The 144,179-nt window shown below is 39.0% G+C and overlaps 1 non-coding gene and 3 pseudogenes across 2 annotated transcripts; 1 reads left to right on the top strand and 3 right to left on the bottom strand.

The window, feature by feature from the left end:
• Window positions 1-35,395: 35,395 nt before the first annotated feature.
• Window positions 35,396-93,661, bottom strand: LOC148195850 (uncharacterized; annotated as a pseudogene).
• Window positions 93,662-93,775: 114 nt separating this feature from the next.
• LOC148195849 (uncharacterized) lies at window positions 93,776-94,750 on the bottom strand (annotated as a pseudogene).
• LOC124834761 (small nucleolar RNA R71) lies at window positions 94,596-94,703 on the top strand. The gene has a single exon (XR_007028517.1). It is a non-coding gene; the product is annotated as a small nucleolar RNA R71 (small nucleolar RNA).
• A 40,385-nt stretch (window positions 94,751-135,135) lies between the features above and the next one.
• LOC124835794 (protein LIGHT-DEPENDENT SHORT HYPOCOTYLS 10 pseudogene) lies at window positions 135,136-137,436 on the bottom strand (annotated as a pseudogene). Its single transcript, XR_015780908.1, has 2 exons — window positions 136,582-137,436; window positions 135,136-135,390 (listed from the first exon to the last, which is right to left on the bottom strand). The product of XR_015780908.1 is annotated as a protein LIGHT-DEPENDENT SHORT HYPOCOTYLS 10 pseudogene (transcript).
• Window positions 137,437-144,179: the final 6,743 nt, after the last annotated feature.

Below are 144,179 nucleotides of genomic sequence, written 5' to 3'. Positions count from 1 at the left end.
TCTAGACGAGAGTAGACGGAGGAGAAGAATCCGAACATCTAGAGAACTTTTCCCTTCTCCAGAAACTCTCTTACAATCATCACCACAAGGTTCTGTTCATAGCACAGAAAATATGGAGAACAACAATGTTAGAAGAACTCTTGCTGACTACACCAATATAGCTGGACCTCAGCACTTTAACAGTATAGCTAGACCTAGAGTCAATGGAGCTAATATGGAGGTCAAACCAGCACTAATTCAACTGGTGAAAAGCAACCAATTTAAAGGGTTATCTCATGAAAGCCCATTTGAGCACCTCACTACCTTCAATGACATTTGCAACACAGTCAAAATTAATGGGGTGCCAGACGAAGCTATCAAACTTAGCTTGTTTCCTTTCTCATTGGGAGGCAATGCTAAGCTTTGGTTGAATTCTTTCCCAGAAGAAAGTTTCACAGAGTGGGAAGCAGTGGTCACAAAATTTTTAAACAAGTACTTCCCACAATCTAAGGTGACAAAAGGCAAGCAAGAGATTTCTTCATTTAAGCAGGGTATGGAAGAATCACTGGGGCATGCATGGGACAGATACAAAAGCTTGCTAAGAAAAACACCAACGCATGGCTTTGAAGATCAGGAAGTAGTCTTAACTTTCCTTGGAGGGCTTGGTTCACAAACCAAGATGATGCTGGACGCCTCAGCAGGAGGCAATATTAAATGGAAAACTCTAGAGGAAGCAACAGAAATTATTGAAAATATGGCTACTAGTGATAACGAACTCCATAGTGAAAGAGGAGCTCCTACGCAACAGAAAGGAGTTCTACAATTACAGGCGCATGATGCCTTGCTAGCACAAAGTAAAATTCTAACTCAACAGCTGGAAACTCTTACTAAAACACTTGCACAATTGCCTAAAGAGTTGAAAACTGCTGCACAGGTACAATCTCAGTTGTGTGAATTGTGTGGAGGCGACCATATAAATGGTCAATGCGCCTTTCCAGTGGAAGCTTTAGAGGATGTTAATTTCATGGCCAATCAATTTCCATACCGTCAAGGGAACTACAATCAAGGGTGGAAACCACACCCAAGCATTGGTCAAGGACAAACTGGGCAAGCTAGTCAGTATAATAAGCAGCAGCAACAACCCACCTTTTGGCAACAGTTATCTATGCTTAATGAAAGATCAACAAGGTTGGAAGAAACTCTTCAGCAATTCATACAAAAAACTGAATCTTCTCAAAAGAGCACTGAAGCTGCTATAAAGAACTTGGAGATTCAAATGGGTCAGATTACCAAGCAATTGGAAGAAAGGCCAAATAGAAATTTTGGGGCTAATACTGAGATTAACCCCAGAGAAGAGTGCAAGGTGGTAAAGAGTGTTGATGATGAAAAAGTTGAGTTAGAAACAAAAGAGATAAGAGACATAGAGAGCAAAAGTACTTTTCCTTTTCCAATCCATCAAGGGAAACAACTGGACTTCACAGAATTATTCAGAATGGTGGATAATGAAGCACCTTGGGAACAGATTCTACAGCAAATCATAGTTTACATAAAATCTGATGAAGAAATCTCTACAAAGAAGAGACGTAGAGATGATGAGGCAAAAGAGTGTATAACTATTAAAAAAGAGTCATTCCCTCCTAAAGCAACAGATCCAGGAAGTTTTTTTATCCCTTGTACCATAGGGAAGAAAAAGGTGAAGAAAGCTCTCCTTGATTTAGGTTCAAGTGTTAACTTGATACCTTATTCTTTACTGGAGCAAATCGGCAATGTTAAAGTGAAACCTGTAAAGGTTAAAATAGGAATGGCCGATGGATCTTCAAAGGAGCCATGTGGGATTATAGAGGACATTATAGTTTGTGTTGGCAAACTTCAGTTCTTGGCAGACTTTGTGGTGATGAAGATGGAGACAGAGAAGATACCTATCATACTTGGAAGACCGTTTATGAAAACGGCCAAAGCTATCATTGATGTAAATGAAGGTATAGTAGTGCTCTAGGACAGAGAGGAGAGAGTGGTGGTAGACGTCTTCAAAGATGAGACGCAAGCAAGGGAGGAAGAAGCTAGTTATAAAGCTGCATTTCAAGATGCACCCATGACTAGCCGTAAAGATGAAAATCTCAAGGTTGCAGGTAACCATTGTTTGTTGTTTCAGGTACCCAAGGAAGAAAATATTGGAAGACGAGGATTAATTCCTAGTGACTGGGAGAAAAGAAGACTCCAACTTGGCTCACCTGTAAGAATCAAGAACAAGTTGTGGGTTGTGAAGGGCTTTAAAGAGAAGGAGATGATAGAGATAGAGTGTCCATATTCTAGAAGGACCAAGACAGTTCACAGGAAACAGCTGAGGAGTTGGTGGAATGACAACATCAACTATATAGAAGATGGAACTTGAACTTTATTGGGTCAAGCTAATGACGTTAAAAGAGCGCTTGCTGGGAGGCAACCTAGTGGATTTAAAGACTTTTGATTTGGTTTTGTAATTTTTAATTTGTGAACATTATTTTTGTAATTATTTTGTTGGAGATAGCATCTACTGAAGGATGCTAGGTGGTTAAGTATCTACTGAAGGATACTATGTTTGTAACACCTACTGATGGGTGTTGGTAAGAAAATTTTGCACCTACTGATGGGTGTTGGTGGATTTTGGGTCAGGCTCGTGACGTTAAACAAGCGCTACCTGGGAGGCAACCCAGTTGATTGAATATTTCTGTTTGTTTATTTTAGTTAGGGTTTGCATAAGCATTTTAAACATTGAATTGCAGGGAACCAGTGAGGGGCATGTATGGGAGGCACGTAGGTTAAGAAAAGAAGGAGAAGGGCACATCACGAAAGTGCCGCTGAGCGGTAATTTACCGCTGAGTGGTACTCTCGCAGATGGGCTTTAGTTCCCCTTAGCGGGACCCGAGCCCATTAGGGTATTTTTAAACCCTAAGCTGCACAAGTTCTCATACTTTCAGGTTTTTCTCTGCACAAACACTCAACATACCTTATCCAAGGTTTTCCACATCTTTTCACTCTTCCCTCTTAAGAAAATTTCTCTTCCACTCACTTTTTCACTAGTGTGCCATCAAAGTTTGGGGTTGGAAGAGAGTATTCTAGCTTGGAAGCATTCTCATTGCATCTAGTATCTCCACCCAAGTAAGTAAAAAGCATTTTGTTCATTCTAGGGTTTTTGAATTTGAATGTGATTGTCAAAGCATGAATATTTAGGGGTTTTGATTTCTATGCATGATTTGATGATATATTTGATGTTTGAACCGATTAAACTGCATGATTATGAACTGAAAAACTGAAAATTGCATTTGGGTGGAGTTAGGACAGCTTCAAAACAAGATTTTCAAAAATCTGCAGAGTTACCGCTGAGGGGTAAACTGCTGCTGAGCGACACTCCGCTAGATTTGGTTTTTCTGAATTTTTGCTTGTTGGAATGTGGCACTGGTGGCGCTGATGGGAAATTCTGGCCCTCAGCGGTGGTTTAGCTTCGAAAGGAGTTGTGTTATGTGTTTTACTAATGATTAACATCATGTTTTGTGGTTTTGTATTTGTGTTTGAATGTAGGAATGGCATCCTCTTCAGGAAAAAGATTGAAAACCATGGCAACCAAGAGAAAGGAAAAGGAACCAGAGCAACCCCACTCTAGCAGGTTCCTCTCTAGGAAACATGAGAAGCACTTTAGGGTGGTTCAGGACAGGAGACTTCTGATGGAGAGAAAGGTTGGAATGATACCTAACTTTGCTCCTCAATTTGGAGAACAAGTGTTAGGGAATGAATGGGGAAAGCTAGCCACCTATCCTGCACCTGCCAACATAGCTGTGGTAAAGGAATTTTACACCAATGCAAAGAAGATTGCTGATTATCCAGCTGAGAATTATTTGGGCTATGTCAGAGGCCATGCTATCAGGTATGATCCTGATTCTATCAATAACTTCTTGGACACTGTGTGGGCTGGTGAGCAATGCCAGTTTGCTCTTTGCATGGAGGAAGGTGCTGATTATGAGGATGTGGAGAAAGTACTATGCATACCTGGAGGACACTTCCAAAGGAATAGATCTGGCTCAGTGGTTAACATTAGGAGGACGGATTTGACTCCTCTTGCAAAATATTGGATGGCATTTTCTCATGCCAACATTCAGCCATGTTCACATGTGTCAGATATTACTCTCAGCAGGGCACTATTCATCTACTGTGCTATCAGAAACTTGAATGTTAATATTGGGCAGGTGATAGCTGATGAGATTAGTGTGTGCGCCAATACCTCAAACAACAAAGCACCACTAGGACATCCCTCCTTGACTACTCACCTTTGCAAGATAGCTGGGGTGGACACTTCTGCTCTACCATTTGAGAGGCCAAGAAAAGCTATTGATGAGGCTTATTATAGACAGTACTGTGGAGGTGAGGAAGCAGCTCAGCCAATTCCACCACGCCGTGCTCGTAGAGAGAGAGGGCCAGCACAGAGCCAGACATCTGCTGAGACACATGAAGCAGAAGCATTCCAGATGAGGGACATGTATATGTCTCTTATAGGTGCTCAGCTGCAGTCCATTAACAGAGGGCAGGTGGCCACTGCTGAGATGATTGTGGGGATGTATGATACACCTCCAGCCCACAGGTGGACTATGGATGAATTCCATAATGTGGTAGCTTGGCCAGAGGAACCAGTGCATGGAGGAGGAGTTGGAGCAGCTGAAGCTTCAGCTAGAGAGATGGAAGAAGATGAAGCTAATGATGATGATGCATTTGAAGATGATGAAGATGAGGAGGAAGAGGAAGATACAGAGGACAGCTCAGACTGATGAGGAGCTGAGATAGCATTTACTGATAAATGCTATCATATGATTATGCTTTTGTGGTTTAAGTTTTCTGAACTTATTTGTTTTTGTTTTTAGATTAGGGTTTGATGTACTCTATTGAACACCTGGTTTGTTATGATGGTTTGCTATTAACTGTGATTGTGTGATAAGTAATGCTGAATGATGCTTATTGATTGATTGATGTTGAGATGATGTGCACATTAAAATGCTTATACAGGTAATTCACAAGCTTTGTGAACAAATGCAGGATATTATGATTGTGATTGTGAAATTAAGCAGGATGTGTATGTCAAATGTGAATGAGCTTATATGTGAGGTTTTGAGCTCTAGAGTTATGTTTGAATGCTATTACTTTGAAAGCATGAATGACTTTGCCCAGGTTTTCTATGATTGAATCAATTGCTTGTTTTGCATCATATGATCAAGGCCGTTTGTTGGAACCTTTTTATTGGCCAAATTCATAAAGTTAGCCCACTAAAAGAGAACACTTTGTGTTCTATCCTTTGAACCCTTAGCCTTGAACATACACTGAAACCCTTGATTGAAAATCTTTACCTTGAGTTAAGTAGAAAATATTTTGTGGTATTGATAAATGTTCAAGTTTGGGGTTGTTAGGAAAACATGAAAAAGGAAAAGCATTGAGCTAAGAGTAAAATGTAAGAATATGCAAAGAAAAGAAAAGAAAAAGCAAAGCTCAATGCAAATGCAAAGGCAAGTTGGAATGAATAGGAATAATTGTGTTGTTATGATTTTCTTAACTCAAGGATTTTGTGATCCAGAAAAACCAATTTTCTTGTTAGCCCAGCCACATTATAAGCCATTGAAAAGTCCTTATGATGATGCATGCTTGTGAATGTTTTTTATTGTGGTAAAATGAAAGGCAAAGTTGATTCATGTGACATTGTGATAGTAGAGTGAATGAGTGATTACCTCTTATACACTTGTGTGTTGAGTGAGACACTTTACCTAGTGAGGAAATATTCCATTAGCACATGAACATCCATGCTTAATTGATTGGTCATTCATGAAAAAGAGCATTTGTTGGGTATTAATTGACTTTGTGAAACACTAAAGCATGTGCACATCTTGATTGAACTCTTGGTCATAAGTTTGATTGAAGTTTTTACTTATCTAAAAAGAGGATTTTTGAATGACTAAACCATCATATGAATTGGTTGAAGATTGAGTTATATCTCGTTTGCTTGAGGACAAGCAAAGTTCTAAGTTTGGGGTTGTGATAACAGTTGAAAAACTGTTATTTTCATGCTTAAAATTGATACTAAAAGCAACCTTTATACTCAGAAACTAGCTTGAAATCATGCTTTTCTTCAAATTTTCAGAAATAAGAGAGCTGGACAGGTTTATGCTTGATTTCAGTGTTTTTGTGCAGGTTTTAAGGTGAATTTAGTGAAAGAAGTGAAGAAGGAGAGAGATGGAATCAGAAAAGACATCAAAAAGTGCAAAAGGAGAAGCCGAAGTCACCGCTCAGCGGCAGTTTACCGCTGAGCGGCACTCAGGAAGTCACGGGAGGTCCGCTGAGGGGCAAAATGGCCGCTGAGGGGAAGAAACGTCTCACGCACTTACCGCTGAGCGGTACTTTACCGCTGAGCGGCACTTTTATGGGCTTGGACCTAATTTTCTGTAATTTACGAATAATATATAAGCTTTAGGGTTTCCTAGGGTGAGGTATCTTTGGCTGGAACGAAGCAAACACTCTCTCTTCCACCCCTTTGAAGGAGGATCTTGGATGCTCAGGCTTCCTCTTCACCTTTCTAGGGTTTTATCTTTCATTCTTTCATTGTTATTCATCTAGGTTCACCATGAATATGGTGAACTAAACTCCGTATGTTTGTTGGGGAATCAATGTAATCTTTTGAAGCTCTCATATATGGAATTTTTTTTTACATCTTTTAATTAAGACCTATGCTTTCTTTCATCATTAGTTAGGGTTTTTCCTCTTTGCTTAATGCTTGTGTTGTTTAACTCATTCGATGCATGATTATTGGTTTTGTCGATACGGGCACGTACGGGGAAGTCTAGATCCGGAGAATTTCTCCCAATATTATATTGGTTGTCGTTAAGCTCCTGCACTTATGAACTAATTATTAGGAATGCTAGGAATTGTATGAACTCGTAATTAGGGAGAAGCCTTCTTGAAAGGTAATTTAGAGAGTGGCATTAACAATAATGATTTGAATGTTGAATTCCTAAAATATATGAGAGTGGATAAGATGAAATTGACCCCCAACAACATATTCATACATATATTTCATTGAAAGTGTTTATCTTTTGCTTTTGCCATTGATCAAAACTTCATGCATACATATTTAATTTTCGTCTTTTGCATATAAAAATCCAAATATTTCGTCTTTAAGTCTTAGCTAATCAATAAACCACACAACTAAACTAGGCCATGAGTCCTTTGGGAAGAACGATACTTGGTCTTACCAAGTTTATTACTTGAACGATTCAGTCATACTTGCCGATTGAAAAACAAGTTTGTGACATCATATTTTGGTGTTCATAAATTTGTCCATCACATAGCAGTGATGAAAGAGTTCTACACCAATGCAAGGCGGTTGGGTGATTATCCCACTGAGGAATATACGAGCTATGTTAGAGGACACACCATTCGGTATGACCTTGATTTCATTAACAGGTTTTTAAATACAGAATGGGCTGGTGAGCAGTGTCAGTTTGCTTTGAGTATGGAAGAAGGAGCAGACTTTGCTGATGTGGAGAGCGTGCTTTGCGTGCCTAGAGGGCACTTTTAGAGAAATAGGAATGGTGTTGTTGTGAATATCAAGAGAGCTAACCTAACTCCTTTAGCAAAGTATTGGATGTCATTCTCTTATGCCAACATCCAGCCTTGTTCACATGTCTTTGCTATTACTCTCAACAGGGCTCTTCTTCTGTACTGTGTGCTGAGAGGGATGAGCATTAACATTGGCTAGATCATAGCCAATGAGATACAGGTGTGTGCAAATACTATGATCAACAAGGCACCTTTTGGGCATCCTTCTCTGATAACACACCTCTGTGAGCTAGCTTGAGTGAATATTTCTACACCGTCGTTTGAGAGTCTTAGGAAGGCGATTGATGAGGCCTACTATAGGCAGTATTATGGCGGAGATGAGGCAGCTCAGCCAGTACCACCATGTCATCATCGTAGAGGAAGAGGACCACCACAAGCACATGCACAACCTCATGATGTAGAGTCGTTTCAGATGAGAGATATGTATGTCTTTTATAGATGGTAGGATGCAGTCTATCCACAGAGGCCAGGTGACCACAGTAGAGATGATCATTGGGATGTATGATACATGATGAACAAATCTTCAATCCCCAAAAACGGAGTCAAAAACTTGTTAACCCTCGGCAAGTGTAAGCGAATCGTATCAAGTAATAAACCTGGTAAGACCAAGTATCATTCTTCCAAAGGACTCACGGCCTAGACATTTATGTGATTTATTGATTAATTAAGACTTGTGAACAAATTGTTGTAAGTTTCAAATGCAAAAGACTGAAAAGTAAATATGTACGCATGTGACGATCAATGGCAAGAAGAAATAAAACACGTGAATTGAAATATATGGACGAATATGTTGTTGAGGTTTGTCAATTTCATCCTATCCACTCTCTTGTATTTAGGAATTCATCATTCTTTTCATTAATTTTAATGCCACTTTCTAAATTACTTTAAACCCGATGTCTCGGCAAAGAAAGCCTAATCATAATCACTAGTTTACAATGTCTTGTCTCCCTAGCAATTAATCATGCATTATAGAGAAGAGAAGGTTAAAGGCAACCAACTATCCTACTCCTATGTCTAGGTTTGTAATATATTGTTGGAGGAATTCCCCAGATCGTTCTTTGTAAGATATCTCTCAATAACAATCCTAGGGAGAGAAGAGGAGAGCTGTCTGATGGACAAATTTATGATCACCAAAATATGATGTCACAAACTTGTTGAACAATCGGCAAGTATGACCGAATCGTTTCAAGTAATAAACTCGGTAAGACCAAGTATCGTTCTCCCAAAGGACTCACGGCCTAGTTTAGTTGTGTGGTTCGTTGATTGGCTAAGACTTAAGAATGAAATATTTGAAGTTTAATATGCAAAACAGAAAATAAACATGTATGCATGAGGTTTTGATCAATGGCAAAAGCAAAAGACAAGCACTTTCAATGAAATATATATATATATGGATATGTTGTTGGGGGTCAATTTCATCTTATCCACTCTCATATATTTTAGGAATTCAACATTCAAATCATCATTGTTAATGTCACTCTCTAAATTACCTTGCCAAGAAGGCGTATCCCTAATTACGAGTTCATACGATTGCTAGCATTCCAAATAATTAGTTCTCTTAGCACAGGAGCTTAACGACAACCAATATAATATTGGGAGTAATTCCCCGGATCTAGACTTCCCCGTACGTTCCCGTATCGACAAAATTAATAATCATGCATTGAATGAGTTAAACAAAGCTAGCATTAGGCAAAGAGGAAAAACCCTAACTAATGATGAAGGAAAGCATAAATCTTAGATTAAGATGCAAGCACAAATTCCATATATGAGAGCTTCAAAAGATTACATTGATTCCCCAACAAACATACAAGGTTTAGTTCACCATATTCATGGTGAACCTAGATGAACAATAATGAAAGAATGAAAGATAAAACCCTAGAAAGGTGAAGAGGTAGCCTGAGCATCCAAGATCCTCCTTCAAAGGGGTGGAAGAGAGAGTGATTACTTTTTTTCTGCCAAAGATACCAACCCTAAGACATCTAGTTCTTTAAATAGGACATAAAAATAATAGAAAACGGGTCCAGGCCCAAACAGATCATAAAATCGCATAAAACTGGCCCAAAAATCGTCTGGTTGACTTTTTTCGTATTCTGGTTGACTGGTTGACTTTTTGGTTGACTGGTTGACTTTTCTGGTTGACTGGTTGACTTTTCTGGTTTCTGGTTGACTTTTCTGATTCCATCTCTCTCCTTCTTCACTTCTTTCACTAAATTCACCTTAAAACCTGCACAAAAACACTGAAATCAAGCATAAACCTGTCCAGCTCTCTTATTTATGAAAATATGGATAAAAGCATGATTTCAAGCTAGTTTCTAAGTGTAAAGGTTGCTTTTTGTGTCAATTTTAAGCATGAAAATAACAGTTTTTCAACTGTTATCACAACCCCAAACTTAGAACTTTGCTTGTCCTCAAGCAAACAAAATGTAACTCAATCTTCAACCAATTCATATGATGGTTCACTCATTCAAAAATCCTCTTTTTCAAGATAAGTAACAACTTCACTCAAACTTATGACCAAGAGTTCAATCAAGATGTGCACATGCTTTAGTGTTCACAAAGTCATTTAAATTCCAACAAATGCTATTTTTCATGAATGATCAATCAATTAAGCATGGATGTTCATGTTCTTATGGAATATTTCCTCACTAGGTAAAGTGTTTCACTCAACACACAAGTGTATAAGAGGTAAAGTGTTTCACTCATTCACTCCACTATCACAATGTTACATGAATCAACTTTGCCTTTCATTTTACCACAATCAAAAACATTCACAAGCATGCATCATCACAAGGACTTTTCAATGGCTTATAATGTGGCTGGGCTAACAAGAAAATTGGTTTTTCTGGATCACAAAATCCTTGAGTTAAGAGAATCATAACAACACAATTTTTCTTATTCTTCCCAACTTGCCTTTGCATTTGCATTGAGCTTTGCTTCTTTTTCTTTTCTTTTCTTTTTCTTTTTTTTCTTTGCATATTCTTACTTTTCAGCCCTTAGCTCAATGCTTTTCCTTTTTCATGTTTTCCCAACAACCCCAAACTTGAACATTTAACAATACCACACAAGATCTTCTACTTAACTCAAGGTAAAGATTTTCAATCAAGGGTTTCAGTGTATGTTCAAGGCTAAGGGTTCAAAGGATAGAACACAAAGTGTTCTCTTTTAGTGGGCTAACTTTATGAATTTGGCCAATAAAAAGGGTTCCAACAAACGACCTTGATCACATGATGCAAAACAAGCAATTGATTCAAACATAGAAAACCTGGGCAAAGTCATTCATGCTTTCAAAGTAATAGCATTCAATCATACCAAAAACTCTAGAGCTCAAAACCTCACATATAAGCTCATTCACATTTGACATACACATCCTGCTTAATTTCACAATCACAATCATGATATCCTGCATTTGTTCACAAAGCTTGTGAATCACCTGTATAAGCATTTTATGTGCACATCTATCTCAACATCAATGAATCACTAATCATCATCAAGCATTACTTATCACACAATCACAATTAATAGCAAACCATCATAACAAACCATGTTTCCAATAGAGTACATCAAACCCTAATCTAAAACAAAAAAAAAAAAGTTTAGAAAACTTAAACCAACAAAAACATAAGCATGTGATAGCATTCATCCGTAAATGCTATCTCAGCTCCTCATCAGTCTTAGTTGTCCTCTGTATCTTCCTCTTCTTGGATCTTCTAGTCTTGATTCTTTTTGCCCGATGAGGAGGCCATCCCTGCATCAAAAATAATTCACAAAACCAAAAGATACATTGTTAAGCATTAGTAAACCACAATAAATAAATCAGCCCCTTCAATGATGCTTTCTCCCAACCCCAAACTTAGATGGAAAACTAGTGAGCAAGTGAGTGGAAGGAAGATTTTCTAAAAAGGGATGAGGGAAAAGTCGTAGAGAACCATTGAAAAGGTATGTAGGAGTGTGTGTGCAGAGAAGAGTCTGAAAAGAGAAACCAAAACGCAGCTTTGGGTATAAAAATACCCTAATGGGCTCGGGTCCCGCTAAGGGGCAACCAAAGCCAATCTGCGATAGTACCGCTCAGCGGCATGATAACAGTTGAAAAACTGTTATTTTCATGCTTAAAAGTGATACTAAAAGCAACCTTTAGACTTAGAAACTAGCTTGAAATCATGCATTTTGTTTATATTTTCAGAAATAAGAGAGCTGGACAGGTTTATGCTTGATTTGAGTGTTTTTGTGCAGGTTTTGAGGTGAATTTGGTGAAAGAAGTGAAGAATGAGAGAGAGGACATTAGAAAAGACAAGAAAGAGTGCAAAAAGAGAAGTCGAAGGCACCGCTCAGCGGCAAACTACCGCTGAGCGGCACTCAAGAGGTGGCGTTGGAACCGCTGAGGGGCAAATGGCCGCTGAGGGGAAGAAAGAAGACGCGTAACCACCGCTGAGCGATAAATGGCGCTGAGCGGCACTTTTTGGGCTTGGGCTTTTGTAATCTTTTGTAACTCTAGATTAGTATATAAGGGCTTGCACGTCCTTTAGTTAGGGATCTTTGGCAGAAACGAGGCAAACACTCTCTCTTTCACCCCTTTGAAGGAGGATCTTGGATGCTCAGGCTACCTCTTCCACTTTATTGGGTTTATTCTTTCATACTTTCATTGTTATTCATCTAGGTTCACCATGAATATGGTGAACTAAACCTTGTATGTTTGTTGGGGAATCAATGTAATCTCTTGAAGCTCTCATATATGGATTTGTTGAGTACATCTTTGAATTAAGACATATGCTTTCTTTCATCATTAGTTAGGGTTTTTCCTCTTTGCTCAATGCTTGCATTGTTTAACTCATTCTAATGCATGATTATTGGTTTTGTCGATACGGACACGTACGGGGAAGTCTAGATCCGGGGAATTTCTCCCAATATTATACTGACAATATTCTATTGGTTGCCTTTAAGCTCCTGCACTCATGAACTAATCATTAGGAATGCTAGGAATTGTATGAACTATTTGATTAGGGAGAAGCCATCTAGAATGGTACATTAGAGAGTGGCATTAACAATGATGATTTGAATGTTGAATTCCTAAAATATATGAGAGTGGATGAGATGAAATTGACCCCCAACAACATATTCATTCATATATTCCATTGAAAGTGTTTATCTTTTGTCTTTGCCATTGATCAAAATTCATGCATACATGTTTATTTTCTGTCTTGCATTTTAAACTCAAATATTTCGTTTGTAAGTCTTAGTTAATCAAGAAACCACATAACTAAACTAGGCCGTGAGTCCTTTGGGAAGAACGATACTTGGTCTTACCAAGTTTTATTACTTGAACGATTCGGTCATACTTGCCGATTGTGAAACAAGTTTGTGACATCATATTTTGGTGCTTACAAATTTGTCCATCAAGTTTTTGGCGCCGTTGCCGGGGACTCGTGGTTTAACTGGTTAATTTGTGTGATTATTGATTATCTTTGACTTATTTTTTTTATTTTATTTTAAATTTCGAATTTTTATTTTATTTTATTTTATTTTTCTGTTTATATTTTTCAGTTTGTATTTTATTTGATTTTATTTTATTTTTCTGTTTTCTGTTTTTCTGTTTTCTATTTTTATTTTCTGTTTTTTTATTTTTCGGTTTTTATTTGATTTGATTTTATTTTAGGTTAGATTAGATTAGATTTTTTTTTTAGGTTAGATTTTATTTTTATTTTTTTTAGATTAGATTTTATTTTATTTTATTAGATTTTATCTTTTTATCTTTTTAGGTTAGATTTTATTTTATTCTTATTCTATCTTTTAGGTTAGGTTAGATTTTTATTTTATTTTATCTTTTAGATTAGATTTTATTTTTTAGATTAGGTTTTATTTTATTTTATTTGATTCTATCTTCTAAATCTCTTATCTTCTTATATCTTTTCAATCTTTATTTTCTTTTCTCTATCTTTTTGTGCTAACAATTGTTTTTAGGGTTTTGTGCCTAATGTCTGCAGAATGCAATTTGGTCAAGAGTTTAATTATAGGGGCACTCAATTCTACCAAAGTAATCTCAACCAATGGTGGGAACCTCACTCAAGCATGGATCAAAGCCAATTTTGGCAAGCTGCTGGACAATTTGAGAACCAACCACAACAACAATGGCAGCAACAACCCTTTCTATCAGGAAGTTTGGATAGGTTGGAGGACACCCTTCAACGATTTTTGAAAAATTCCGACTCTACTCAGAAAAGCATTGAAGAATCATGTAAAAGAATGGAGATGCAACTTCGTCACATTAGTCAGATATTAAATGATGATGTTAATACTGATGTTAACCTTAAGGAGGAAGGGCAAGTCATTATCACTGAAAGTGACAAGATTCTTGATGAGGAAAAATTAGAGGGAGATGAGGAAAGGGTAGAGAGAAAAGAGAAAGAAGAGTTGAGTGAGAAAGATAAAGATGAAGAAAAAGAAAAAGAATTGGTTGAGAGAGAAGAGAGAAAGAAAATTTGTGTGAAGATAAAGAAGTTGAGGAGAAAAAGAGAAAGGAAGAAAAAAATAAAAGAAGAGAAAAAGAGAAAATTTAGGGAGAGAAAAAGGAAGAAAAAGAAGATGAGAGGAAAGAAGAAGAAATCACATGAAAAATCACATCCTCATCTAAAGAAGAATCATAGGAAGGAAAAGAAATTTAAGTGCTTCATGGAAATCTTCAAGAAATTGGAGATTAAAGTTCCTATGATTGAGACACTGCAACAGGTTCCTGGTTTGATCAAATTTCTGAAGAAGTTCAGTAGAAAGAAGAAAAAGAAGAAGGAACATGAGCTTTACTGGGTCAAGCTAATGACGTTAAAAGAGCGCTTGCTGGGAGGCAACCCAGTGGATTTAAAAACTTTTGATTTGGTTTTGTAACTTTTAAATTGTGGACATTATTCTGTAAATATTTTTGTTGGATCCAGCATCTACTGAAGGATGCTAGGTGGTTAAGCATCTACTGAAGGATGCTAGGTTTGTAACACCTACTGATAGGTGTTGGTGAGAAAATTTTGCACCTACTGATGGGTGCTGGTAAGTTGGAAACACCTACTGATGGGTGCTGGTGGAATTTGGGTCAGGCTCGTGACGTTAAACAAGCGCTACCTGGGAGGCAACCCAGTTGATTGATTGTTTTCTGTTTGTCTATTTTAGTTAGGGTTTGCATAAGCATTTTTAACATTGAATTGCAGGGAACCTATGAGGGGTATGCTAGGAAGGCACGTAGGTCAAGAAAAGAAGGAGAAGGGCACATCACGAAAGTGCCGCTGAGCGGCATTTACCGTTGAGCGGTACTAACGCAGATGGGCTTAAGTTCCCCTTAGCGGAACCCGAGCCCATTGGGGTATTTTTAAACCCTAAGCTGCGCGTTTTTACACTCTTTCAAGTTCTTCTCTGCATAAACACTTCCACACCTCTTCTCCTAGGTTTTCCACATCTTTTTACTCTTCCCTCTTTAGAAAATTTCTCTTCCACTCACTTTTACACTAGTGTGCTATCAAAGTTTGGGGTTGGAAGAGAGCATTCTAGTTTGGAAGCATTCTCATATCATCTAGCATCTCCACCCAAGTAAGTAAAATGCATTTTGTTCATTCTAGGGTTCTTGAAATTGACTGTGATTGTCAAAGCATGAATACTTAGGGGTTTTAGTTTCTATGCATGATTTGATGATATATTTGATGTTTGAACCGATTAAACTGCTTGATTATGAACTGGAAAACTGAAAATTTCATTTGGGTGGAGTTAGGACAGTTTTAAAAAGAGATTTGCAAAAATCTGCAGATCACCGCTGAGCGGCATTTACCGCTGAGCGGCACTCTGCCAGATTGGTTTTTTCTGGTTTGTTGCGTGTTTGGATGTGGCACTGGTGGCGCTGAGGGGAAATTCTGGCCCTCAGCGGTGGTTTAGCTTCGAAAGGAGTTGTGTTCTGAGTTTACTAATGATGAACATCATGTTCTGTGGTTTTGGATTTATGTTTGAATGCAGGAATGGCATCCTCTTCAGGAAAGAGATTGAAAACCATGGCAACCAAGAGAAAGGAAAAGGAACCAGAGCAGCCCCATAATGGCAGGTTCCTCTCTAGGAAACATGAGAAGCACTTTAGGGTGGTTCAGGACAGGAGACTTCTAATGGAGAGAAAGGTTGGAATGATACCTAACTTTGCTCCTCAATTTGGAGAGCAAGTGTTAGGGAATGATTGGGGGAAGCTAGCCACTTATCCATCACCTGCCAACATAGCTGTGGTGAAAGAATTTTACACCAATGCAAAGAAGATTGGTGATTATCCAGCTGAGAATTATTTGGGCTATGTTAGAGGCCATGGTATCAGGTATGATCCTGACTCCATCAATAACTTTCTGGATACTGTGTGAGCTGGTGAGCAATGCCAGTTTGCTCTTAGCATGGAGGAAGGTGCTGACTTTGAGGATGTTGAGAGAGTATTGTGCATACCTGGAGGACACTTCCAAAGGAATAGATCTGGCTCAGTGGTTAATATTAGGAGGACAGATTTGACTCCTCTTGCAAAGTATTGGATGGCATTTTCTCATGCCAACATTCAGCCATGTTCACATGTGTCAGATATTACTCTCAGCAGGGCACTCTTCATCTACTGTGCTATCAGAAACTTGAATGTTAATATTGGGCAGGTGATAGCTGATGAGATTAGTGTGTGTGCTAACACCTCAAACAACAAAGCACCACTGGGACATCCTTCTTTGATCACTCACGTTTGCAAGCTAGCTGGGGTGGATACTTCTGTTCCACCATTTGAGAGGCCAAGAAAAGCTATAGATGAGGCCTATTACAGACAGTACTGTGGAGGTGAGGAGGCAGCCCAGCCAGTTCCACCACGCCAGGCTCGTAGAGAGAGAAGGCCAGCACAGGGCAGGACTTCTGCTGATACTCATGAGGCAGAACCATTCCAGATGAGGGACATGTATATGTCTCTTATAGGTGCTCAGTTGCAGTCCATCCACAGAGGGCAGGTGGCCATGGCTGAGATGATAGTGGGGATGTATGATACCCCTCCAGCACACAGGTGGACTATGGATGAATTCCATAATGTGGTAGCTTGGCCAGAAGAACCAGTATATGGAGGAGCTGGAGCAGCTGAAGCTTCAGCCAGAGATATGGAGGAAGATGAAGCAGAGGAGGAGGATGCATTTGATGAAGATGATGATGAAGAGGAAGAGGAAGATACAGAGAGCTCGGACTGATGAGGAGCTGAGATAGCATTTACTGATGAATGCTATCATATGATTATGCTTTTATGGTTTAAGTTTTCTGAACTTATTTGTTTTTGTTTTTAGATTAGGGTTTGATGTACTCTATTGAACACCTGGTTTGTTATGATGGTTTGCTATTAACTGTGATTGTGTGATAAGTAATGCTTGATGATGCTTATTGATTGATTGATGTTGAGATGATGTGCACATTAAAATGCTTATACAGGTGATTCACAAGCTTTGTGAACAAATGCATAATATCATGATTGTGATTGTGAAATTAAGCAGGATGTGCATGTCAAATGTGAATGAGCTTATATGTGAGGTTTTGAGCTCCAGAGTTATTATTGTTGAATGCTATTACTTTGAAAGCATGAATGATTTTGCCCAGGTTTTCTATGATTGAATCAATTGCTTGTTTTGCATCATATGATCAAGGCCGTGTTGTTGAAACCCATTTTATTGGCCAAATTCATAAAGTTAGCCTACTAAAAGAGAACACGTTGTGTTCTATCCTTTGAACCCTTAGCCTTAAACATACACTGAACATCCTTGATTGAAAATCTTTACCTTGAGTTAAGTAGAAGATCTTGTGTGGTATTGTTAAATGTTCAAGTTTGGGGTTATTGGGGAAACATGAAAAAGGAAAAGCATTGAGCTAAGAGCTAAAAGTAAAAATATGCAAAGAAAAAGCAAAGAAAAGAAAAAGAAGCAAAGCTCAATGCAAATGCAAAAAAAAAAAAAAGAGGCAAAAGAAAGTTGGGAATGAATAAGAATAATTGTGTTGTTATGATTCTCTTAACTCAAGGATTTTGTGATCCAGAAAAACCAATTTTCTTGTTAGCCCAGCCACATTATAAGCCATTGAAAAGTCCTTGTGATGATGCATGCTTGTGAATGTTTTTGATTGTGGTAAAATGAAAGGCAAAGTTGATTCATGTGACATTGTGATAGTGGAGTGAATGAGTGAAACACTTTACCTCTTATACACTTGTGTGTTGAGTGAAACACTTTACCTAGTGAGGAAAGATTCCATAAGCACATGAACATCCATGCTTAATTGATTGATCATTCATGAAAAATAGCATTTGTTGGAACTTAAATGACTTTGTGAACACTAAAGCATGTGCACATCTTGAATTAACTCTTGGTCATAAGTTTGAGTGAAGTTATTACTTATCTTGAAAAGAGGATTTTGAATGAGTGAACCATCATATGAATTGGTTGGAGATGGAGTTACATTTTGTTTGCTTGAGGACAAGCAAAGTTCTAAGTTTGGGGTTGTGATAACAGTTGAAAAACTGTTATTTTCATGCTTAAAAGTGATACTAAAAGCAACCTTTAGACTTAGAAACTAGCTTGAAATCATGCATTTTGTTTATATTTTCAGAAATAAGAGAGCTGGACAGGTTTATGCTTGATTTGAGTGTTTTTGTGCAGGTTTTGAGGTGAATTTGGTGAAAGAAGTGAAGAATGAGAGAGAGGACATTAGAAAAGACAAGAAAGAGTGCAAAAAGAGAAGTCGAAGGCACCGCTCAACGGCAAACTACCGCTGAGCGGCACTCAAGAGGTGGCGTTGGAACCGCTGAGGGGCAAATGGCCGCTGAGGGGAAGAAAGAAGACGCGTAACCACCGCTGAGCGGTAAATGGCGCTGAGCGGCACTTTTTGGGCTTGGGCTTTTGTAATCTTTTGTAACTCTAGATTAGTATATAAGGGCTTGCACGTCCTTTAGTTAGGGATCTTTGGCAGAAACGAGGCAAACACTCTCTCTTTCACCCCTTTGAAGGAGGATCTTGGATGCTCAGGCTACCTCTTCCACTTTATTGGGTTTATTCTTTCATACTTTCATTGTTATTCATCTAGGTTCACCATGAATATGGTGAACTAAACCTTGTATGTTTGTTGGGGAATCAATGTAATCTCTTGAAGCTCTCATATATGGATTTGTTGAGTACATCTTTGAATTAAGACATATGCTTTCTTTCATCATTAGTTAGGGTTTTTCCTCTTTGCTCAATGCTTGCATTGTTTAACTCATTCTAATGCATGATTATTGGTTTTGTCGATACGGACACGTACGGGGAAGTCTAGATCCGGGGAATTTCTCCCAATATTATACTGACAATATTCTATTGGTTGCCTTTAAGCTCCTGCACTCATGAACTAATCATTAGGAATGCTAGGAATTGTATGAACTATTTGATTAGGGAGAAGCCATCTAGAATGGTACATTAGAGAGTGGCATTAACAATGATGATTTGAATGTTGAATTCCTAAAATATATGAGAGTGGATGAGATGAAATTGACCCCCAACAACATATTCATTCATATATTCCATTGAAAGTGTTTATCTTTTGTCTTTGCCATTGATCAAAATTCATGCATACATGTTTATTTTCTGTCTTGCATTTTAAACTCAAATATTTCGTTTGTAAGTCTTAGTTAATCAAGAAACCACTTAACTAAACTAGGCCGTGAGTCCTTTGGGAAGAACGATACTTGGTCTTACCAAGTTTTATTACTTGAACGATTCGGTCATACTTGCCGATTGTGAAACAAGTTTGTGACATCATATTTTGGTGCTTACAAATTTGTCCATCACGGCACTTTCGTGAAATGCTCTTCTCCTTCTTTTCTTAACCTAAGTGCCTCCTAAACATGCCCCTCACTGGTTCCCTGCAATTCAATGTTTAGAATACTTATGCAAACCCTATTATGCAACTAAAATGAAACAAACAAAAACAATCAATCAAATGGGTTGCCTCCCAGGTAGCGCTTGTTTAACGTCACGAGCTTGACCCAAAGTCCACCAACACCCATCAGTAGGTGTTTAAAACTTACCAACAACCATCAGTAGGTGCAAAATTTTCTCATCAACACCCATCAGTAGGTGTTACACACTTAGTATCCTTCAGTAGATACTTAACCACCTAGCATCCATCAATAGATGCTATGTTCAGCAAAATACTCACAAAATCATGTTCAATAGATTAAAAATTACAAACCAAAATAAAATTAAAAGTTTTTTAAATCACTGGGTTGCCTCCCAGCAAGCGCTCTTTTAACGTCATTAGCTTGACCCAGTAAAGCTCAAGTTCCTTCTTTATAGTTGATGTTGTCATTCCACCAACTCCTCAGCTGTTTCCTGTGAACTGTTTTGGTCCTTCTAGAATGTGGAGACTCTATCTCTATCATCTCCTTCTCTTTAAATCCCTTCAATACCCACAACTTGTTCTTGATTCTTACAGGTGTGCCAAGTTGTAGTCTTCTTTTCTCCCAGTCACCAGGAATTTCTCCTCCTCTTCCAATCTTTTCTTCCTTGTGTACCTGAAACAACAAACAATGGTTACCTGCAACCTTGAGATTTTCATCTTTACGACTAGTCATGGGTGCATCTTGAAATGCAGCTTTATAACTAGCTTCTTCCTCCTGTGTTTGCGTCTCATCTTTAAAGACGTCTATAACCACTCTCTCCTCCCTGTCCTAGAGCACCACTATACCTTCATTTACATCAATGATAGCTCTGGCCGTTTTCATAAACGGTCTTCCAAGTATGATAGGTATCTTCTCTGTCTCCATCTTCATCACCACAAAGTCTGCCAAGAACTGAAGTTTGCCAACACAAACTATAATGTCCTCTACAATCCCACATGGCTCCTTTGAAGATCCATCGGCCATTACTAGATTAACCTTTACAGGTTTCACTTTAACATTGCCGATTTGCTCCAGTAAAGAATAAGGTATCAAGTTAACACTTGAGCCTAAATCAAGGAGAGCTTTCTTCACCTTTTTCTTCCCTATGGTACAAGGGATAGAAAAACTGCCTGAATCTGTTGCTTTAGGAGGGAATGACTCTTTTTTAACAGTTATACACTCCTTTGCCTCATCATCTCTACGTCTTTTCTTTGTAGAGATTTCTTCATTAGATTTAGTGTAAACCGTAATCTGTTGTAGAATCTGTTCCCAAGGTGCATCATTATCCACCATTTTGAATAATTCTGTGAAGTCTAGTTGTTTCCCTTGATGGATTGGAAAAGGAAAAGTGCTTTTGCTCTCTATTTCTCTTCTCTCTTTTGTATCTAACTCAACTTTCTCATCATCAACACTCTCTACCACCTTGCACTCTTCTCTGGGGTTAACCTCAGTATTAGCCCCAAAATTTCTAGACGAGAGTAGACGGAGGAGAAGAATCCGAACATCTAGAGAACTTTTCCCTTCTCCAGAAACTCTCTTACAATCATCACCACAAGGTTCTGTTCATAGCACAGAAAATATGGAGAACAACAATGTTAGAAGAACTCTTGCTGACTACACCAATATAGCTGGACCTCAGCACTTTAACAGTATAGCTAGACCTAGAGTCAATGCAGCTAATATGGAGGTCAAACCAGCACTGATTCAACTAGTGAAAAGCAACCAATTTAATGGGTTATCTCATGAAAGCCCATATGAGCACCTCACTACGTTCAATGAGATTTGCAACACAGTCAAAATTAATGGGGTGCCAGACGAAGCTATCAAACTTAGCTTGTTTCCTTTCTCATTGGGAGGCAATGCTAAGCTTTGGTTGAATTCTTTCCCAGAAGAAAGTTTCACAGAGTGGGAAGCAGTGGTCACAAAATTTTTAAACAAGTACTTCCCACAATCTAAGGTGACAAAAGGCAAGCAAGAGATTTCTTCATTTAAGCAGGGTATGGAAGAATCACTGGGCATGCATGGGACAGATACAAAAGCTTGCTAAGAAAAACACCCACGCATGGCTTTGAAGATCAGGAAGTAGTCTTAACTTTCCTTGGAGGGCTTGGTTCACAAACCAAGATGATGCTGGACGCCTCAGCAGGAGGCAATATTAAATGGAAAACTCCAGAGGAAGCAACAGAGATTATAGAAAACATGGCTACTAGTGATAATGAGCTGCACAATGAGAGAGGAGCTCCTATGCAACAAAAAGGAGTTCTCCAATTACAGACACATGATGCCCTGCTAGCTAAAAACAAAATTCTAACTCAACAGCTGGAGACTCTGACCAAAACTCTTGCACAATTACCCAAAGAGTTGAAAACTGCTGCACAGGTACAAACCCAGTTGTGCGAATTGTGTGGAGGCGACCATATCAATGGTCAATGTGCCTTTCCAGTTGAAGCTGTAGAGGATGTAAACTACATGACCAATCAGTATCGTCAAGGGAGCTACAATCAGGGGTGGAAACCACACCCAAGTATTGGTCAAGGGCAAACTGGGCAAGCTGGTCAATATAATAAGCAGCAGCAGCAACCCACCTTATGGCAACAATTATCTATGCTTAATGAAAGCTCCATGAGGATGGAGGAAACTCTCAACAATTTCATACAGAAAACTGAGTCTACCCAAAAGAGCACTGAAGCTGCTATAAAAAATTTGGAGATTCAGATGGGGCAGATCACCAAACAGGTGGAAGAAAGGCCAAATAGAAATTTTGGGGCTAATACTGAGGTTAACCCCAGAGAAGAGTGCAAGGTGGTAGAGAGTGTTGATGATGAGAAAGTTGAGTTAGATACAGAAGAGAGAAGAGAAATAGAGAGCAAAAGCACTTTTCCTTTTCCAATCCATCAAGGGAAACAACTAGACTTCACAGAATTATTCAAAATGATGGATAATGATGCACCTTGGGAACATATTCTACAACAGATTACGGTTTACACTAAATCTAATGAAGAAATCTCTACAAAGAAAAGACGTAGAGATGATGAGGCAAAGGAGTGTATAACTGTTAAAAAAGAGTCATTCCCTCCTAAAGCAACAGATCCAGGCAGTTTTTCTATCCCTTGTACCATAGGGAAGAAAAAGGTGAAGAAAGCTCTCCTTGATTTAGGTTCAAGTGTTAACTTGATACCTTATTCTTTACTGGAGCAAATCGGCAATGTTAAAGTGAAACCTGTAAAGGTTAATCTAGTAATGGCCGATGGATCTTCAAAGGAGCCATGTGGGATTGTAGAGGACATTATAGTTTGTGTTGGCAAACTTCAGTTCTTGGCAGACTTTGTGGTGATGAAGATGGAGACAGAGAAGATACCTATCATACTTGGAAGACCGTTTATGAAAACGGCCAGAGCTATCATTGATGTAAATGAAGGTATAGTGGTGCTCCAGGACAGGGAGGAGAGAGTGGTTATAGACGTCTTTAAAGATGAGACGCAAACACAGGAGGAAGAAGCTAGTTATAAAGCTGCGTTTCAAGATGCACCCATGACTAGCCGTAAAGATGAAAATCTCAAGGTTGCAGGTAACCATTGTTTGTTATTTCAGGTACACAAGGAAGAAAAGATTGGAAGAGGAGGAGAAATTCCTGGTGACTGGGAGAAAAGAAGACTCCAACTTGGCACACCTGTAAGAATCAAGAACAAGTTGTGGGTTGTGAAGGGCTTTAAAGAGAAGGAGATGATAGAGATAGAGTCTCCACATTCTAGAAGGACCAAAATAGTTAACAGGAAACAGCTGAGGAGTTGGTGGAATGACAACATCAACTATAAAGAAGGAACTTGACCTTTACTGGGTCAAGCTAATGACGTTAAAAGAGAGCTTGCTGGGAGGCAACCCAATGATTTAAAAAACTTTTAATTTTATTTTGGTTTGTAATTTTTAATCTGTTGAACATGATTTTGTGAATATTTTGCTGAACATAGCATCTACTGATGGATGCTAGGTGGTTAAGTATCTACTGAAGGATACTAAGTGTGTAACACCTACTGATGGGTGTTGATGAGAAAATTTTGTACCTACTGATGGGTGTTGGTAAGTTTTAAACACCTATTGATGGGTGTTGGTGGACTTTGGGTCAGGCTCGCGACGTTAAACAAGCGCAACCTGGGAGGCAACCCAGTTGATTGATTGTTTTTGTTTGTTTCATTTTAGTTGCATAATAGGGTTTGCATAAGTATTCTAAATATTGAATTGCAGGGAACCAGTGAGGGGCATGTTTAGGAGGCACATAGGTTAAGAAAAGAAGGAGAAGAGCACTTCACGAAAGTGTCGCTGAGCGGTAAAACAACCGCTGAGCGGTACTATCGCAGATTGGCTTTGGTTGCCCCTTAGCAGGACCCGAGCCCATTAGGGTATTTTATACCCAAAGCTGCGCGGTTCCTCATACTTTTAGACTCTTCTCTGCACACACTCCTACATACCTTTTCAAAGGTTCTCTACAACTTTTCCCTCATCCCTCTTTAGAAAATGTCCCTTCCACTCACTTGCTCACTAGTTTTCCATCTAAGTTTGGGGTTGGGAGAGAGCATCATTGAAGGGGCTGATTTCTTCATTGTGGTTTACTAATACTTAACAATGTATCTTTTGGTTTTGTGAATTATGTTTGATCCAGGGATGGCCTCCTCATCGGGCAAAATGAATCAAGACTATAAGATCCAAGAAGAGGAAGATACAGAGGACAGCTCAGATTGATGAGGAGCTGAGATAGCATTTACAGATGAATGCTATCATATGCTTATGCTTTTGGGGTTTAAGTTTTCTAAACTTATTTATTTTATGTTTTAGATTAGGGTTTGATGTACTTTATTTGAAACCTGGTTTGTTATGATGGTTTGCTATTAACTGTGATTGTGTGATAAGTAATGCTTGATGATGATTAGTGATTGATTGATGTTGAGATAGATGTGCACATTAAAATGCTTATACAGGTGATTCACAAGCTTTGTGAACAAATGCAGGATATTATGATTGTGATTGTGAAATTAAGCAGGATGTGTATGTCAAATGTGAATGAGCTTATATGTGAGGTTTTGAGCTCCAGAGTTTTTATTGATTGAATGCTATTACTTTGGAAACATGAATGATTTTGCCCAGGTTTTCTATGATTGAATCAATTGCTTGTTTTGCATCATGTGATCAAGGTCGTTTGTTGGAACCCTTTTTATTGGCCAAATTCATAAAGTTAGCCCACTAAAAGAGAACACTTTGTGTTCTATCCTTTGAACCCTTAGCCTTAAACATACACTGAAACCCTTGATTGAAAATCTTTACCTTGAGTTAAGTAGAAGATCTTGTGTGGTATTGTTAAATGTTCAAGTTTGGGGTTGTTAGGAAAGCATGAAAGAGGAAAAGCATTGAGCTAAGAGCTAAAAAGTAAGAATATGCAAAGAAAAAAAAAAGAACAAGAAAAGAAAAGAAAAAGAAGCAAATCTCAATGCAAATGCAAATGCAAGTTGGGAAGAATAAGAAAAATTGTGTTGTTATGATTCTCTTAACTCAAGGATTTTGTGATCCAGAAAAACCAATTTTCTTGTTAGCCAAGCCACATTATAAGCCATTGAAAAGTCCTTGTGATGATGCATGCTTGTGAATGTTTTTGATTGTGGTAAAATGAAAGGCAAAGTTGATTCATGTAACATTGTGATAGTGGAGTGAATGAGTGAAACACTTTACCTCTTATACACTTGTGTGTTGAGTGAAACACTTTACCTAGTGAGGAAATATTCCATGAGCACATGAACATCCATGCTTAATTGATTGATCATTCATGAAATATAGCATTTGTTGGAATTTAAATGACTTTGTGAACACTAAAGCATGTGCACATCTTGATTGAACTCTTGGTCATAAGTTTGAGTGAAGTTGTTGCTTATCTTGAAAAAGAGGATTTTTGAATGAGTGAACCATCATATGAATTGGTTGAAGATTGAGTTACATCTTGTTTGCTTGAGGACAAGCACAGTTCTAAGTTTGGGGTTGTGATAACAGTTGAAAAATTGTTATTTTCATGCTTAAAATTGACACAAAAAGCAACCTTTACACTTAGAAACTAGCTTGAAATCATGCTTTTATCCATATTTTCAAAAATAAGAGAGCTGGACAGGTTTATGCTTGATTTCAATGTTTTTGTGCAGGTTTTAAGGTGTATTTAGTGAAAGAAGTGAAGAAGGAGAGAGATGGAATCAGAAAAGTCAACCAGTCAACCAAAAAGTCAACCAATCAACCAGAAAAGTCAACCAGTCAACAAAAAAGTCAACAGTCAACCAGAATACGAAAAAAGTCAACCAGACGAGTTTTGGGCCAGTTTTATGCGATTTTATGATCTGTTTGGGCCTGGACCCGTTTTCTATTATTTTTATGTCCTATTTAAAGACCTAGATGTCTTAGGGTTGGTATCTTTGGCAGAAACAAAGCAAACACTCTCTCTTCCACCCCTTTGAAGGAGGATCTTGGATGCTCAGGCTATCTCTTCACCTTTCTAGGGTTTTATCTTTCATTCTTTCATTATTGTTCATCTAGGTTCACCATGAATATGGTGAACTAAACCTTGTATGTTTGTTGGGGAATCAATGTAATCTTCTGAAGCTCTCATACACGGAATTTGTGCTTGCATCCTAATCTAAGATTTATGCTTTCCTTCATCATTAGTTAGGGTTTTTCCTCTTTGCCTAATGCTTGCTTTGTTTAACGTCACGAGCCTGACCCAAAATCCACCAACACCCATCAGTAGGTGCAAAATTTTCTTACCAACACCCATCAGTAGGTGTTACAAACATAGTATCCTTCAGTAGATACTTAACCACCTAGCATCCTTGAGTAGATGCTATCTCCAACAAAATAATTACAAAAATAATGTTCACAAATTAAAAATTACAAAACCAAATCAAAAGTCTTTAAATCCACTGGGTTGCCTCCCAGCAAGCGCTCTTTTAACGTCATTAGCTTGACCCAATAAAGTTCAAGTTCCATCTTCTTTATAGTTGATGTTGTCATTCCACCAACTCCTCAGCTGTTTCCTCTGAACTGTCTTGGTCTTTCTAGAATATGGAGACTCTATCTCTATCATCTCCTTCTCTTTAAAGCCCTTCACAACCCACAACTTGTTCTTGATTATTACAGGTGAGCCAAGTTGGAGTTTTTTTTTCTCCCAGTCACTAGGAATTTCTCCTCCTCTTCCAATATTTTCTTCCTTGGGTACCTGAAACAACAAACAATGGTTACCTGAAACCTTGAGATTTTCATCTTTACGGCTAGTCATGGGTGCATCTTGAAATGCAGCTTTATAACTAGCTTCTTCCTCCCTTGCTTGCGTCTCATCTTTGAAGACGTCTACCACCACTCTCTCCTCTCTGTCCTGGAGCACCACTATACCTTCATTTACATCAATAATAGCTCTGGCCGTTTTCATAAACGGTCTTCCAAGTATGATAGGTATCTTCTCTGTCTCCATCTTCATCACCACAAAGTCTGCCAAGAACTGAAGTTTGCCAACACAAACTATAATGTCCTCTACAATCCCACATGGCTCCTTTGAAGATCCATCAGCGACTACTATTTTAACCTTTGCAGGTTTCACTTTAACATTGCCGATTTGCTCCAGTAAAGAATAAGGTATCAAGTTAACACTTGAACCTAAATCAAGGAGAGCTTTCTTTACCTTTTTCTTCCCTATGGTACAAGGGATAGAAAAACTGCCTGGATCTGATGCTTTAGGAGGGAATGACTCTTTTTTAACAGTTATACACTCTTTTGCCTCATCATCTCTACGTCTCTTCTTTGTAGAGATTTCTTCATCAGATTTTGTGTAAACTGCGATTTGCTGTAGAATTTGTTCCCAAGGTGCTTCATTATCCACCATTCTGAATAATTCTGTGAAGTCCATTTGTTTCCCTTGATGGATTGGAAAAGGAAAAGTACTTTTGCTTTCTATGTCTCTTCTCTCTTCTGTATCTAACTCAACTTTATCATCATCAACACTCTTTACCACCTTGCACTCTTCTCTGGGGTTAACCTCAGTATTAGCCCCAAAATTTCTATTTGGTCTTTCTTCCAATTGCTTGGTAATCTGACCCATTTGAATCTCCAAGTTCTTTATAGCAGCTTCAGTGCTCTTTTGAGAAGGTTCAGTTTTCTGTATGAATTGCTGAAGAGTTTCTTCCAACCTTGTTGATCTTTCATTAAGCATAGATAACTGTTGCCAAAAGGTTGGTTGTTGCTGCTGCTTATTATATTGACTAGCTTGCCCAGTTTGTCCTTGACCAATGCTTGGGTGTGGTTTCCACCCTTGATTGTAGTTCCCTTGACGGTATGGAAATTGATTGGCCATGAAATTAACGTCCTCTACAGCTTCAACTGGAAAGGCACATTGACCATTGATATGGTCACCTCCACATAATTCGCACAACTGGTTTGTACCTATGCAGCAGTTTTCAACTCTTTAGGCAATTGTGCAAGAGTTTTAGTCAGAGTCTCCAGCTGTTGAGTTAGAATTTTATTTTGAGCTAGCAAGGCATCATGTGTCTGTAATTTGAGAACCCCTTTTTGTTGCATAGGAGCTCATGTCTCACTGTGTAGCTCATTATCACTAGTAGCCATGTTTTCCATAATTTCTGTGGCTTCCTCTAGAGTTTTCCATTTAATATTGCCTCCTGTTGAGGCGTCCAGCATCATCTTGGTTTGTGAACCAAGCCCTCCAAGGAAAGTTAAGACTACTTCCTGTTCTTCAAAGCCATGCGTGGGTGTTTTTCTTAGCAGACTTTTGTATCTATCCCATGCATGCCCTAGTGATTCTTCCATGCCCTGCTTAAATGAAGATATCTCTTGCTTGCCTTTTGTCACCTTTGATTGTGGAAAGTACTTGTTTAAAAACTTTGTCACCACTGCTTCCCAATCTGTGAAACTTCCTTCTGGGAAAGAATTCAACCAAAGTTTAGCATTGCCTCCCAATGAGAAAGGAAACAAACTAAGTTTGATCGCTTCATCTGGCACCCCATTAATTTTAACTGTGTTGCAAATCTCATTGAAGGTTGTGAGGTGCTCATATGGGCTTTCATGAGATAACCCATTGAATTGATTGCTTTTTACCAGTTGGATCAGTGCTGGTTTGACCTCCATGTTAGCTGCATTGACTCTAGGTCTAGCTATACTGTTAAAGTGCTGAGGTCCAGCTATATTGGTGTAATCAGCAAGAGTTCTTCTGATATTATTGTTCTCCATATTTTCTATGCTATGAACAGAACCTTGTGGTGATGGTTGTAATAGAGTTTCCGGAGGAGGGAAAAGTTCTCTAGATGTTCGGATTCTTCTCCTCCGTCTACTCTCGTCTAGAACTTCAAGAACAGGTTCTGTTGTTTTCTTGCTCCTAGTTCGAATTGCCTCCTGCATACACAAGAACACAAAACCCTAGAATATTTGGTTAGCACAAAAAGATATAGGAGAAGATAAAAACAGAAAACAGAAAATAAAATAAAATAAAATAAAATAAAAACCGAAAAAATAAAAACAAAAAATAAAAACAGAAGTTCAAAATTAAAGTCAAAGATAATCAATAATCACACAAATTAACCAGTTAAACCACGAGTCCCCGGCAACGGCGCCAAAAAACTTGATGGACAAATTTATGAACACCAAAATATGATGTCACAAACTTGTTTTTCAATCGGCAAGTATGACCGAATCGTTCAAGTAATAAACTTGGTAAGACCAAGTATCATTCTTCCCAAAGGACTCACGGCCTAGTTTAGTTGTGTGGTTTATTGATTAGCTAAGACTTAAAGACGAAGTATTTGGATTTTATATGCAGAAGACGAAAATTAAATATGTATGCATGAAGTTTTGATCAATGGCAAAAAGCAAAAGATAAACACATTCAATGAAATATATGTATGAATATGTTGTGGGGGTTCAATTTCATCTTTTCCACTCTCATATATTTTAGGAATTCAACATTCAAATCATCATTGTTAATGCCACTCTCTAAAGTACCTTTCAAGAAGGCTTCTCACTAATCACGAGTTCATACAATTCCTAGCATTCCTAATGATTAGTTCATAAGTGCAGGAGCTTAACGACAACCAATGTGATATTGGGAGAAATTCCCCGGATCTAGACTTCCCCGTACGCGCCCGTATCGACAAAACCAATAATCATGCATCAAATGAGTTAAACAAGGCAAGCATTACGCAAAGAGGAAAAACCCTAACTAATGATGAAAGAAAGCATAGATCTTAAATAAAAGATGTAAAAACAAATTCCATATATGAGAGCTTCAAAAGATTACATTGATTCCCCAACAAACATACAGAGTTTAGTTCACCATATTCATGGTGAACCTAGATGAATAACAATGAAAGAATGAAAGATAAAACCCTAAAAAGGTGAAGAGGAAGCCTCAGCATCCAAGATCCTCCTTCAAAGGGGTGGAAGAGAGAGTGTTTGCTTCGTTCCAGCCAGAGATACCTAACCCTAGGAAACCCTAAAGCTTATATATTATTCGTAAATTACAGAAAATTAGGTTCAAACCCATAAAAGTGCCGCTCAGCGGTAAGTGCGTGAGACGTTTCTTCCCCTCAGCGGCCATTTTGCCCCTCAACGGACCTCCCGGAAGCTCCTGAGTGCCGCTCAGCGGTAAACTGCCGCTGAGCGGTGACTTCGACTTCTCCTTTTGCACTTTTTGATGTCTTTTCTGATTTCATCTCTCTCCTTCTTCACTTCTTTCACAAAATTCACCTTAAAACCTGCACAAAAACACTAAAATCAAGCATAAACCTGTCCAGCTCTCTTATTTCTGAAAATATGAAGAAAAGCATGATTTCAAGCTAGTTTCTAAGTGTAAAGGTTGCTTTTAGTGTCAATTTTAATCATGAAAATAACAGTTTTTCAACTGTTATCACTCCTTATGGAGAGAAAGGTTGGAATGATACCTAACTTTGCTCCTTAATTTGGAGAGCAGTTGTTAGGGAATGATTGGGGGAAGCTAGCCACATACCCTACACCTGCCAATATAGCTGTGGTGAAAGAATTCTACACTAGTACAAGAAAGATTGATGATTATCCAGCTGAGAATTACCTAGGCTATGTCAGAGGCCATGCTATTAGGTATGATCCTGATTCCATCAACAACTTCTTGGATACTGTGTGGGCTGGTGAGCAGTGCCAGTTTGCTCTCTGTATGGAAGAAGGCGCTGATTTTGATGATGTGGAGAGAGTTTTATGTGTACCTGGAGGACATTTTCAGAGGAATAGAACTGGCGCTGTGGTGAACATTAGGAGAATTGACTTGACTCCTCTTCCAAAGTATTGGATGGCATTTTCTCATGCCAACATTCAGCCATGTTCTCATGTGTCAGACATTACTCTTAGCAGGGCACTCTGATGGACAAATTTGTAAGCACCAAAATATGATGTCACAAACTTGTTTCACAATCGGCAAGTATGACCGAATCGTTTCAAGTAATAAACTTGGTAAGACCAAGTATCGTTCTCCCAAAGGACTCACGGCCTAGTTTAGTTATGTGATTTGTTGATTAGCTAAAACTTAAGAACACAATAATTGAAGTTTAATATGCAAAGACGAAAATTAAATATGTATGCATGAATTGATCAATGACAAAGACAAAAGATAAACACTTTCAAGGAAATATATGAATGAATATGTTGTTGGGGGTCAATTTCATCTCATCCACTCTCATATATTTTAGGAATTCAACATTCAAATCATCATTGTTAATGCCACTCTCTAATGTACCATTCTAGATGGCTTCTCCCTAATCAAATAGTTCATACAATTCCTAGCATTCCTAATGATTAGTTCATGAGTGCAGGAGCTTAAAGGCAACCAATATAATATTGTCAGTATAATATTGGGAGAAATTCCCCGGATCTAGATTTCCCCGTACGTGTCCGTATCAACAAAACCAATAATCATGCATTAGAATGAGTTAAACAATGCAAGCATTGAGCAAAGAGGAAAAACCCTAACTAATGATGAAAGAAAGCATATGTCTTAATTCAAAGATGTACTCAACAAATCCATATATGAGAGCTTCAAGAGATTACTTTGATTCCCCAACAAACATACAAGGTTTAGTTCACCATATTCATGGTGAACCTAGATGAATTACAATGAAAGTATGAAAGAATAAACCCAATAAAGGTGAAGAGGTAGCCTGAGCATCCAAGATCCTCCTTCAAAGGGGTGAAAGAGAGAGTGTTTGCCTCGTTTCTGCCAAAGATGCCTAACTATAGGACGTGCAAGCCCTTATATACTAATCTAGAGTTACAAAAGATTACAAAAGTCCAAGCCCAAAAAGTGCCGCTCAGCGGTATTTACCGCTCAGCGGTGATTGCGCGTCTTCTTTCTTCCCCTCAGCGGCCATTTTGCCCCTCAGCGGTTCCAACGTCACCTCTTGAGTGCCGCTCAGCGGTAGTTTGCCGCTGAGCGGTGCCTTCGACTTCTCCTTTTTGCACTCTTTCTTGTCTTTTCTAATGTCCTCTCTCTTATTCTTCACTTCTTTCACCAAATTCACCTCAAAACCTGCACAAAAACACTTAAATCAAGCATAAACCTGTCCAGCTCTCTTATTTCTGAAAATATAAACAAAAGGCATGATTTCAAGCTAGTTTCTAAGTCTAAAGGTTGCTTTTAGTATCAACTTTAAGCATGAAAATAACAGTTTTTCAACTGTTATCACACTCCTCCTTTACTGTGCAATCAGGAACTTGAATGTTAATATTGGACAGGTAATAGCTGATGAGATAAGGGTGTGTGCTAACACAGAAATAGCAAAGCACCCTTAGGACATCCTTCTTTAATCACACACCTCTGCAAGATAGTTGGGGTGGATACTTCTGCTCCACCATTTGAAAGGCCAAGGAAAGCAATTGATGAGGCTTATTATAGACAATACTGTGGAGGTGAGGAAGCAGCTCAGCCAGTTCCACCACGCCATACTCGCAGAGAAAGAGGGCAAGCACAAGTCAGGCATCTACTGAGACACATGAAGCAGAACCTTTCCAAATGAGGGACATGTACATGTCTCTTATAGGTGCACAGTTACAGTCTATCCACAGAGGGCAGGTGGCCACTACTGAGATGATTGTTGGAATGTATGATACACCTCCAGCACACAGGTGGACTATGGAGGAGTTTCATAATGTGGTAGCTTGGCCAGAAGAGCTGGTACAAGGCAACAGAGCTGGAGCAGCTGAAGCTTCAGCTATGGAGATGGATGAAGATGATGCTGATGATGATAATGCATTTGAGGATGTTGAAGATGAGGAAGAAGAGGAGGATACAGATGACAGCTCAAATTGATGAGGAGCTGAGATAGCATTTACTGATGAATGCTATCATAACTAAAGCAGGACTTATGCTTTTGTTTGGTTTTGTGTTCTGAACTTACTTATGTTTTTAGAATAGGGTTTCATGTACTCAATTGAAAACTTTGTCTGTTATGATGGTTTGCTTGTGATTGTGATTGTTTGATAAAGTAATGCTTGATGATGCTTTGATATAGATTGATGTTGAGATGTGCACATTACATGCTTATACAGGTGGTTCACAAGCTTTGTGAACAAATGCATGATGTTATGATTGTGATTATGATATTAAGCAGGATGTGTATGTCAAATGTGAATGAGCTGATATGTGAGGTTTTGAGCTCCAGAGTTTGTGTGATTGAATGCTATTCCTTTGGAAGCATGAATGACTTTGCCCAGGTTTTCTATGATTGAAGTACTTGCTTGTTTGCATCATATGATCAAGGCCATTTGTTGATAACCCTTTTATTAGCCAAATTCATAAATTTAGCCCACTAAAAGAGAACACTAGGTGTTCTATCATTTGAACCCTTAGCCTTGAACATGATTTGAAAACCCTTGTTGAAAAGCTTTACCTTGAGTTAAGTAGAAAATATTTTGTGGTATTGACAAATGTTCAAGTTTGGGGTTGTTGGAAAATAGAGAGGGAAATTGAAAGCATTGAGCTAAGAGCTAAGAAGTAAGTATGTGAAAAGAAAAAGAAAAAGAGAAAGAAAAGAAAAGAAAAAAAAGCAAAGCTCAATGCAAAAGAAAGTTGGGAAAAGTAAGAATGATTGTGTTTATATGATTCTCTTAACTCAAGGGTTTTGTGATCTAGAAAAACTAATTTTCTTGTTAGCCCAGCCATATTATAAGCCGTTGAAAAGTCCTTGTGATGATGCATGCTTGTGAATTTATTTGATTGTGGTTAAATGAAAGGCAAAGTCAATTCATGTCACATTGTGATAGTAAAGTGATTGAGTGATTACCTCCTATACACTTGTGTTTGAGTGAAACACTTTACCTAGTGAGGAAATATTCCAAGAGCAAATGAACATCCATGTTTAGTTGATTGATCATTCATGAAAAATAGCATTTGTTGGATATTAAGTGACTTTGTGAACACCAAAGCATGTGCACGTCTTGATTGAAATCTTTGTCATGAGTTTGATTGAAGTTTTTACTTATCTTGAAAAGAGGATTTTTGAATGAGTGAACCATTATACGGATTAGTAGAAGATTGAGTTACATCTTGTTTGCTTGAGGACAAGCAAAGTTCTAAGTTTGGGGTTGTAATAACAATTGAAAAACTGTTATTTTCATGCTTAAAATTGATACTAAAAGCAACCTTTAACACTTAGAAACTAGCTTGAAATCATGCTTTTGGTCATATTTTTAGAAATAAGAGAGCTGGACAGGTTTATGCTTGATTTCAATGTTTTATGCAGGGTTTTAAGGTGAATTTGGTGAAAGAAGTGAAGAAGGATAGAGATGGAATCAGAAATCAGGCAATCACGGTGGATCCGCTGAGGGGTGAAAAGGCCGTTGAGGGGAGGAAAACAACTCACGCACTTACCGCTGAGCGGTAGTTTACCGCTGAGCGGCACTATTTTGGGCTTGGGCCTAATTTTCTGTATATTTTAGAATAATATATAAGCTTTAGGACGTCCTAGGGTTTGTATCTTTGGTTGAGACGAAGCAACCACTCTCTTTTCCACCCCTTGAAGGAAGATCTTGGATGCTCAGGCTACCTCCTCCTCTTTCTAGGGTTCTATCTTTCATTCTTTCATTATTGTTCATCTAGTTTCACCATGAATATGGTGAACTAAACCTTGTATTGTTGTTGGGGAATCAATGTAGTCTTGTGAAACTCTCATATATGGAATTTGTTTTAACATCTTATATTAAGATACATGCTTTCTTTCATCTTTAGTTAGGGATTTTCCTCTTTGCTTAATGCTTGCTTTGTTTAACTCATTCATTGCCATGATTATTGATTTTGTCGATATGGGAACGTACGGGGAAATCTAGATCCGGGGAATTTCTCCCAATAGCATATTGGTTGCCTTTAAGCTCCTGCACTTTAGAACTAATTACTAGGAATGCTAGGAATTTTATGAACTCGTAATTAAGGATAGGCCTTCTTGCAAGGTGATTTAGAGAGTGGCATTAGCAATTGATGAAAAGAATGATGAATTCCTAAAGTATATGAGAGTGGATAAGATGAAATTGATAACCCCAACAACATACTCATCCATCTAATTCATTGAAGTGTTTGTATTCTATTCTTTTCCATTGATCAAATTCATGCATACATGTTTAATTACTGTCTTTTGCATTTAAAACCTACAATCAATTGTTCACAAGTCTTAAATAATCAACAAATCATATAACTAACTAGGCCGTGAGTCCTTTGGGAGAACGATACTTGGTCTTACCGAGTTTATTACTTGATACGATTCGATCACACTTGCCGAGGGTTAAACAAGTTTTTGGCGCCGTTTTTCGGTGTTCATAAATATGTCATCAGAAGGGCTTCAGTCTATGCCCATTAACCTTGAAGCTTTTAGCTGCGGATGGACCTTGGATCTCTACTGCACCATAAGGATAAACATTAGTCACAACAAAAGGTCCAATCCACTTTGATCTCAACTTACCACCCATGAGTCCGAACCTAAAGTTATACAATAAAACTTGTTGGCCAACCTCAAAGTCCTTTCTAACAATAGAATTGTCATGGAACTTCTTTGTCCTTTCCTTGTAGAACTTCGTGTTCTCATAGGCCTTCAATCGGATCTCATCCAGTTCATTCAATTGCAACTTTCTTTCCTCTCCAGCTTGGTCCATGGAGAAGTTGCAAGTCTTCACAGCCTAGTATGCCCGATGCTCAATCTCAACCGGTAGGTGACATGCCTTTCCAAAGACAACCCGATAGGGAGACATCCCTATCGGTGCTTTGTAGGCAGTCCTGTGGGCCCAAAGAGCATCATCCAACCTATTGCTCCAATCTTTCCTATTGGGCAGGACAATCTTCTCCAAAATTCTCTTAATTTCCCTGTTTGAGATCTCTGCTTGCCCATTTGTTTGGGGGTTGTAAGATGTAGAGACTCTGTGTACCACCCCATACTTCTTTAGCAAGGCTTGCATTGATCTGTTGCAAAAATGAGTTCCTTGATCACTAACAATTGCTCAGGGTACTCCACCCCTGCAAAAGAGGTGAGATCTAACAAAATCTACAACAACCCGAGCATCGTTAGTTCTGGTGGCTCTAGCTTCCACCCATTTTGAAACATAATCCACAGCCAGGAGAATATAAGAGAAACCAAACGAAACAGGAAAGGGACCCATGAAATCTATACCCCAAACATCAAATACCTCACAGAACAGCGTGGGCTGTTGAGGCATCTATTGTTTCCATGAAAGTGATCCTCCTGCTCTCTAACATGGCTCGCAGGTGCTGCAAATCCTCTCAGCATCTTTAAAGATGGAGGGCCAATAGAAACCACAATCTAACACCATGCGAGTCGTTCTTTGAATTCCCAAATGACCACCAGGTGAGGAAACGTGACAAAACTGTAGGACCGAGTCAATCTCATGGTCTGGAATGCATCTTCTTGTAACCTGATCACTGCACAACTTCCACAGATATGGGTCATCCCAAATGTAATACTTAGCATCGCTCTTAATTTTAGAAATTTGAGCACGCGATGCTAAGGGAGGAAAAACAGAAGCAACTAAATAATTGACAATATTTGCAAACCAAGGGGTAGGGTAAGAAAGTGATACCGTCCATAAGCTTTCATCAGGAAAGTTATCCTGGATAGGCAAAACATTGGTTTCATCCTCAGCTCTCTCAATTCTGCTGAGGTGGTCAGCAACCAGATTTTGTGCTCCACTCCTGTCTTGGATTTGCAGATCAAACTCTTGGAGTAAGAGCATCCACCTAATCAATCTAGGCTTCGACTCAGCCTTCTTCAATAGAAACTTAAGAGCTGCATGGTCAGTGAAAACAGTGAGAGGAGAACCAAGCAAATAAGATCTCAATTTGTCAAGAGCAAACACAATGGCTAAGAGCTCTTTCTCAATGGTGGTGTAGTTTGCTTGGGCAGCATTCGAAGTCCTGGAAGCGTAGTAAATCACTCGAGGCAACTTATCAATCTTTTGTGTCAAGACAACCCCCAATGCATAATTGGATGCATCACACATAAGCTTAAAAGGGGTTGTCCAATCTGGTGCCTGGATGATCGGAGTGGTGGTCAAAGCTTCCGTCAGGCGGTCAAAAGCCTGTTTGCATCTGTCATCAAAGTCAAACTCAATGTCTTTCTGCAACAGTTTGGACAAGGGAAGCGCTTTCTTGCTGAAGTCCTTGATGAAGTGCCTATAGAACCCTGCTGATGACAAATTTATGAACACCGAAAAACGACGCCACAAACTTGTTGAACAATCGGCAAGTGTGACCGAATCGTTTCAAGTAATAAACTCGGTAAGACCAAGTATCGTTCTCCCAAAGGACTCACGGCCTAGTTTAGTTATGTGATTCGTTGATTATTTAAGACTTAAGAACGAAATAAGTGGAGTTTAATATGCAAAACAGAAAATAAACATGTATGCATGAATTTGATCAATGGCTAAAACAAAATACAAACACTTCAATGGAATGAGTTAAACAAAATCAATAATCATGCATTGAATGAGTTAAACAAAGCAAGCATTGAGCAAAGAGGAAAAACCCTAACTAATGATAAAAGAAAGCATGTATCTCAAATAAGATGTTTAAACACAAATTCCATATATGAGAGTTTCACAAGATTACATTGATTCCCCAACAACAATACAAGGTTTAGTTTACCATATTCATGGTGAAACTAGATGAATAATAATGAAAGAATGAAAGATAAAACCCTAGAAAGGTGAAGAGGTAGCCTGAGCATCCAAGATCCTCCTTCAAAGGGGTGGAAGGGAGAGTGTTTGCTTCGTTTCTGCCAAAGATACAAACCCTAGGACGTCCTAAAGCTTATATACTATTCTAAAATTACAGAAAATTTAGGCCCAAGCCCATAAGTGTGCCGCTCAGTGGTAATGTACCGCTCAACGGTAAGTGCGTGAGTTGATTTCTTCCCCTCAGCGGCCATTTTGCCCCTCAGCGGATCCCCCGTGAGCTTCTGAGTGCCGCTCAGCGGTAAACTGCCGCTGAGCGGCAGTTGCGACTTCTCCTTTTGCACTTTTTGATGTCTTTTCTGATTTCATCTCTCTCCTTCTTGATAACAGTTGAAAAACTGTTATTTTCATGCTTAAAAGTGATACTAAAAGCAACCTTTAGACTTAGAAACTAGCTTGAAATCATGCATTTTGTTTATATTTTCAGAAATAAGAGAGCTGGACAGGTTTATGCTTGATTTAAGTGTTTTTGTGCAGGTTTTGAGGTGAATTTGGTGAAAGAAGTGAAGAATAAGAGAGAGGACATTAGAAAAGACAAGAAAGAGTGCAAAAAGGAGAAGTCGAAGGCACCGCTCAGCGGCAAACTACCGCTGAGCGGCACTCAAGAGGTGGCGTTGGAACCGCTGAGGGGCAAATGGCCGCTGAGGGGAAGAAAGAAGACGCGTAACCACCGCTGAGCGGTAAATGGCGCTGAGCGGCACTTTTTGGGCTTGGGCTTTTGTAATCTTTTGTAACTCTAGATTAGTATATAAGGGCTTGCACGTCCTTTAGTTAGAGATCTTTGGCAGAAACGAAGCAAACACTCTCTCTTCCACCCCTTGGGGTAGATTGGGAGATGGTGACAGCTCTCCTCTTCTCTTTCACAGGTTTTTCTATCTCCTTCATACTTTCATTGTTATTCATCTAGGTTCACCATGAATATGGTGAACTAAACCTTGTATGTTCGTTGGGGAATCAAAGTAATCTCTTGAAGCTCTCATATATGGATTTGTTGAGTACATCTTTGAATTAAGACATATGCTTTCTTTCATCATTAGTTAGGGTTTTTCCTCTTTGCTCAATGCTTGCATTGTTTAACTCATTCTAATGCATGATTATTGGTTTTGTTGATACGGACACGTACGGGGAAATCTAGATCTGGGGAATTTCTCCCAATATTATACTGACAATATTATATTGGTTGCCTTTAAGCTCCTGCACTCATGAACTAATCATTAGGAATGCTAGGAATTGTATGAACTATTTGATTAGGGAGAAGCCATCTAGAATGGTACATTAGAGAGTGGCATTAACAATGATGATTTGAATGTTGAATTCCTAAAATATATGAGAGTGGATGAGATGAAATTGACCCCCAACAACATATTCATTCATATATTTCCTTGAAAGTGTTTATCTTTTGTCTTTGTCATTGATCAATTCATGCATACATATTTAATTTTCGTCTTTGCATATTAAACTTCAATTATTGTGTTCTTAAGTCTTAGCTAATCAACAAATCACATAACTAAACTAGGCCGTGAGTCCTTTGGGAGAACGATACTTGGTCTTACCAAGTTTATTACTTGAAACGATTCGGTCATACTTGCCGATTGTGAAACAAGTTTGTGACATCATATTTTGGTGCTTACAAATTTGTCCATCAAGTTTTTGGCGCCGTTGCCGGGGATTCATGGTTTAACTGGTTAATTTGTGTGATTATTGATTATCTTTGACTTTAATTTTGAATTTCTGTTTTTATTTTTTCTGTTTTTATTATTTTATCTATTTAGATTTTATTTTTATCCTTTAGGTTAGATTTTATTTTTATCTTTTTAGATTAGATTTTATTTTAATTTCGAATTTTTATTTTATTTTTCTGTTTTCTGTTTTTCTGTTTTCTGTTTTTTATTTTTCGGTTTTTATTTGATTTTATTTTATCTTTCTAGATTAGATTTTATTTTATTTTATTAGATTTTATTTTTTTATCTTTTTAGGTTAGATTTTATTTTATTTTATTAGATTTTATTTTTTTTTATCTTTTTAGGTTAGATTTTATTTTATTCTTATTCTATCTTTTAGGTTAGGTTAGATTTTATTTTATTTTATCTTTTAGATTAGATTTTATTTTTTAGATTAGGTTTTATATTATTTTATTTGATTCTATCTTCTAAATATTTTATCTTCTTATATCTTTTCAATCTTTATTTTCTTCTATATCTTTTTGTGCTAACAAATCTGTTCTAGGGTTTTGTTTTCTTGTGCATGCAGAAGGCAATTCGAACTAGAAGTAAGAAAACAACAGAACCACTACTTGAAGGGCTAGACGAGAGTAGAAGGAGGAGAAGAATCAGAACGTCCAGAGAACTTTTCCCTTCTCCTGAAACTCTCCTACAATCATCACCACAAGGTTCTGTTCATAGCACAGGGAGTATGGAGAACAATAATAATGCTAGAAGAACTCTTGCAGATTACACTAATCTTGCTGGACCTCAGCACTTCAATAGCATAGCTCGGGCTAGAGTCAATGCAGCCAACATGGAGGTCAAACCAGCATTAATTCAACTGGTAAAGAGTAATCAATTTAATGGGTTATCACATGAAAGCCCATATGAGCACCTTACAACATTTAATGAGATCTGTAACACGGTCAAGATTAATGGGGTGCCAGACGAAGCTATCAAACTTAGCTTGTTTCCTTTCTCATTGGGAGGCAATGCTAAGCTTTGGTTGAACTCTTTTCCAGAAGAAAGTTTCACGGAATGGGAAGCAGTGGTTGCAAAGTTTTTGAATAAATACTTCCCACAATCTAAAGTGACTAAGGGAAAGCAAGAGATATCTTCATTCAAGCAGGGCATGGAAGAATCACTTGGACATGCATGGGATAGGTATAAAAGCTTGTTACGTAAAACTCCCACGCATGGCTTTGAAGATCAAGAAGTAGTCCTAACTTTCCTTGGAGGGCTTGGTTCACAAACCAAGATGATGCTAGATGCCTCAGCTGGAGGCAATATCAAATGGAAGACTCCAGAGGAAGCAACTGAAATCATTGAAAATATGGCTACAAGTGATAATGAGCTGCACAATGAAAGAGGAGCTCCTATGCCACAGAAAGGGGTTCTACAATTACAAACGCATGCTCTGCTAGCACAGAATAAAATTCTAACTCAACAGCTAGAGACTCTGACAAAAACTTTGGCTCAATTACCTAAAGAGTTGAAGTCTGCTGCCCAGATACAAACCCAGTTGTGCGAACTATGTGGAGGTGATCACATAAATGGCCAGTGTGCTTTTCCAGTGGAAGCCTTGGAGGATGTTAACTTCATGGCTAATCAGTTTCCATACCGTCAAGGGAATTATAATCAGGGTTGGAAACCACATCCAAGCATTGGCCAAGGACAAACTGGGCAGGCTAATCAGTATAATAAGCAGCAGCAGCAACCAACCTTGTGGCAACAATTATCTATGCTTAATGACAGATCAACAAAGTTGGAAGAAACTCTTCAGCAATTCATCCAGAAAACTGAATCTTCTCAAAAGAGCACTGAAGCTGCTATAAAGAATCTGGAGATTCAGATGGGTCAGATCACCAAGCAATTGGAAGAAAGACCCAACAGAAACTTTGGGGCTAATACTGAGGTTAACCCCAGAGAAGAGTGCAAAGTGGTCAAGAGTGTAAATGAAGAGATCATTGAGTTGGAAGAAGATGAAACAGAAGAGAGAAGAGAAGAAGAAAGAAAGGACACTTTTCCTTTTCTAACAAATCAGGAGAAACCAATGGATTTCACAGATTTATTCAAAATGGTTGATAATGAAGCTCCTTGGGAACAAATTCTACAGAAAATAGCAGTTTACACCAAATCAGATGAAGGAACCTCTACAAAAAGAAGACGTAGAGAGGATGAGGAAGAAAAGTGTATAACTGTTAAGAAAGAATCATTCCCACCAAAAGCAGCAGATCCAGGCAGTTTTTCTATCCCTTGCATTATAGGGAAGAAAAAGGTAAAGAAAGCTCTCCTTGATTTAGGCTCAAGTGTTAACTTGATGCCTTATTCTCTATTGGAGCAAATTGGCCATGTTGAAATAAAACCTGTAAAGGTTAATCTTGTAATGGCTGATGGATCTTCAAAGGAGCCATGTGGGATTGCAGAAGACATTGTAGTTTGTGTTGGCAAACTTCAGTTCTTGGCAGACTTTGTGGTGATGAAGATGGAAACTGAGAAAATACCTTTCATACTTGGAAGGCCGTTTATGAAAACGGCTAGGGCTATCATTGATGTGAATGAAGGTATAGTGGTTCTCCAAGACAGAGAGGAGAGAGTGGTGGTGGATGTGTTCAAAGATGAGATACAAGCAAAGGAGGAAGAAGCCAGTTATAAAGCTGCATTTCGAGATGCACCCATAACTAGAGGTAAAAATAAAAATCTTAAGGTTTCTGATAACCATTGTTTGTATTTTCAGGCACCCAAGGTAGAAGAGATTGGAAAAGGAGAAGAAGTTCCTAGAGACTGGAAAAAATTAAGACTCCAACTTGGCACACCTGTAAGACTCAAGAACAAGTTGTGGGTTATTAAAGGCTTTAAAGAGAAGGAGATGATAGAGATAGAGTCTCCATATTCTAGAGAATCTAAGACAGTCCAAAGGAAGCAGTTGAAAGGTTGGTGGAAGGACTACGTCAACTATAAAGAAGATGGAACGTGAGCTTTAACAGGGTCAAGCTAGTGACGTTAAAGAAGCGCTTGCTGGGAGGCAACCCAGTGGATTTACAAACTTTTGATTTGGTTTTGTAATTTATAATTTGTGAACATTATTCTGGACATTATTTTGTTGGATCTAGCATCTACTGAAGGATGCTAGGTGATTAAGTATCTACTGAAGGATACTAAGTTTGTAACACCTACTGATGGGTGTTGGTGAGAAGATTTTGCACCTACTGATGGGTGCTGGTAAGTTTGAAACACCTACTAATGGGTGTTGGTGGATTTTGGGTCAGGCTCGTGACGTTAAACAAGCGCTACCTGGGAGGCAACCCAGTTGATTGATTGTTTTCTGTTTGTCTATTTTAGTTAGGGTTTGCATAAGCATTTTTAACATTGAATTGCAGGGAACCTATGAGGGGTATGCTAGGAAGGCACGTAGGTCAAGAAAAGAAGGAGAAGGGCACATCACGAAAGTGCCGCTGAGCGGCATTTACCGCTGAGCGGTACTAACGCAGATGGGCTTAAGTTCCCCTTAGCGGAACCCGAGCCCATTGGGGTATTTTTAAACCCTAAGCTGCACGTTTTTACACTCTTTCAAGTTCTTCTCTGCATAAACACTTCCACACCTCTTCTCCTAGGTTTTCCACATCTTTCTACTCTTCCCTCTTTAGAAGATTTCTCTTCCACTCACTTTTATACTAGTGTGCCATCAAAGTTTGGGGTTGGAAGAGAGCATTCTAGTTTGGAAGCATTCTCATATCATCTAGCATCTCCACCCAAGTAAGTAAAATGCATTTTGTTCATTCTAGGGTTCTTGAATTTGAATGTGATTGTCAAAGCATGAATACTTAGGGGTTTTAGTTTCTATGCATGATTTGATGATATATTTGATGTTTGAACTGATTAAACTGCTTGATTATGAACTGGAAAACTGAAAATTGCATTTGGGTGGAGTTAGGACTGTTTTAAAAAGAGATTTGCAAAAATCTGCAGATCACCGCTGAGCGGCATTTACCGCTGAGCGGCACTCTGCCAGATTTGTTTTTTCTGGTTTATTACGTGTTTGAATGTGGCACTGGTGGCGCTGAGGGGAAATTCTGGCCCTCAGCGGTGGTTTAGCTTCGAAAGGAGTTGTGTTCTGAGTTTACTAATGATTAACATCATGTTCTGTGGTTTTGGATTTGTGTTTGAATGCAGGAATGGCATCCTCTTCAGGAAAGAGATTGAAAACCATGGCAACCAAGAGGAAGGAAAAGGAACCAGAGCAGCCCCATAATGGCAGGTTCCTCTCTAGGAAACATGAGAAGCACTTTAGGGTGGTTCAGGACAGGAGACTTCTAATGGAGAGAAAGGTTGGAATGATACCTAACTTTGCTCCTCAATTTGGAGAGCAAGTGTTAGGGAATGATTGGGGAAAACTAGCCACCTATCCAGCACCTGCCAACATAGCTGTGGTCAAGGAATTCTACACCAATGCAAAGAAGATTGGTGATCATCCAGCTGAGAATTATTTGGGCTATGTTAGAGGCCATGCTATCAGGTATGATCCTGACTCCATCAATAACTTCCTGGATACTGTGTGGGCTGGTGAGCAATGCCAGTTTGCTCTTAGCATGGAGGAAGGTGCTGACTTTGAGGATGTTGAGAGAGTATTGTGCATACCTGGAGGACACTTTCAAAGGAATAGATCTGGAGCAGTGGTTAACATTAGGAGGACAGACTTGACTCCTCTTGCAAAGTATTGGATGGCATTTTCTCATGCCAACATTCAGCCATGCTCACATGTGTCAGATATCACTCTCAGCAGGGCACTATTCATCTATTGTGCTATCAGAAACTTGAATGTTAATATTGGGCAGGTGATAGCTGATGAGATTAGTGTGTGTGCTAACACCTCAAACAACAAAGCACCACTAGGACATCCTTCTTTGATCACTCACCTTTGCAAGCTAGCTGGGGTGGATACTTCTGTTCCACCATTTGAGAGGCCAAGAAAAGCTATAGATGAGGCCTATTATAGACAGTACTGTGGAGGTGAGGAGGCAGCCCAGCCAGTTCCACCACGCCAGGCTCGTAGAGAGAGAAGGCCAGCACAGGGCAGGACTTCTGTTGATACTCATGAGGCAGAACCATTCCAGATGAGGGACATGTATATGTCTCTTATAGGTGCTCAGTTGCAGTCCATCCACAGAGGGCAGGTGGCCACGGCTGAGATGATAGTGGGGATGTATGATACCCCTCCAGCACACAGGTGGACTATGGATGAATTCCATAATGTGGTAGCTTGGCCAGAAGAACCATGGCATGGAGGAGCTGAAGCAGCTGAAGCTTCAGCCCGAGACATGGATGAAGATGAAGCTGAGGAGGAGGATGCGTTTGATGATGATGATGATGAGGAAGAAGAGGAAGATACAGAGGACAGCTCAGACTGATGAGGAGCTGAGATAGCATTTACTGATGAATGCTATCATATGATTATGCTTTTGTGGTTTAAGTTTTCTGAACTTATTTGTTTTTGTTTTTAGATTAGGGTTTGATGTACTCTATTTGAAACCTGGTTTCTTGTGATGGTCTGCTATTAACTGTGATTGTGTGATAAGTAATGCTTGATGATGCTTATTGATTGATTGATGTTGAGATGATGTGCACATTAAAATGCTTATACAGGTGATTCACAAGCTTTGTGAACAAATGCATAATATCATGATTGTGATTGTGAAATTAAGCAGGATGTGCATGTCAAATGTGAATGAGCTTATATGTGAGGTTTTGAGCTCCAGAGTTGTTATTGTTGAATGCTGTTACTTTGAAAGCATGAATGACTTTGCCCAGGTTTTCTATGATTGAATCAATTGCTTGTTTTGCATCATATGATCAAAGGCCGTGTTTTTGAAACCCTTTTTATTGGCCAAATTCATAAAGTTAGCCTTCTAAAAGAGAACACGTTGTGTTCTATCCTTTGAACCCTTAGCCTTAAATATACACTGAACACCCTTGATTGAAAATCTTTACCTTGAGTTAAGTAGAAGATCTTGTGTGGTATTGTTAAATGTTCAAGTTTGGGGTTATTGGGGAAACATGAAAAAGGAAAAAGCATTGAGCTAACAGCTAAAAAATAAGAATATGCAAAGAAAAGAAAAGAAAAAGAAGCAAAGCTCAATGCAAATGCAAAAGCAAAGGCAAAAGAAAGTTGGGAATGAATAAGAAGATTGTGTTGTTATGATTCTCTTAACTCAAGGATTTTGTGATCCAGAAAAACCAATTTTCTTGTTAGCCCAACCACATTATAAGCCATTGAAAAGTCCTTGTGATGATGCATGCTTGTGAATGTATTTGATTGTGGTTAAATGAAAGGCAAAGTTGATTCATGTGTGTCGCAACCGGAATCGCGACGGGACGACGATCCAAAAAAGAAATCGGTTTTGAAAAGAAATTTGGAGTCGCCACCATAGTTTATTATGGGAAACTACGGGAAAACCATAAAACGATAAAGCACAGCCCGCGAAAACCAGATTTTGGGTTCGGGAGTCGGTTACGCGTGGGGAAGGTGTTAGCACCCCACAACGCCTGCCCTAAGGCAGTACCTTTAACTAAATGCACGAATATGATGTGGTTTTCAAAATGTTTAACTATCCCCTAAAATAGAATTCTAAATAAACAAAACATATTTTTTTATTTTTCTGGGCCCGACAAGGATTGACCTTGCTCCTACGTATTCTCATTCAAAATGAGAAATCAGGGTTACGTAGTTCTTTTAGAAAACTGCTTGAAAATTTGTTTGAAAATTGTTTAGAAAATTTTGTTTGGAAAATGATTATGGATAAATTTGGATTTTTGGGAAAGTGAACCTGACAAGGGCTAACCTTGCTCCTACGTATCTCCACTTTTGATGGAGAATCAAGGATCACGTAGTTCTGGGTAGCAAGACTACTTGTTGTTTAAAATTGTTGATGTTTTCGGGTTTTTTTGAAGATTTTATACCTTTTTTTGTATTTTGTTTAAGAAAGAGAAAAGGTTGTTAGCACAAGGACGATGCGTGCGATCACACATGTGCATAAACCTTTAAAACATACTTTTTGGTTAATTTTACTTAAGGAAAAGAAAAGGTTTTTAGCACAAGGACGATGCGTGCGATCACACATGTGCCTAAACCTTTAAAACATATTTTTCGTAATTTTAATTAAGAAAGAGAAAAGGTTTTCAGCACAAGGACGATGCGTGCGATCACACATGTGCATAAACCTTCAAAACATATCTTTGTAATTTTATTTAAGAAAGAGAAAAGGTTTTCAGCACAAGGACGATGCGTGCGATCACACATGTGCCTAAACCCTTAAAAACATATTTTTTGTAATTTTAATTAAGAAAGAGAAAAGGTTTTCAGCACAAGGACGATGCGTGCGATCACACATGTGCATAAACCTTCAAAACATATCTTTGTAATTTTATTTAAGAAAGAGAAAAGGTTTTCAGCACAAGGACGATGCGTGCGATCACACATGTGCCTAAACCCTTAAAAACATATCTTTATAAATTCCTTTATTTAAATTTTAAATATTGCATTATTAAATATATATTTTAGGATAAGTAAATATGTAGAATAAGTAGATAGAACAAAATAAAATAATAAATAAAACTAAAAGAAATAAATAAAACAAATGAATTCAGATAGACAAAATAGAATAAAATAAAATAATAAAAAACAAACAATTAAAAAATAACGAGCGTTGGGGGAATCTGGACGGACGTTGGGAATGAAGTGAAATAACGAGCGTTCGTTGCGGGGATTTAACGAACGTTCGTTGAGAATGAGGAGGAGGCTGACGAGCGCTCGTTTTGGAAGAGCGCTCGTTGGGAAGATGAGGAGAAAGGTCGAGCGTTCTCTCGGTGGATTAACGAACGTTCGTTGTGAATGAAGAGGACGAACGGGCGTTGGGGGGAATCTGGATGACAAGCGTTCGTTGGGGAATTGAAGAACGGACGCTGGGAAATGAATGACGAGCGCTCGCTGGGATGAGCGTTGGTTGAGAAGCTGCGGCTGGATGACGAACGCTGGCTATGCACGAGCGTTCGTTGTGAAGATGAGGCTGGATGACGAACGTTCATTATGGACGAGCGTTCGTTGGGAAGATGGGCGGATGACGAACGCTCGTTACGGACGAGCGTTCGTTGGGAAGATGGGCGGATGACGAACGCTCGTTATGGACGAGCGTTCGTTGGGGCAATGGGTGGACGACGAACGCTCGTTATGGACGAGCGTTCGTTGGGAATATGGGCGGATGACGAACGCTCGTTATGGACAAGCGTTCGTTGGGAAGATGGGCGGATGACGAACGCTCGTTACTGACGAGCGTTCGTTGGGAAGATGGGCGGATGACGAACGCTCGTTATGGACGAGCATTCGTTGGGGCAATGGGTGGAGGACGAACGCTCGTTGTGGACAAGCGTTCGTTGGGAAGATGGGCGGATGACGAACGCTCGTTATGGACGAGCGTTCGTTGGGGCAATGGGTGGATGACGAACGCTCGTTACGGACGAGCGTTCGTTGGGAATATGGGCGGATGACGAACGCTCGTTATGGACGAGCGTTCGTTGGGAAGATGGGCGTTCGTTAGGCAATTAGATGCCGAACGTTCGAAAAAGGCCAAAACGTGCGTTCGTTCTGGGCTTGGCCCACCCGGGTGGCTTCTAACCTAGAATCTCCTAGGGGTTTGGCACCTTCCCTTCCATTCCTCACCCACTCAGATTCAAACACTCTCCCGTAAGCTCACCCTCAACTCACACACTCTCCAGAGACCCAAGGTCTCTTACACTCTTCACGGGCTCGCCGCCGCCTACGCCAGCGCCGGCCACCTTCGCCTCAACCGGCACACGCCTTGGCCTCGCCGGCGACAACTCACGCCACCAGCCCTACTGCCAACCGCGGCGCCACGGCCTCTTCTCCCTCGCTTCTCTCGCACCAGCCTAGGGTTGAAGCTTTTCCACCTTGGGCACCGCCTGCCGCCGCTCCCACTCTTCCTCTCTCGTCCTGGTTTTCTTATTGACCGTTATTCACTGGTTCAACCTTGATTTTGCACGGATTTGGTTGAGAAACAGAAACGTTGAAGACTGCGGAAAATCAGAGCTCGTGCTGCTCCAGGTCTTTGAAAAGGAGAGACCGAAAATGGATTTCTATAGCTTCATTGTGCAGGATATACATTGGCATGTGTTGGTGTGTGTATGAGTATGAATCGTGAATGAAGAAATTGTTCTGCCTTGTATGTTGATTGGGTTATGCTTGTTGGAGGTGGCGTCGGAGATGTTGGGGAGATGAGAGTGATGATGCTGGAAGTGGTGCTGGAGACGAAAGTGGTGAGAGGAAGAAAAGGGACTTTGGGAGTGGATTATGGTTGAAGATGGAGATGAGGTGTTGAAAATGAAGAAGGTAAGGGATGAAAATGATGGGTTGGCCGTGGGGTGTTGGTAGTAGTGTTAGAGATGATGATGCTGGAGGTGGTATAAGGATGAAGATGTTAGGTGCCCCCGTGGTATAAGTATGGCTTGTGGCAGTGGGTGAATGTGGATGATGGGTGTCGGAGATTGGTCACTGTTCTTGGCTGTGGCTTTGTGCAATGCAGGTTGAGGATGGTGGTGTTATGCGTGAGTTGGGATGGAGGTTCCGTGATAATGGTGTATGGGTTGGGGTCTCTGCTTGAGTTGAATTTCTGAAGATGAAGGAGTATGTGGTTGTATGTGATGGTTGTGGCAAATGAATATGGTTGAAGTGGATATGGTTGATGATTCGGGGAGGGGGATCCAATATTGAGGTTTGGTCGTGTGGTATCAGGCGTTGGAGATGAAAAGGGATGTTGAGTGTTATGAGAGACCAGAACCCAGGAGAAAAGGAAAGTGAAGCCTCGTGGTGTAAGGCGCGTTCATGTGCTCATGGGAAGAGAATGGAGACGCGTTGGTAGCAGAAACATTAGACAGTGAACGTAGCACGAAGAAGGAAGAAAGGAAAAGAACAACAATGCAATATTGAGTACGTGCACATTAACCTACAATATTGATTACCTTAAGGATCAAACTAGGATGGAGAACGGGGATGGACGACTTACCTAAATGCTGGAGTTTCCTTCTTCTTTTTTCTTTGTGATAATCTCCTTCTCTTCTCTCGGTGCAGGTCTGAACTTCCCAGGAAGTTGGCTTCTCTGGTCGTCGATTCTTGATACAATGAGGGGAGTTTTTTTCTTTTTGAGAGAGTCCCCCTTGATTCTGCTCCCTGTCCCTTTTCTGTGTGTCTATTTCACTTTCTCTTCTCCATTGCTTTTTGCCAATTCAATCCCTCTGCTGTGCCTCCTGCCAAAACCAAATCGCGCCTCTGCTCTCCCCAAAACTTGCCTTGTCCTTGCCTGCACAAAACCAATTTTTGCCTCCCGCAGCAGAGCCGTTTTCCTCCACTGTCCCCTCCTTTTTGCCAATTTGTCCTTTTCTAACTCTTTTGATTCATTTTTATTTTTTTCTTTAATTTTAAAACCTTTTAACTAATAATAATTTTTTAATTAATTAATTTTTTTTTAATTTTTTTTTTTAATTATAAACAAAATGAAAAGATAAAAATTTAATTAAAATTAAAATGAATCAAAAATAAATAAATAAATAAGAAACAACAAAAAAAATAAGAATTAAAAAAAATAAGAATTAATATTGAAACAAAGAATTAAAAAATAATAATAATAATAATAATAAATAAGTAACAAAATAAGCAATAAAGGAAATGAATAATAAAAGATTAAATATGTGACAACCAAAATGCAATAAAACTATAAAAATAATCCGGACGAAATTGGGTATTGACAGATGCCCCTCTTTACTTAGATTTTACTAGATAATATGACAAACGACGTTTTTATATTATCAGAGTAAAAGATAAGTAAAGATAGAAATACTAATTTCGTCTGGATTTCAAACAGAATGAGAGAGAAATAAACAGGGAAATCTAAACAAAACGAACAAGGCTAAGAGAATTGGGGTGTGTAGACATTATGGAGGGTGTACCAACCCTATGGAAGTGAATGAGGTCTAATAACCTCGTGGAGGGTGTACCAACCCTATGGATGAATGATATGAGGTGGACTAACCTCGTGGAGGGTGTACAAACCCTGTAGATGAATGATATGAGGTGTACTTACCCTATGGATGACTGATGTGAGGTGTACGAACCTCTTGGAGGGTGTACAAACCCTGTGGAATGAATGATACGAGGTGTACTAACCTCGTGGAGGGTGTACAAACCCTGTGGATGAATGATGTGAGGTGTACTAACCCCTTGGAGGGTGTACAAACCCTGTGGAATGAATGATACGAGGTGTACTAACCTCGTGGAGGGTGTACAAACCCTGTGGATGAATGATATGAGGTGTACTATAACCTCGTGGAGGGTGTACAAACCCTGTGGAATGAATGATACGAGGTGTACTAACCTCGTGGAGGGTGTACAAACCCTGTAGATGAATGAATGTGAGGTGTACTATCCTCGTGGAGGAATGATGTGAGGTGTACTTACCCTATGGATGAATGATGTGAGGTGTACTAACCTCTGGATGAATGATGTGAGGTGTACTAACCTCTTGGAGGGTGTACAAACCCTGTGGAATGAATGATACGAGGTGTACTAACCTCGTGGAGGGTGTACAAACCCTGTGGATGAATGATGTGAGGTGTACTAACCCCTTGGAGGGTGTACAAACCCTGTGGAATGAATGCTATGAGGTGTACTAACCTCGTGGAGGGTGTACAAACCCTATGGATGAATGATGCGAGGTGTACTAACCTCGTGGAGGGTGTACAAACCATAATGGATGAATGATGATTTAGATATAAAGGTCTGCTAACCTTTTTCACCACATCATTTTCCCTTTACGAATTTTTGAACAATTTTCTTTGCTTTCTATGAAATGATGTTATGTTATGATGGTGCATGAATGCATATGAGCCAGTGGTTTCGTTCCCTTCTTTTGCTCTCGCTTTCTCTATCTTGCACCTTTTTCTTCTTTTCTTTTTTTTTTTTTTTTTTTTTTTTTTTTTTTTTTTTGATAATTCTATGCATGGAATCCGTTGTCGATGTTGACGTCAAACGCGATGTACGTTCGAAATGCATTCAGTCAAAATAATGGCAAGGAGTAGTGGGTTCTTTGATGCAAGGAAGCGAACGTAACTAGGGGTTCAAATTCCCTCTAGCACTAGCTTGAACCTGAAAAGGGTGCGGGAGATGAGTACGAAAGGCAGATGGTTGAATGACTACCTGTAGGTAAGGTTAGCATTTGAATTTTTCTTACATTGGGAGGTGTTGTTAGTACCTACACATGCATGGCCCGCAAGGGCTGCCCCAACTTTGTTGCGTATAGTAAACTTGATTTGGAGAGGGGGAAAGGTTTGGGTAGGAAGGATTGCCCCAATTGGGCGATTCTTGATTGACGGGGAGACTTCACATTTTTTGTCCTTTCCTTCTTTTTTTTTTTCGATGTTTTTATTTTCTTTCCTTCTTTTTTCTTTTCTTTTGAGTGATTGTGCCATTCACCACATCATTTCGTTTCAGGGTTAAAATCGTGAGAAAGATTAGGACAAACAGTCTTCAGTCAGCGTGGACTTTTATTGGCTTGTACCGTGGCCAAAGGTCAAAGGGTTTTGAAAGAAATGGATAATGAAGGCTCAAATAAGTGTTTGGCGGTTAAATTGTTTCAACAAGAATCATTTGCAAGGTATCGAGTCAACTATCCTTAAAGATCTGAAACTTCGGGCATCCTTTTATTTTCATTGCTGTTTTTTTTTCTTTCTTTTCTTCCCCTTTTGGGTCGTTTGCTTCGTTGTCTCTGTTGTGTACTTCTTTGAGACTTTATATATTTTTTATTTCTTTTTCCTTCTTCTCTTTTTTTTTCAGAAATCCCCTCCTTGATTTCGGATGCCCTTGATGTACCTTTTAGGTTGACATCGATGTGCTAATGATTCTTGTCGGGGGTGATGAAAACAAATATAATTTATGGCTCAAAAGGGGTGCAATTGGATAAACTTCTTTTAACGTTTGGATAAAGAAAAAATGGCCACACGTCACTCTGAATCTTTGCTTACCTTACTTTCTCGCGACCTTAGCCCTGGAATAAAACTCGGTAGTGGTTGACACATCGACTTCATTGTTTTTTTTTCTCTTTTTTTTTTTTTTTTATCTCCCAATCAACAGATCGTTGGGGATGTGTACCATGATGAACACTGCCCCAGTATTGTATTCATGACAACCCTTTGTTTTAATGGGAAATGAAAAGGTTGAGGGTTCAAGTAGTATGAATGCAGATGCTCTAGCCGGAAAAGAACGATGGTTACCCCCGAAACCTTGCATCAGGAGAAGACCCAACTTTGGTATTTTCAAAATTTATTTTGCTTTTGCTTTTCGAAAACACTACGCCCTTGACAACCTCATTGACAACGAATTCACCATGTGTCTTTTCTTTTGCCTTTTTTTTTTTAATTAATTTATTTATTTATTTATTTATTTATTTTTTTTTTTTTTTTTTTTTACGACACCCACCAGGACCGAGCTAAGCCGACTGAATACCCGTGATGCTTTTATTGACATTCGTTCAATTATTTTCGTTTTCATTCCTCTTTATTTACCTAAACAGCTCAGCGCGACATGCAATAATTTCAGAAAGTATGAACAAAAATTTAATATGCGGTATTTATTGAATGAAATAATACAGATTACAACAATTTAAAAGGCAATGTTAATATTCGCTAACGGCAACCCCTATCACAGAATCATCATACATAGAACTTTTTGACCGCATCAGAATTAACCGGTAACGGTAATTCCTCCCCATCCATCCTTGTGAGAATTAGTGCCCCACCAGAGAATGCTTTCTTCACCACAAACGGCCCTTCATAGTTTGGGGTCCACTTGCCTCGATGATCCTTTTGGATGGGCAAAATCCTCTTCAACACCAGCTCGCCCTCATGAAACTCTCTTGGGTGCACCCTTTTGTCAAACGCCTTTTTCATTCTCCTTTGATACAGCTGTCCATGACACACTGCTGTTAACCTTTTCTCTTCGATAAGGTTGAGTTGGTCGAATCGGGTTTGAACCCACTCAGCTTCTTCTAACTTAGTTTCCATTAACACGCGTAAGGAGGGAATTTCGACCTCAAATGGAAGTACCGCTTCCATCCCATACACTAGCGAGAACGGCGTGGCCCCAGTTGATGTTCGTACTGATGTGCGGTATCCGTGCAAAGCGAAAGGAAGCATTTCGTGCCAGTCCTTGTAGGTGACCACCATCTTCTGCACAATCTTCTTGATGTTCTTGTTAGCAGCCTCTACTGCCCCATTCATCTTTGGACGATAAGGAGAGGAATTATGGTGGTGAATTTTGAATTCCTCACATAACTCCGCCATCATCTGATTGTTCAGGTTGGTAGCGTTGTCAGTGATGATCTTGTTAGGTAGCCCATACCTACAGATCAACTCCTTCCTTATGAATCTAACCACAACCTTTCTAGTCACGTTGGCATACGAAGCAGCCTCAACCCACTTGGTGAAATAGTCGATTGCGACTAGTATGAAGCGATGTCCATTTGACGCTTTTGGTTCTATAGCTCCGATGACATCTATTCCCCACATCGAAAATGGCCATGGTGCAGACAACACGTTCAGAGTAGTGGGTGGCACATTGATATTATCTGCATATATCTGACATTTCTCACACTTCCTCACGTGTATGCAACAATCGTTTTCCATGGTCAACCAGAAGTAACCAGCTCTTAAGATCTTCCTGGCCATCGAATGTCCATTCATGTGTGTACCAAATGTACCTTCGTGCACTTCTTTCAATATCAACTCGGCTTCCTTTGCATCCACACATCTGAGGAGGACCATGTCATGGTTTCTCTTGTATAAAACATCCCCACTTAAGATGAAACTGCCGGCCAACCTTCTTAGTGCTCTTTTATCGTTTTCAGACGCATCCTCAGGGTATTCTCGGGTTTTAAGATAACGCTTGATATCAAAGTACCAAGGCTTACCGTCTAACTCCTCCTCGATGAAGTGGCAATATGCGGGCTCTGCATGGCTTTTCATTTTGATTTTTGGTAATTTTGCATCTTGATCAACCTCAAACATTGACGACAAGGTGGCCAGTGAGTCTGCTAATTGATTATCTTCTCGAGGTATATGGTTAAATGTGATGGAATCGAAATACTCCATTAATCCCCTGATGTAAGCTTGGTAGGGAATTAATTTTGTATACCTAGTTTCCCATTCTCCTTTCAGTTGATGGATGACCAAAGCCGAATCTCCATACACATCCAGAATTTTTGCCTTAGACTCAATTGCTGCTCGAATACCCATGGCACAGGCTTCATATTCAGCGATGTTATTTGTGCAGCTAAAACACAACCTTGCCGTCATTGGTATATACTGACGCTCTGGGGAGATAAGCACTGCCCCTATTCCATGTCCCATCACATTCGAGGCTCCGTCGAATAACACCGTCCACGCTTTTTCGTTTCGGTCTTCTTTGTTCTCTTCGAATAGAGCCATGATATCCTCATCAGGAAATTCAGGTTGCATTGGTTGATAATCACAAAGGGGTTGATGAGCCAGGTATTCTGCTAGTGCGCTACCCTTGACAGATTTTTGAGTGACATATACGATGTCATACTCTGACAATAGCATCTGCCATCGAGCTGTCCTTCCAGTAAGAGCAGGCTTTTCAAAAATATACTTGATAGGATCCATCTTGGATATCAACCACGTGGAATGACTCAACATGTATTGCCTTAAACGATGAGCGGCCCATGCCAATGCGCAACAAGTCCGCTCTAACGATGAATATCGTTGTTCGCAGTCTGTGAACTTCTTGCTCAAGTAATATATAGCGTGCTCTCTTTTGCCATCCTCATCATGCTGACCCAACACACAACCCATTGACTTGTCCAATACAGTCAAATACAAAATGAGTGGCCTTCCTGGTTCTGGTGGACGTAATACAGGAGGGTTTTGTAAGTATTGTTTGACTCTCTCAAAAGCGGCCTGACAATCCTCATTCCACACCACAGCCTGATTCTTTCGTAACAACTTGAACAGTGGTTCACAAGTAGCAGTTAAGTGGGAGATGAATCTAGCAATGTAATTCAATCTTCCCAAAAACCCTCGAACTTCTTTTTCCGTTTTAGGCGCAGGCATTTCCATTATCGCTCGCACTTTGTCTGGATCCACCTCTATCCCCCTCTGGCTGACAATAAAGCCCAACAATTTCCCAGATTTCACTCCAAATGTACATTTGGCGGGATTCAGCCTAAGCTTATACTTCCTCAATCTCTCGAATAACTTTCTCAAGTTGAGGACGTGTTCTTCTTCTGATTCGGACTTCGCGATCATGTCGTCCACATAAACTTCAATCTCCTTGTGCATCATATCATGGAAAAGTGCCACCATCGCCCTTTTATATGTTGCCCCAGCATTCTTGAGTCCAAAAGACATCACTTTATAACAAAATGTGCCCCACAATGTAATAAAAGTAGTCTTTTCCATATCTTCTGGCGCCATCTTGATCTGGTTATACCCCGAAAAACCATCCATGAACGAAAACAGTGAATACTTGGCTGTATTATCAACCAGGGTGTCGATGTGTGGTAATGGGAAATTGTCCTTTGGGCTTGCGCGATTCAAATCTCGATAATCGACACACATCCGAACTTTACCATCCTTCTTAGGCACCGGTACAATGTTTGCTACCCATTCTGGGTATCTCGCCACAGCTAGAAACCCTGCATCGAATTGCTTCTGTACCTCCTCCTTGATCTTCAAGGACATTTCCGGTTTCATCCTTCTTAGCTTTTGCTTTACCGGTGGGTATTCCGGCTTGAGTGGGAGCTTGTGTTGTACAATATCTGTATCGAGGCCTGGCATGTCATTGTAAGACCAAGCAAACACATCCCTGAACTCCCTCAATAAGTCACGCAATTTTTCTTTCACTTCTGCTTTCATGGCTGTACCGATCTTCACCTCCTTTACCTCATCCCCATTCCCTAAATTGAGTACTTCAACATCTTCCTGGTGAGGTTTCATCTCCTTACACTCTTGTTCCACTAGTCTCAACAGTTCAGGAGGGGGTTCCGGGTCATCATCACAATCATCTTCCGTATTATTGACAGGGCGCCCAAAATCAGGAATATCAACATAATTACTTTCAAAACATTCATTGTCATATCTGCATTATTTGAGTTTATGAAAAGGAAATAAATAAACGAAAAACGACGAGGAATGCAAAATGATGATAAAACACAAACAAACACACTTTGATTATCGCGCTGAGCATAACAAACTAAAAGCGTCAACCCGTAAGTCATGAATCCTAAAGCCCCGGGTAAAGCTATAGGATTAATTAAAGTTATTACATCTTATTCAAATTAAGCATCACGGGCAAATCCAGCATCTCCCAGTTGTCGAGTCGTGCATCCGGGGAGCAGGCCCACACGAAACTGGAACCTTCCGATCCATCTTCATCTCCCACAGCTGCTATGTGGCCAGCGTTAACCCAACCAGCACTGCGAAAGCTCTCCTTGAGGTCACAGATACGAATTCTTCCCACTTTGGGCTCCCGTCTTTCCATCCGAGCCAGACTGCGCTCCCTCCTTTCTTCTATCAGCCTTCTCCTATCCTCCTTGGTGGGCTTGTATCCCAGGCCATACCTATTGATGGACAAATTTGTAAGCACCAAAATATGATGTCACAAACTTGTTTCACAATCGGCAAGTATGACCGAATCGTTCAAGTAATAAAACTTGGTAAGACCAAGTATCGTTCTTCCCAAAGGACTCACGGCCTAGTTTAGTTATGTGATTTCTTGATTAGCTAAGACTTAAGAAAACAATAATTGAAATTTTAATATGCAAGACGAAAATAAACATGTATGCATGAATTGATCAATGGCAAAGACATAAGATAAACACTTTCAATGGATTAAATGAATGAATATGTTGTTGGGGGTCAATTTCATCTCATCCACTCTCATATATTTTAGGAATTCCTCTTTCAAATCATCATTGTTAATGCCACTCTCTAATGTACCATTCTAGATGGCTTCTCCCTAATCAAATAGTTCATACAATTCCTAGCATTCCTAATGATTAGTTCATGAGTGCAGGAGCTTAAGGCAACCAATATAATGTTGTCAGTAAAATATTGGGAGAAATTCCCCGGATCTAGATTTCCCCGTACGTGTCCGTATCAACAAAACCAATAATCATGCATTAGAATGAGTTAAACAATGCAAGCATTGAGCAAAGAGGAAAAACCCTAACTAATGATGAAAAGAAAGCATATGTCTTAATTCAAAGATGTATTCAACAAATCCATATATGAGAGCTTCAAGAGATTACATTGATTCCCCAACAAACATACAAGGTTTAGTTCACCATATTCATGGTGAACCTAGATGAATAACAATGAAAGTATGAAAGAATAAACCCAATAAAGGTGAAGAGGTAGCCTGAGCATCCAAGATCCTCCTTCAAAGGGGTGAAAGAGAGAGTGTTTGCCTCGTTTCTGCCAAAGATACTAACTAAAGGACGTGCAAGCCCTTAAATACTAATCTAGAGTTACAAAAGATTATAAAAGTCCAAGCCCAAAAAGTGCCGCTCAGCGCCATTTACCGCTCAGCGGTGGTTACGCGTCTTCTTTCTTCCCCTCAGCGGCCATTTGCCCCTCAGCGGTTCCAACGCCACCTCTTGAGTGCCGCTCAGCGGTAGTTTGCCGCTGAGCGGTGCCTTCGACTTCTCCTTTTTGCACTCTTTCTTGTCTTTTCTAATGTCCTCTCTCTTATTCTTCACTTCTTTCACCAAATTCACCTCAAAACCTGCACAAAAACACTTAAATCAAGCATAAACCTGTCCAGCTCTCTTATTTCTGAAAATATAAACAAAAGGCATGATTTTAAGCTAGTTTCTAAGTCTAAAGGTTGCTTTTAGTATCACTTATGACCAAGAGTTAATTCAAGATGTGCACATGCTTTAGTGTTCACAAAGTCATTTAAGTTCCAACAAATGCTATTTTTCATGAATGATCAATCAATTAAGCATGGATGTTCATGTGCTTATGGAATCTTTCCTCACTAGGTAAAGTGTTTCACTCAACACACAAGTGTATAAGAGGTAAAGTGTTTCACTCATTCACTCCACTATCACAATGTCACATGAATCAACTTTGCCTTTCATTTAACCACAATCAAATACATTCACAAGCATGCATCATCACAAGGACTTTTCAATGGCTTATAATGTGGCTGGGCTAACAAGAAAATTGGTTTTTCTGGATCACAAAATCCTTGAGTTAAGGGAATCATAACAACACAATCTTCTTATTCATTCCCAACTTTCTTTTGCCTTTGCTTTTGCATTTGCATTGAGCTTTGCTTCTTTTTCTTTTCTTTTCTTTGCATATTCTTACTTTTTAGCTGTTAGCTCAATGCTTTTTTTTTTCTTTTTCATGTTTCCCCAATAACCCCAAACTTGAACATTTAACAATACCACACAAGATCTTCTACTTAACTCAAGGTAAAGATTTTCAATCAAGGGTGTTCAGTGTATATTTAAGGCTAAGGGTTCAAAGGATAGAACACAACGTGTTCTCTTTTAGAAGGCTAACTTTATGAATTTGGCCAATAAAAAGGGTTTCAAAACACGGCCTTTGATCATATGATGCAAAACAAGCAATTGATTCAATCATAGAAAACCTGGGCAAAGTCATTCATGCTTTCAAAGTAATAGCATTCAACAATAACAACTCTGGAGCTCAAAACCTCACATATAAGCTCATTCATATTTGACATGCACATCCTGCTTAATTTCACAATCACAATCATAATATTATGCATTTGTTCACAAAGCTTGTGAATCACCTGTATAAGCATTTAATATGCACATCATCTCAACATCAATCAATCATAAGCATCATTCAGCATTACTTATCACACAATCACAGTTAATAGCAAACCATCATAAGGAACCAGGTGTTCAATAGAGTACATCAAACCCTAATCTAAAAACAAAAACAAATAAGTTCAGAAAACTTAAACCACAAAAGCATAATCATATGATAGCATTCATCAGTAAATGCTATCTCAGCTCCTTATCAGTCCGAGCTCTCTGTATCTTCCTCTTCCTCTTCATCATCATCTTCATCAACTGCATCCTCCTCCTCAGCTTCATCTTCCTCCATATCTCTGGCTGAAGCTTCAGCTGCTCCAGCTCCTCCATATACTGGTTCTTCTGGCCAAGCTACCACATTATGGAATTCATCCATAGTCCACCTGTGTGCTGGAGGGATATCATACATCCCCACTATCATCTCAGCCGTGGCCACCTGCCCTCTGTGGATGGACTGCAACTGAGCACCTATAAGAGACATATACATGTCCCTCATCTGGAATGGTTCTGCCTCATGAGTATCAGCAGAAGTCCTGCTCTGTGCTGGCCTTCTCTCTCTACGAGCCTGGCGTGGTGGCACTGGCTGGGCTGCCTCATCACCTCCACAGTACTGTCTGTAATAGGCCTCATCTATAGCTTTTCTTGGCCTCTCAAATGGTGGAACAGAAGTGTCCACCCCAGCTAGCTTGCAAAGGTGAGTGATCAAAGAAGGATGTCCCAGTGGTGCTTTGTTGTTTGAGGTGTTAGCACACACACTAATCTCATCAGCTATCACCTGCCCAATATTAACATTCAAGTTTCTGATAACACAGTAGATGAATAGTGCCCTGCTGAGAGTAATATCTGACACATGTGAACATGGCTGAATGTTGGCATGAGAAAACGCCATCCAATACTTTGCAAGAGGAGTCAAATCTGTCCTCCTAATGTTAACCACTGAGCCAGATCTATTCCTTTGGAAGTGTCCTCCAGGTATACACAATACTCTCTCCACATCCTCATAATCAGCACCTTCCTCCATGCTAAGAGCAAACTGGCATTGCTCACCAGCCCACACAGTATCCAGAAAGTTATTGATGGAGTCAGAATCATACCTGATAGCATGGCCTCTAACATAGCCCAAATAATTCTCAGCTGGATAATCACCAATCTTCTTTGCATTGGTGTAGAATTCCTTGACCACAGCTATGTTGGCAGGTGCTGGATAGGTGGCTAGCTTTCCCCAATCATTCCCTAACACTTGCTCTCCAAATTGAGGAGCAAAGTTAGGTATCATTCCAACCTTTCTCTCCATTAGAAGTCTCCTGTCCTGAACCACCCTAAAGTGCTTCTCATGTTTCCTAGAGAGGAACCTGCCATTATGGGGCTGCTCTGGTTCCTTTTCCTTTCTCTTGGTTGCCATGGTTTTCAATCTCTTTCCTGAAGAGGATGCCATTCCTGCATTCAAACATAAATCCAAAACCACAGAACATGATGTTAATCATTAGTAAACACAGAACACAACTCCTTTCGAAGCTAAACCACCGCTGAGGGCCAGAATTTCCCCTCAGCGCCACCAGTGCCACATCCAAACATGCAACAAACCAGAAAAAACAAATCTGACAGAGTGCCGCTCAGCGGTAAATGCCGCTCAGCGGTGATCTGCAGATTTTTGCAAATCTCTTTTTAAAACAGTCCTAACTCCACCCAAATGCAATTTTCAGTTTTCCAGTTCATAATCAAGCAGTTTAATCGGTTCAAACATCAAATATATCATCAAATCATGCATAGAAATCAAAACCCCTAAATATTCATGCTTTGACAATCACATTCAAATTCAAGAACCCTAGAATGAACAAAATGCATTTTACTTACTTGGGTGGAGATACTAGATGCAATGAGAATGCCTTCAAACTAGTATGCTCTCTTCCAACCCCAAACTTTGATGGCACACTAGTGAAAAAGTGAATAGAAGAGAGATTTTCTTAAGAGGGAAGAGTGAAAAGATGTGGAAAACCTAGGAGAAGGTGTGTGGAAGTGTTTGTGCAGAGAGAAGTCTGGAAATAAACCCTAAAACGCAGCTTGGGGTATAAAAATACCCTAATGGGCTCGGGTCCCGCTAAGGGGAACTTAAGCCCCTCTGCGATAGTACCGCTCAGCGGTAATTGCCGCTCAGCGGCACTTTCGTGAAGTGCTCCCCTCCTTCTTTTCTTGACCTACGTGCCTTCCCTACATGTCTCTCATAGGTTCCCTGCAATTCAATGTTAAAAATGCTTATGCAAATCCTAACTAAAAATAAACAAACAAAAACAATAAATCAACTGGGTTGCCTCCCAGGTAGCGCTTGTTTAACGTCACGAGCCTGACCCAAAATCCACCAACACCCATCAGTAGGTGTTTCAAACTTACCAGCACCCATCAGTAGGTGCAAAATCTTCTCACCAACACCCATCAGTAGGTGTTACAAACTTAGTATCCTTCAGTAGATACTTAACCACCTAGCATCCTTCAGTAGATGCTAGATCAAACAAAATAATATCCAGAATAATATTCACGAATTATAAATTACAAAACCAAATCAAAAGTTTGTAAATCTACTGGGTTGCCTCCCAGCAAGCGCTTCTTTAACGTCACTAGCTTGACCCTGTTAAAGCTCACATTCCATCTTCTTTATAATTGATGTAGTCCTTCCACCAACCTTTCAACTGCTTCCTTTGGACTGTTTTGGACTCTCTAGAATACGGAGATTCTATCTCTATCATCTCCTTCTCTTTAAAGCCTTTAATAACCCACAACTTGTTCTTGAGTCTTACAGGTGTGCCAAGTTGGAGTCTTAATTTTTTCCAGTCTCTAGGAACTTCTTCTCCTTTCCCAATCTCTTCTACCTTGGGTGCCTGAAAATACAAACAATGGTTATCAGAAACCTTAAGATTTTTATTTTTACCTCTAGTTATGGGTGCATCTCGAAATGCAGCTTTATAACTGGCTTCTTCCTCCTTTGCTTGTATCTCATCTTTGAACACATCCACCACCACTTTCTCCTCTCTGTCTTGGAGAACCACTATACCTTCATTCACATCAATGATAGCCCTAGCCGTTTTCATAAACGGCCTTCCAAGTATGAAAGGTATTCTCTCAGTTTCCATCTTCATCACCACAAAGTCTGCCAAGAACTGAAGTTTGCCAACACAAACTACAATGTCTTCTGCAATTCCACTTGACTCCTTTGAAGATCCATCAGCCATTACAAGATTAACCTTTACAGGTTTTATTTCAACATGGCCAATTTGCTCCAATAGAGAATAAGGCATCAAGTTAACACTTGAGCCTAAATCAAGGAGAGCTTTCTTTACCTTTTTCTTCCCTATAATGCAAGGAATAGAAAAACTGCCTGGATCTGCTGCTTTTGGTGGGAATGATTCTTTCTTAACAGTTATACACTTTTCTTCCTCATCCTCTTTACGTCTTCTTTTTGTAGAGGTTCCTTCATCTGATTTGGTGTAAACTGCTATTTTCTGTAGAATTTGTTCCCAAGGAGCTTCATTATCAACCATTTTGAATAAATCTGTGAAATCCATTTGTTTCTCCTGATTTATTGGAAAAGGAAAATTATTTTCACTCTCTATTTCTCTTCTTTCTTCTGTTTCTTCTTCTTCTTCCAACTCAATGATCTCTTCATTTACACTCTTGACCACTTTGCACTCTTCTCTGGGGTTAACCTCAGTATTAGCCCCAAAGTTTCTGTTGGGTCTTTCTTCCAATTGCTTAGTGATCTGACCCATCTGAATCTCCAGATTCTTTATAGCAGCTTCAGTGCTCTTTTGAGAAGATTCAGTTTTTTGAATGAATTGCTGAAGAGTTTCTTCCAACTTTGTTGATCTGTCATTAAGCATAGATAATTGTTGCCACAAAGTTGGTTGCTGCTGCTGCTTATTAAACTGATTAGCCTGCCCAGTTTGTCCTTGGCCAATGCTTGGATGTGGTTTCCAACCCTGATTATAATTCCCTTGACGGTATGGAAACTGATTAGCCATGAAGTTAACATCCTCCAAGGCCTCTACTGGAAAAGCACACTGGCCATTGATGTGATCACCTCCACACAGTTCGCACAACTGGGTTTGTACCTGTGCAGCAGATTTTAACTCTTTAGGTAGTGAAGCAAGAGTTTTGGTCAGAGTTTCCAGCTGTTGAGTTAGAATCTTATTCTGTGCTAGCAGAGCATCATGGGTTTGTAATTGAAGAACCCCTTTCTGTTGCATAGGAGCTCCTCTTTCATTGTGCAGCTCATTATCACTTGTAGCCATATTTTCAATAATTTCAGTTGCTTCCTCTGGAGTTTTCCATTTGATATTGCCTCCAGCTGAGGCATCCAACATCATCTTGGTTTGTGAACCAAGCCCTCCAAGGAAAGTTAGGACTACTTCTTGATCTTCAAAGCCATGCGTAGGAGTTTTACGTAACAAGCTTTTATACCTGTCCCATGCATGTCCCAGTGATTCCTCCATGCCCTGCTTGAATGAAGATATCTCTTGCTTTCCTTTAGTCACTTTAGATTGTGGGAAGTATTTGCTTAGAAACTTTGTAACCACTGCTTCCCACTCCGTGAAACTTTCTTCTGGAAAAGAGTTCAACCAAAGCTTAGCATTGCCTCCCAATGAGAAAGGAAACAAGCTAAGTTTGATAGCTTCGTCTGGCACCCCATTGATCTTGACCGTGTTGCAGATCTCATTAAATGTTGTAAGGTGCTCATATGGGCTTTCATGTGATAACCCATTAAATTGATTACTCTTTACCAGTTGAATTAATGCTGGTTTGACCTCCATGTTGGCTGCATTGACTCTAGGCCGAGCTATGCTATTGAAGTGCTGAGGTCCAGCAAGATTAGTGTAATCTGCAAGAGTTCTTCTAGCATTATTATTGTTCTCCATACTCCCTGTGCTGTGAACAGAACCTTGTGGTGATGATTGTAGGAGAGTTTCAGGAGAAGGGAAAAGTTCTCTGGACGTTCTGATTCTTCTCCTCCTTCTACTCTCGTCTAACCCTTCAAGTAGTGGTTCTGTTGTTTTCTTACTTCTAGTTCGAATTGCCTTCTGCATGCACAAGAAAACAAAACCCTAGAACAGATTTGTTAGCACAAAAAGATATAGAAGAAAATAAAGATTGAAAAGATATAAGAAGATAAAAGATTTAGAAGATGGAATCAAATAAAATAGAATAAAACCTAATCTAAAAAATAAAATCTAATCTAAAAGATAAAATAAAATAAAATCTAACCTAACCTAAAAGATAGAATAAGAATAAAATAAAATCTAACCTAAAAAAAAATAAAATCTAATAAAATAAAATAAAATCTAACCTAAAAAGATAAAAAAATAAAATCTAATAAAATAAAATAAAATCTAATCTAAAAAGATAAAATCAAATCAAATAAAAAACGAAAAATAAAAAAAAACAGAAAATAAAAACAGAAAACAGAAAAACAGAAAACAAAAAAAAAAATAAAAATAAAAATAAAAATAAAATCAAATAAAATACAAACTGAAAAATATAAACAGAAAAATAAAATAAAATAAAAATTCGAAATTTAAAATAAAATAAAAAAAAATAAGTCAAAGATAATCAATAATCACACAAATTAACCAGTTAAACCACGAATCCCCGGCAACGGCGCCAAAAAACTTGATGGACAAATTTGTAAGCACCAAAATATGATGTCACAAACTTGTTTCACAATCGGCAAGTATGACCGAATCGTTCAAGTAATAAAACTTGGTAAGACCAAGTATCGTTCTTCCCAAAGGACTCACGGCCTAGTTTAGTTATGTGATTTCTTGATTAGCTAAGACTTAAGAAAACAATAATTGAAATTTTAATATGCAAGACGAAAATAAACATGTATGCATGAATTGATCAATGGCAAAGACATAAGATAAACACTTTCAATGGATTAAATGAATGAATATGTTGTTGGGGGTCAATTTCATCTCATCCACTCTCATATATTTTAGGAATTCCTCTTTCAAATCATCATTGTTAATGCCACTCTCTAATGTACCATTCTAGATGGCTTCTCCCTAATCAAATAGTTCATACAATTCCTAGCATTCCTAATGATTAGTTCATGAGTGCAGGAGCTTAAGGCAACCAATATAATGTTGTCAGTAAAATATTGGGAGAAATTCCCCGGATCTAGATTTCCCCGTACGTGTCCGTATCAACAAAACCAATAATCATGCATTAGAATGAGTTAAACAATGCAAGCATTGAGCAAAGAGGAAAAACCCTAACTAATGATGAAAAGAAAGCATATGTCTTAATTCAAAGATGTATTCAACAAATCCATATATGAGAGCTTCAAGAGATTACATTGATTCCCCAACAAACATACAAGGTTTAGTTCACCATATTCATGGTGAACCTAGATGAATAACAATGAAAGTATGAAAGAATAAACCCAATAAAGGTGAAGAGGTAGCCTGAGCATCCAAGATCCTCCTTCAAAGGGGTGAAAGAGAGAGTGTTTGCCTCGTTTCTGCCAAAGATACTAACTAAAGGACGTGCAAGCCCTTAAATACTAATCTAGAGTTACAAAAGATTATAAAAGTCCAAGCCCAAAAAGTGCCGCTCAGCGCCATTTACCGCTCAGCGGTGGTTACGCGTCTTCTTTCTTCCCCTCAGCGGCCATTTGCCCCTCAGCGGTTCCAACGCCACCTCTTGAGTGCCGCTCAGCGGTAGTTTGCCGCTGAGCGGTGCCTTCGACTTCTCCTTTTTGCACTCTTTCTTGTCTTTTCTAATGTCCTCTCTCTTATTCTTCACTTCTTTCACCAAATTCACCTCAAAACCTGCACAAAAACACTTAAATCAAGCATAAACCTGTCCAGCTCTCTTATTTCTGAAAATATAAACAAAAGGCATGATTTTAAGCTAGTTTCTAAGTCTAAAGGTTGCTTTTAGTATCAACTTTAAGCATGAAAATAACAGTTTTTCAACTGTTATCACCTATTCTTGTTCTCGACGACCTCCAGAGGGAATGCTCGCCCTTGTCCATACCTACCCAAACCTTTCCCATGCATGTAACCTTCTTTTAACATGACTTTGGCCATCATGATAGAAGCACGCGACAGATGTGGACTGATCGCGAATGGCTCCACGTAGGTGTTTCCCACGATCTCCAGAGATTGGAAAGTTGCCTCGAGAGCTTCCTCGGCTACTTCAATATAACGGGAGGATGATGGTCCGCTCACAAGGAGGTCCTCCTCTCCTGATACTATCACCAGCTTATCTCCCATAACATATTTCAGCTTTTGGTGTAGTGTGGAAGGCACAACTCCTGCAGAATGGATCCACGGGCGACCCAACAAACAGCTATAAGCCGGGAGGATATCCATAACTTGAAAGGTCACTTGAAAGACACAAGGACCGACTTGAACGGGCAATTCAATCTCTCCCATCACTACCCTTTTACTGCCGTCAAATGCCCTCACAATCATAGAGCTCGGCTTCATATGCATTCCATCACAGGGGAGCTTCTCCAATGTCGATTTTGGCATGACGTTCAGAGAGGAGCCATTGTCCACCAAGACACGCGCTATAACGTGATCCAGGCATTTCACAGAGACATGAAGAGCCTTGTTATGCCCTCTCCCCTCAGTGGGTATCTCCTCATCAGTAAAGGTGAGGTAATTATTAGCGACGATGTTGCCAACAATGCCCTCGAACTTGTTCAGAGAAATACCTTGTTCCACATGAGCCTCACTGAGTATCTTCATCAACAACTTTCGGTGCGAGGCAGAGTGCATGAGTAATTCTAGCAAGGAGATCCGGGCAGGCATGCGATTCAACTGTTCCACCACTTTGTACTCACTCTGTTGTATGAACTTTAGGAATTCACCAACTTCTTCTTCAGATATTTCCCTCTTCTCCTCTGTGTTGGGGGTTTCCTCGGCCTCCACGTTCTTCCCCCTCAAGAACTCCTTTGCTTTTGCAGCCATTGATGCTTCCCTATCATTGGTTCTTTCTCTCGCCAATTCTGGTGGTGTAAAGATTCGACCACTTCTGGTCATCCCACCAATGCCTGATATGTTTTCCACAGTCGGATTTGCATATTCTCCCTCATCTAATGCAGTTGCCCCATATCTCCATGGGACGGCTTTCTCGTTCTTATAAGGGAAAGGAGTTGGCACTCGGATGACCACAGACGGATTTCCTTCAGTTACCAGTGCAGGGGTGGTCCTAGTAAAATGGATCACCAAAGGTTCGGGTAGAGTCACATCAGATTCTCCACCAATTTGTGCAAATACTTCCTCCTCTCTGACCTTGCGGCACACTTGCATCAGATTTCTATCAAGTAAGTCTTGTAGAAAAATCTCGAATTCCATACATTCCTCAATAGAGTGCCCGGCCTCCGGATGGAGTGCGCACGTTATACCCAGATCATAATCGCCCTTCACTAGGCCCTTCTTCAACAAAGCTTCAAAGATAAACCTCCTAGAACTTCGGATTTCGCCCACATCTCTTATCAGATCCTGGTTTCCAACCTCGACGGCGTTCGTCGAGGAACTCCCGTGCCCGGACAATGGATTAGTATTGACGTTGGGCTGGTCCTCTTGAAACTTTAACCAACCCGAATCTATCAGAGCCTGAACTTTGTATTTGAGGGCCATACATCCTTCGGTCGAGTGGCCAACGCCTCCTGCATGATAACTACACCTGGCATTCGCGTCATAACCCCTAGGATACGGCGGCTGTACAGGCTTCATCGGACAAATGGCGACCAGACCCTTTTTGACTAGGTTAGGTAACAATTCAGTGTAGGTCATAGGGATTGGGGTGAACCTAACAAATTGATTTCCCCTTGGGTTGTTATTGTGACCCACATTCAGATTTGGGCCCATGGTTGCGACCGGTCTTGCAGCTTCGGTTGGGATACGCTGCGGTGGATAATACGCTTGTTGTTGTTGAGGCCTAGCTTGGTGAACAAACGTGGTGTTAGCAGCATATGGAGGTGGGTTTAAGTATGGTCGATAATTAGGATTGGGAGCTCGTCCTCTCCACGCAGGCATTACCGACGCAGCATGTACCTCCCCCTCTTTTTTCTTCCCCTGATTGAAGCTGGGCTTTTTGTAGTTTGTGGCTGCAGGTGGGCCATATGCTATCTTTCCGTTTTTCAATCCAATTTCTATCCTCTCACCAATGATGATGGTGTCAGCAAAATTGACAGATACATTCCCAACCATATGCTCATAAAATGGCGGCTGGAGTGTGTTTACGAACATCGACACCATCTCCTTATCAAACAACGGCGGCTCAACTTGCGCAGCCAACTCTCTCCATCGCTGGGCGTACTCTTTGAAAGTTTCATTGTCTTTTTTTGTCATATTCTGCAGCTGCAGACGGTCCGGAGCAACATGAGTATTGTATACATATTGTTTTACGAAGGCGTCAGCTAGATCCGCCCAACAACGAATTCGGTATGGCTCCAGGTGGGTGTACCAGTTCAATGCCACCCCAGCCAAACTTTCCTGGAAAACGTGGATGAGTAGCTGCTCATCATGAGCATACGCAGCCATCTTTCTGCAGTACATGGTCACATGGCTTTTAGGGCAAGTGTTACCCCTATATTTTTCAAACTCCGGCGCCTTGAACTTAGGCGGGATTTTCAAGCCCGGAACCAAACTCAATCGGGCCGCATCTCCAAACCCGTAGCTCTCAACTCCTTCAACAGCTCTCAACCTCGCCTCCAGACTTTCCAACCTACCCGTAGCTCCAACGAGGCTACCGAATCCCCCAACCACCGTGGCGTGTGGTGCAGCTTCGGCTGAAAAATCCTCCCTAGCAACCACAGGCGGTACTGGGGTCACCCGAATTCCATCAGTGGTGTTGGTCTCATTCATTCCCGTGCCCACCATGGGAGCCGACACTAAGACAGGTCCCTGAGTGCCGATTGGTGGTACATTGACAGTCGCGGGAAACGAGAATGAAGCGTGCTCAACTTCTGAGTACTCTCCTACAGGAGGGGTGTAACCCGGAGGTAAACCATACAGTGGGAAAGGAACAGATTGGCCCACAGCGTTGAACATTGGAGGATAAGGGTGAGCATTCCCCCCAACATGCGTAGATGAAGACTCTCCAGCAGTCTTCATGGATTCAAGCGTCGCCAAGATCTGGCCGATCTGGTCCTTCAACTGGCCAACATCCGTTTTGAGAGACTCCTGTGACTCTTCCCAGCTTGCCATGGCTTTTGAGTTTGCCCGGGTCCGGTAGGGATGTCGTGGAAATTTGGTCGTCGTTTTTTCTCACGCGTACTGCTTTATTATTTTAATTAATTAGATGGAAATGAAACATGCTGAACAAAAGAAAAGATGATGCATGCTAGTAATAGGGGGAAATCACAATATTGTAATGACATCACTGATGGAAATTAACACAAGCAGATGCTAAACAACATCCCACACCTTTCATTTAAAGGGAAACAAGTTCATTACATTTCTTACAGGAAACAAATCATAAAGATCCCTAAATACATCAATTCCTATCCCGAGTGATGAGGGATTTCATCTCGTCTATCAACTGTTTACAGTGATTAATAAAAAGCTCTATCTCTACTGGTGGGCTATAAAAGTGGGTACTCGCTTCAGCTTCCGACACCATTCTGGGGATGTCTTCAATTGCCCCATTTGCCAAAGCAGCCAACTGAGAGAAGCTTTCCTTCCAATGCTTTACGGCCGTTTCTTGCTCTGCGATGTGCTCTTTCATTCGCTTTATCAAGACCTGATGCCTTTCTCCAAATTCCATCGACCTCCATCGCTCCTCCTGCTCCTCGATGTAATCCTCCATCTGCTTTAACATGGCTCGATATTCCCCTTCAGCCTCTGCCAGCTTCCAGCGCTCCTGATTCAACTCCGCTTCAAATGATGTAGCCATTTCCTTCATTTGATGCCCCGATTCTTGTACTTGGACTTGCGCTTCCCTTAGTCTTTTTAGGGCTTCCCTTTTATCCCTCTTGGCTTCTTCATAGAGTTGTTTCCACTGTCTGCCCTCTTCTAGAGCCACATTCTTCTCATTCACCCTCATGGATAACTCCTTACTTGCGGCCGCAAGATCCTGTTTTACTCGGAATGTATAATCTCTCTCTGCCTTCTGGCTTTTGACAATGTTTTCATAAGCCCGTGACTTTTCTTCGTTATCATTCCTCATATCCACAAAATCATTGCGAGCTTTCTGTAATTCATTTTCCAACCTAGCATTCCTCACCCTCAATTTCTCCACCTCAGCCTTCAGCTGTTTCACCTCTTCACTTTCTGGGGCTTGGGATGTTCCTTCACTTGCCGATTGATCATTGATGGGCTTGAAAGGCAACTTGACTTCTCTTACCCTCTCCAGAATCCAGGTATGATAACTAACCCTGCTATCCATCACTCCACTCCTCAAGTCCTTCTCTGCTCGCACCACATTTTCCCAGGCACTTCTGACTCTCCTCAACATTTCAGTACAATGTCCGTCCTCATAGTAGATGAAGAAGGCTGTGAGATAATCTGGTGAAGGCGCTCCCTTCATAGGATATCCGAACTGTCTCTGGACCAAAACAGGGTTGTAATTAATACAATACCTAGCGCCTATGAGAGGTATGTTAGGGAAGTTGCCACAATGTTGGATAGATGGTTTAGTCTCAAGCCAAGGAAGGCGCCATTTTACGTTTCCTTCTCTCAAACCGGCAAAGAAAGGAGCCCACCCATTACCTCCTTGATGCGACAGATTCTCAGGTGAACTCCTAACATCGATTACCCCCTTAAATACTCGTGCCGTCATCCACGCATATAACGCCGGCAAACAACAAAGAATCTTCTTCCCTTTTCTCTCATGGCAAAAACTCATAGTCCCATACACATCTGCGAGGACTGCTGTTACGGGGTTTTCTGATCTCGTCTTTTTTGCCACGAAGACATCAATAGCAGTGTAATCTACAAAGTCTTCCAGCTTGGGAAACAGGACAATGCCAAACACAGTGAGGGCTAGTACATCCATGAAGGTCTCCCATTCTTCCCTATCGCCCAGGTCGTGCAAATATTGTTCAAGGTAACCTTGTGTCAGCCCCCGAATTTGATGTCTCGTTATCAACCGGTTCTCCAATTCATTGGGCTGTAATTTCATTATAACAGCAAGGGTAGAAACAGAGGCATGATGCTCCAAGTGCTGATATGGCTTGGTACCCTCTAATGGCAAACCCAGAATATGCTCAAATTCTTCTACGGTTGGCGCCAGCTGGAAGTCCTGGAAGGTGAAACATCTCAGGGGAGAATCATAATACTGAGCTAGAGCTGTAATAGCGGGCAACTGTACTTTCACCTCCATTAAACTCAACAAATTCCCATATTTCCTCCCGAAGGCTTCTCTCTGTATGGTCTTGAGTCTTCGGCCTAAATTTATCAACCCGGTCAAATTTCCAACATGTGTCCTTAGGCTAGACTTCTTTCTTAAAATGGCGGAGTTGGTATGCAGTGTAGCATCAGATCTGGTGTCAACATCCATCTCGTGTGAAGTCAAGTGTATACCTGTGATTTCCCCTAAAACCAACATGTTACTATGTGATGCATGAATATGATGCATGATAATAAAACAACACGATGAATCAAATGCATGCATGGTATGAAAATGCAATAACATAATTTTCGAAAGAGAACGAACAGCGTGAGGATTACAAGAATACACGTTTCTCCCTTTGTGCCCTAATAAAGGTTCAATGGCTTGGATTCGAGGTCAAGTATATGCAATCTCACAAGGATGGTCTCCTGAACCTAGAGGTCAATGGTCACTAGAGCTATGGCTCCCTTCATAGCATCTCCACAACAGTCGAGTAATCAACTAGATGAGGAGACACAAGTGAAGAGAACAAACTCTAGCTGGAGTTCTCACGATAGCCAGACAGGAAGTACATCCCAGAATGACACCGCTACACAACTCCTCTAATTCTAAGCTACGCTCAGACCCGGGTATAGGGCCCCACTCATGATATGCTGAAAGTGTGTGTGTGAAGGGAGAATGCAATGCATACCCAAACCCTCACCTGCAAAACAACCAGAAAATATTCCCAGGCAGATATAAACATGTTTTCTACCCTAGGGTTCCATATTCAACAATTCACATGCAGTTATTCCAACTATCAGACACAGATAAAGAAAAGACAACAGGGGAAGAAAAACACAAAGAAAAATCATGTCAAATTCGCGCATCTAATTAAATGGCCTGACTCTCGAGGTCCCCAGTGGAGTCGCCATCTGTCGCAACCGGAATCGCGACGGGACGACGATCCAAAAAAGAAATCGGTTTTGAAAAGAAATTTGGAGTCGCCACCATAGTTTATTATGGGAAACTACGGGAAAACCATAAAACGATAAAGCACAGCCCGCGAAAACCAGATTCTGGGTTCGGGAGTCGGTTACGCGTGGGGAAGGTGTTAGCACCCCACAACGCCTGCCCTAAGGCAGTACCTTTAACTAAATGCACGAATATGATGTGGTTTTCAAAATGTTTAACTATCCCCTAAAATAGAATTCTAAATAAACAAAACATATTTTTTTATTTTTCTGGGCCCGACAAGGATTGACCTTGCTCCTACGTATTCTCATTCAAAATGAGAAATCAGGGTTACGTAGTTCTTTTAGAAAACTGCTTGAAAATTTGTTTGAAAATTGTTTAGAAAATTTTGTTTGGAAAATGATTATGGATAAATTTGGATTTTTGGGAAAGTGAACCTGACAAGGGCTAACCTTGCTCCTACGTATCTCCACTTTTGATGGAGAATCAAGGATCACGTAGTTCTGGGTAGCAAGACTACTTGTTGTTTAAAATTGTTGATGTTTTCGGGTTTTTTTGAAGATTTTATACCTTTTTTTGTATTTTGTTTAAGAAAGAGAAAAGGTTGTTAGCACAAGGACGATGCGTGCGATCACACATGTGCATAAACCTTTAAAACATACTTTTTGGTTAATTTTACTTAAGGAAAAGAAAAGGTTTTTAGCACAAGGACGATGCGTGCGATCACACATGTGCCTAAACCTTTAAAACATATTTTTCGTAATTTTAATTAAGAAAGAGAAAAGGTTTTCAGCACAAGGACGATGCGTGCGATCACACATGTGCATAAACCTTCAAAACATATCTTTGTAATTTTATTTAAGAAAGAGAAAAGGTTTTCAGCACAAGGACGATGCGTGCGATCACACATGTGCCTAAACCCTTAAAAACATATTTTTTGTAATTTTAATTAAGAAAGAGAAAAGGTTTTCAGCACAAGGACGATGCGTGCGATCACACATGTGCATAAACCTTCAAAACATATCTTTGTAATTTTATTTAAGAAAGAGAAAAGGTTTTCAGCACAAGGACGATGCGTGCGATCACACATGTGCATAAACCTTCAAAACATATCTTTGTAATTTTATTTAAGAAAGAGAAAAGGTTTTCAGCACAAGGACGATGCGTGCGATCACACATGTGCCTAAACCCTTAAAAACATATCTTTATAAATTCCTTTATTTAAATTTTAAATATTGCATTATTAAATATATATTTTAGGATAAGTAAATATGTAGAATAAGTAGATAGAACAAAATAAAATAATAAATAAAACTAAAAGAAATAAATAAAACAAATGAATTAAGATAGACAAAATAGAATAAAATAAAATAATAAAAAACAAACAATTAAAAAATAACGAGCGTTGGGGGAATCTGGACGGACGATGGGAATGAAGTGAAATAACGAGCGTTCGTTGCGGGGATTTAACGAACGTTCGTTGAGAATGAGGAGGAGGCTGACGAGCGCTCGTTTTGGAAGAGCGCTCGTTGGGAAGATGAGGAGAAAGGTCGAGCGTTCTCTCGGTGGATTAACGAACGTTCGTTGTGAATGAAGAGGACGAACGGGCGTTGGGGGGAATCTGGATGACAAGCGTTCGTTGGGGAATTGAAGAACGGACGCTGGGAAATGAATGACGAGCGCTCGCTGGGATGAGCGTTGGTTGAGAAGCTGCGGCTGGATGACGAACGCTGGCTATGCACGAGCGTTCGTTGTGAAGATGAGGCTGGATGACGAACGTTCATTATGGACGAGCGTTCGTTGGGAAGATGGGCGGATGACGAACGCTCGTTACGGACGAGCGTTCGTTGGGAAGATGGGCGGATGACGAACGCTCGTTATGGACGAGCGTTCGTTGGGGCAATGGGTGGACGACGAACGCTCGTTATGGACGAGCGTTCGTTGGGAATATGGGCGGATGACGAACGCTCGTTATGGACAAGCGTTCGTTGGGAAGATGGGCGGATGACGAACGCTCGTTACTGACGAGCGTTCGTTGGGAAGATGGGCGGATGACGAACGCTCGTTATGGACGAGCATTCGTTGGGGCAATGGGTGGAGGACGAACGCTCGTTGTGGACAAGCGTTCGTTGGGAAGATGGGCGGATGACGAACGCTCGTTATGGACGAGCGTTCGTTGGGGCAATGGGTGGATGACGAACGCTCGTTACGGACGAGCGTTCGTTGGGAATATGGGCGGATGACGAACGCTCGTTATGGACGAGCGTTCGTTGGGAAGATGGGCGTTCGTTAGGCAATTAGATGCCGAACGTTCGAAAAAGGCCAAAACGTGCGTTCGTTCTGGGCTTGGCCCACCCGGGTGGCTTCTAACCTAGAATCTCCTAGGGGTTTGGCACCTTCCCTTCCATTCCTCACCCACTCAGATTCAAACACTCTCCCGTAAGCTCACCCTCAACTCACACACTCTCCAGAGACCCAAGGTCTCTTACACTCTTCACGGGCTCGCCGCCGCCTACGCCAGCGCCGGCCACCTTCGCCTCAACCGGCACACGCCTTGGCCTCGCCGGCGACAACTCACGCCACCAGCCCTACTGCCAACCGCGGCGCCACGGCCTCTTCTCCCTCGCTTCTCTCGCACCAGCCTAGGGTTGAAGCTTTTCCACCTTGGGCACCGCCTGCCGCCGCTCCCACTCTTCCTCTCTCGTCCTGGTTTTCTTATTGACCGTTATTCACTGGTTCAACCTTGATTTTGCACGGATTTGGTTGAGAAACAGAAACGTTGAAGACTGCGGAAAATCAGAGCTCGTGCTGCTCCAGGTCTTTGAAAAGGAGAGACCGAAAATGGATTTCTATAGCTTCATTGTGCAGGATATACATTGGCATGTGTTGGTGTGTGTATGAGTATGAATCGTGAATGAAGAAATTGTTCTGCCTTGTATGTTGATTGGGTTATGCTTGTTGGAGGTGGCGTCGGAGATGTTGGGGAGATGAGAGTGATGATGCTGGAAGTGGTGCTGGAGACGAAAGTGGTGAGAGGAAGAAAAGGGACTTTGGGAGTGGATTATGGTTGAAGATGGAGATGAGGTGTTGAAAATGAAGAAGGTAAGGGATGAAAATGATGGGTTGGCCGTGGGGTGTTGGTAGTAGTGTTAGAGATGATGATGCTGGAGGTGGTATAAGGATGAAGATGTTAGGTGCCCCCGTGGTATAAGTATGGCTTGTGGCAGTGGGTGAATGTGGATGATGGGTGTCGGAGATTGGTCACTGTTCTTGGCTGTGGCTTTGTGCAATGCAGGTTGAGGATGGTGGTGTTATGCGTGAGTTGGGATGGAGGTTCCGTGATAATGGTGTATGGGTTGGGGTCTCTGCTTGAGTTGAATTTCTGAAGATGAAGGAGTATGTGGTTGTATGTGATGGTTGTGGCAAATGAATATGGTTGAAGTGGATATGGTTGATGATTCGGGGAGGGGGATCCAATATTGAGGTTTGGTCGTGTGGTATCAGGCGTTGGAGATGAAAAGGGATGTTGAGTGTTATGAGAGACCAGAACCCAGGAGAAAAGGAAAGTGAAGCCTCGTGGTGTAAGGCGCGTTCATGTGCTCATGGGAAGAGAATGGAGACGCGTTGGTAGCAGAAACATTAGACAGTGAACGTAGCACGAAGAAGGAAGAAAGGAAAAGAACAACAATGCAATATTGAGTACGTGCACATTAACCTACAATATTGATTACCTTAAGGATCAAACTAGGATGGAGAACGGGGATGGACGACTTACCTAAATGCTGGAGTTTCCTTCTTCTTTTTTCTTTGTGATAATCTCCTTCTCTTCTCTCGGTGCAGGTCTGAACTTCCCAGGAAGTTGGCTTCTCTGGTCGTCGATTCTTGATACAATGAGGGGAGTTTTTTTCTTTTTGAGAGAGTCCCCCTTGATTCTGCTCCCTGTCCCTTTTCTGTGTGTCTATTTCACTTTCTCTTCTCCATTGCTTTTTGCCAATTCAATCCCTCTGCTGTGCCTCCTGCCAAAACCAAATCGCGCCTCTGCTCTCCCCAAAACTTGCCTTGTCCTTGCCTGCACAAAACCAATTTTTGCCTCCCGCAGCAGAGCCGTTTTCCTCCACTGTCCCCTCCTTTTTGCCAATTTGTCCTTTTCTAACTCTTTTGATTCATTTTTATTTTTTTCTTTAATTTTAAAACCTTTTAACTAATAATAATTTTTTAATTAATTAATTTTTTTTTAATTTTTTTTTTTTAATTATAAACAAAATGAAAAGATAAAAATTTAATTAAAATTAAAATGAATCAAAAATAAATAAATAAATAAGAAACAACAAAAAAAATAAGAATTAAAAAAAATAAGAATTAATATTGAAACAAAGAATTAAAAAATAATAATAATAATAATAATAAATAAGTAACAAAATAAGCAATAAAGGAAATGAATAATAAAAGATTAAATATGTGACAACCAAAATGCAATAAAACTATAAAAATAATTCGGACGAAATTGGGTATTGACAATGTGACATTGTGATAGTGGAGTGAATGAGTGAAACACTTTACCTCTTATACACTTGTGTGTTGAGTGAAACACTTTACCTAGTGAGGAAATATTCCATAAGCACATGAACATCCATGCTTAATTGATTGATCATTCATGAAAAATAGCATTTGTTGGAATTTAAATGACTTTGTGAACACTAAAGCATGTGCACATCTTGAATTAACTCTTGGTCATAAGTTTGAGTGAAGTTATTACTTATCTTGAAAAGAGGATTTTGAATGAGTGAACCATCATATGAATTGGTTGGAGATGGAGTTACATTTTGTTTGCTTGAGGACAAGCAAAGTTCTAAGTTTGGGGTTGTGATAACAGTTGAAAAACTGTTATTTTCATGCTTAAAAGTGATACTAAAAGCAACCTTTAGACTTAGAAACTAGCTTGAAATCATGCATTTTGTTTATATTTTCAGAAATAAGAGAGCTGGACAGGTTTATGCTTGATTTAAGTGTTTTTGTGCAGGTTTTGAGGTGAATTTGGTGAAAGAAGTGAAGAATAAGAGAGAGGACATTAGAAAAGACAAGAAAGAGTGCAAAAAGGAGAAGTCGAAGGCACCGCTCAGCGGCAAACTACCGCTGAGCGGCACTCAAGAGGTGGCGTTGGAACCGCTGAGGGGCAAATGGCCGCTGAGGGGAAGAAAGAAGACGCGTAACCACCGCTGAGCGGTAAATGGCGCTGAGCGGCACTTTTTGGGCTTGGGCTTTTGTAATCTTTTGTAACTCTAGATTAGTATATAAGGGCTTGCACGTCCTTTAGTTAGAGATCTTTGGCAGAAACGAAGCAAACACTCTCTCTTCCACCCCTTGGGGTAGATTGGGAGATGGTGACAGCTCTCCTCTTCTCTTTCACGGGTTTTTCTATCTCTTTCATACTTTCATTGTTATTCATCTAGGTTCACCATGAATATGGTGAACTAAACCTTGTATGTTCGTTGGGGAATCAAAGTAATCTCTTGAAGCTCTCATATATGGATTTGTTGAGTACATCTTTGAATTAAGACATATGCTTTCTTTCATCATTAGTTAGGGTTTTTCCTCTTTGCTCAATGCTTGCATTGTTTAACTCATTCTAATGCATGATTATTGGTTTTGTTGATACGGACACGTACGGGGAAATCTAGATCTGGGGAATTTCTCCCAATATTATACTGACAATATTATATTGGTTGCCTTTAAGCTCCTGCACTCATGAACTAATCATTAGGAATGCTAGGAATTGTATGAACTATTTGATTAGGGAGAAGCCATCTAGAATGGTACATTAGAGAGTGGCATTAACAATGATGATTTGAATGTTGAATTCCTAAAATATATGAGAGTGGATGAGATGAAATTGACCCCCAACAACATATTCATTCATATATTTCCTTGAAAGTGTTTATCTTTTGTCTTTGTCATTGATCAATTCATGCATACATATTTAATTTTCGTCTTTGCATATTAAACTTCAATTATTGTGTTCTTAAGTCTTAGCTAATCAACAAATCACATAACTAAACTAGGCCGTGAGTCCTTTGGGAGAACGATACTTGGTCTTACCAAGTTTATTACTTGAAACGATTCGGTCATACTTGCCGATTGTGAAACAAGTTTGTGACATCATATTTTGGTGCTTACAAATTTGTCCATCAAGTTTTTGGCGCCGTTGCCGGGGATTCATGGTTTAACTGGTTAATTTGTGTGATTATTGATTATCTTTGACTTTAATTTTGAATTTCTGTTTTTATTTTTTCTGTTTTTATTATTTTATCTATTTAGATTTTATTTTTATCCTTTAGGTTAGATTTTATTTTTATCTTTTTAGATTAGATTTTATTTTAATTTCGAATTTTTATTTTTTTTTTCTGTTTTCTGTTTTTCTGTTTTCTGTTTTTTATTTTTCGGTTTTTATTTGATTTTATTTTATCTTTCTAGATTAGATTTTATTTTATTTTATTAGATTTTATTTTTTTATCTTTTTAGGTTAGATTTTATTTTATTTTATTAGATTTTATTTTTTTTATCTTTTTAGGTTAGATTTTATTTTATTCTTATTCTATCTTTTAGGTTAGGTTAGATTTTATTTTATTTTATCTTTTAGATTAGATTTTATTTTTTAGATTAGGTTTTATATTATTTTATTTGATTCTATCTTCTAAATCTTTTATCTTCTTATATCTTTTCAATCTTTATTTTCTTCTATATCTTTTTGTGCTAACAAATCTGTTCTAGGGTTTTGTTTTCTTGTGCATGCAGAAGGCAATTCGAACTAGAAGTAAGAAAACAACAGAACCACTACTTGAAGGGCTAGACGAGAGTAGAAGGAGGAGAAGAATCAGAACGTCCAGAGAACTTTTCCCTTCTCCTGAAACTCTCCTACAATCATCACCACAAGGTTCTGTTCATAGCACAGGGAGTATGGAGAACAATAATAATGCTAGAAGAACTCTTGCAGATTACACTAATCTTGCTGGACCTCAGCACTTCAATAGCATAGCTCGGCCTAGAGTCAATGCAGCCAACATGGAGGTCAAACCAGCATTAATTCAACTGGTAAAGAGTAATCAATTTAATGGGTTATCACATGAAAGCCCATATGAGCACCTTACAACATTTAATGAGATCTGTAACACGGTCAAGATTAATGGGGTGCCAGACGAAGCTATCAAACTTAGCTTGTTTCCTTTCTCATTGGGAGGCAATGCTAAGCTTTGGTTGAACTCTTTTCCAGAAGAAAGTTTCACGGAATGGGAAGCAGTGGTTGCAAAGTTTTTGAATAAATACTTCCCACAATCTAAAGTGACTAAGGGAAAGCAAGAGATATCTTCATTCAAGCAGGGCATGGAAGAATCACTTGGACATGCATGGGATAGGTATAAAAGCTTGTTACGTAAAACTCCCACGCATGGCTTTGAAGATCAAGAAGTAGTCCTAACTTTCCTTGGAGGGCTTGGTTCACAAACCAAGATGATGCTAGATGCCTCAGCTGGAGGCAATATCAAATGGAAGACTCCAGAGGAAGCAACTGAAATCATTGAAAATATGGCTACAAGTGATAATGAGCTGCACAATGAAAGAGGAGCTCCTATGCCACAGAAAGGGGTTCTACAATTACAAACGCATGCTCTGCTAGCACAGAATAAAATTCTAACTCAACAGTTAGAGACTCTGACAAAAACTTTGGCTCAATTACCTAAAGAGTTGAAGTTTGCTGCCCAGATACAAACCCAGTTGTGCGAACTATGTGGAGGTGATCACATAAATGGCCAGTGTGCTTTTCCAGTGGAAGCATTGGAGGATGTTAACTTCATGGCTAATCAGTTTCCATACCGTCAAGGGAATTATAATCAGGGTTGGAAACCACATCCAAGCATTGGCCAAGGACAAACTGGGCAGGCTAATCAGTATAATAAGCAGCAGCAGCAACCAACCTTGTGGCAACAATTATCTATGCTTAATGACAGATACTTGGTCTTAAGTCTTAGCTAATCAACAAATCACATAACTAAACTAGGCCGTGAGTCCTTTGGGAGAACGATACTTGGTCTTACCCAGTTTATTACTTGAAACGATTCGGTCATACTTGCCGATTGTGAAACAAGTTTGTGACATCATATTTTGGTGCTTACAAATTTGTCCATCACTTCTTCACTTCTTTCACCAAATTCACCTTAAAACCTGCACAAAAACACTGAAATCAAGCATAAACCTGTCCAGCTCTCTTATTTCTGAAAATATGAATAAAAGCATGATTTCAAGCTAGTTTCTAAGTGTTAAAGGTTGCTTTTAGTATCAATTTCAAGCATGAAAATAACAGTTTTTCAACTGTTATCACAACCCCAAACTTAGAACTTTGCTTGTCCTCAAGCAAACAAGATGTAACTCAATCTTCTTCCAATTCATATGATGGTTCACTCATTCAAAATTTTCTTTTCAAGATAAGCAAAGACTTCAATCAAACTTTTGACCAAGATTTCAATCAAGATGTGCACATGCTTTAGTGTTCACAAAGTCAGTTAATATCAAACAAATGCTATTTTTCATGAATGATCAATCAATTAAGCATGGATGTTCATGTGCTCATGGAATACTTCCTCACCAGGTAAAGTGTTTCACTCACACACAAGTGTATAAGAGGTAATCACTCATTCACTCCACTACCACAATGTCACATAAATCAACTTTACCTTTCATTTAACCACAATCAAAACATTTACAAGCATGCATCATCACAAGGACTTTTCAATGGCTTATAACGTGGCTGGGCTAATCAAGAAAATTGGTTTTTCTGGATCACAAAATCCTTGAGTTAAGAGAATCATAACAACACAATTTTTCTTATTTTTCCCAACTTGTCTTTACATTGAGCTTTGCTTTTTCTTTTCTTTTCTTTCTCTTTTTCTTTTCTTTTCACATTCTTATTCTTAACTTTTAGCTCAATGCTTTTCCTTTTTCTTTTTCATGCTTTCCCAACAACCCCAAACTTGAACATTTAACAATACCACAAAAGATTTTCTACTCAAGGTAAAGCTTTTCAACAAGGGTTTTCAATTTATGTTCAAGGCTAAGGGTTCAAAGGATAGAACACAAAGTGTTCTCTTTTAGTGGGCTAACTTCATGAATTTGGCCAATAAAAAGGGTTCCAACAAACGGCCTTGATCATATGATGCAAAACAAGCAATTGATTCAATCATAGAAAACTTGGGCAAAATCATTCATGCTTTCAAAGTAATAGCATTCAATCAATAAAAACTCTGGAGCTCAAAACCTCACAAATAGGCTTATTCACATTTGACATACACATCCTTCTTAATCTCACAATCACAATCATAATATCCTGCATTTGTTCACAAAGCTTGTGAATCACCTGTATAAGCATTTAATGTGCACATCTATCTCAACATCAATCAATCAATAATCATCATCAAGCATTACTTATCACACAATCACAGTCAATAGCAAACCATCATAACAAACCAGGTTTCCAATAGAGTACATGAACCTTAATCTAAAACAAAAGTAAATAAGTTCAGAACAATTAAACCAACAAAAGCATAAGTTCATGATAGCATTCATCAGTAAATGCTATCTCAGCTCCTCATCAATATGAGCTGTCCTCTGTATCTTCCTCTTCTTCCTCATCTTCATCATCTTCAAAATGCATCATCATCATCAGCTTCATCTTCTTCCATCTCCCTAACTGAAGCTTCAGCTGCTTCAGCTCCTCCTCCTTGCACCGGCTCCTCTGGCCAAGCTACCACATTATGGAATTCCTCCATAGTCCACCTGTGAGCTGGAGGTGTATCATACATCCCCACAATCATCTTAGCAGTAGCCACCTGCCCTCTATGAATGGACTGTAGCTGAGCACCTATAAGAGACGTGTACATGTCCCTCATCTAGAACGGTTCTGCTTCATGTGTCTCAGCAGATGTCTGGCTCTATGCTTGCCCTCTCTCTCTGCGAGCACGGCGTGGTGGAACTGGCTGAGCTGCCTCCTCACCTCCATAGTACTGTCTGTAATAGGCCTCATCAATGGCTTTTCTTGGCCTTTCAAATGGTGGAGCAGAAGTGTCCACCCCAGCTATCTTGCAAAGGTGAGTGATTAAGGAGGGATGTCCTAGGGGTGCTTTGTTATTTGAGGTATTGGCACACGCACTAATCTCATCAGCTATCACCTGCCCAATATTAACATTTAAGTTCCTGATAGCACAGTAGATGAAGAGTGCCCTGCTGAAAGTAATATCTGACACATGTGAACATGGCTGAATGTTGGAATGAGAAAATGCCATCCAATACTTTGCAAGAGGAGTCAGATCAGTCCTCCGAATGTTTACCACTGAACCAGATCTATTCCTTTGGAAGTGTCCTCCAAGTATACATAGTACTCTCTCTACATCCTCAAAATCAGCCCCTTCCTCCATGCAAAGAGCAAACTGGCACTGCTCACCAGCCCACACAGTATCCAGGAAGTTATTAATAGAATCAGGATCATACCTGATAGCATGGCCTCTGACATAGCCCAGATAATTTTCAGCTGTATAATCACCAATCTTCTTTGCATTGGTGTAGAATTCTTTTACCACAACTATGTTGGCAGGTGCAGGATATGTGGCTAGCTTTCCCCAGTCATTCCCTAACAATTGGTCTCTAAATTGAGGAGCAAAATTAGGTATCATTCCAACTTTTCTCTCCATAAAGAGTCTCCTGTCTTGCACTACCTTGAAATGCTTCACATGTTTCCGAGGGAGGAACCTACTAGAATGGGGTTGTTCTGGTTCCTTTTCCTTTCTCTTGGTTGCCATGGTTTTCAATCATTTTCCTGAAGAGGATGCCATTCCTGTAATCAAACACAGATACAAAACCACAGAACATGATGTTAATCATTAGTAAAACACAGAATACAACTCCTTTCGAAGCTAAACCACCGCTGAGGGTCAGAATTACCCCTCAGCGCCACCAGTCCCACATTCCCGAACACAAATTTTCAAAAATTTCAGGTCTGGCAGAGTGCCGCTCAGCGGCAATTTACCCCTGAGCGGTAACTCTGCAGAGTTTTGAAAAACCTCTTTTTAAGCTGTCCTAATCCACCCAAATGCAATTTTCAGTTTTCCAGATCAAAATCATGCAGTTTAATCGGTTCAAACATCAATTATATCATCAAATCATGCATAGAAATCAAAACCCCTAAATATTCATGCTTTGACAATCACATTCAAAATCAAGACCCCTAGAATGAACAAAATGCTTTTACTTACTTGGGTGGAGATACTAGATGCAATGAGAATGCTTCCAAGCTAAGATGCTCTCTTCCAACCCCAAACTTAGATGAAACACTAGTGAGAAAGTGAGTGGAAGAAAAAATTTTCAAAAGAGAAGAGGTAAAAGATATGGAGAACCTTGGAAAAGGTATGTGGGAGTGTTTGTGCAGAGAAGAGCCTGAAAGTGAGAGCATTTGCGCAGCTTAGGGTATAAAAATACCCTAATGGGCTCGGGTCCCGCTAAGCGGAAACTACAGCCCACTTTGCGATAGTACCGCTCAGCGGCACTTTCGTGAAGTGCTCTTCTCCTTCTTTTCTTAACCTACGTGCCTCCTAAACATGCCCCTCACTGGTTCCCTGTAATTCAATCTTCAGAATACTTATGCAAAACCTATTATGCAACTAAAATGAACCAACAGAAACATTCAATCAACTGGGTTGCCTCCCAGGTAGCGCTTGTTTAATGTCACGAGCCTGACCCAAAATCCACCAACACCCATCAGTAGGTGTTACAATCTTACCAACACCCATTAGTAGGTGTTACAAACTTACCAACACCCATCAGTAGGTGCAAAATGTTCTCACCAACAGCCACAGTAGGTGTTACAAACTTAGTATCCTTCAGTAGATACTTAACCACCTAGCATCCTTCAGTAGATGCTCTATCCAACAAAGCATTTACAAAAATAATGTCCACAAATTACAAATTACAAGACAAAATCAAAAGTTTTTAAATCACTGGGTTGCCTCCCAGTAAGCGCTCTTTTAACGTCATTAGCTTGACCCAGTAAAGTTCAAATTCCTTCTTCATAGTTGATGTTCTTGTCCCACCAACTCATCAGTTGTTTCCTGTGTACTGCTTTGATTTTTCTAGAATGTGGAGACTCTATCTCTATCATCTCCTTCTCTTTATAGCCTTTCACAACCCACAACTTATTTTTGATTCTCACAGGTGTACCAAGTTGGGGTCTTCCTTTATTCCAGTCATCAGGAACTTTTCTTCCTCTTCCAATCTGTTCTCCTTTATGCACCTGAAACAACAAACAATGGTTACCTGTAACCTTGGGCTTTTCATCTTTATGGCTAGTCATGTGTGCATCTTGAAATGCAGCTTTATAGCTAGCTTCTTCCTCCTGTGTTTGCGTCTCATCTTTAAAGACATCTACAACAACTCTCTCCCCTGGAGCACCACTATACCTTCGTTTACATCAATGATAGCTTTGGCCGTTTTCATAAACGGTCTTCCAAGAATGATAGGTATCTTTTCTGTCTCCATCTTCATCACCACAAAGTCTGCCAAGAACTGGAGTTTTCCAACACAAACTATGATGTCCTCTGCAATCCCACATGGTTCCTTTGAAGATCCATCGGCCATTACTAAATTAACCTTTACAGGTTTCACATTAACATCGCCGATTTGCTCCAGTACAGAGTAAGGTATCAAGTTAACACTTGAACCTAAATCAAGAAGAGCTTTTTTAATCCTTTTCTTCCCTATGGTACAAGGGATAGAAAAGCCTCCTGGATCTGTTGCTTTTGGAGGGAATGGCTCCTTTTTAACAGTTTTACACTTCTTTGCCTCATCATCTCTACGTCTTTTCTTTGTAGAGACGTCTTCATCAGATTTAGTGTAAACCATAAGTTGTTGTAGAATCTGCTCCGAAGGTGCATCATTATCCACCATCTTGAATAATTCTGTGAAATCCAGTTGTTTCCCTTGATGTATTGGAAAAGGAGAAGTATTTTTGTTCTCTATTTCTCTTTTCTCTTCTGTTTCTCCTTTGTCTAACTCAACTATCTCATTTTTAGCACTCTCTACCACCTTGCATTCTTCTCTTGGGTTAACCTCAGTATTAGCCCCAAAATTTCTATTTGGCCTTTCTTCCACCTGCTTGGTGATCTGCCCCATCTGAATCTCCAAATTCTTGATAGCAACTTCAGTGCTCTTTTGGGTAGACTCAGTTTTCTGTATAAAATTATTAAGAGTGTCTTCCATACTCATGGACCTTTCATTAAGCATAGAAATCTGCTGCCATAAGGTGGGTTGCTGCTGCTGCTTATTAAATTGACCAGCTTGCCCAGTTTGCCCTTGACCAATCCTTGGGTGTGGTTTCCACCCTTGATTGTAGTTCCCTTGACGGTATTGATTGGTCATGTAATTCACATCCTCCACGGCTTCTGCTGGAAAGGCACATTGACCATTGATATGGTCGCCTCCACATAATTCACACAATTGAGATTGTACCTGTGCAGCAGTTTTCAACTCTTTAGGCAATTGTGCAAGTGTTTTAGTAAGAGTCTTCAGCTGTTGAGTTAAAATTTTATTTTGTGTAAGCAAGGCATCATGTGTCTGTAATTGTAGAACTCCTTTTTGTTGCATAGGAACTCCTCTTTCACTATGGAGCTCATTATCACTAGTAGCCATATTTTCAATAATTTCTGTTGCTTCCTCTGGAGTTTTCCATTTAATGTTTCCTCCTGCTGAGGCATCAAGCATCATCTTGGTTTGTGAACCAAGACCTCCAAGGAAGGTAAGGACTACTTCCACTTCATCGAATCCATGCGTGGGTGTTTTTCGTAGCAAGCTTTTGTATCTATCCCATGCATGACCCAGTGACTCTTCCATGCCCTGCCTGAATGAAGAAATCTCTTGCTTGCCTTTGTTCACCTTTGATTGTGGGAAGTATTTATTTAGAAACTTGGTCACCACTGCTTCCCACTCTATGAAACTTCCCTCTAGAAAAGAATTTAACCAAAGCTAAGCATTGCCTCCTAACAAGCTAAGTTTGATCGCTTCATCTGGCACCCCATTGATTTTCACTGTGTTGCATATCTCATTAAATGTAGTGAGGTGCTCATATGGGCTTTCATGAGATAACCCATTGAATTGATTGCTCTTCACCAGTTGGATCAATGCTGGTTTGACCTCCATGTTAGCTGCATTGACTCTAGGTCTAACTATACTGTTAAAGTGCTGAGGTCCAGCTGTATTGGTGTAATCAGCAAGAGTTCTTCTGATATTATTGTTCTCTATATTTTCTGTGCTATGGTCAGAACCTTGTGGTGATGGTTGCAACAGAGTTTCCAGAGGAGGGAAAAGTTCTCTAGATGTTCGGATTCTTCTCCTTCGTCTACTCTCGTCTAAACCTTCAAGAAGAGGTTCTGCAGTTATCTTGCTCCTAGTTCGAATTGTCTCCTGCATACACAAGAACACAAAACCCTAGAATATTTGGTTAACACAAAAAGATATAGGAGAAGATATAAGATTCAGAAAATAAAATAAAAATAAAATAAAATAAAATAAAAACAGAAAAAGTAAGAACAGAAAAATAAAAACAGAAATTCAAAATTAAAGTCACAGATAATCAATAATCACACAAATTAACCAGTTAAACCACGAGTCCCCGGCAACGGCGCCAAAAACTTGATGACAAATTTATGAACACCGAAAAACGGCGCCACAAACTTGTTGAACAATCGGCAAGTGTGATCGAATCGTTTCAAGTAATAAACTCTGTAAGACCAAGTATCGTTTTCCCAAAGGACTCACAGCCTAGTTTAGTTATGTGATTCGTTGATTATTTAAGACTTAAGAACGAAATAAGTGGAGTTTAATATGCAAAACAGAAAATAAACATGCATGCATGAATTTGATCAATGGCTAAAACAAAATACAAACACTTCAATGGAATATATAGATGAGTATGTTGTTGGGGTTATCAATTTCATCTTATCCACTCTCATATACTTTAGGAATTCAACATTCTTTTCATCATTGTTAATGCCACTCTCTAAATTACCTTGCAAGAAGGCCTATCCCTAATTACGAGTTCATACGATTCCTAGCATTCCTAATAATTAGTTCTTTTAGTGCAGGAGCTTAACGGCAACCAATATACTATTGGGAGAAATTCCCCGGATCTAGACTTCCCCGTACGTTCCCGTATCGACAAAATCAATAATCATGCATTGAATGAGTTAAACAAAGCAAGCATTGAGCAAAGAGGAAAAACCCTAACTAATGATGAAAGAAAGCATGTATCTCAAATAAGATGTTTAAACACAAATTCCATATATGAGAGTTTAACAAGACTACATTGATTCCCCAACAACAATACAAGGTTTAGTTCACCATATTCATGGTGAAACTACATGAATAATAATGAAAGAATGAAAGATAAAACCCTATGATGGACAAATTTATGATCACCAAAATATGATGTCACAAACTTGTTTTACTATCGGCAAGTATGACCGAATCATTCAAGTAATAAACTTGGTAAGACCAAGTATCGTTCTTCCCAAAGGACTCACGGCCTAGTTTAGTTGTGTGGTTTGTTGATTAGCTAAGACTTAAAGACGAAATATTTGGATTATATTATGCAAAAGACGAAAATATGTATGAAGTTTTGATCAATGGCAAAGGCAAAAGATAAACACTTTCAGTGAAATATACGTATGAATATGTTGTTGGGGGTCAATTTCATCTTATCCACTCTCATATATTTTAGGAATTCAACATTCAAATCATCATTGTTAATGCCACTCTCTAAAGTACCTTTCAAGAAGGCTTCTCCCTAATTACGAGTTCATACAATTCCTAGCATTCCTAATAATTAGTTCATAAGTGCAGGAGCTTAACGACAACCAATATACTATTGGGAGAAATTCCCCGGATCTAGACTTCCCCGTACGTGCCCGTATCGACAAAACCAATAATCATGCATCGAATGAGTTAAACAACGCAAGCATTAAGCAAAGAGGAAAAACCCTAACTAATGATGAAAGAAAGCATAGGTCTTAATTAAAAGATGTAAAAACAAATTCCATATATGAGAGCTTCAAAAGATTACATTGATTCCCCAACAAACATACAGAGTTTAGTTCACAATATTCATGGTGAACCTAGATGAATAACAATGAAAGAATGGAAGATAAAACCCTAGAAAGGTGAAGAGGAAGCCTGAGCATCCAAGATCCTCCTTCAAAGGGGTGGAAGAGAGAGTGTTTGCTTCGTTCCTGCCAAAGATACCTAACCCTAGGAAACCCTAAAGCTTATATATTATTCGTAAATTACAGAAAATTAGGTCCAAGCCCATAAAAGTGTCGCTCAGCGGTAAGTGCGTGAGTCGTTTCTTCCCCTCAGCGGCCATTTTGCCCCTCAGCGGACCTCCCGTGACTTCCTGAGTGCCGCTCAGCGGTAAACTGCCGCTGAGCGGTGACTTCGGCTTCTCCTTTTGCACTTTTTGATGTCTTTTCTGATTTCATCTCTCTCCTTCTTCACTTCTTTCACCAAATTCACCTTAAAACCTGCACAAAAACACTGAAATCAAGCATAAACCTGTCCACCTCTCTTATTTCTGAAAATATGAAGAAAAGCATGATTTCAAGCTAGTTTCTAAGTATAAAGGTTGCTTTTAGTATCAATTTTAAGCATGAAAATAACAGTTTTTCAACTGTTATCACCCTAGAAAGGTGAAGAGGTAGCCTGAGCATCCAAGATCCTCCTTCAAAGGGGTGGAAGAGAGAGTGTTTGCTTCGTTTCTGCCAAAGATACAAACCCTAGGACGTCCTAAAGCTTATATACTATTCTAAAATTACAGAAAATTTAGGCCCAAGCCCATAAGTGTGCCGCTCAGCGGTAAGTGCGTGAGTTGATTTCTTCCCCTCAGCGGCCATTTTGCCCCTGAGCGGATCCCCCGTGAGCTTCTGAGTGCCGCTCAGCGGTAAACTGCCGCTGAGCGGCAGTTGCGGCTTCTCCTTTTGCACTTTTTGATGTCTTTTCTGATTTCATCTCTCTCCTTCTTCACTTCTTTCACCAAATTCACCTTAAAACCTGCACAAAAACACTGAAATCAAGCATAAACCTGTCCAGCTCTCTTATTTCTGAAAATATGAATAAAAGCATGATTTCAAGCTAGTTTCTAAGTGTTAAAGGTTGCTTTTAGTATCAATTTCAAGCATGAAAATAACATGGGAAGCGCTTTCTTGCTGAAGTCCTTGATGAAGTGCCTATAGAACCCTGCATGCCCAAGAAAAGATCGACCCGCTCGCACGCAAGAGGGGTAAGGCAATTGCGAAATCACAGATATTTTTGCAGGATCTACCTCTATTCCCTTCCTTGAAATGATATGCCCTAACACTAGACCTTGTTCAACCATGAAATGGCATTTCTCAAAATTTAGAACAAGGTTGTTATCGATGCATCTTTTCAAAACCTTTTCCAAACTGTCTAAACATGTATCAAATGAGGATCCATATACAGTAAAATCATCCATGAACACCTCTATGCAATTTTCAAGAAAATCGCTAAAAATGGTAAGCATGCACCGCTGGAAGGTACCAGGGGCATTGCACAAGCCAAATGGCATCCTCCTATAGTCAAAAGTGCCAAAGGGGCAGGTGAACATGGTTTTCTCTTGGTGCTCAGGAGCAATATTGATTTGAAAATAGCCAGAAAACCCATCAAGAAAGCAATAATGAGATTTACCTGCCAGGCACTCGAGTATCTGATCAATGAATGGCAGGGGGAAGTGATCTTTCCTGGTTGCCTGATTGAGCCTCCTGTAATCAATGCAGACTCTCCAATTGTTCTGCACTCTGGTAGGAATCAACTCATCTTTCTCATTCTTTATAACAGTGAGGCCAGTCTTCTTGGGCACAACATGGATCGGGCTCACCCATTGACTATCTGATATGGGGTAGATGATCCCAGCTTGCAGAAGCTTGGTCACCTCCTTCTTGATGACATCCATAATCACGGGGTTTTGCCTTCGTTGTGGTTGCCTAACCGGCTTTGCCCCCTCTTCTAGAAGAATTTTGTGCATACAAGTAGATGGCCTAATGCTACGTATGTCAGCCAATGTCCAACCAATGGCCCTCTTGTGCTTCCTCAACACACTCAACAACTCCTCTTGAACAGTGATAACGGTTGAAAAACCGTTATTTTTATGCTTAAAATTGATACCAAAAGCAACCTTTAAGACTTAGAAACTAGCTTGAACTCATATTTTTGCTTTAGTTTTGTGAATAAGAGAGTTGAAAGTGAATTTAATGGTTTTGTGCAAGATTCCCTTGATTTTGTAGGCTAATTGAATGATTTGAAAGAAGAATTGAAATACCGAATGATTGGAGTGCTGAAAAGTCAACCAGAAACCAGAAACGTCAACCAGTCAACCAGTCAACCAGAAAAGTCAACCAGTCCACCAGAATGCTGAAAAACCAACCAGAACGCAGAAAAAAAGTGACCGAGTGGCGCTGAGCGGTAAAATATCGCTGAGCGGCACTTTTCGGGTGCCAAAATCACCGCTGAGGGGCAAAAACAGCAGTTGGGGGCAAAATGGATCATGCGCTATTACCGCTCAGCAGTAAAATACCGTTGAGCGCCATTCTAAGTGGGCTTGGACCGGTTTTCTTTTGTTTTTATGGGCTTGGACTTGTTTTATGTTATTTTTATGCCCTATTTAAGGACTTGCACATCCTAGGGTTTGTAGCTTTGGCTGGGAGGAAGCAGAAACACACTTTTCACCCCTTGGGGGTAGACTAGGAGATGGTGACAGCTCTCCTCTTCTCTTTCTAGGGTTTTTCTATCTCTTCCATTCTTTCATTATTGTTCATCTAGTTTCACCATGAATATGGTGAACTAAACCTTGTATTGTTGTTGGGGAATCAATGTAGTCTTGTGAAACTCTCATATATGGAATTTGTTTTAACATCCTATATTAAGATACATGCTTTCTTTCATCTTTAGTTAGGGATTTTCCTCTTTGCTTAATGCTTGCTTTGTTTAACTCATTCATTGCCATGATTATTGATTTTGTCGATATGGGAACGTACAGGGAAATCTAGATCTGGGGAATTTCTCCCAATAGCATATTGGTTGCCTTTAAGCTTCTGCACTTCAGAACTAATTACTAGGAATGCTAGGAATTGTATGAACTCGTAATTAAGGATAGGCCTTCTTGCAAGGTGATTTAGAGAGTGGCATTAGCAATTGATGAAAAGAATGATGAATTCCTAAAAGTATATGAGAGTGGATAAGATGAAATTGATAACCCCAACAACATACTCATCCATCTAATTCATTAAAGTGTTTGTTTTCCTCTTTTCCATTGATCAAATTCATGCATACATGTTTAATTACTGTCTTTTGCATTTAATCCCTACAATCAATCGTTAACAAGTCTTAAATAATCAACAAATCATATAGCTAACTAGGCTGTGAGTCCTTTGGGAAAACGATACTTGGTCTTACCTGGTTTTATTACTTGATACGATTTGGTCACACTTGCCGATTGTTAAACAAGTTTTTGGCGCCGTTTTTCGGTGTTCATAAATTTGTCATCAAACAAAACCAAGGGTAGTGGAAATGATCACAGGTTTCTTCTCATCATCCTCCAAGTAAGCATACTTGAGGTCATCTGGAAGCTGTTTCAACTCAAGAATAGGTGCCTGCAAGTCAGATTCATTTGTACTTCCTACAAAGTGGTTAGTGCATCCTGACTCCAAAGAATTCACAGGTAAAGGCGGAACACCTATCTCATCAGGCTCCAATTCCATATCCATAACAATTACATTATCAACATCATCAATATCAAGAACATCTTCAACATCATGGATATCAAAATCCTCTTCAAAATCAACATCATTCTCAAATTCAGATTCAATGCATGTATGTAGAAAAGATAGAAAAGAATGCTCTTTCTCATGCAAAGAATCAAACTCATCAACATCATATTTATCAATAATGTCATCCATCATGTCAATCTTAAAAACAGAATGGTCCTCAGCTGGGAACTTCATTACATCAAGAATATTAAAGTGAACCATAATATCAGCAAATTCCATGGATAAAGTTCCAACATACACATCAATCTTGGTTCGGGCAGTTTTCAAAAAGGGTCTGTCTAAGATTATGGGAGCAGATCCATGAGAGAATCCCTCCTCCATTTCCAAAACATAAAAGTCGGCAGGAAAAATCAGCTCACCAACCCTAACCAAGACATCCTCTATGTAACTTGTTGGGTGGGTAACACTCCTGTTTGCCAACTGAATGACCACACCCGTAGGTTGTAAAAGGCCAAGAGACAAGGATTTAAAAATTGAAAGAGGCATGACATTTACGGAAGCACCCAAATCAAGCATGGAATTTTCAAATTTACTATTTCCAATCATACAAGGAATGCAAAACGTACCTGGGTCCTTGCACTTTTCAGGAATGTGCGGGATCGACTTACCAATAAGCGCGGATACATTCCTACCCATGCTGATTCTTTCATCTCCTTTTATTTTCCTCTTATGCGTGCACAAGTCCTTCAAGAATTTTGCATATCTAGGAATCTGCTTTATTGCATCAAGTAGAGGTATGTTCACCTCTACCTTCCTGAAGGTCTCCAATATTTCTTTGTCCACCTCTTCCATCTTCTTGCTAGGCATCGCCTTTGGAGGGAATGGAAGAGGAATCTGGTGGGGCAAGGTAGGAGATGCGTCGGTGGTGGTAGAAGAAGAAGAACCACCGGAAGAAGAAGAAGGTCCACCTGCCTCAAATGTCTTGCTTGCAACAGCCTGGTCCTCTTTTCTGTGGGAAGTAGCAGGTGAAAGTTTACAAGGTTCAGGTGCCGGAGATGGCATGGTGGGCACAACAATTTGCTTCCCAGATCTGAGGGTGATGGCACTAACATTCTTAGGATTCTGCACAGTTTGGGATGGCAATTTATCAGAATTCTGAGACTGTGCCTGATTCAGCTATGTGGCCATCTGTCCCATCTGATTAGTCAAGCTCTGGATGAAAGCTTTTGTCTCCTGGATTGAGGCCCTTGTTTCTTGCTGAAATTGCATGTTTTGAATAGTCATCCGCTTCACCAACTCCTCCAAGGTAAGCTCAGAAGAAGAAGTGGAAGGTTGGGAAGCTGGCTGGGCAGGAATCTCTTGTTGTTGCCTTTGAATTCTCTGAACAGGAGGAGGCACATATCTATTAGGACCTGCAGCATTCTGGAAATGAGGTGGTTGTTGCTGTTGATGTGGAGCATTGTTCCATCTGAGATTAGGGTGATCCCTCCACCCTGGGTTATACCTATTGCTAGACAAGTCATAGTTTTGCTGTTGTTGTGGTTGATGTTGATGTTGCTGCCTGTTGTTGAAAATATTTGTAGCATAAGCTTGAGGCGCATCAGGGGTATTAGGTTGTTGTAGAGAAGGACAAGCATCAGTGTAATGGTCACTAGAGGGACAAATAGCACACAACCGTGCAACAGAAGCAGATGAAGGTGCCGGTCTCTGATTGGATGCCAACTGTGTCACCAAACTCACAAGAGCGTCAAGCTTGCCTTCCAATTTCTTATCTGTGGATGATGAAGGGTGGGTAGCAACATCATGAACTCCCCTGACCACAATAGCATCATTCCTCACACTGAACTGCTGGGAGTTAGAAGCCATCTTCTCAATCAAATGCCTAGCTTCAGCAGGCGTCGTGTCACCAAGCGCTCCACCACTAGCAGCGTCAATCATACTCCTCTCCATGTTGTTCAATCCTTCATAGAAATACTGGAGAAGGAGTTGCTCGGATATCTGATGGTGAGGGCAGCTTGCACATAGCTTCTTGAATCTCTCCTAATACTCATACAAGCTCTCTCCACCAAGCTGCCTAATCCCAGAAATATCTTTTCTGATAGCTGTGGTCTGGGATGCTGGGAAAAATTTCTCCAAGAACAACCTCTTCATATCATCCCAACTGGTGATGGATCTAGGTGCCAAGTAATACAACCACTCCTTTGCTACTCCTTCTAGTGAATGAGGAAATGCCTTCAAAAAGATGTGATCTTTAGGAACATCTGGAGGCCTCATGGATGAACAAACAATATGGAATTCCTTCATATGCTTATGCGGGCACTCACCTGCAAGGCCATGAAACTTGGACAACAAATGGATCAGTCCAGTTTTGAGAACATACGGCACGTCCTCATCAGGATATTGGATGCATGATGGACAAATTTAAGAACACCAAAATATGATGTCACAAACTTGTTTTTCAATCGGCAAGTATGACCGAATCGTTCAAGTAATAAACTTGGTAAGACCAAGTATCGTTCTTCCCAAAGGACTCACGACCTAGTTTAGTTATGTGGTTTCTTGATTAGCTAAGACTAACAGACGAAATATTTGGAGTTTAATATGCAAGACAGAAAATAAACATGTATGCATGAAGTTTTGATCAATGGCAAAAAGCAAAAGATAAACACTTTCAATGATATTAATGTATGAATATGTTGTTGGGGGTCAATTTCATCTTATCCACTCTCATATATTTTAGGAATTCAACATTCAAATCATCATTGTTAATGCCACTCTCTAAAGTACCTTTCTAGAAGGCTTCTCCCTAATCACGAGTTCATACAATTCCTAGCATTCCTAATGATCAGTTCATAAGTGCAGGAGCTTAACGACAACAAATATCATATTGGGAGAAATTCCCCGGATATAGACTTCCCCGTACGTGCCCGTATCGACAAAACCAATAATCATGCATCGAATGAGTTAAACAATGCAAGCATTAAGCAAAGAGGAAAAACCCTAACTAATGATGAAAAGAAAGCATAAGTCTTAATTAAAAGATGTAAAAACAGATTCCATATATGAGAGTTTCACAAGACTACATTGATTCCCCAACAAACATACAGAGTTTAGTTCACCATATTCATGGTGAACCTAGATGAATTACAATGAAAGAATGAAAGAATAAACCCTAAAAAGGTGAAGAGGAAGCCTCAGCATCCAAAATCCTCCTTCAAAGGGGTGGAAGAGAGAGTGTTTGCTTCGTTCCAGCCAAAGATACCTAACCCTAGGAAACCCTAAAGCTTAAATACCATTCTTAAATTACAAAAACTTAGGTCCAAGCCTATTAAAGTGCCGCTCAGCGGTAAATTACCGCTCAGCGGTAAGTGCGTGTCTTGTTTTCTCCCCTCAGCGGCCATTTTGCCCCTCAGCGGATCTCCCGTGAGTGCCTGAGTGCCGCTCAGCGGTAAACTGCCGCTGAGCGGTGACTTCAGCTTCTCCTTTTGCACTTTTTGATGTCTTTTCTGATTTCATCTCTCCCCTTCTTCACTTCTTTCACCAAATTCACCTTAAAACCTGCACAAAAACACTGAAATCAAGCATAAACCTGTCCAGCTCTCTTATTTCCAAAAATATAAAGAAAAGCATGATTTCAAGCTAGTTTCTAAGTGTAAAGGTTGCTTTTAGTGTCAATTTTAATCATAAAAATAACAGTTTTTCAACTGTTATCAATGCACAAGCTTTCATAAGTGAAATCAGGTGCAGCCATCTGCCTAAGAGTCCTCTCGCGAGGTGGAGGTTGTGCCATATTGTTCTCAGTGTGATTAAAATATGTAGATGTGGATGTTGATGGAGATGAAGATACAGATGCAGAATCAGATGCAGTATGCACAAAGTATTTAGCAGTGGATTCAGAATCAGCAGTAGGATGCAGAGTATCTAATGGAACTGACTCAAGAACAGACTCTAAAGATAAATTTCTAGAATGTCTAGCTAACCTATGAAAAGTCCTATCAATCTCAAGGTCAAAGGGTGGTATAGGCCCAAGATTACCCCTACTCATACACTAAGTCACAACACCTTAGAATCATGAAATGATAGCACAAAAATTTCAAACACATAAACAACCTAAGCAAACAAAACACACACACTTAAACAACACATTAACACAACAAAAGACCTAAGACCAAACCGTTGGTCCCCGGCAACGGCGCCAAAATTTGATGCGGGCTGTAGCGGCCCATCAAATTTGATTTGCATTAAAGAATGCAGTACAGTGCTAGGAAGTGACTCCTAGGTCGTCTCCCAAGGACCAAATTTGGTTCAGTCAATAGGTCAAACACGAAGTGGGGGGGTTTGTGAAAGATTTTGTGAATGCAAATGAACTTAATTTAAAATGAAAACTAAACGCAACCGAACATAATGGAAAGCATTTAAAGTAAATGGAAACAGTGAACTGAACGATCCTAAAGCAAGGTGTGTGAACTAATTTAAATGCTCTTGAAAAATCTAAAAACTCATCTCACACTATTGAAATCAACACATCAGCACAATCACACTTCAGCGAGAATAAAATAGTTGGAATGAAACATCAATTCAAAACACAATTAATGAGCACATGCAATGAGACTAATTTTTAAATGCAAAAGGGCTTTAACCACTTATGACGGAGTAGACACTTCAGCAAAGTCAATTAACCTATAAAAAATGAAACTATTGAGATAAAAAAAAATTCTAATTGAAGACATTCACCAACGCAAATCATTCACGGAACTAATACGCGCCCAAAGCCAATTAAATCACTACTGTCGCACCACCAATATCAATCAAGCATTTTGATCCAGGACGTGGCAGCTGTATGCTTTACTAAATGCAAAGAAAATGAAACTTCGTGCTCCCCTTTTTGGCTTGACATGACCGTGCATTCCTCCAAGATTAGGTCACCCCTCTGATCACTTCTTCATTCTCAAACAATTGGAAAAACAATTCTCTTTTCTTCCAGCAGCCGTCAATCAGCATGTGCTCCCACTACCTACCCCATCAAATCAGCGAGCTCCTTGCTTAAATAAAAAACCATTCTCTTTTCTTCTAGCAGTCGTGACCCCTACTACCGTGATGCTCTCTCCCTTCAATGCTTCCAACCGTGCATCAACTTAACCTCTGGGATCCGTGCCTCTCCATTAATCTCCGTAAATCAGCTGTATGAAAGTGCTTCTATTCTCCCACTCCACATTAGCCATCAACGTGTTGTTGTCTTGCTTCTAAAATAAATTTAAATGTGTGCCTCCCATACAAGCCGTGTCACCAAACTTCCACACGTCTCTTCCAGCACAGCGTGTAACGCTTCCCAAATTAAATCATCATTTCTCCAAACTAAGAAAATGAATGTGCATTGTGTGTGGCAGAATAAAACAAAGGGAACATTCAAAGCAAACAAAACCATGACAATGTTATTTTTTTTCACTTGAAGATGAAATCAGCCATCACACACACTATGAATCACCATTTTCATACTCCAAGAAAAAGAGAAATGTGTTCTTCATTCATTATCCCAACGTTCCCAAAAACCCAGAGTCAAAGAAAAATTTTCGCATTACAAGAACCTCCAAAACAAATAAAACGAGAGAGTAAAGTGGCAAAATGCAAGTCGCCGCTGATGAGTCAATATTTTGTTCACTTCACTTAGTTTATTGTGCTAGAATTAATCGGGGAAATGTGCTTAATCGTCTAGTATTTTCCCATTTTTTCTAATTGTGCTTAATTTGACCAAAAATTCTTATTTTAATTAATTTGAATTATTTGAGCTTATTATTTGCATTATTGATTGTAGGGAAATTGTTGGATAATATTTGGGACATTTTGGAGGTCAAAAGAAAATGCCACATCAATTATATTTTAAGCTAAAATGAGTGAGGAGGTGTGAATTTCATATTTGGGGGTGCACTTATAGAGCTGCACTGCTGCTGGCTGGAATGGTGCAACCGCCAGGGAGATAGTAATTTCTAAATTCAATTGAAAATGAAGTGTGAAAGGCTCATGATGGAGTTTTAAGGGGTTATGTGCTGGAAGATGTTGTGCTTAAATTGGAAGAAGTGGGCTGCCACGTTTTTTTTAGGGCTGGAACAGCATGTCACGGCCCACAAATTGAAAGAGTTTTTGGTTTCTTTATTGCCCTCAAGTAGGAGCAGCTTTGGAAGCACACTCATTTGAAGAGAAGCCACCACCGAGAAGATAACTTCACTTTCATTCTTTTTTGGAAAAGCACACGGTCCAACACCACACGGATGGAAGCAACGGGTGTGCACGAAGAAGCCACGGCCCCAATGGGGAGCGTCTAGTAGCCTTCAAGCATCCAGCTTCACCACGGCCCACCACCCGCACACTTCACAGGCGTCCAACACAAGCCCAACAGAGAGCAAAATCCAGAGAACCAACACCCAGCTATCTCCACGTCCAGTCCAGCACGTCCAAGGCAGCAGACAGGCCATCACTTGAGTTTGGGAGGTTATTCTTTCAGTCCAGCAAGCAGGGGTGTGTCCAGCAGAGATTCACATGCTGGCAGCAAGGGAGGTGCTGGAAGAAAGAAAGGCACCGAGAGAGAAAGGAGGTGCACGAAGAAGCCTTCACCACGTTCCAGCAGCGTCCATCATTCCAGCACAGCAGCACGTCCACCAACAAAAAGAAGAAGCGGCACACGCGGCCTTGGTCCAACAACATCAAGCATGGAGGGAGGCTTTCAACCAAGCTTCAACACGGCCTGGAGCTGTTCCAGCAAAGAGGGTGGTGGCATCCAGCAATTGGCAACACCACGGTCCAGCAGGTGTGTGCTTGGAGAGGAAGGGAGGTGCAGCAGGGATGAGGCCTGGAGGAGAAGCGTTCCAGCAGCACACGTGGAATTGGAGGGTTTTCATTTTGCATTGTAAAAAGGAAGCAGCAGCCGCTACTCTCCAGGAGGTTTTTGGAGTGATGTAAGGTAGAGAAAGAGAAAAAAGGGGAAGAACGGAGAGGGACGTATGGAAGGTTACGGGTGAGGAGAGAAATTGGTGTGCACAGTGCAGGGACAGTCACGGCCAGCAAAGAGGAACCCATTTTATTTTCAATTGGAAAAGGAGTTCTCGGTTTTCATTTCCTTCTTTTATAGAATTCGGTGCTTAACTTTTTAGCAAGGTGTCACGGCTTGGAGGTGTGCTTGGTGACGTGCTGGAATGGAGAGCTCCTAAGCATGGAAGTCCTTACCCCACTTAATTTGATTTTCTCGTTGATTCATCCTTTAATATTTTGGAAGCACGTTAAGTTACTTTGGAGGTGCAGCGGGTTACATCCAGCAAGGGTTTCCTTTTTCTTTTCACTTTATTCACGTTGGAACCAAATGGCATTTTCTTATATTTTACATTTGGAAAACATTCAGCTTTAAATGCATCTAATGTTTTAAGTGATTTTAACTGATTTGTTAATTGCGTTTCTTTTTATTATTTTAATGTTCATTATCACTTGTATGCAAGTGCTTCCTATGTCATGCTACCACTTATGCTTATATTCACCATGTTGTTTCTATGCCTCAATTGCCTTAGTCGGAATGCGGGTATATTTTAAATGCTGTTAGTTTCTTTTCTTTAGTGACTTATTTTTTTTTGTTTGTATTTAATTTTAATATTCACTTTAATGTTGTCTATTTTGGTCGGTTGTGATATTTTAGTTGTAATGTTAATTTAAATTAGTTGGGTCATTCGTCTTGGATTTGGATCAGAGTAGTGTGTAATTGTCATTAATCTGTGATTGGAAGTATGTAATTGAATTAGTGACCAACCGTTTTAATTCTTCGGTTCCTTCCGTGTTTACATTCGCATTTTAATTTAGTTTAATTGCATTCACAAACTTTTCTACCAACCCCCCCTACGTGTTTGATCTGAGACTGAACTGCAATTTGGTCCTTGAGAGACGACCTAGGAGTCACTTCCTAGTAACTATACTGCATTCTTTTATGCACAACTTTTGTGGGAGGTGCGACCCTCTCATCAAAATGGCGCCGTTGCCGGGGATCGAATGGTTCGGTCTTAGGTTTTTGCTGTGTTTGTGTGTGTTGTGTTTTGTGTTGTGTTGTGATGTAATGTGATGTGATGTTCTGTTTTGTGTGTGCGTGTTGCATGTATAAATGTGTTGTGATTTATTTGTTTCGTGATTTTTAGTATTCTTCTTTTTCCATGTCTACCTATTTTGATTTCGTGAATACTGCTTGTTTTGCTAGTGCCTCTGATTATGATTCTCCTTCTGCATGTTACTCTGATTGTAATTCATATTCTGCTGATTTCTATGTTGAGAACAATATGACTCATCCTCAAATTTCTGAGAGTGCTCTTTGTGAGCCGGTTTCACTTAAGGAGGATGATCTTCATTGCGATCTCACCTCTGGACTGATACATTTGCTGCCTAAGTTTCATGGTTTTGCAGGAGAATGCCCACACAGACATTTGGAGGAGCTCCACATCATGTGCTCTTCAATGAAGCCTCCAGATGTCCCTCTTGATTACAGTTTCTTGAGCGCATTTCCGCATTCATTACAAGGAGCAGCTAAGGATTGGAAAGACTCTCTCCCTCTGAGATCCGTTACCGATTGGGGATATCTTGAGCATCAGTTTCTGAGCAAATTCTCCCTTGTGCAGTATGGTTACAACAACGGTCTTGGATGGAATGACCCTACCTTGGAATGGTATAATGCTCCACAGCATCATTATCAAGAACCACCATTCCAAAGTACTTGTATGCCTCCACTAGTCCAGCAATACCAAAGTCAGCAATATGATGCTCCTGCCCAAATAGCTCCTCAGCCTTCTACTTTTGAGCCTACATTGCAGGAGTTGTTGGAGCAGATGACCATGCAGAACCTTCAGTTTCAGCAAGAGAACATGCAGTTCCAGCAAGAAATAGGAGCTGTCATTCAGAGTATGACTGATCAGATAGGGCAGATGGCCACTCAACTCACTGAGGAACAGTCTCAAGATTCAGAGTTCCCATTTCAGACTGTTCAGATTCCAGATGATGATGATAGTGGCATCAACATAGAAGACGGGGAGAAGAGTCATGAGCTTACTACTGCGCCACATACTTTCCCACCTTCAGATGGTCCCACTCTTGCACCTGAGGAGACCGAGAAAGATTTTGAGGACCAGGCATATATGAGCAACATTTTTGAGAAAGGTAGACCATCATCAGCTTCCACCACTCTTCCAATCTTCAGGGAAGTGGAGGTAAGCATACCTCAATATGATTATGTCAGTGATGATTATGTTGTTCATGATTATGCTATTGAGAGGTATGTTGATGATCATATTGTTGCTGAGCATGTTTTTAATTCTCCCTCTGTGCATGATGAGAACCACTTTTTGATATCACATCCAGATATTTATTCTCAATGCACTGAACATGAATCTGAGTCTGTTATTGATATTACTTTTAATTTCGAAATTGATTCATGTTTTGAGGATGTATCTGAGGTTCAGCCTGTTACACTGGGATTGGGTGTTATACCCCTGCATGAAATTTCTGTAGAGCCACATTGCACTAACCCTATTGCAGGAGGTACAAATGAATTTGATCAACAAACACCCACAGTGGACAACAAAGGTGCTCACAATGACAAAAGCTTCAAGATCAATAAGCACCTGTTGAACCCGCTCATCAACAATCACTTCTTCTTAGATCCAGCTGTGGAAGACATTTCCCTGCTTGATCAAATATGGAGGATGAAGCAATTTTTCCTCAAAACTTCCTGGCTGGGTCCAATGGTGGAAGACATCTCCCTGCAAGTCCAAAATTGGCAACTGCCACCATGATCAGGGGAGTTTTCCTTTTCTCTTCTCCTCCTTTTCCTACTTTTATTGCACTTGTCCATGATGTGTTGATTGTTCTGATTTCTGATCTTATGCTTATGACACATTGAGGACACTGTGTAGTTTAAGTGTGGTCTATTGGGGGAGATTTTTATTTTTCTTTGTTAGTTTTTGATTTCTTGGTTAAATTTTTTTCTTTTCTAGGTTATTTTTGTCGTGTCTTGTATACAGTTGTGCATGATTCTCTTCATTTCTGAACCTTGTTTGGGTTGTAGACTTATCATTTCCTTCACTTCATTGATACTCTGAGATGTTGGAATCCTTGCTTTTCTTTGCTTGGGAAGATGGTTATGATTTTTGAGAGTTGAATTGATTGTGACACAATTACCCTGTGTGAGATTTGAACCACTTTATGTTCTTTCTTGTGCGTGATATGTCTCTTGATTGCTTGCGCATATGCCTTGGCTTGACTCTTGTTGATAACTCTTGATTGATATGCATGTTTGGAAGTGATGAAGGCAATTTTGTTCTTGAGCCTCTCTAGCCAAATAAGCTCACCTTGTTCTGATCCTTTGATAACCCTTTTGAGCCTGTACTTTCCCCATTTCTTTGTTTTGAAGCTCATACACTAGCCCTAAGTGAAAAACCATGTTTAACTTAACCTTAGGGAATTTTGGAGCTTTGGAAGTGTTTTGGGAACAAGTGTGGTCTTCCTGGGGATTCTGATGAATTGGCTAGTTGGTTCCTCTTCTTGTTTTGTTTCGTAAATATGTTGTGTATCTTGTCTCTTTCAGTTGTGTCCTAAACAGAGAGAAAAGAAAAGAGACAAGATGAGAAAAAAAAAGAAGAGCAGAAAAATAGAAAAAAATAGTGAATAATTGTGAATAATGGAGTCAAGAAGAGGATGGAATTAGAGGTTGTGGGTGTGTTTGAATGTGTTTACACTTGTTCCCCATTGCTCCTCTGTTCCTTATGGTTTGTAGCTTCTTATCCAGATATATCCTCCCTTGTCCTTGGCCCCATTACAACCATGAAAGACCTTTTGATTTGAACATGCGTATGTGCTTGAGTGTTGATATTAGAGGCTTGCCAAGTCTGTTTGAGTTTGATTTCTTGAGTGCATTGAGTCGACATGGTTTACCTTAGACACTTGAGAGAAACACTGATAGTGCATCTGTGAGGTTTTGTTACTTTTGATTCACCTCTTGAGCTGATTGATCATTTTGCCATGTCTTGAATTGCTTGGATGATTTCATGACTATCTGCTTTCTCTGATTCACTCTGTGTTGGAATTGTCTATTTCTTTTCTTTGTCCAGATTTCTTGGGAACTGTGTAATTCGGTTTGTTTTCTCGTGAGTCGTTGTTTTCTGTGTGCTGAGTTTGTGTCACTTCACTGATGTCCTTTGAACTATTCCCTGATCTGCGTCTTGATTTTGCCCAGGAGTGCAAAAGACTAAGTGTGGTCTATTTTGATGAGTCAATATTTTGTTCACTTCACTTAGTTTATTGTGCTAGAATTAATCGGGGAAATGTGCTTAATCGTCTAGTATTTTCCCATTTTTGCTAATTGTGCTTAATTTGACCAAAAATTCTTATTTTAATTAATTTGAATTATTTGAGCTTATTATTTGCATTATTGATTGTAGGGAAATTGTTGGATAATATTTGGGACATTTTGGAGGTCAAAAGAAAATGCCACATCAATTATATTTTAAGCTAAAATGAGTGAGGAGGTGTGAATTTCATATTTGGGGGTGCACTTGGAGAGCTGCACTGCTGCTGGCTGGAATGGTGCAACCGCCAGGGAGATAGTAATTTCTAAATTCAATTGAAAATGAAGTGTGAAAGGCTCATGATGGAGTTTTAAGGGGTTATGTGCTGGAAGATGTTGTGCTTAAATTGGAAGAAGTGGGCTGCCACGTTTTTTTTAGGGCTGGAACAGCATGTCACGGCCCACAAATTGAAAGAGTTTTTGGTTTCTTTATTGCCCTCAAGTAGGAGCAGCTTTGGAAGCACACTCATTTGAAGAGAAGCCACCACCGAGAAGATAACTTCACTTTCATTCTTTTTTGGAAAAGCACACGGTCCAACACCACACGGATGGAAGCAACGGGTGTGCACGAAGAAGCCACGGCCCCAATGGGGAGCGTCTAGTAGCCTTCAAGCATCCAGCTTCACCACGGCCCACCACACGCACACTTCACAGGCGTCCAACACAAGCCCAACAGAGAGAAAAATCCAGAGAACCAACACCCAGCTATCTCCACGTCCAGTCCAGCACGTCCAAGGCAGCAGACAGGCCATCACTTGAGTTTGGGAGGTTATTCTTTCAGTCCAGCAAGCAGGGGTGTGTCCAGCAGAGATTCACATGCTGGCAGCAAGGGAGGTGCTGGAAGAAAGAAAGGCACCGAGAGAGAAAGGAGGTGCACGAAGAAGCCTTCACCACGTTCCAGCAGTGTCCATCATTCCAGCACAGCAGCACGTCCAGCAACAAAAAGAAGAAGCGGCACACGCGGCCTTGGTCCAGCAACATCAAGCATGGAGGGAGGCTTTCAACCAAGCTTCAACACGGCCTGGAGCTGTTCCAGCAAAGAGGGTGGTGGCATCCAGCAATTGGCAACACCACGGTCCAGCAGGTGTGTGCTTGGAGAGGAAGGGAGGTGCAGCAGGGATGAGGCCTGGAGGAGAAGCGTTCCAGCAGCACACGTGGAATTGGAGGGTTTTCATTTTGCATTGTAAAAAGGAAGCAGCAGCCGCTACTCTCCAGGAGGTTTTTGGAGTGATGTAAGGTAGAGAAAGAGAAAAAAGGGGAAGAACGGAGAGGGACGTATGGAAGGTTACGGGTGAGGAGAGAAATTGGTGTGCACAGTGCAGGGACAGTCACGGTCAGCAAAGAGGAACCCATTTTATTTTCAATTGGAAAAGGAGTTCTCGGTTTTCATTTCCTTCTTTTATAGAATTCGGTGCTTAACTTTTTAGCAAGGTGTCACGGCTTGGAGGTGTGCTTGGTGACGTGCTGGAATGGAGAGCTCCTAAGCATGGAAGTCCTTACCCCACTTAATTTGATTTTCTCGTTGATTCATCCTTTAATATTTTGGAAGCACGTTAAGTTACTTTGGAGGTGCAGCGGGTTACATCCAGCAAGGGTTTCCTTTTTCTTTTCACTTTATTCACGTTGGAACCAAATGGCATTTTCTTATATTTTACATTTGGAAAACATTCAGCTTTAAATGCATCTAATGTTTTAAGTGATTTTAACTGATTTGTTAATTGCGTTTCTTTTTATTATTTTAATGTTCATTATCACTTGTATGCAAGTGCTTCCTATGTCATGCTACCACTTATCTTATATTCACCATGTTGTTTCTATGCCTCAATTGCCTTAGTCGGAATGCGGGTATATTTTAAATGCTGTTAGTTTCTTTTCTTTAGTGACTTATTTTTTTTTGTTTGTATTTAATTTTAATATTCACTTTAATGTTGTCTATTTTGGTCGGTTGTGATATCTTAGTTGTAATGTTAATTTAAATTAGTTGGGTGATTCGTCTTGGATTTGGATCAGAGTAGTGTGTAATTGTCATTAATCTGTGATTGGAAGTATGTAATTGAATTAGTGACCAACCGTTTTAATTCTTCGGTTCCTTCCGTGTTTACATTCGCATTTTAATTTAGTTTAATTGCATTCACAAACTTCTCTACCAACCCCCCCTACGTGTTTGATCTGAGACTGAACCGCAATTTGGTCCTTGAGAGACGACCTAGGAGTCACTTCCTAGTAACTATACTGCATTCTTTTATGCACAACTTTTGTGGGAGGTGCGACCCTCTCATCAGCCGCTAACCTAGGCCGTGTGCTATCCTTTTAATAAGGGTGGGGTCTACACAATAAAACCCTAGGGTCCACGTCACTAACCTATACTTTTGGGTCTAATCTACTTTACCAAAAATTGACCCAAAAGGTAAGAGTTGATTCAAAAATTCTAAACTACTAAATTACAATTTAATTAATTCTAAAATGTCTGTGTGGAGAGTCTTGAATTTATTTGGCATTCTTCCTGATGTCCCAAAATGTATCTCCAAAATTTTCCTGCACTTCAATAATGAAAATAATTAGTTCAGATAATTCAAATTAATTAAAATAAGAATTTCTGGTCAAATTAAGCACAATTATCAAAAACGGAAAAATACCGGACGTTTAAGCACAATTCCCTGATTAAATCTAGCACAATAAACTAGGTGAAGTCAAGAAAATATTGACTCATCACTCCTTATTTAATGAGGGTAAAGATGGTGAACAAGAAGATGTTGCAGATAAGTTGTTGTGATGAAAGCAAAAGGAACACCAACATCATAGATGCATATTGTGCTTAATGGTGTCATGCTCGTGACGTTAAACAAGCGCTTATTGGGAGGCAACCCAATTTCTGACTTTTTCTTTTGGATTTGGATTTGCTTTGCAGGAATTACAACATCTACTGATGGATGTTGGACAACATCTACTGAGGGATGCTAGGAGGACTCAGATGAAAACATTTACTGATCGATGCTGCTATGATGAGGGTGATGAATGATAGCGTCTACTGATGAATGCTATGTGATTAAGCGTCTACTGATGAATGCTACTGAAGGCGTCTACTGATGGATGCTACTGAAGGCGTCTAGTGATGGATGCCGATGAAGATGAGAAAGATTAGCATCTACTGATGGATGCTGATGAGAAGGATTCGCATCTACTAATGGATGCAGGAAGATTCATATGAGAGAGCCTCTACTAATGGATGTTACTAAGAGCATCTAATGATGGATGTTACTGACAACATCTACTGATGGATGCTGTTGGATCAGGATTTTTATGTTTTTGCTTTATTTTATTTGAATTTTGTTTTATTTTTATTTTTGCTTATGTACTTTGTTTAATGAATTGTGTGCAATGGTTTGGTATGATGTGATAAACTGTTGTTTGTGGTGAGTAATATTCTTGTGTTTTCTCTATTCTTCTATGATGCATGTTGAGTTAATGATTGTTGAGGCTTTTTAAGCATAGATGGTGGTTGCTCATAGTATTGTTAAAAACAGATGCATGATTTCAATTGTGATTAATATGTTGGGCAGGATGTTTATCAAATTGTGGAACTTGAGTTAACTTGAGAGAGATTAGGCTCTAGAGTTTTTGATTGATTGAGTGTTATTGCTTTGGAAGCATGATTGATTTTGCCTAATTTTCTATGATTGAACCACTTGCTTGCTTGTTACAAATGATCAAGGCCATGTTTTTCTTCTCCCTTAGAGCCAATGTTTATAGGTGAACCCAATAAAGAGCAATGTTTTCTCTAACCTTTGCACCTTGAGCCTAAATTGGAAAAGTGGAAAAACCCTTTTTGAAATCCTTACCTTGAGTTAAGTAGAGTATGTTTTGTGGTAATGGAGAATGGTTCAAGCTTGGGGTGGTGAGAAATCGGAAAGAACTTTGTGAAATTTATCAAAGAGCATTAAGCAAAAGAAAAAAGCAAAAGAAAAAGAAAAGAGAAGAAAAGAAAGAAAAGAAAAGGTTGATCTACATGAAAGGAAAGTTGGGAATAAGTTGAAGATTTGGTTTCTCACATAAAAGGAGAAAGAGAGATTATTGTTAATGTGAATAAATGAATTGTGGACTCTCTCCTTTTATGTGAGAAACTGGAAAGAACTTTGTGAAACTTATCAAAGAGCATTAAGCAAAAGAAAAAAGCAAAAGAAAAAGAAAAGAAAAGAAAAGAAAGAAAAGAAAAGGTTGATCTAAATGAAAGGAAAGTTGGGAATAAGTTGAAGATTTGGTTTCTCACATAAAAGGAGAAAGAGAGATTATTGTTAATGTGAATAAATGAATTGTGGACTCTCTTAACTCAAGGAATTTTGTTGTCTAGAAAAAACCAATTTTCTTCATAGCCCAGCCTCAATATAAGCCTTGAAAACTCCTTATGATGATAACTTGTTTGTGAATGTGTTTGATGTGTTTAAATGAAAGGAAAAGTTGATTCATGTGACATTGTGATAGTAGAGTGTAAGAGTGTCACCTCACTATACACTTTTGAGTGCTTGAGTGAAACACTTTTGAGTGCTTGAGTGAAACACTGTCTTTGGTTAGGAATAGTTCCATACACATAGGGTAACATATTGTCTGCTTGTTGATCACTCATAAGGTTGTTGCATCTGTTTTGTATTTCTTGATTATGTGAGCACCATAATCGAAGCTTGATTGGCTATGACATCATCTATCTTGATTGATCTTTCTATGATGAGCAAATATGAGTGATTTACTTGTTCTAGATAAAAATGATTTTTGATGTACTACACCATTGTAGTTTGACTATGTTATTTACGCCAGGTTTTGTTTTGCTTGAGGACAAGCAAAGTTTCAAATTTGGGTTGTGATAACAGTTGAAAGACCGTTATTTTTATACTTAACTTTGATATTAAAACACCCTTTCTAACTTAGAAACTTGCTTTAACTCATGTTTTTGCTTTAGTTTTGTGAATAAGAGAGTTGAAGGTGAATTTAATGGTTTTGTGCTAGATTCCCTTGATTTTGTAGGCTATTGGAATGATTTGAAAGAAGAGTTAAAGTATCGAATGGTTGGAATGTAGAAAAGTCAACTAGAATGAAGAAAAGTCAACCAGAGTGCAGAACAGTCAACCAGAATGCACAAAAGTCAACCAGAGTGCAGAAAAATCAACCAATGTGTAGAAAAAGTAGAGCTGAGCGCCAGTTAAGTGCCGTAGTTACCGTTGAACTAAACCTCCATTGTTGTTGGGGAAATGATGTAATTCTTTGAAACTCTCATGTATTGAATTGATTGTTGATTATATATGCTTTACTTCATTAATTGTTAGGGTTTTTCCTCTATACTTTATGCTTGCCTTGTTTAACTCATTCATAGCATGATAATTGATTTTGTCGATATGGACACATACGGGGAAATCAAGAACCTGGGACATTCTCCTGGAAGCAATATTACCTAGACATAGGAATAGGAGGATCGGTTGCCTTTAAGCTTTTGTGCACATATAATGCATGATTAATTGCTAGGAAGACAAGACATTGTGAACTAGTGATTATGATTAGGCTTTCTTCACTGAGACATCGGGTCTAAGGTAAATTAGAAAGTGGCGTTAACATTAATGAAGAAAGATGAATTCATGAATACATGAGAGTGGATAGGATAAGTCGGATACCCCCAACAACATCATCATTCCATATTTTACATCAATCACTTTTGCATCTTTCAATCCAATTGATCAAAACTTGCATTCATGTATATTTTTCGCAATTCAACCACAATGATTTTGTTTACAAGTCTCATTTAATCAAGAAATCACATAACTGTCTAGGTCGTGCGTCCTTTGGGAAACGATACTTGGTCTTGCCAATTATTATTACTTGATACGATTTGGTACACTTGCCGAAGTGTTAACAACTATGTGGGAGGCAACCCAATTTTCTAAACTTGTCTTTTTATTTTTGTGAACTTTATTTTGCTTCTGTTTTTAGAATAGGTGTTGATGTACTCAATTTGAGACTTATATCTGATGCGATGGTTTGATATTGATTTGCGTGTATTGCTTGATGATGATTTGATATTGATTGATGTTGAGATGTTGCACAAAATGTTGATATATAGGTGGTTATTCACAAACTCTGCTAACAGATGCATGATGTTATTATTGTGATTATGATGCTAAGCAGGATGTGTATTTGGTGTACGTGGAATACTAAATTAGCTTATATGTGAGGTTTTGAACTCTAGAGTAGTTGTTGTGAATGATTTTATTCTTTTGAAAGCATGAATGATTTTTCCCAGGTTTTTATGATTGAACTACTTGCTTACTTGTGTCATATGATTAAGGCCATTTTTTATTACCCCTTTTCTTAGCCAATGTATGAACCTTAAGCCTTAAACAGATTATAAAAATCCTTTGTGAAAATCTTTACCTTGAGTTAAGTTGAGAATTATGGTGTGGTATTGATAAAGATTCAAGTTTGGGGTTCATTGGGAGAATTGAAAAAGAAAGTAATGAAACACATTGAGCTAAGTATTGAGCAAGTATGAAAAAGAGAAAAGAAAATAGAATGCAAAGAAAGTAAAACTTAATGCAAAAAAGGGAAAACTTGGGAATGAGTGAGATTGCTTTGTCTAAAGAGAGATTGTATGTGAATGATAAATTTATTAATGACTCTCTTAACTCAAGGATTTTGTGATCTTGAAAAACCAATTTTTCTTCTTAGCCTAGCCACGTTACAAGTCATGGAAAGTCCTTGGTGATACTTGTCTGTGAGTATGTTTGATTGTGATAAATGAAAGGCAATTTTGTTTCATGTGACATTGGGATAAGTAGAGTGAAGAAGTGACCTCTATATACACCTGTGTGATTGAGTGAAACACTTTGTCTGGTGAGGAAGAGTTCCATGAATACATGATTACATCTATGCATAGTTAATTGATCATTCATGAGAATAACTGATGAGTCGTTATTTCTTGAATTATATTTAGTTTATTGCACTTAAATAAACCAGGGAATTGTGTTTAATTGTTTGTTATTTCCCCGTTTTCCGAATTGTGCTTAATTTGGTCAGAAATTTGTAATTGCGCTAATTTGGGTTTTCTGAGCTGATTAAGTGCCTTTTTGAAGTGCAGGAAAATTTCGGAAATACATTTTGGGACATCAGGAAGAGTGCCAAATAAATTCAAGACTCTCCACACAGACATTTTAGAATTAATTAAATTGTAACTCAGTAGTTTAGAATTTCTGTATCAACTTTTATATTTTGGGACAAATTTTGGTAAATTAGATTAGACCCAAAATTAGAAGTTAGTGACTTGGCACCCTAGGTTTTTATTGTGTGGGCCCTACCCTAAAAAAAAAGAGGACACACGGCCCTTAAAAGAAGAACCCAGCCGCCACTTGGAGGGCACCTTGTTTTTACTCTCTCGTTTTCATTTGTTTTGCAGGTGCTGGCAATGAGAAAAAAAATGCTTTTCTTTGACTCTCGGCTTTTGGAAGGTTGGGGATAATGAATGAAGAACCCGTTTTTCTTTTCCTTGGAGTATGAAAACGTGATTCATAGTGTGTATTTTGGCTGATTTTGTCTTCAAGCGAGAAGAAAAACGCTGTGTTGGCTTTTGAATGTTTACTTTGTTTTATTCGGCTACACACAATGCACATGGATTTTCTTAGTCTGGAGAGATGATGATTTAACTTGGGAACGTTTTTATTGAGGAAAAAAAATACGCTGGTTTTGGATTGTCCATTTTACACACTGTCATTTTCATTTTTTTTGATTGCATTTTTTTTAGCCCTTTTCATTCTCGGTCACAACAGGACAAAACTCATGGCCAGCTCACTTAGAAACACCTTCTTTTTTTTTATTTTATCTTTGCTGATTGATGAAAGAGGGGCGCTGATTCCAGTAGCTGCACGGAGAAGGAGCTGATTCCATTTCGGAAGAAGCTTGTGCAGGCTGCAGTGTTGATGCGGAAGAATGAAGAGCTGCTTTTTACTCCTCTTTGCTGATTTATTCATGGCCCATTTATTTTGAGAACGGAGCTGGAGTGAGCCGAGAGGTGCCAAGGATTTCTGGAAGAAAAGAAGCACATGGATATTGAGAAGAGTTGGTGTGCGCGTGTTGTGTTGGAACGGCTGGAAGCATAGAAGGAGCGTACGGAGAAAGAGAATGGAGCGGTGCTGAATGAGAGGATTCATTAGGTGCCATGGTTGGAATGAAGAGCAGCGCGCATGTTGCAGGGGAATGTGAGTTGGAGACGTGAATGAAAGCACTGCTGGAATGAAAAAGCTATGCCACACTTTCATTTAGTTGGAGATATCTTTTCTTTAAGAAATGTAGATTAGCTAGGAGAATGATGGGACATTGGCAGTCTAGAAACAATGCATTGCATTTATTACTTATAGGATGAAGTGGTGTGCACGTGGATTGTTTTGCTAGAATGAAAGAAGATGATTAATCTTTGCTGGAATGAAGCATACGGTGATTGATGATGGGACGTTTTTTTTTAGCATGAATGGATAACTTAGGAGTAGCAAGGTACGGTGATAGCATCAATTTTAATTGCTTTAAATTCCTTTTGCAAAAATGAGTGGCTAATGGTAGAGAAGTTTATTTTCTTTTATTTCTTTTGCCTTAAAATATTTTATATTATATGTTGAAATGATTTTCTTCTTTTTGGTGGTGAATTGTGTTTGAATATTTATCTATTGTATTGTTTTCTTTAAAAGTTTTCATGCACTTTAATGCTTTCAATTATATTCGGTCGTGCGTTATTTAATTTCTAGTCAATTTAATTTTACCGCAACGAAAAAAAAAAATCACAAACCCCCCCCCCCCCCCCCCACTACGTGTTGATCTGAGACTGAACCCAATTTGGTCCTTGAGAGACGACCTAGGAGTCACTTCCTAGTACTGTACTGCATTCTTTTATGCACAACTTTTGTGGGAGGTGCGACCCTCTCATCAAAATGGCGCCGTTGCCGGGGACCAACGGTTCGGTCTTAGGTCTTTTTGTTGTGTTTGTGTGTGTAGTGTTTTGTCTTGTGTTGTGATGTGATGTGATGTTCTGTTTTGTGTGTGCGTGTTGCATGTATAAATGTGTTGTGTTTTATTTGTTTCGTAATTTGTAGTATTTTTCTTTTTCCATGTCTACCTATTCTGAGTTTGTGAATACTGCTTATTCTGCCAGTGCCTCTGATTATGTTTCTCATTCTGCATGTTACTCTGATTGTAATTCATATTCTGGTGATTTGTATGTTGAGAACAATATGGCTCATCGTCCGACTTCTGAGAGTTCTCTTTGGGAATCGGTTCCACCTACTGAAGATGATGTTCATTGCGTTCTCAAGACTGGACTGATACATTTGCTGCCTAAGTTTCATGGTTTTGCTGGTGAATGCCCACACAGACATTTGGAGGAATTTCACAGCATTTGCTCTTCAATGAAGCCTCCACATGTACCGATTGATCACATGTTCTTAAGAGCATTCCCACATTCATTACAAGAAGTAGCAAGGGATTGGCTGTATTGTCTTCCTTCAGGATCCATCACTTCTTGGGAAGATCTTGAACATAGGTTCTTGGATGAATTCTTCCCCGCTCAGTATGGTTACAGCAAGGATCTTGGATGGAATGACCCTAGCTTGGGATGGTATGATGCTCCACAGCAATATCAGGAAGCACCATCTCAGAATGCTTGTATGCCTCCGCCAGTCCAGCAACAACAACAGCTGCAACTTTATGAGTCTGCCCAGATAGCTCCTCAACCTTCTACTTCTGAGCTTACATTGCAGGAGTTGTTGGAGCAGATGACCATGCAGAACCTTCAGTTTCAGCAAGAGAACAGAGCACATATTCAATGTTTGAGCAATCAGATAGAGCAGATGACCACTCAACTCACTGAGGAACAGTCTCAAGATTCAGAGTTACCATTTCAGACTGTTCAGATCCCAGATGGTGTTAGTGGCATCAACATAGAAGATGGGGAGAAGAGTCATGAGCTTACTACTGCGCCACATACTTTCCCACCTTCAGATGTCTCTACTCTTGCACATGCGGAGACTTATGAAGATTTTGAGGACCAGGCAGGTATAAGCAGCAATTTTGAGCCAGGTAGATCATTTTCATCCTCCACCACTATTCCAATCTTTAGGGAAGTGGAGGTAAACATACCTCAAATTGATTATTCTGTTGATGATTGTGCTATTGATGATTATGTTGTTGAGAGGTATGCTGATGATTATATTGTTGTTGAGTCTGATTTTAATTTTCCCTCTATGCATGATGAGAACCAATTTTTGCTGTCGCATCCGAATGTTTATTCTCCATGCATTGAACGTGAATCTGAGTCTGTAGTTGATATTGCTTGTGATTTTTAAATTGATTCATGTTCTGAGGATGTATCTGAGGTTCAGCCTGTTACACTAGGATTGGGTGTTATACCTCTGCATGTCATTTCTTTGGAGCCACACTGCACTAACCATGTTGCAGGAGGTACACATGAATTTGACCAACATGCACCCACAGTGGAAGGAAAAGGTGCTTACATTCATACTAGTTTCAACATCAATAGGCACCGGCTGAACCTGCTCATCAACAATCTTTGCTTCTTAGATCCAGCTGTGGATGATATCTCCCTGCTAGATCAAATCTGGAGGATGAAGCAATTCTTCCTCAAAACTTCCTTGCTGGATCCTGTGGTGGAAGACATCTCCCTGAAAGTCCAAAATTGGCAACTGCCACCATGATCAGGGGAGTTTTCTTTCTCTCTTCTCCCCCTTTCCCTACTTTTATTGCACTTGTCCATGATCTGTTGACTGTTATGATTTCTGATCTTATGCTTATGACACATTGAGGACACTGTGTAGTTTAAGTGTGGTCTATTGGGGGAGATTCTGATTTTTCTTTGTTAGTTTTTGTTTTCCGTGTTAAATTTTTTCTTTTCTAGGTAGTTTTTGTTTTGTTTTGTGTACAGTTTTGCATGCTTTTCGTGAATTTTGGATTGTGGTTAGGTTGTCAGTTTTCCTTCACTTCATTGATACTCTGAGATGTTGGATTCCTTGCTTTTCTTTGCTTGGAAGATGATCATGATGTTTGAGAGTTGAATTGATTGTGACACAATGCCCTGTGTGAGAATTTGAGCCACTTTATGTTCTTTCTTGTGTGTGATATGTCTCTTGATTGCTTGTGCATATGCCTTGGCTTGACTCTTGTGACAACTCTTGATTGATATGCATGTTTGGAAGTGATAAAGGCAGTTTTGTTCTTGAGCCTCTCTAGCCAAATAAGCTTACCTTGTACTAATCCTTTGAAAACCATTTTTGAGCCTATACTTTCCCCCATTTCTTTATTTCGAATGCTCATACACTAGCCCTAAGTGAAAAACCATGATTACCTTAACCTTAGGGAATTTTGGAGCTTTGGAAGTGTCTTGGGAACAAGTGTGGTCTCTTGGGGGTTTCTGATGAGTTGGCTAGTTGGTTCCTCTTCTTGTTTTGCTTTGGTAAATATATGTGTATCTTGTCTTTTACAGTTTTGATGGAAACCCATTTAGGGCATTCCATTCAAAGGAGTATCAACTTAAGCTAAGGCTAAGAAAGGGAAGTGAAGATGGATTGTTAAAGACTCATTCTTAATTTTCTTTCTCTAAGTCTTAGTAGGATTCTCTTTAATATGTTTATATGTGTTTTGTAGGGTCTAATAAAGCTAGGAGATCATGGATCAACTAGCCAAGAAACTTGATAAATCAAGAAACAAGGAAACATCAAGAATGAAGAAGCAAGCCAAATCTTCACTTAGAGGAATGTTGGAATCTTCACTTGGATCCATAGTAAGCTGCTTTGGAAGCCCACATGAGTCACATTCCAACCAGCAGCTTGGTTGAAGTTGAAGAAAGCCTAGTGCTCAGCAGATGAGGGTTTGCGCCCAGCGTCAACAAATGCACCAGTTGCCACTCACGTTTCTTCACCAGCTTCTTGTTTGATAGGCCACGTAGCCACTCACGTTTTCTTTCCACTTGCACAGCTGGCCCTTGCATCATAGTTAACGTTGTAGACGTGAACCAGGAGCTTGGTTTCTCCTTTAAATACATTGCTCCATTGGTTGTAACGGACCTTTGATTTGAATGAAGAATTGTTTTCTGTTGATGCTGTCCAGAACTTTCTTCTTGTTAAAGGTCACCAAGAGAGAGCTTGAGAGTTTCCTCTAGCCTCTCTCCCTAGCTAGGCTCCATTACTAGCAAATCTCCACCAATCTGCATCCCATTCAGCACCCAAATCTCTGCCTTCATTCCATTTTCTCCATCACATCTTCATCAGTTTCTCATCACCGAATCATCCATTCTTCCTCTGGTCATCATCATCATATTTCATCTCTTTCCGCTGCAACCAAATGATGCTCATCCTTCTTTCCAGTTCAAATTCCAGAAGCTCCTAGAAGAAGTTCCGTTGATTCCATCTTGCACCAGAATCAGCTGGATCCTTCTTCCATCAAGTGGTATCAGAGCTTAGGTTCTCCACGCACCAAGGAGCTAAGCATTTCTTCTCATTCTGCAATTTAATTCTGCTGAATTCCATCTCTGTTTCTGTTTTCTGTTTCTGTTTTCTGTTTCTGTTTCAGTTTTTGTTCTTTTAATTCTGCTTCTGTAATTCTGTTCCAGCCTTTAATTCTGTGTTCTTACAGTGTCTTATGTCCATCTTTCATTTTAAACGGTGAATTTTATTTGTTTGAGTCATTTCCAGCTTTAATTTTAAATTTCAGTGTTGTCTTGGTCATGTGCAAGTGAATATTGCAGTTTTAAATTCTGTCACTGCTTTGGTATTCTTTTCTGCTGGTTTAATTCGTTTTTCTTGAGTTCAAGTGCTAGATAAACTATATATCAACCAATAAAGGCAATGAGAATTTGTTCTAGCCTTGGTGATACAAGTTAAAGCACTAGAAATCCATTTTGATTTCAAATCTGTGTTGAACTCTGCTGTAGAATTTCAATTCTGTTTTTAAATCATGAATCTGTTTTCCAGTTGATTTCTTTTGATTCTAGTGCTTTATACAAATTTGGTTGATGATATTGAATGATGCTAAAAGTGTAGCAGACCATTACAAGCAATGAAATGCAATTTGCATAGCTTGGTTGCTCACAATTAATAGCATTCCACTGTTTCAGCTTTTAATCCAAGCTTTTCACCGTGCTAAGTTTCTTTGAATTGTCCAATCTGAGTTTTCTCATGCTAAGCATCTCAATTCTAGCTTAGTTCCATAGAGTAACATCATCTTGAGTCAATTTCTTTGCTGTCCATTCTTGATTCCTTGAAATCTGATTTCTGATGGTATTTTTGGTGCATTTTTGCTTCATAAATAGGTTATAGCAAGGGTGAATTGTTGAATCTTGCTATTTCTGTGCATTTACAACGCTTGAGCAAGTTTAAATTGTCATTTGAAAGTTGTTTGCACTGTTCATTTGGTCATTTTCCAGCTTATATGCAGATTTGCCTTTTAAACCTTCAAATTGTGTTTTAAATGGAAGTGAACTAGTGATTTTGCATTGAAGTATGTTTCTGATTGGTTTAACAGTTTGGACATGCTTAAATTCATTATACAAAGTTGTTTGAAGAAGAAATTCAGCTGTTGAATCACTTCCACACAATTTTGGGTTTAAAACCACAAAATCAATCCAATTTTTCTGGTGTAGAGTTGAAAACTGAATCTGTTTTGATGAATGTGCTTTGAAATCCAATTTGGCTTGCAGCAATACCTGGTTCAGTGATTTAAAATAGAATTAAATGGTTAAAAGAAGAAAAGAAAAGTGTTAAAAGGGATTCTGAACCGTGCAGCCCAGTCAAAACCCAAAAACACAAAATCTGGGTTTCTTTGAGGCATTTCATCGAACACCTTCTGTTTTTATCAAACAGTTTCGTGCTAACTGCCTTTCAACCTGCATTTTGGGTTTTCTTGCTTTATTAATCAGTTCTAGAACCATTCATAAGTTCCTTTTGACGTTCCAACCTGTTTTTAAAGCTTTAAACTCATTGATTGGTCATTCTTGGAATTCTGATTTTGTTCATCAAAGTAAATCTATTTCAGTTTAAAATCCTGGTCATTTGGTCACTTTTAATCTGATTTGTGGTGCTGTTTAGATGCTTATTGGTGCAGATTTTGTGCTAGGGTGATTGCTCATGCTAGTGGTAGCATCTTGAGGGGTGGAAACTCATATAGCTCTTGATCCAAGTGCCTCCACAACAAGGAAAAATAGCTTCCTGAAACACCATTCTGCAGTGAGAAAAAGAGTGAAAATTTGACAACTCCACTAGCCAAATTTTGAGACACAAGCCAAACAGTTGAGTGTTGGTGAGATTGAGTGTATATCATCCAAAAGAAATTTGTCAGTGGAGTGAAAATACCCTGAAACTGTTCTGAAAGTGAGATTTGAGTGGATGCACATGAAGCCAAAATACTTGGCCGAGAGGAAAATCCTGTTTTAGCTTCCAATGTTGAAAAGTCCAATTTCTTAAATCTGATTTGTGCTATTCAATATGTCTATGCAGTTTTTCTTTTGCAAGGCAATGCCAATGATCAAAAAGATTTTTGAAACACCTATTGGAATTGGTTTTTGCAATTAAAGAATTAATTTGCTCAATTGGAGCATTAGCTTTTCTTTGATATAATAGTGCAGGTCTGAAACTGAATGGTGATCTTCAAGGAGATGCAAATGGATCTATCTAAGCTGAACTGCTACTGATTTGACGAGAAAGTAATTGGATGAGTGCAAACCCCAGATTTCTCTATGCAAAATTGTTTTGGAATGTATTCTGTAGCTAACTGCAGCAGTTCACGTAAACATTGATTAAGCACTGTGCCAATCATCAAGCATACATCTGATTGCATCTCAAGGGCTGAATACAACCTGTTCCAGTGCAGAAAACATGTTCTGCAGTAGCTAGTTTTGGTCTACAAGATTGAAACACCAATGTATAAGAGTTGAATGATCAAAACAAGCAAGGAGGCAGCTGGACAAGTTCAAGCAGTACACATATGGAGCAGCAGAGTAGTGTATCTTGATTCTCTTGGAATTCTAAATTTGTAATCTGTTTCCATTTTAGCTTTCATTTTGTAAAAGGCCATTAAGACCAAGTATTTGGAAGAGTCCTTGGTGCTCTCTCCAATCTTGGCAATTTTCTTTGCTTGCTTTGATAGTAGACGGTGAGTGTGTCTTGTTAGCCAAAGCTACAAGCCTCACCTAGGATTTCTTTTGTTTTTATTTTCATGCTCTAAGATTTTGTTCCATTAGAAGTATAGGTGTTTTATCTTTCATTTAGATTGTTTGAGTCCATTTTTAAATTCAATAGTGAATCTTACTTTGAAAATGGTAAAGTAAGTAACCTTAGACATTCTGGCTAGGTAAGACTTGGTATTTAAGCGGCCTTTGGCTCACCTCTCTTACCTGGGAATTGTCTCTAGGTAAAATCTTAAACCTTTTCAAACTAAGAATCCACTTTTGAAATTAAAAAGATGTATGAGGAAATCATGATCACCAAGAGAGGAATAGAAATGAGTGAGCTTAGGAACTTGTTTGCCCAATACATGAACAATCAAAATAAGTGTGAACAAAAAGAAAGAAGGAAGGATGAAAGGTACAGTCAAGCTAGGATAGATATTCCATTTTTTGGTAAAGACATTAGTGCTTTAACATACTTAGCTTGGGAAAGAAAAATTGATAAAATACATCCTTTTCTTGCTAGAGATAGTGAATCCTTTGCTCTTAACATATATCTTTCTAGATTAGAAGAACATGCAAGTGAGTGGTGGAGTCATAGGCAATATAGTGTCAAAAAAGGTAGAAAATCCTCCATTCATGATTGGTATGAGCTAAGAGCTTGCATGAGAAGAAACTTTGTTCCTCCTTCAGCCAAGAGAGACCTAGAATTAATGGGACACCTCATTCAAGAGGGAAAAACATTTATGAAAGGTCTAGATGATTTCTCTAGAAGGGAAATTGAATTTAAAGAAAAACTTGAGAAACTCTTGGATAAGAGAAGAAAGAGAGAGACTAGAAGGAGAGAAGAGGAATTGAGAGAAAAGATAGAAGAAGAAAAGAGAAAGAGAGAAGAAGAGAAGAGAGCAGAAGATGAGAGAAGAGAAAAAGAAAAGAGAGAAAAGGAGCATTTGCTACTGATGGCAAATTCTACTCCTACAATTCAAAGGGAACCAAAAAGGGAAGGTTTCCAATCCTTTAATTCTTCTTCAATTATCTTTAAGTCTTTACATGATAACTTCTCTTTTAAACCAATTGCCACACAAATTATCATTACACTACCCTCTTCAAAATATGGCAATTTAAATCTTGAGTTATTGTTACCCTTAGGGATACAAGAAACTCAAGATAAAAGAAAAGTGACTTGTGAAATAGGACTTTCAGATTTCTTTAAAACTATAAAACAAAGTCCTTATTCTAAAGTTACTTCCATAAAAAAATTCTTTCTTGGATTGATACTAATTGGAGATATATTTGATGCTTATTGTAGATATATTTTTGATCCAGGAGGAAAGTAACAAACCAAAGTTATGCTTCTTTATCTTCCCGATTTGAGGACAAATCGTTTTTCAAGAGGGAGGGTATGATGGAAACCCATTTAGGGCATTCCATTCAAAGGAGTATCAACTTAAGCTAAGGCTAAGAAAGGGAAGTGAAGATGGATTGTTAAAGACTCATTCTTAATTTTTTTTCTCTAAGTCTTAGTAGGATTCTCTTTAATATGTTTATATGTGTTTTGTAGGGTCTAATAAAGCTAGGAGATCATGGATCAACTAGCCAAGAAACTTGATAAATCAAGAAACAAGGAAACATCAAGAATGAAGAAGCAAGCCAAATCTTCACTTAGAGGAATGTTGGAATCTTCACTTGGATCCATAGTAAGCTGCTTTGGAAGCCCACATGAGTCACATTCCAACCAGCAGCTTGGTTGAAGTTGAAGAAAGCCTAGTGCTCAGCAGATGAGGGTTTGCGCCCAGCGTCAACAAATGCACCAGTTGCCACTCACGTTTCTTCACCAGCTTCTTGTTTGATAGGCCACGTAGCCACTCACGTTTTCTTTCCACTTGCACAGCTGGCCCTTGCATCATAGTTAACGTTGTAGACGTGAACCAGGAGCTTGGTTTCTCCTTTAAATACATTGCTCCATTGGTTGTAACGGACCTTTGATTTGAATGAAGAATTGTTTTCTGTTGATGCTGTCCAGAACTTTCTTCTTGTTAAAGGTCACCAAGAGAGAGCTTGAGAGTTTCCTCTAGCCTCTCTCCCTAGCTAGGCTCCATTACTAGCAAATCTCCACCAATCTGCATCCCATTCAGCACCCAAATCTCTGCCTTCATTCCATTTTCTCCATCACATCTTCATCAGTTTCTCATCACCGAATCATCCATTCTTCCTCTGGTCATCATCATCATATTTCATCTCTTTCCGCTGCAACCAAATGATGCTCATCCTTCTTTCCAGTTCAAATTCCAGAAGCTCCTAGAAGAAGTTCCGTTGATTCCATCTTGCACCAGAATCAGCTGGATCCTTCTTCCATCAAGTTTTGTTTTGAAAAGAGAAAAAAAAAAAGAGACAGAAAAAAAAAAGAAGAGAGCAGAAAAATAGTGAAAAAAAATGTGAATAATTGTGAATAATGGAGTCAAGAAGAGGAGGGAATTAGAGGTTATGGGTGTGTTTGAATGTGTTTACACTTGTTCCCCATTGCTCCTCTGTTCCTTATGGTTTGTAGCTTCTTATCCAGATATATCCTCCCTTGTCTTTGGCCCATTACAACCATGAAAAGACCTTTTGATTTGAACATGCGTATATGCTTGAGTGTTGATATTAGAGGCTTGCCAAGTCTGTTTGTGATTGCTTTCTTGAGTGCATTGAGTGACATTGATTTACCTTAAACACTTGAGAGAAACACTGATTGTGTGCATCTGTGAGGCTCTGTTGCTTTTGATTCATCTCTTGAACTGATTGACTGCTTTCCTTGTACTGAATTGTTTGGATGATTCTTTGAGTATCTGCTTTCGTTGACTCTGTGTTGGATTCTGCCTATACCTTTTACTGTCCAGATTTCGTGAGAATTGTGCAATTGTGTTTCTGTTTTGGAGTCCTTGTTGTCTGTCTGTCGAGTCTGTGTCAGCTCCCTGATGTTTGAGTAGTTCCCTGGTTTTCGTTTTGGTTTTGCCCAGGAGTGCAAAAGACTAAGTGTGGTCTATTTTGATGAGTCGTTATTTCTTGAATTATATTTAGTTTATTGCACTTAAATAAACCAGGGAATTGTGTTTAATTGTTTGTTATTTCCCCGTTTTCCGAATTGTGCTTAATTTGGTCAGAAATTTGTAATTGCGCTAATTTGGGTTTTCTGAGCTGATTAAGTGCCTTTTTGAAGTGCAGGAAAATTTCGGAAATACATTTTGGGACATCAGGAAGAGTGCCAAATAAATTCAAGACTCTCCACACAGACATTTTAGAATTAATTAAATTGTAACTCAGTAGTTTAGAATTTCTGTATCAACTTTTATATTTTGGTAAAAATTTTGGTAAATTAGATTAGACCCAAAATTAGAAGTTAGTGACTTGGCACCCTAGGTTTTTATTGTGTGGGCCCTACCCTAAAAAAAAAAGAGGACACACGGCCCTTAAAAGAAGAACCCAGCCGCCACTTGGAGGGCACCTTGTTTTTACTCTCTCGTTTTCATTTGTTTTGCAGGTGCTGGCAATGAGAAAAAAAATGCTTTTCTTTGACTCTCGACTTTTGGAAGGTTGGGGATAATGAATGAAGAACCCATTTTTCTTTTCCTTGGAGTATGAAAACGTGATTCATAGTGTGTATTTTGGCTGATTTTGTCTTCAAGCGAGAAGAAAAACGCTGTGTTGGCTTTTGAATGTTTACTTTGTTTTATTCGGCTACACACAATGCACATGGATTTTCTTAGTCTGGAGAGATGATGATTTAACTTGGGAACGTTTTTATTGAGGAAAAAAAATACGCTGGTTTTGGATTGTCCATTTTACACACTGCCATTTTCATTTTTTTTGATTGCATTTTTTTTAGCCCTTTTCATTCTCGGTCACAACAGGACAAAACTCATGGCCAGCTCACTTAGAAACACCTTCTTTTTTTTTATTTGATCTTTGCTGATTGATGAAAGAGGGGCGCTGATTCCAGTAGCTGCACGGAGAAGGAGCTGATTCCATTTCGGAAGAAGCTTGTGCAGGCTGCAGTGTTGATGCGGAAGAATGAAGAGCTGCTTTTTACTCCTCTTTGCTGATTTATTCATGGCCCATTTATTTTGAGAACGGAGCTGGAGTGAGCCGAGAGGTGCCAAGGATTTCTGGAAGAAAAGAAGCACATGGATATTGAGAAGAGTTGGTGTGCGCGTGTTGTGCTGGAACGGCTGGAAGCATAGAAGGAGCGTACGGAGAAAGAGAATGGAGCGGTGCTGAATGAGAGGATTCATTAGGTGCCATGGTTGGAATGAAGAGCAGCGCGCATGTTGCAGGGGAATGTGAGTTGGAGACGTGAATGGAAGCACTGCTGGAATGAAAAAGCTATGCCACACTTTCATTTAGTTGGAGATATCTTTTCTTTAAGAAATGTAGATTAGCTAGGAGAATGATGGGACGTTGGCAGTCTAGAAACAATGCATTGCATTTATTACTTATAGGATGAAGTGGTGTGCACGTGGATTGTTTTGCTAGAATGAAAGAAGATGATTAATCTTTGCTGGAATGAAGCATACGGTGATTGATGATGGGACGTTTTTTTTTAGCATGAATGGATAACTTAGGAGTAGCAAGGTACGGTGATAGCATCAATTTTAATTGCTTTAAATTCCTTTTGCAAAAATGAGTGGCTAATGGTAGAGAAGTTTATTTTCTTTTATTTCTTTTGCCTTAAAATATTTTATATTATATGTTGAAATGATTTTCTTCTTTTTGGTGGTGAATTGTGTTTGAATATTTATCTATTGTATTGTTTTCTTTAAAAGTTTTCATGCACTTTAATGCTTTCAATTATATTCGGTCGTGCGTTATTTAATTTCTAGTCAATTTAATTTTACCGCAACCAAAAAAAAAAATCACAAAACCCCCCCACTACGTGTTGATCTGAGACTGAACCCAATTTGGTCCTTGAGAGACGACCTAGGAGTCACTTCCTAGTACTGTACTGCATTCTTTTATGCACAACTTTTGTTGGAGGTGCGACCCTCTCATCAATAACATCAGTTGGATATTATGTGATTATGTGAACACCATGATGAGTATTTTAAACAAGGCATGTGTACATCTTGACTGAATTCTATTTGATGAGCTGATTTGAGTAATTACTTGTCTTGGAAGAAGAGTTTTTGAATGGGTTGAACCATTGTATTGATTGGTGGAAGACTGAGTTGTATCTTATTTGCTTGAGGACAAGCAAAGTTCTAAGTTTGGGGTTGTGATAACGGTTGAAATACCGTTATTTTTATACTTAATTTTGATATTAAAAACACCCTTTATGATTTAGAAACTAGCTTGAACTCATGTTTTTGCTTTAGTTTTGTGAATAAAAGAGTCGAGGTTATACTTGATGATTTTATCACTAAATTCCCTTGATTTTGTAGGCTATTGGAATGATTTGAAAGAAGAGTTAAAGTACCAAATAGTTGGAATGTAGAAAAGTCAACCAGAATGCAGAAAAGTCAACCAGAGTGCAGAAACGTCAACCAGAATGAAAAGTCAACCAGAGTACAGAAAAGTCAACCAAAGTGCAGAAAAAGGGCATTGAGCGTCAATTTGTTCTGTCTCACGCCTGAGCGCCACCGCTGAGCGTCAGTTTAGTGCTGCAGCTACCGTTGGGCGCCATTTTGGGGCGTTGAGCGCTAGTTTCGTCGGCTTGGACCCGTTTTATGTTATTTTTATGTTCTATTTAAGAACTTGCACATGCTAGGGATTGTATCTTTTGATGGCTTGAGCACAAAAACACACTTTTCACCCCTTGGGGGTAGATTTAGGCATGTGATAACTCTCCTATTCTCTTTCTAGGGTTTTTCTATCTCTTTCATTCTTTCATTCCATTGTTCATATAGTTTCTCCATGATAATGGGGAACTAAACCTTATTTGTTGTTGGGAAAGATGTAACCTCTTAAACTCTCATGTATTGAATTGATTTATATTATAAATGTTTTACTTCATTAATTGTTGGGGTTTTTCCTCTACGCGTTATGCATGCTTTATTTAACTCATTCAATTGCATGATTATTGATTTTGTTGATATGGACACATATGGGAAAATCTAGAACTGGGAAAATTCTCCCAAAAGCAATATTACCTAGACGTAGGGATAAGAGGGTTGGTTGCCTTTAAGCTTTTGTGCGAATGTAATGCATAATTAATTGTTGGGGATAAAGACATTGTGATCTAGTAATTAAGAGTAGGCTTTCTTCACCAAGACATCGGGTTTAAGGTAAATTAGAAAGTGGAATTAACATTAATGAAGAAGATGAATTCTTATATGCATGAGATTGATTAGGTGAAATCTAAACCCCAACAACATATTCATCTCATATTTTCAATATCATCCATTCACCCTTGTGTTTAGCCTTAATTGATCAAATTTGCATTCATGTTTATTTTTATTCCATTTGCATTCAAAAACCCCAAAAATTGTTCTTAAGTCTTAATTGGTGAAGCGATTACATAACTGTTTAGTGCCGTGAGTCTCTTGGGAAACGATACTTGGTCTTACCATTTATTATTACTTGATACGATTCGGTACACTTGCCGGAGTGTTAACAATTACCCATAAAATTGACTTCTTCTTGGGTAATAGCTTGCATAGCACATTGTCCATTGATATGATCTCCATCACATAGCTCACAAAGTTGTTGTTGATCTTGAGAAACATTCTACAATTCCTTTGGCAATTGAGAGATTTTCTTCATGAGAGCCTCCAATTATTGAGTCATAATCTTATTTTGTGCCAACAAAGCATCTTGAGATTGTAATTGTAGAACTCCTTTTTGTTGAATTTGAGTTCTTTCGCTATGCATCTCATTATCATTTATGTAGCCATATTTTCAATCAACTCATAGGCTTCCTCTACAGTCTTGCACTTGATATTACCTCCACCTGAGGCATCTAGCATCAATTTAGTCTATGAGCTTAGACCTCCAGCGAATAGAATGACTATTGTAGGTTCATCAAAACCATAGTGGGCGTCTTCCTCAACAAGCCTTTAAATCTATCCCACGCTTGACCTAACGTTTCATCCATGCCCTGTCTGATAGAAGAAATTTTCTGCTTACCTTTGTTCACCTTTGATTGTGGGAAGTATTTATTCAGAAAATTTGCAACCACGGCTTCCCACTTAGTAAAGTTGTTCTCTGGAAAAGAGTTCAACCACATCTTAGCATTGCCTCTCAAAGAGAAAGGAAACAAGCTCAATCTAATAGCTTCATCTGGCACTCCATTGATCTTCACAGTATTGGATATCTCATTGCATGTGGTCAGATGCTCATATGGATTTTCATGTGATAATCCATTGAATTGGTTGCTCTTCACCAATTGAATCAAAGCGGGCTTCATCTCCATATTTTCAGCATTAACCCCCGACCTTGCAATGTTATTAAAATGATGAGGGCCAACGACTGTTGCATAATCTTCCAGGGTACGTCTACCATTATGCTCTTCAGCCATATTTTTTGTTTCCTGGTCAGATCTTTGAGGTGAAGGCCGTAAAAGAGTCTAAAGAGAAGGAAAAATTTCTCTGGACGTCCTGTTCCTCCTTTTTCTTCTACTGTTGTCCAGACCTCCAAGAAGAGGTTCAGAGACTTTTGTGCTTGTAGTCCGAATTGTACCCTGCATACATTAGAGAACAAAACACTAGAGCACCCAATTAGCACTAACGATAAAAAAGATAAAATTTAAAGATAAAATAAAAATAAAAGATAAAAAGATAAAAATATAAAAAGATAAAATAAAAGATAAAAAGATAAAATAAAAGATAAAAAGATAAAATTAAAGATAAAGTCTAATCAGTCAAAGATCACACAAAAAGTATAGTTTAAACCACGAGTCCCTAGCAACAGCGCCAAAAACTTGTTAAGATGTCGGCAAGTGTACCGAATCGTATCAAGTAATAATAATTGGTAAGACCAAGTATCATTTCCCAAGAGACTCATGGCACTAAACAGTCATGTGATTGCTTAACTAATTAAGACTTTCAAGAACAATTTATAGTTTTGAATGCAAAAACAAGAAAGTAAATATGAATTCACTTTTGATCAATTGAAGAAAAACACAAAGGTTAATGAATGATATTGTAATTATGAGATGAGTATGTTGTTGGGGTTTAGATTTCGCCTAGTTTACTCTCATGCATATAAGAATTCATCTTCTTCATTCAATTGTTAATGTCACTTTCTAAAGTACTTAAAACCCGATCCCTCGATGAGTATGTTGTTGGGGTTTAGATTGCACCTAGTTTACTCTCATTCATATAAGAATTCATCTTCTTCGTTCAATTGTTAACGTCACTTTCTAAAGTACTTAAAACTCGATCCCTCGGTGAACAAAGCCTATCCTTAATTACTATACCACAATCCCTTGCATCCCTAATAATTAGTTCTGCATTATGATTAGAAGCTTAAGACGACCAAACCTCCTTTCCCCATCCTTGGGCAATATTGCTTTTGGGGGCAATTCTCCATATCTAGGTTTCCCCGTATGTGTCCATATCACGAAAACCAATAATCATGTCATGAATGAGTTAAACATAACAAGCATAGAGCAAAGAAGAATAACCCTAACAATTGATGAAAGAAGCATAGTCAATTAAAACCAATTCAAATACATGAGAGTTCACAAGGTTATATCATCCCCCAACAACAATTGAATTTAGTTCCCCCTTGTCATGGAGAAACTAGATGAACAATGGAATGAAAATGAAAGATAAACCCTAAAAACCGAAGAGGAGAGCTTCCGCATCCACTTCTGCCTCTAGAGAGTTGGAAAAATATGAATTTGTGTCAATTCTGTCAAAAGATACTCCCTCTAGGACGTCCAATTCCTTATATACAGTTGAATTGGATCATGGGCCAACGTTGACACCGCTCAACGCCCCAACTTAGGGCGTCTAGGGGAGCTTGCAAGAGGAGTGGTGCTCAGCGCCCAGGCGTGAAACATTAAACTTGAAGACTGGCGCTCAACGACCCTAAAAGGGCGCTCAGGAGTGAATGCGAGACTCCTGCACTGAGGGCCCCAGAGAAGAATGCCCAAGCATCTTGCGACCTCTAGTAGTCTTCTCTTCTGGTGCTCTTTCTGTCCTTTCTGAGTTCCAACTTCATGACATTTAACTCCTCTTCCAATTCATCCCAGTTTCCTACAAAATCAAGGGAATTTAGTGATAAAATCTTCAAGTATAACCTCAACTCTCTTATTCACCAAAATAAGTTAAAAACATGAGAACAAGCAAGCTTCTAAGTCAAAAAGGGTTCATTTATTATCCAAATTTAATCCCAAATAACGGTGAAATCAACTAATATTAGATTGTCCATTCGACCCTTAACCATGCTCGGTCAAGCGACCCTTGTCTCGTGTTGTCCAAATTCATGGGTTCAATCATATGTGACCAGTTGCACCTTCTTAGTGACTCTTTCCGCCTGGTCCTAGCTACGAAGCCGCTTGGCCATACAAGACACTTACATACTGTTGTTTTGTTAGAGTTAATAAAATACACGTCTTTATAGACAAAAATATAAAAAGAATGTGAAAGTTGTAAAACAAAAATTACGGTTATTTGTGATTTTGCATGTTACAGTTCCTATTAATTATCAATTCTTGTTTTAAACTTACATTTGGAAAAATGATAAATTTTGAAGAAGAAAGAAAAAGGAAAGGAAAGATAAATTTGTGTCCTAATATTTTATTTATTTTTATCATAAATATTATCAAACTATTTTATTTGTGTCCTAATATATTTTATTTTCTTTATGTTTTGATTATAAAATCAAGGTCATTTGTTCACTGTTGCGAGTGTTCAGATGTTTGTCTTTGTCACTGTTTGTCTTAGAATATCCTTCTGTCAAATGCAGAGGTTAGCTGCAGAAGGTATTCAATGCCTAATAAATATATGACGATTTTAGCATATAACGTGTCAAACCCCTGAAAATGACATGTGGAAGAAAGGGGCAGATGTCTCAAAAAGATGAGCTTGGGTATTTTATATGGCTTTCCCAAAACACAGCTCATCCCATTTCTCAAAATTTACATCTCTCTAAACCTCAAACCCCTACCTTTTCTCCTCTTTCTCTCTATAAATCCTCCATCTCCTTTCACTTTTTCCTCAAACAGCCACCATCTAAGGTATTTGGGAGTCAAGATCTTCAATCTACACCGATCAAAATCAAGTTTAGAGTCAAGTAAGTTCATTTTCTTCTTAGAAATTCTACTTCCTACCACATGCAAACCAAGTTCCTGGTTGCATGTGTTCATCAACTCCTTCTTCTTAGTTCTGACTATTTTTCTAGTAATTTGGGTTGGTAATTCTTCACCGTTCGGTGAAGTATAGATGTTCTTGGTATAATCCTAGGAAGGAAGCAAAGTCTGGAAAAGAATAATCATTGCTCAGTCCGGTCAAGAGGTAAGGGAAGCTAGATAATTTAATTAGTTGATTTTGATGTATGAAAATATTGTTTGATAATTGTGCATGTGTATGAAACTGATCTGGATAAAGCTGTATGAGCATAAAATTGGATGAATTAGATGTTCGGTGTTGTTGGTGTGGAATATTGATGATGTGATTATGATAATTTTGTATCTGCATGATTATGGTTCAGTGGCCGAGTGAAATTGAAAGGTAGTGTGGTATTGAAATGGGGAAATTGTTTGGGTTTGGTCTGATAGACGACGCTCCGAGGAGAAGATGAAACTTGAGAGATTTGGACTCCTCGAGGCATCCTTGACATTGAGGCGCAGCGGAAACAACAGAAGAACTAAGAATCCTAGGTTTGGAGGTTTAAATCGGTGAAAACTCTAGGGTTGAAGGTAAGGGAGGATTTAATCGGTGGAGAAGAAGATCTAACCGATGGAACTGAAGGAAATCTAAGAAATAACCTAAAGGCGGAAGAAACCCTAGGCTCCTGATGATGTTCGATGAAGAGGCTCGAATGGATGAAGCGAAGAACCTGATTGGTGATGAGAGTCACCACGAAGGTTCAGCGATGATGAGGATGAGGTTTGTGGTTGAAGAGCTTTCGGGAGAGAAAACGTAGTGAGGACGCGAAATGAGGATATGGAAGCTATGCTGATGGAAAACGCGTGGCAGTAGACTTGACGCAAGCCACGAGGAAGCTAGTAATTGGTGAGAGTGGCGTGAGATGGATGCTACGGAGGAGAGAGAATCTTCTAATGGAAAATGAGAGAATGATAGAGTGAGATGGAAGGTGGCTAGAGGAGATCCTTTGGCATTCCCTGGCCTTGACTTTCAAGGGAATTAAATTCTAGAGTTCTCTCTACAGAAAGTTTAATTCATTATTCTCAAAAGTGCTAATACAAGAGATGAGTTGGATATTTATAGTAACCCATGCTCCTTAGGAGCTAAGCTATGAAATACAAAAGCAGGACTACGTCAAACAGGATTCCATCATGGTCTGTATAGGAAATATGATTCCCGGTCATTGAGTTTATGATTCTGCAGAATTGATTCTCAAATCTGTGATGAAACTCTCTTAGCAATGTTAGAAAAGTTTAAGAAATCTTAGTCCAGTATAAAGAAGTGTTTGATATATGTTTGGAGCATTAGAGGTTGGACGAGTATAGTGAAATTGGTAATGTTTGGTGTCGATCATTATTCTGTAGCTATTCTGCAGAATTATGTAGTTCAATAAGGGTTCGGGGTTGACCGCTCGGCCATGCTCTGATTTGGCCGTTCAACCTTCTCTTGTGTTCGGTTATTAATTGGGTTTGGTGTGTTTGAAGTCCTCCCAATTCATGACCGTTCGACCTTAGAAGCGCTTGGTCTCGGTAGTGCTTATTTTGTACTACCGCTCGGTCTCAGTAGTGATTGGTCTTGTATTGGTACTTGGTTGGTATTGATGTCCGGTTAAAGCTCTTAGTGTTCGGCATGAGCCCTAAGTGTTCGGCCTAAGCCTATAATGATTAGTCTAAGTTAAAGAGTGTTCGGTCTTAGACTGATACTCGATTTCTTAAAGAGTGTTCGGTCTTAGTCTGATACTCGGTTTCTTAAAGAGCGCTCGGTACTGTACTAGCCGTTAGGCTAGTAATAGCGCTCGGTCTTGTACTAGCAGTTAGGCTAGTAATAGCGCTCGGTCTTGTACTAGTAGTTAGGCTAGTGATAGCGCTCAGTCTTATACTAGCTCTTAGGCTAGTGATAGCGCTTGGTCCTATACTAGTGCTCAATATCGTAAATTGTACTAAGTTAACAGTGTTCGATCTAAGCCAATATTATTCATTCCAAATCATAAGTGCTTGATATAAGTTCAAATGTTCGACTCCTACTTGAGTCTTATTCTCAAAATGACCATTCGGTCATATTCTCATATTGGGAGTGCTCTCTTGTTCGTTGTTGTTCATAGGTTATGTTGAACTTTCACGTTCGGTTTGGTTTAAAGGTGGGATTATTGTTTCACTGTGATGTGTGATATGTATTTAAAGATATGACAAATGAGGAAATATGTTGTTAATGAAGTATGGTATTTAAATTGTGATACACATGAAATCATATGGGTATGAAAGAGTATTCTAGGGAGGAATATCTCAAGATTGGTTATTGAATGGTAAAGTATGAATATGGTCAGACTAAGTTGTCGTTCATCCTGACATTCTAATGGTCACCGAGTTTGAAGTAGAGAATGGTGGCGCATGTGGTCAGAATAGCAGGAGGCCTGGTTGCGTATAGCTTGGGGTTCCAGCTATCGGACTAAACTCATGTGTAGACTTGGGTTTCCAGCTATAGTGAGGGATGAAGGGCTAACCTCGTGTGGCGGCTTGGGTTTCCAGCTATGGTAATTCTGATGGTTTTCCAGATTACCTTTCCACGAGTGCAAGAACGTCGTATCTATATAATTCATACAGTCTTGGCACTCAGAGTAAAGGGAACAGTCAATGCATGCATTGTGGTACGATTATGGGTGGAAATGTATGATTGTTTGTTACATGATGGACTGATTGATTTATATCAGATTTATGTGAGTAATCTGTTTACATAGTTAATTAAATTACACTAGCTTAGCCTTATTTTCCTGTCTTGTCTGGTTGTCCTTTCGGTCGTCCTCATCCTTGCAATGATCTGTAGGTGTGAGCAGAAGGAGCTGAAGTTTTTCTGTAGCAGACGATAGCAGGAGAAGATGATTATTGCTAAGGTAAGACCGTTCGGTCTGGTGCTGGTTTTGTATTAGTAAAAGACCGTTCGGTTTAATACGTTGCTTGTATGAATGATCAGTCTGATCTTATGAGTTGTGTTAGTATAGGTTTCTGTAAAGTTTTAAATTTATGGTTATTCTAGGATAGTTGTAAATTAAATTTATTCTTCTTGTAAACTGTTCTATTTTATTATGGATGTAAGGACTCTTAAGTATAGTTTAAAGCTATATTTTTTGGGATGTTACATAACGCATAATAAATGCAATCATCTATCTCTTTATTTGAAGTATTTATAGATTTTGGAATGTGTTTCGAATTGCTAATCATGGTCCAATTGATATTAATCATGTTTTGTCGTAAGTTAATCATCATGAGATCTAATCATTCTTAAGAATGATCGTTCGGTCTGTAGGTTATAGCTATTCGATCTTGAAAATGATCATTATAGTCACTTTAGTGGTAATTCTGACTGTATAGACTCTTCGGTCCAAGATCGATCATACAATACACTTTCTTTTCCTTAAAATTGTTATTGTTGTAGTTCTTGTTATAATTTTATTATTAAGTTAAAAATAATTTAAATATTTTTTTCTTTTAATTCCTCAGAACAAGTTTAAAGATAAAAATGTGATGAAAAATTGAATTGTAAAGCATATAATGTTAACCCACACTTGTAACAGAAAACCTGAGATAGTTGTAATTGAGCATGTGAACCGGACGTGCACCGGACAATGATATTATTAAAGTCATCGTGTTAGAATAACATGGAAGCATTCTTCTTAAGAGAATGTTTTGTTCCATAACTCTAATTAAATTCTAGAGTAATTTACATACAAGTTCTCAATATCATAGCTAACATGACTTTTTCTTTGGGTTCAAGTCCCATTACTATGGTAAAAATGTAGCTTATTGATTAAACTTTCTAAAATCTTTTGTATCGTTAATTTTATAATTTAAATTTTTAAAATCTCGATAATCAACTAGTAGCGTCGATTTAGGTAATTCTTTTATGAATAATGACTTCATAGATGTTGAAACTTATGACCTCATTTTGATTAACCCTACAAACCTATAAATGTAATTTGAAATTAATCTTGATTGGGGTGAAGCTGATTTCTCTAAAACTCTTCTCTTCCAAAAACAGATTTGTAATACTACTAGCTACAAGTAGGACGAATATTAATTAAAAATTACTACATTAGTAGACAGCTAGATCACCATTTTCATCATCGCCTAGTGATGAGAACTACCATTATTTCTTTCTATTTTCGATATAAACACACCCAAAGTCTCTAGCATTTGCTATAAAAGAACTATGTTTTTAAAGTAAAACATCACAATAAACCAAGGACGTTTTTTTCTATAATTTTTTTATTTATTTTATGCTACTATAGGCTAAGGTTTTTAATCAAGAAAATATTGTGGCTTTAGGACCCACTCTAACTGCATTTTTCGAAATTGCCGCACCACAACGGCACAACACCTAATGGACCTACTTTAATATTAATAGAATTGCAATTAATGCATTAAATCATGGATCGGATCTTTCAACAGAAACCCAAGCTTAAGGTCCCATCAACAACTAATTCACTAGTGTCCTTTGCAAAATTCATATCCTCATCAATTTTCTATCATTATATCAACAGATTGCTCCTATATACTAATTTCTCTTCATCCAACAAACACAACAATTTAGACTTTGATTTTTTTTTTTTGAACAAAAAAGTTTAATTTCACCTCAATGTTAGTGGGTCCATTTTTCCCTTTTAATTATTAAGTGCAAAAGTGAGTTTTGAAATTCACAACAATTTGTGTAACAATAACATGTCTACTATAAATAGAAACCTCACTCCAAGCTTACAAATAAATAGCAAGAGATTACAAACCTTGGCAAAATGTCATAGCTAGACAATCAATCACAGTCACATCACAATGCTATATGCAACTCTCTCATAGCATTGCAACAAAAAACACGATATAATTTGGTCACACACACTCACTATCTAGTTATAAATTGCTAAAGGATTGAGCTATAGCCTAATGTCTCATATTCCCCACCATTAAAGCTACATGTTATCATCAATATTTCAATTCCAATATAAAAAAGTAAATTTCAGTGGACGAACAACATGATTGACAAATAATCATATGCATATTTAATTTCTCATGGCTAGATCCCATTTATATAGAACACGGATCTATAGGTTTTGTAGGCAAAACTTTAGACCTAATCTCTAAGTATATAGCAACCTGAGTGGACATGTTTTCATAGGGATATTGTAACAGTCTTTGTAACGTATATATAATAGAATGTTTCTTTTCTTCGATCGGGTTAAAAAAAGTACCCAGAAATATGCCTGATATAGCTATTAGGAGGACGACAGTATCTAGCATCAAATCGATCTATATAATTGAAAGAAATAGTCTTAATCATTTAGTTAAGCAAATGAAAAAACAGGGAGCGATCAAGTCAAAGATATTGATTAATTAAACTGAAGAGGACCAAGAAGGTATCCAATGTTTTTTAAGGTTTCATCACTTGCATTATATGCATCAATTGTGGGACATCATATTACATATTTGTGGGGATACCATGCTTCATGGATTGTGAAAAAGTTAATTAGTATCAATGTTCGTGTCACTGCTTACCAACTAATTTCAATGTGTCTCTTTAATTTATTCAAATACACGTCCTATTTTGTATTTGCATAAATAACGAATCTTTAAACACCAGCAAAATCTGTCAAAGTTTCAAGATAATCAAAAGATATACCTGTGTTTGCAATATCATACACACTGCCAAAGAGAAAATTCAAGATTATTTTCATATATATATATATATATGCTTGATAGTGTATATATATAATTGAATACAATACAGGGATTCACCCCAATGTTAAACTCTTCGTCAACTTCATTCTAAATTCGCATTCGAAATAAAAAAAATACACTTCTTGAACCAGGGATACGCCTAGATAGTCGATTATGTTCCAACACTGCAGCTGAAGTTATATCCAAGACCTAGCAACAGATTCAGGATTTTGAAACAACTTTGAGATCTGAAATCAATTGAAAAGTGAAACACAGAAGTTAAATTCGTGCAACATGGACATATATATGTATATAGATCAGTCACACAATGGGGTTATGAACAACCCCTTTTGGGATAAAACTGTATATAAATATATAAATTTCCCTTAAGATGAAAAAAAAATGTAAAAAAGCGCAGGAAGATATATAGAGTGTGGCCATGGTGATTGTGCAGTGAGTTTGGAGTGTTAGCAGGTAGTGGAAAGACGATGCGATTTTTATGTACGAATGTCACATATACATATAACAGCACGAAAGAAAAGGACATTCATATGATGGGAAATGAGAAAAGAAGAAACAAAATTCGTTAGAATAAGACAAAACTTTATGAAGGAAAAGAGATTTTGGGCTCTAGCTGGTACGCCAATGAAATTTATAAACCACGAGCAGACAAGACTCTAGAAACAGCATCTAATTTTCCCACAACCATGGATCTTGAACCTTTTTCCCCAAGATATTTTTGTATATAATATAGTTACCAAGATAATATTTTCACAAATCAAATTTTAAATTCTCAAATTTCATATCATTGCAGTGGTTACATCTTGTGGAAGCCACAACAAGAGAGTACCATGAAGGAAGGAAGTAAGATCGTGCGGAAAAGCAAACTCTTATACAAGTAAATATATATTATATGATAATATACAGGCACAAAAAGACATATTTACGAAATGCAGAAACTCTATGGTAGCATTGTCTTGTTGCATGTGAGAGCGACAAAGAGACAATGGATGATGAGAGTGCATTAATTTACCCATTCTTCTACTGTATGCTCTTTCAATGTTCAAAAGAAACAAAACTGAGGTAAAGTGTATGTATTTACTGTTAGTACACAATTTATAACATGTAACTAGATACATACAATTTAGGGTTTTGAACTCCGTGAATTAGGGTTTAATGTAGAGTGAACTTATTACTGCGTTTTTTATAGAACTGTGTGCTGATGGGATAAATGATTGATGAATTTTCATTTTCTCAGTGCTGAAAATTCAAGCAGCAAACATTAACTACAGAGTGTATTGTTCAAAAACTACAGAACTCAATTGTTCAATTGTGTCCTTTGTGTGCATATAACAATCTGAAAGCTTCAAGTACCATCCTTAATTTTCCATGTGGGAAGAAAATCTAGAAATTAAAGAGAAGTGAGGAAGAAAATTTACCACATGGTCCTGATGAAGGGTAATTATATAGAACTTATAATATATTACTGCAAAGGCAAGTTTGAGGAGGTGTCTCCGTTGGGCTTGATAATGTTCCTCTTCTTCTTTTTCTTCTTGTAAGGGATTCCTCTAGCCTTAGCTTGAGAATCCCTGACCTCTCTAAGATAGACTCTTATGGCACCACTTGCGAAGGGATTGGTCTCAGGAAGGCCTCCATTTTCTTCATATGCAGCTCTCAATCTTCCAATGAGTGCATCAAGGCTTCCCCAAGCTTGTCTAAGAGGGCAAGTGCAGGGTCCAGGTGGCTCACTTTGCCCAAAGAACAAGCACCCTTGCAAGTGCACTTTGGTTTTCCCAAACTGATCCAAGTAACGAAGGAACTCAAGAACATGGCTGGAACTACACTGAGAAAGTGCCACAGGAGGCCTCTGATTCCTCAAGTACTGTCCAAAAGTGTTCCAATCCCTTCTCTTCTGAGACTCATAGCGACTCAGTGGTAACTGTTGTTGTTGTTGCTGTTGCTGATGCTGCTGCTGATTGTGATGATCATGATGATCATGGTGATCATCACCCCCTCCAGAGGCTCTTGATGACCCTTCTGCTACCTCCTTTCCCTTGCTGGACATGCCTGCTACTGACAAATCATTTAGTATTTCTTTTTGTGAATTGTGAAAGGGAAATTTTGGTGGGGAAGAAAAGAAGACAAATAGAAACACATAAACACACTGACACTCAATACAATAGCAGTGGAAGAAAATTTTATAAAAAAAGCATTAGATATATAAAAAATTTGGATATCACATCAAAGGGGTAGTGAGGGAACATGGCATGGGACCAATGAAAGTGCTTTAGCGCTTCTTTTTCTTCCTTCCCTACATTATTTCTTGCTTTAATGGTACTATTAGTATAAATCATGCTTTATTTTTTCCCTTATTTTTTTTTGTTATTGTGCTTCCATCATCAAAGCAATTATTATTGCGTAATTAGCACTAGGGTTAATAACTTGTGACCATTTAGTCACACTCTAGGTCGTCTACATTGAAGGCCTTGTTTGCCACCTATTGGCAATTTTTAGGGATTAAAAGTTAAACTCAATGGCTTCCGTAACCTATTCTATAACACATTTTGACTTGGTTAGGGAGTATGGTATCACATCTCTTTCACTCCCCACAACTTTTCAATCACATCGCCTCGTGCATTTTACTAATATAAGCAAATTTATGGCGCTCATTCAAGAGTTTGAACTCAAACACATCAACCATTGTTTTAGGTTATATATCATTTACACAATCCAATTTTAGTTACACTTCCTACCTAGGGGTATTTCGCCCTAATAACCCTTTTCATAATCAATTCAAATTATTATTTTTCACCATAAATTATGAAAAAAATTTGCTACTTTCTTTGCAAGAGTGAAACTTGCATGTTTCTCTAACTGGTTCATTAGGGGAACAAAAAATAAACGAAAGCAACGATTTTTAAGTGGAAGAGTGGTACGTAGTAACTTGCGCAATTGTTCGTAGTATTCGTCAACCACGCGCTGCTACGCGCACACTCTGAACTTGTTATATATTTTCGTTTTCTTTTAATTAAAAATCGAAGTGTACGTAATTTTGGATTTATTAAACTAGTTTCAAAACTGTGTCAGTAATATCTTCTTGAAAAATACGAACTTTTTTTTTTCATTCAAGATTTAAGAGGGTTTTAGTAGATTGCAACTTTGACAAGATTTTAACCACACAAGTATTATATATTGATAGTAAAATTAAATTATTTTACCAAAATATAACATTCACATTTTAATCAGATATATACAGTAACGAATAAGTTTTAAAATCACAAAGGCAGACATATAAAATATAAATATAGAGACATCCTCTTTAGAGGTACACAGGGTTGAAAGTCTAGTTAATCCATCATTTGAATTAGTTATTATTATTTTTTAATTAAAGCAAATTAAATATTTTAACAACTATGTATGATGTAATCATGTGATCATTCACAGGTGAGATCTCTCAACAAACACTTACACAGATATTTTTTTGTGTGAGAGTGAAAAAGTAAGTATTAATTAGTGAGGTTAATAATAAATTATATTGTTAAGATTAATTAAACAGAGATTGAACCTTTTTAAATAATGATGTGACTTCAAGTAATATTTAAATTTAGTCATTATGGTAGTCAAGATTTGTTCCTCTAACTTCGACATTAGATAATGTCTCACTTGTAAAAATAATCCTATCAACAGCACAGATACATTAAAGTTTATCTATAAAATCTTAACAATTTTGGTTTATATATATATATATATATATATATATATATATATATATATATATATATATATATATATATATATATATATATATATATGTAACAAATTATTAATTGTATCATAGTTATTATATTTTATTAGTTAATTTATTAAAGTAATTTAATGAATTAAATTATGGTAAGGATATGAAAAATTTCTATATAAATAATTATATAATTTTTATTTTTATTTTTCATCTTTATTAAAAGAGAAAATCAAAAGAGAATCTAAAACTAATGCTCTGCCGTTAGAATATCACATATCAATTAATCTATTTTATTTTCAGTGACCAACCTAAATAAGTTTCCGTTTCTGGTTTGAGTCGAATTGAAAATTGTTCTATTTATATAAAGGTTTATTGCTTATTAATAATTTATATTCATAATCTAACGTACAATTATATATTGATTATCTTCATGAAATATACTAGAATTTCAAACTTTTCGTGTATAATTTATTGATTATAATTGCTATTTCACCAATCAACTTCAGTTTATAACATATACATTAAAAAATATAAATAGATATATGAGCCAAAAGTTATATACATGTAAGTATTTATGTATCAGATGACCCCCAGACGGTACCAGCACCCGGGATGTCCGGTCGGACTCGAACACTTAACTCGGACGGTCATGACAGGTAGGTTTGTAGAGGTGATTAAGGTAAAACACCGATTAGAGGGTTGGGCTCGGAATTGGGCCGTGATTAAGGCCCTACTAATCATAGGCCCATGACCAAAACTATAAATACAAGTCAAAGGTAAGAGGTAGACAGATTCATTAATTGCACATTTATTGCGGCACTAAACAACCGATCGGACTTTTTACTGACTTAAGCATCAGAGCACCTTTAACAGGTACCCTTCCAAGCGCACAGGACGAACGGATAGAGACTAGTCGAAGGACAGATCGTGAGGAGACTGGACGGACGTGACTGAGAGCCCAATGATTTAGGTGACTCGACCCCATATAGGAACATTTTGGCGCCCACCGTGGGGCCGAGTACCTAAACCTAATGGTGACCACGAGAAACATGAGCAGTGAGGACCCGATCGAGATGATAAGGATGTTACAACAACAGATGGAGGAGTTGCAGCATCGACATGAAGCGGAGATGGTGGCCGTGCGGGCCGAGTGCTCAGCCCGCATAGCGTAGGAGAGAAGATCAGGGGTGGGAGACAAAACCGAAGAGGAGCATGGCAAGGCCGCTTAGGAAGGTGTTTCGGAGCACAGCAGCATGCCCGATCCTACCTGGAAACCGCTCGAGTCAGAGGTCGAGGAAGTAAGGTTAAGGCCGACCAAGAGGAGAGCGCAACCCTGAGCAAGCAGTTGGTGGTCAAGGTCGAGGATACCTCCGATCACCTACCTTTCGTCCAAGCTATCATGGATGTCCATATATCCGAGCATTTCGTCCAATCGTAGCTCAACATTTACGATAGGACGGCTGACCCTGACGATCATGTGAAGGCGTTCACTACCCGGATGACATTTCGGACCGGGGACTGGGCAATCTGGTGTCGGGCGTTTTCTTTATCCCTCGAGGGAGAAGCCCTAGAGTGGTTCAACTCTCTGCCCCCAATTCCATAGAAAGTTTTGAGGGCCTCAAGGCCATGTTCGAACGGCAGTTTGCTAGCTGCCGTTCCCAGGATTTAACCATCTTTGAATTGTCTGCCCTCAGGCAAGGTGATGACAAATTTATGAACACCGAAAAACGGCGCCAAAAACTTGTTTAACCCTCGGCAAGTATGACCGAATCGTATCAAGTAATAAACTCGGTAAGACCAAGTATCGTTCTCCCAAAGGACTCACGACCTAGTTAGTTATATGATTTGTTGATTATTTAAGACTTGCGAACAATTGATTATAGGTTTTAAATGCAAAAGACAATAATTAAACATGTATGCATGAGTTTGACAATGGAAAAGAGGAATACAAACACTTGAACGAATTAGATGGATGAGTATGTTGTTGGGGTTATCAATTTCATCTTATCCACTCTCATATACTTTTAGGAATTCATCATTCTTTTCATCAATGTTAATGCCACTCTCTAAATCACCTTGCAAGAAGGCCTATCCTTAATTACGAGTTCTACAATTCCTAGCATCCCTAATAATTAATTCTGAAGCACAGAAGCTTAAAGGCAACCAACCCTCATATTCCTATGTCTAGGCAATATGCTATTGGGAGAATTTCCCCGGATCTAGATTTCCCCGTACGTTCCCATATCGACAAAATCAATAATCATGACATCGAATGAGTTAAACAATGCATGCTTTGAGCAAAGAGGAAAAACCCTAACTAATGATGAAAGAAAGCATGTATCTCAAATAAGATGTTTAAACACAAATTCCATATATGAGAGTTTCACAAGATTACATAGATTCCCCAACAACAATACAAGGTTTAGTTCACGATATTCATGGTGAAACTAGATGAACAATAATGAAAGAATGAAAGATAGAACCCTAGAAAGATGAGTAGGTAGCCTGAGCATCGAAGATCTTCCTCCAAGGGGTGGAAAAGTGAGTGATTGCTTCGTCTCAGCCAAAGATACAAACCCTAGGCAGTCCTAAAGCTTATATACTATTCGTAATATTACGGAAAAGTGGGCCTAAGCCCAAAAGACCACCGCTCAGCGGTACCAGCGCGTAGTCAATTTTCCCCTCAGCTGCAGTTTCACCCCTCAGCGAAGCCAACGGGTGTTCCTGAGTGCCGCTGAGCGGTAAACTGCCGCTGAGCGGTACTTGCGGCTTCTCTTCTTTTGCACTTTTTGAGTTCTTTTCTGATTCCATCTCTATCCTTCTTCACATCTTTCACCAAATTCACCTTAAAGCCTGCATAAAACACTGAAATCAAGCATAAACCTGTCCAGCTCTTTTATTTCCAAAAATATGAACAAAAGCATGATTTCAAGCTAGTTTCTGAGTGTTAAAGGTTGCTTTTGGTATCAATCTTAAGCATGAAAATAATTGTTTTTCAACTGTTATCACAACTCCAAACTTAGAACTTTGCTTATCCTCAAGCAAACAAAATGTAACTCAATCTTCTACCAATCAATACAATGGTTTACTCCATTCAAAAATCCTCTTTTCAAGATAAGTAAAGACTTCAATTAAGCTCATGACAAAGACTTCAATCAAGACATACACATGCTTTAGTGTTCACAAAGTCACTTAATATCCTACAAATGTTATTTTTCATGAATGATCAATCAACTAAGCATAGATGTTCATGTGCTCATGGAATATTTCCTCACTAGGTAAAGTGTTTCACTCAAACACAAGTGTATAAGGGGTAATCACTCATTCACTCTACTATCACAATGTCACATGAATTTACTTTGCCTTTCATTTAACCATAATCAAATACATTCACAAGCATGCATCATCACAAGGACTTTTCAATGGCTTACAATGTGGCTGGGCTAACAAGAAAATTGGCTTTTCTAGATCACAAAACCCTTGAGTTAAGAGAATCATATAAACACAATCATTCTTACTTTTCCCAAACTTTCTTTTGCATTGAGCTTTGCTTTTTCTTTTCACATACTTAATCCTTAGCTCTTAGCTCAATGCTTTCAATTTCCCTTTCATAACTTCCCAGCAACCCCAAACTTGAACATTTGTCAATACCACAAAATATTTTCTACTTAACTCAAGGTAAAGCTTTTCAACAAGGGTTTTCAAATCATGTTCAAGGCTAAGGTTCAAATGATAGAACACATAGTATTCTCTTTTAGTGGGCTAAATTCATGAATTTGGCTAATAAAAGGGTTACCAACAAATGACCTTGATCATATGATGCAAACAAGCAAGTAATTCAATTATAGAAAACCTGGGCAAAGTCATTCATGGTTTCAAAGTAATAACATTCAATCACATAAACTCTGGAGCTCAAAACCTCACATATAAGCTCATTCACATTTGACATACACATCCTACTTAGTATCACAATCACAATCACAACATCATGCATTTGTTCATAAAGCTTGTGAACCACCTGTATAAGCATGTAATGTGCACATCTCAACATCAATCAATATCAAAGCATCATTAAGCATTAGTTAGCAAACAATCACAATCATAAGCAAACCATCATAACAGACAGAGTTTCCAATTGAGTATTGATGGACAAATTTATGAACACCAAAATATGATGTCACAAACTTGTTTTCAATCGGCAAGTATGACCGAATCGTTCAAGTAATAAAACTTGGTAAGACCAAGTATCGTTCTTCCCAAAGGACTCACGGCCTAGTTTAGTTAGGTGATTTCTTAATTAACTAAGACTTACAAACGAATTAATTGAGGTTTAAAATGCAAGACAGAAAATAAACATGTATGCATGAATTGTGATCAATGGCAAAAAACAAAAGATAAACACTTTCAATGAAATTTATGTATGGATATGTTGTTGGGGTTCAATTTCATCTTATCCACTCTCATATATTTTAGGAATTCAACGATCAAATCACCATTGTTAATGCCACTCTCTAATGTACCTTTCCAGAAGGCTTCTCCCTAATCACGAGTTCATACAATTCCTAGCATTCCTAATGATTAGTTCATAAGTTCAGGAGCTTAACGACAACCAATATAAAATTGGGAGAAATTCCCCGGATCTAGACTTCCCCGTACGTTCCCGTATCGACAAAACCAATAATCATGCATCGAATGAGTTAAACCATGCAAGCATTAAACAAAGAGGAAAAACCCTAACTAATGATGAAAGAAAGCATAAGTCTTAATTAAAAGATGTAAACACAGATTCCATATATGAGAGTTTCACAAGACTACATTGATTCCCCAACAAACATAAAGAGGTTAGTTCACCATATTCATGGTGAACCTAAATGAATTACAATGAAAGAATGAAAGAGATAGAAAAACCCGTGAAAGAGAAGAGGAGAGCTGTCACCATCTCCCAATCTACCCCAAGGGGTGGAAGAGAGAGTGTTTGCTTCGTTTCTGCCAAAGATGCCTAACCCTAGGAAACCCTAAAGCTTATATATCATTCGTAAATTACAAAAAGTCAAGTCCAAGCCCATTAAAGTGCTGCTCAGCGGTAAAATACCGCTCAGCGGTGAGTGCGTGACTTGTTTTCTCCCCTCAACGGCCATTTTGCCCCTCAGCGGACCTCACGTGACTTCCAGAGTGCCGCTCAGCGGTAAACTGCCGCTGAGCGGTGACTTCGGCTTCTCCTTTTTGCACTTTTTGTTGTCTTTTCTGATTTCAACTCTCTCCTTCTTCACTTCTTTCACCAAATTCACCTTAAAACCT

Source organism: Vigna umbellata, chromosome 7, assembly GCF_029865625.1.
Source record: "Vigna umbellata cultivar VRB3 chromosome 7, Vumbellata_1.0, whole genome shotgun sequence".
Classification (NCBI taxonomy): domain Eukaryota; kingdom Viridiplantae; phylum Streptophyta; class Magnoliopsida; order Fabales; family Fabaceae; genus Vigna; species Vigna umbellata.
This window is presented reverse-complemented; position numbering and strand designations above follow the sequence as displayed.